The following is a 144,179-nucleotide window of genomic DNA, read 5'->3' as shown; positions in this document are numbered from 1 at the left end:
TGGAATCTCCTGGAACACAAACGACTGGTTCCTGGCCCAAGTTTATTCTTCTTAAGGGGATTTGAGAAACACTTTGTAAAACATAACAAAATTTCTTTGTATCTGAGCTTCAGAACTACTATTACTCTTCAAGTAATAGAGACTGAACTGCCCAAAGACCATTAATAGGATGCTGTCTTTGTGAATGACAGCCTAGCGCAGATTACATCCTGCAGTTTTCAGAAACTCTGACGTTTGTTTAAACTTGCCTTCATTGTTTCTCTATAAAAAGTATTCAAAAGGGTCTCAACCAGAGCTTTTAATAATTTTATTTCAAAGTAGAAAGCATCTCATGTTTAAAACATGAACAGTGTTTTAAAAGAGGAAAGGTTTGAATTTATTCACAACTCAGTAACAGATGGTCTCCATGGAAAACATGATGGGAATGTTCGCAGAAGAAAAACTCTTGGATAAAGTAATGTATAGCTCTTCATATCACTGTGGTGGTCTTACTGAGGATAGTCCTTTGACATTTCTCTCTCTAGTTTAAGGGGAAGGCTGAATTCAACCCCAAGGAGAGTAGACAATTGTCAAAAAGATTTCTAAGACTGACCAAATGATTTGGTACTCACATGCATTCACATAATTAACATAGATACAAACCTAACGGACATAAACTAATTATAGAAACCAGATGTTGGGACTTGTATATGAAAAGAAGTAACTTATGGTTTTAAGATTCTAAAAATATGTGTTTTGTATTCAAAACACACACTTTGTATTTCTCTGCATTTGAAGAACATAATTATACAGCTTATTTTCCTGCTCCAAAATCTAATTACAAAACAAAGGCCTAAAACCATGTTTAGGTATAATATGCTTTTCCAATAATTACAATCTATTCCAAGTATTATCAATAACTTTGTTTTATAATTGTGCAACAAAATCATGCATCATAAATAGAATATTAAGAATGGCATTTTATAGTAGTGTTCTTTTATTATTTATTAAGTTAATATTCATCACATTAATAAAATGAAATAATAATTTCCATTAAGAATGAAAATGGCTCTCCTATATCCCTTCATGATTCAATACTGACTAGAGAGTGATCTCCTCTGAGCCTCTGTTTTCTTTCTGTAAAACAAGCATATTTTGGGTCTCCCACCCACTCAGGACTCATCCCCCTAGTGCGGGCTGTGTATTTCCAGGTGTGGTTGCAACCCCCCTGCCCCATTTTGTTTTTGAATGAAAGAAAGCAAGGGAAGCCTGTCCCCTGGGCTGGCTCATTTTGGAATGAGGCCATGGGCAAGTGTCTGCTTCTGGGGCTGGAGGGTTCCACCTGGAGGAGCTTGTACCTGGGAGCCGTGGTTGGGACTCCTGTGCTGGAGGTGGGCTCCCACCTGAGAATCGGGAGACAGAACTGACCAGCCATCTCCCCAGGCCTCATCCTGCGATGCTGTGAGCTGGAGGAGGAGGGTATTGCCCACTGGGAGCCCCCGCTTACATCCGCTGTGTCTCCATCGACTACCCAAACACCCAGGTAATGGTAAGACCAGGCCAGGGGTCACGTACCCAGCCTGGCCCAAATCTCCAGGGCCCTTCTCTGCCTCTGTCCTCAGACATAACCATGTGTCCCCAGTGGCACACTCTGTGGACATTAGTCAGCTATGGCCATGACTGGGGGCTGCAGAGGACCTTCTGGGGGTGGGAGGTCCTTGGTACCTGCAAGTCATGGCACCCACTCCTTCCATCTTCCAGACCCAGGAGCACCTGGCGAAGGCTCAGTGTGGACTGCCCGGGAGGGTTCTCTGAGGTCATCCAGATGTTGGTGGAGAGCTCCCAGGAGGGGATCAGCTACAGTGGGGACTTGCTGTCCACCATCGATTCCTGAGCAACATGACGGAGATCTTCCGGGGGACGTACCACAGCCCCATCCCTGGGGACGTGCAGGTGGGTGCCCATGAGGGCGGTCCTCCACCCCAGTCTTAGACTGAGCCCTGACCCTAGTCTCACTCTGACCCCTGATTCTGATGCCTTATTCTCTGCCCACTAGCCCTTCCTCTTCTTTCCTGAACTTTGTCCAGATCAGCAGCAGCCTGCTGCTGGAGGAGAACCGGGACAAGTGGCAGAAGGCCCAGCTGGTCTGGACCCCATTCTGAGGCCCTTGTCATCAGAGTAGCAGGAAGAGCACAGGCCTCTCCAGTGTTTCCCTGAGCCCCAGGCCGGACCAGGGTGGGATCTTGGGTTCAAATCCCAGCATGGCCTCTGCCAGTCTTGTGTCTTTGAGAAAGTTGCTTGTCCTTCTGAGCCCCAGTGTGCCCATCTGTCTGAGGACAGTGGCTCCCCACGTGGGGCTCAGGGCGGGGTACAAGCAAACATGTTGGCCGGGCGGCGCTAATTGGGGTGACTGGGACATGGCAGTTCTTTCTTATCTGGAGAGAGCTGCCCACCTCCTTTCCTCCCAGACTGACCTGGAAGTGGCCACTATGCCGGTGCCCAGGGCAGCACCTGGCGCGGGGGCGTGGGGCCCAGGGCCCTCCGCTCTCCTCCCCCCTGTGCTCTGTGTTCTCCTCTGCAAAATGCCTATGGAGTCCCAGAGGTCCCGACTCTGCTCCCTGAGTCAGGTCCAAAGCCCCACAGTGCTAGGGAAGGAGCGACAGGAACCTGACAGAGGGACCAGATGAGGGGAGGAGGCGGGAGGAGGCCGAGGAACAAGAACATGTGTCCCCGCTGGGATGCGGGCATCTCTGGTGACACTCAACTCTGGTGGCTGGCACTCTCGGCTGGGCTCCCCACTGTCTCCGAGGCTCCCTGAGCCCCTCCCCTCCCCTCCCCAGATGGGCCCCGACACTGAGGAGCTGTTCTGGCTGGTGAAGGACTTCATGGACGTCATCGGTTTCTGCATGAAGGACTTGCGGGACACGTACCAGGTGACAACCTGAGTAAGCCCACCCCTTGCTCTGCCAACACCCACGCCCCTGCTCCGCAGCCCTGGCCAGGGCCCTTGGGCCTCAATTTCTTCATCTTTAAACAAGCAGCAGCCAGACACCCTCTGTGGGGCCCCCAGACCCAGTTCTAAGATGATCTTTATGTTCTTACGTGCACAGACCTGAGTCTCCTCACAATGGTTCCATGTGACCCTGGGAGGGGGTCGGCATGGGGGCTCTTAGACTCAGACAAGGTCCTGGAGACCTCAAATCATGGGACACACCAGGACCCCCAGGCCACAGCCAGCCCCTTGCTTGCACCTCCTAGGGGCTGCACCCCACTTCCACGTATCACCCCCAGTGCCCTCTCTGTGCTGGGATGGCCTTGGAGATTTGAAGGCAGGACTGTGTAGCCCTCCAGGCCCAGGGCGCCTTGTCAGAGAAGCCTGGTCTCTACCCAGCTCTGGGGCACTGACCGTGTCTCTCAGACAGGAAGGCGGCAGCGCGGGCCTCGTGGAGGGTAGAGAGCAGGGCACGGGCCTGGGACCTGGGAGGGGACCGGGGCGTGCAAGCACCACAAAAACTGTATTTCATGGTGACCTCCAGCAGCTCTCTTGGGCCACATTTGTCAAATCCTCCCTGTGTCAGGCACCTCCCCAGACTCTGTCCCTTGTCAGGGACCCTCCTCATAGTGGGGAAGCCAGGAGTGGGCCCTGGACCCGGCTGTGGTCCAAATAGCACTCAAGAGGGAGATGGTCACCTCCCTTGTAGAGAGACTTGGACCTTCAGTGACACGCCCTGGGTCAGCTGTGCCGCACTCACACTTGGGGACGGGCCTTGGGCTGTCATGGATGTTCACTAAGCTGGAGGTTCCCAGAGCACCAGCTCTGCCTTTCTGCCTTAGAGCTCAGGACCAAAGAGCTGGGTGAGAGCTGGGGAGACCTCTGAGGCCAGGGGAGCGGGGACTGCCGTCACCTCACAGGTGGGGAGTCTCGGGGCTGGGGGTCCAGTGCTGTTGGAGGTCACCTGGCAAGTGGGGTCAGTGGTGGCTCCAGGCTGGCTGGGTGGGACATGCCCTTCCTTCCCTTCCTGGCTGGGCTGCCCGGGCCCTTTTTCCAGGTGAGGTGGGAGTACCCCAGAGAGGGGACAGCTTTTGTGTGGCTGCACGGGAGTGGCCACTGCAGGATCCCACTGTGGAGGTCAGCTCCCAAGGTGCCTGGCAGTGCCCATGGCCCCTGGGGTGCCGCTCAGGCCTGGGCTGCCGTCCCCCGACCTCCTACCTCCAGGGTGCCTGTCCACAACCGGTGGACATTCCGGGCCTTCTCTTTGTCACCAAAGGAAGCCCTGGACTCCACCCCATCACCCCTCATGACCCATCCCTGTGCACCTCACACACCCCATAGACCCCAAACACCCACATGTTCCCTATGTCCTGCTGCTGGAACACTTACCCCAGGAATCCAAGCAGCCTGACCTCCTCCAGGTCTTCATCCAGAGGCCACCTCCTCAGGGAGGACTTCCTGACCACCTGTTTGGGAGAACGCCTCCCCAGGGTCCATAACTGCCCCCGCAGACCACAGACCACCCATTTTCTTCTCTGCTCAGCTCACTGTCTGTCTTCCCTGCTGCACGTCAGCTCCGGGAGAGGGTCTGTCTCCCTCTCCTGTGTCCGCAGCATGAAAACCATCCTGGGCATACAGTCAGTGCTCGGAGACATGGGGCATGATGGATTTGCCCACCTGTTCTGTCATCGGTGAGGCACTCAGTGCCAGAGGGCCAGCCTCGTGCTGGGGTGGGCACCCGGAGAGGGAGCCCATCCCTGTCCCCAGGGCCTCTTGCAGGGAAGACACCCTGGGCCCCGAGCTGAGCGCACAGGTGCAGGGAGGCCGTGGCCTGTGGGGGAGGGAGGGCATGGCCGGGATGCCAGGCCTGGAGGGGGAAGACTGTGCGGGCCAGGCACTGCCTGAGCAAAGGCAGGAGGTGGGAATGGGCTGAGGGGTGGGGTTTTGTTGGGGGAAGGCCTTAGCAATGGAGGAAGGCCAGGTGACAGCCGGGCAGGTGGGGCTGTTGTTTCCCGTGGTCCTCCCCCTTCACCGCACACCTGAGGCTCCCCACCCTGTGCAGACCTGGACCCAGGCTGTGGGTGCTGGGTGAAGCGAGCAGAGTCTGCCTGGAGTGGGTGGGCCTGGAATGAAGGGGCTCAGAGACGTTGGGACCTCCACCCTGTCCGGTCCTCCCAGGCCAGTCTGCCACTTGGGACTCCTCGGTCAGGGCCAGACATAGCCCACTGGGGTTTACAGGAGCAGCTTGGCTGGGGCCTAGCGGGGCTGAGGGTCTTCAGGAGGTTGGCCGGGCCCCTCCCTGCAGTGGGAGGGTGGGAGGAAGGACTGCAGATGCCACCAGCTGTCTCTGCTCTGGCTTCTCCCCAGACGTGCTGTGTCCCCATCTGCCCCTTCCCCACACTCAGCACTTTCCTTCCCGGGTCCCCTTCATGCCTCTGTCCATCTGTTGTCCCCTTATAGCCCCCAGCGCTGTGAGGGGGATCTGTATCTGTCCCTTTTACAGAACAGAGACGGGGGAAGGGCTTGGGCTCCATCGTCCAGGGCAGGGGCACCAAGGTGGGCACCACTCCCTTTGGCCACAGCCCTGATGGCAGAACCCACCTCTGGCAACTTTTAGGGCTGGGTCTAGGCCTGGATTCTTACAGGGGCTGGGTGACTCCTGCTGGGGTGGCAGGTGTCATTTGAGGGTTTGGAAGGAACCAGGAAGTTGTCCAGGCCCTGGGCCTCATGGGCAGGTTGGCGTCCGGGAGCCACATGACCTGGGTGGCCCCAGATATCCTGTACCTGCTCCGAAACACAAACACCCCCATGCTTTTGGGCCCACTCCCAGGCTCCTTGTCACAAAAGCTCTCTCCATCTGTGTGTCCCTCTCTCTGTCTCTGTTGTCTGTCATCCACCACCACCCTCCCCAGTCCTCGGCATCCATAAGCTCTCGGTCAACAGAGCCACAGACATCAGCTTCTCCATGAAGGCTGGTGGACCACAGGCGACTGGGCCAATGTGCCAGAGGACAGGGTCACTGTGTCCAAGAGCATCTTCTCCATGGGGCTGGCAGGTGAGGGGCTGGCCTGCTGCTTTAAGGGCTAGGGCAGCATCCATTTCTTCTCAGTGTTCCTGAGGTTGCCCCCTCCTCCAGGAAGCCTCCCCAGCTCTCCCTGTGTTGAGAGGCTCCCAGCCAACCTTGGCTGAATGGACCAGTGGACGGCCTTATTGCAGGGAGGGCAAGGGTCTAGCCTGGAGTCACACAGCATGTGACTCTGGTTCCCAGGAAGAGAAACTGTCCCCTCAAGGGTCACTCAGGGCAACCCCCACCCCAGCTCCAATGCAGACTGCATCCGTCGTGGGGGTGGATGTGACCACAGAGCTGGGGCCTCCTTCAGGGGACACGCGCTGCCCTCCCCGGAGCAGGGTCCTGACCTGGGGGTGGGCCAGGAGGAGGGCCACTGGCAGTGCTCTCTTCTAGAGGCTGACGACTCGTCTGTGCTTGCGGTGGGCACCAAGCCCTACAGAAACCTGGGCAGCTTCCCGGCCCTGCAGAGGTGGGCGCGGCGGGCACGTGGGGTGGGGGAAGGCCAGGCCATGGGAGGTGGGGGGGTCTCATGCAGGGAGACTCCAGACCTTGACACAGCCCACTGGCTCCACCCAGGAACACGACGCCCTGAACTCCAAGGTCATCTCCATGACCGTGAAGCCCCCGCCCCACTCCTGTTCACACCCTCGGAGATCGAGTTCACTCACATGGACAGCATGAGTGCCCTCCGGACGCATGTCTGCGTGCACGTGTCCCCTCTGCCTGACCCCACGTGTGGTGAGCGTGCTAGGTCATCTCGGCCTCACGTCAGCCTTCAGACAGGGCTGCTTTTACCCTTGGGTGATGGGTGGGGGCCACTGAGGCTGGCAGAGGACTTGCCCAGGGTCACATAGCAGGGCCGTGTGGGGGCCAACACACAATCCACATCCGACGCCACTGCACCCCTGGCCCCGTTGGCCTGGCCATTCCCTTGGGGAAGAAAGAACCATCCTCTGCTGAGAAATGAGTCTGCCCCCACTCCAGGCCCTCCATGCCCTGCTCCTCGGGGCAGCGGGCACCAGGATGCCCTTTGGACCAGCTGAAGACAGGAGCTGCCCACTTACCCAGCTGGGACAGGGCAGCGGCAGGCCTCGATCCACAGGACAGGTTGTGGGAAGAACCGGGCCTGCCCTCTCCCTGTGTGTGGCCTTGGGCCTTGCTCAGCCTCCCTGTGCCTTGGCTCCCTCCCTTAGCAAGTGGGAACCCCCGCTGTTGTCACACCATGGCCTGCAGGACAAAGGCATTTGCTGAGGCCCTCCCTCCAGATGCTTTCCAGAAGCTGAACCTCTCTGTCCCCACTAACTGCCTGCCTGAAACGCTGCATGAGGCCTTGGATAAACACCTCAGAGGCCCCTCCAAGGCTTGGGCCAGGGGATACCCATGTCAGTCCCCAGGCCACAAAGCGGTGGCAGAGGTTGACAAGTCGAGTGCATCCCAGGCCTGGGTGATCAGAGCCAGGATGGGGTGAGGGCGTGTGAGGGATTCCTTGCTCTCACCTGACCCCTCGGGCAGGACTCTAGGATGAGGGGTCAGGACCTGGCCTTCACTGAGGGGATCCCTCTGACTCAGGGGAGGCAGGTGCAATCAGGGGGAGCTGGGAGGAGGCCTGTGTGATGTCTGGGCCAAGATGGGGTCAGAGGAGAGACAGGGTCATGGAGATCCCTGGGCCTCCAGCTTGGGCAAGTAGGTGATGGGTGGCGAGGACCCTTGCTGAGCAGTGGGGAGCAGACATGTGCACATGTGTGTGCAAGCACATGTCTGTAGGTGCATGTGTCTCTGTGTATGCACGTGCTATGTCTGCACGTGTGCACACGTGCACCACGCCTGTACAAGTCTCAGGGCAGGAGGAGACCTGGGCTCAGCGTGTGCTCACTGAGACATACGGGGCAGTGGGACAGGGACAGGGACCGGGAGAGGAGGGCTTGCCTGCCGAGGACCATTTAGGGAGAGGCCAATGGCCAGGACAGAGCCCCAAGGAGCCTAAGGCAGGGCCTCAGGGAAGGAGGGCCAGGCCAGTGGATGGCTGGGTCCGCACCTGGCACGGGGGACCTCTGGCAGCTCCCACAGCATCTGAATTGTGGCTTCCTCTGTGCTGGGCTCCCTCGAGCTGGCTCGCCCTCTCCCCTCAGCCACACCAAGCACCCTGGGGTCGTACTCTGCTGAGATCATACTCTGCCAGCCTGCTGACCAAAGGTGAGGGGTGGAAGAGGCTCGTGGGCTCTGACCCTGGGGCCGGGGCTCAGCGTGGTCACTGGGCTTTCCTCTCCAGAGGTGCTCACTGGGTGACTGTCTCCCCCAAGCCCCAGAGCCCCTGACTGGCCCTTGGTTTCCCATACACCAGCCTCGGTCACTGCAGTGCCCATCACCCACTGCCCCTCTTTGGTTCCCAAGGACAGTGATCAATGAACACCCAAGCCCTCCCACTCAGGTCCCTGCCTCTCCCATCACATCCTCAGGAAAAAAATTCCCTGCTGCCAGGAGGTTCTCCAGGGGTCCAGCCCCCATCGCTTTGGTCAAATTCTTCCCCGAACCTGCCACACAGCCTCCCAGAGCCTGCAGGTTTTCCTCGGGATGAGGGGTGGGGGACCTCAGAGAGATGGCCACGCCAGGCAGGGACAAGGAGCTGGAGCCACAGTGACGAGGGAGGGAGATGATGACTAGTTTATTTACTGCACACCAGGACCGGTCTCTGATCTCACGTGACTATAGGCCCCACATTGCAGCTGGCAGGGTCCCCATCAGAAGAGGGACCCCACACCCAACTCCCACCATCCCAGATGTACCCACGAACGTGTGAACCATCCATGTCCCCTGCCTGTGATCAGAAGTCCCAGTGCCTTGGTTTCCCCACCGGACAACAAGGGCATGGGCTGGACACTGGTACCTCAGGCTCCAGGATTTTCCAGCCTCACCTTAGCCTTCTGCACCCTCCCCAGGCCTAGCCCATCACACAGATAGGACCAGGCCCTGCCTCCGTACCCTCCCCACCCACCCCAGGCCGCCAATGGCATCCCCAGACACCAGTACAAAAGGCACTCTGCTGTCCTGCTGGCCGTTAGAACAGTGCCCACCTGTGTGTCAGGGGAAGGCGGCACTTGGGAGAGAGGGGCAGGTGGGCACCCGCGGCACTGAGGGATGCCCCAGGGGGCTGGCAGTGTGCAGGGCTGGGAGAGCCAGCAGGAGGGGGACCCTGACCACCCTTCCCACTGAAGCCTGCCCTCCCTGCCTGGGGGGCCCCAGGGGCCCCCACATATGCCCCCTGGGGCATAGCACGTGAGGCAGCTCGTCACTCGGAGGCGGAGGCAGCCCTGGCAGGACACCCCCATCACAGAGCCAGGACAACCTGTCTGCACCGTCTAAGGGGCTTGGGGTGGCGAGGAGGGACTGAGGAGCCCAGGCAGGCTTCCCTTCATGAGCACAGAGCAGGGTGGGGTGCTAGACTAGCCTTCCCCGCAGACCCATGGCCACCGTCTGCCCCCACTTCCAGCCTGTGCGAGCCAACCAGGTCCCCAGTCCCCTGGCTGACTATGCGGCATCCCAGGCCTGCCGTAAGGAGGACCCTGGCCATATTCCACTCACAGCAGAGAGGTGGGGGCAGACCAGCGAGGTATCCCCACTAGGCAGTAGGGCCCCGGTCCCCGGTACTAAAAGGCACCAAGGCTTCCGGATCTGGGCCTCCCCAACACCTGTGGGGCACCATCTCCCCTCTCCCTGGGACAGCTAGGGTGAGGGAGGTTGATAGAGAGTGTGGGCCGGGCAGAGCTGAGGGCCACCACCAGCTGCATCCCAAGTATCAGGCTGGGCTGGGTGGAGATAGGACAAGCCGGACCTGCAGCCCAGGCTGAGCTCTGCCGACCCAGCAACCAGGAACAGGGCTGTGGGGCCCTCGGCTGGGACAGGCTGGGACTGAAGGACAGGCCTACGTGACTTGGGGTACATCTGTATATGTATGTGTGTGTGTGTGTGTGTGTAGGCATGGGACTGAGGGTGTGCACAGGCAGCAGAGTGAGTTGGGGTATTTGTGTGTGTGTGCGTGTGTGTGCGTGTGTGTGCACATGTGCACATGCTGCTGTTGAGAGGAAACCTTTCTAAAGGTGCCCCAGGTGAGGGGGGACCAGACAGTCAGGGCTCGGGTGGGGAGCAGGGGCAGCAGATGGTGGAGGGTGCTCTCATGTCCTGAAATCACTGGCACTACTCCGGGAGAACTGGGCCTCACCGACACCCGCCCTGGGTGGCCCCTGACAGCTCCCAGCGCTGCACTCAGGCGGGGCTGCACACAGGGGAGGGCTGCAAGGCATCTCTGGGCAGTGAGAAGCGCTGTCCGAAGTCCCCACGCCAAACAAGGGGGGGGCACCTGCTCCAGGGGGTGGGCCCCCTCCACCCATAGCCAGGTCTGAGTCAGTGACACAGCCAGAGCACCGATGACCCCGTTCACCAGCACGTCAGGTGCTCTGACTGCAGCTCTTCCTCAGCCCAGTCTCAGCTCAGAGTCAGCGGGCCCAGAACTGGCCACAGCTGGGAGGGGATGGGGACAGCTGGGGTCTCATCACACTGTCCACCTCAGCCTCTGAGCCTCTGGAAACCACCAGCCCTGGAGGCTTCTCTGGGACCCACAATCACCCGGCAGGGCCTGAGGATGCCCCTCGAGGATGCCCACAAACCCCACGGGCAGGAGGTAGGATCAGCAGGAGAGCCAAAGAGGGGTGGGAATCCCTCAGGAGATGGGGGGGTGAGGGAGCCCCACCTCTGGGCTCCTGCAGGCCACAGTCTTCTACCTCCAGGGCCCATTCACTGAGCCAGTCAGGGTCTCTTTCCTCCTGTATTCCCACCAGCCTTCACTCTGGGTGGGGTCACGCCCTCTGCCTCTCCCAGGCTGCATCTCAGGCAATGTGTACACACGCGCACCCGCAGGCTCAGTCTGTGTGTGCACGCTGGCTGTGCACAAGGGTATTGGGCTGTGTGTTTACCCAGAAAACACAGCTCTGTCTGATGGCGCAGCTGCAGCCATGGAGGCTGGAGGCCAGAGGGTTCCGGAGGACAATGGCAAAGGGGGATCTGCTGACAGCTGGGGTTAACAAAACCCTCCAGGCTTAGGGTCTTGGTGGGGGGAGGTTAGAGTTTTGCCCCTAGGTCTTCGCCTCTTGCACATAGCCAGACACCGACCTGCCACAGGTAAAACGTGGTTGGACTAAACACTGCCTTCAAGGGCGCACATTCACACAAGCCCTGCTCCACTCCATGCAGACACATGTGGCAGTTTGCATGCCTGCCCACACATGCTGGCAACCTGCCGGCCGGACACGGACGTACACGCGTGGCACACCTGTACACAAAGGCGCTAGCTCTGGCCTGTGCGTGGGGCCCAGAAGCCAGGGGGCTGGGGAGTGGGGGGGAGACACGGTGACGGTGCTCCGGCCCTAGCGGAGGAGTGCAGGGACCTGCGAGAGGGTGGGGGCCCCAGGAGAAGACAGAAGGGGCGGACAGGCGGCCGGACGCCGAAGCCCTCTCTCCGCGGAACGAGGCGGCGAGCCACCCACCGCTGCCGCCACCGCAGCCCCCGGCCGCAGCAGGGGCAGGAGCTGGAGGCGTCTCTAGGAGGCGGGCTTGGGCCCCAGGGCCTGCTGCGGAGTCGGAGCCGGGCCGGCCCGCCGGCCAGGGGGCGAGGACACCATGGAAGGCCGCCCACCCCGCGCCGTTCTTCTGGCCCTGCCACCGCCGCCTGGTGCCGGGCCCAGCTGCCTCCGGGCCGGCTGGCCGGGACGCTGCAGACCCAGCTCGCTGAGGGCCCAGCACGTTGGATGTCCGGTTGAGGAAAACCACCGCAGCCTACAACCCATCATTAGCTGAGAGCCCACATGGGCCCCTCTTGCTCCAGCACTCCTCCTCTCTGGGGCCAGGGTACCAGTGCTAGGAGAGCGGAGAGCACACACTTAAAGGGAACAGAGCCAGCCTAGAGCCAACCATGAGGGCTTCTGCTCCATCAGCTTGAGATCCAGCCCGCACCTCCAGTAGGGCATACTGAGCAGAGGGGGAAGTCCTGCCTTACACCTGGCTCTGGCCCAAGGCCCTCCGTCTCCAGCTCCACTTCCTACCCAGGTGGTAGCCGCCAGCACACCCTGAGGAAAGACAAGACGTCTGTTTAATTTAAATCTAGCTCTCCCAAAGGCGGTGGGCACACACAAACTGTATGGGGACACTCCCACACGAGGGCACCCCTTCAAGACTGCAGTAGGGTAGCCGTGTCACCTACATTTATAGAGACAGAGCAAGTTGAGCCAAATGAAAATAGAAGAGAACTGGCCTCAATTGAAAGAGCAAGAGAAAATCCCTGAAAAAATAAAGAATGAAACAGAAATAAACAATTATCCAGAAAAATAATTCAAAGCATTAGTAATAATGCTAAACGAATTAGGAAAAAGAATAGATGAACACAGTGAGAATTTTATCAAGGAACTAGAAAATATAAATAGAACCAGTCAGAACTGAAGAATATAATGACTGAAATGAAAAATACACTAGAAACGATGAATAGCAGACTAACTGATACAGAAAAATGCATAAGTGATGTAGAAGATAGAATAATGGAAATTACTCAATGAGGAAAGCAAAGTGACAAATAAATTTTAAAAATGAGAGCAGTTTAAGAGATCTTTGGGATAACATAAAGTGTACCAAAATTTGCATTACAAGCATTGCAGAAGGTGGAGAGAGAGAAAAGGGGGTTGAAAAGTATTTGATGAAATTATGGCTGAAAACTTCCCAAACCTGAAAAAGGAAACAGATATCTATGTACAGAAAGCACAGAGGTCCCAAACAAGATGAATCTAAACAGACCCACACCAAGACATACCATAATTAAAATGGAAAAAGTGAAAGATAAGGAGAGAATTCTAAACGCAGCAAGAGAAAAACGAAGAGTATACAACAGAATCCCCATAAGGCTACCAGCTGATTTTTCTGCAGAAACTTTTCAAGCCAGAAGGGTGTGGCATGTTATATTCAAAGTACTGAAGTGAAAAAACTGCAGCCTAGGATGCTCTACCCAGCAAGATTATCATTTAGAATTGAAGGAGAGAGAAATAATTTCTCAGACAAGCAAAAATTAAGAGTTCCTCAGTATTAAACCAATTGTAAAAGAAATGTTAAAAGGTCTTCTCTAAGTGGAAAAGAAAAGGCTCTAACAAGAAGTAATGTGAGGAAGGGGAATAATAAAGGTAAATCTTTCAAAATGCATTTGAACTTAAATGACTGCCAGTTTAAAACAAATAGATATAGGTATAAGTCAACATATATGAACCTCATGGTAACCACAAATCAAAAACCTACAATAGATACACAAAAACTAGAAAGAAAAGAACACAAACATACCACTAAAGAAAATCATCAAATTACAAGGGAAGACACAAAAGGAGGAAAAACAGAAGAACTACATAAACAACCGGAAAACAAGTAATAAAATGGCAGTAAGGATATACCTTTCAATAAGAATTTTAAGTATCAATGAACTAAATGTTCCAACTAAAAGACACAAGGTGGCTGACTGGACAAAAAAGAAAAGATCCATCTGTATGTTGCTTATAAAAGGCTCATTTCAAATACTGACACACACAGAAAACTATAAAACTGATATTTGCAAGTGATATGACGAATAACGGGTTAATATCCAAAGTACATAAACAGCTTATACAACTTAATAGCAAAACAAAACCAAAACCAAAACAAAAGACCTTAATAGCCATTTTTCAAAAGAAAACATACAGATGGCTATCAGGCACATGAAAAAATGCTCAACATTGCTAATTATTAGAGAAATGCAAATCAAAACCACAGTGAGATATCACTTGACATCTGTCAGAATGGCTAACATCAAAATGTCTACAAGCAACAAACTCTGGTGAGAATGTGAAGAAAAGAGTATGCTTGTAAACTGTTGATTGGAATTTAAATTGGTTCAGCCACTATGGAAAACAGCATGGGGGTTACTCAAAAACTAAAAATAGAGGTACCTTATGATCCATCAATTCCACCACTGGGTATTTATGGCATAGTAGTTTGCATCTCTTAATCCTATACCTCTTTCTTGCCCCCCTCAACCCTCTTGCTACTGGCATCTACTTGTTTTTTTCTATATCTGTGAATCTGTTTCTGTTTTGTATATATGTTCATTTGGTTATTTTTTTAGATTCCACAGGTAAGTGATAACATACAGTATTTGTCTTTCTCTGTCTAACTTATTTAACTAAGTATATTACTCTCTAGATCCATCTACATGGTTGTAAATGGCAGAATTTCATTATTTTTATGGCCGAGTAATATTCCATTATATATATATATATATATATATATACACACACACACACACACACACATATATACACACATACATACAAACATATACATATACATGTGTATATGTATATTATGTTTGGAGATGCATTGTATTTGGAGATGGGGCCTTTGAGGAAGTAATTAAGGTTAAGTGGGGTCATAAGGGTGGGATCATGATCCAATGGGAAGGTGTCCTTACAAGAAGATACACAAGGGAGATTTTTCTTATTTTCTCCACCATGTGAAAGGACAGCCAGGAAGAGAGTCCTCACCAGAAAATAACCATGCTGGATCTTGATCTGGGACTTCCAGCAACCACATTGTGAGAAAACAGAACAAACAAACAAACAAAAAACTTCTGTTGTCTAAGCTTTCAATATTTTATAGTATTTTGTTCTATGGTATTTGGTATCTGGTTTATGGTATTTTGTACGGCAACCTAAGCAGACTAACACACATACTTACTTTATAATTCATAAAAAACCTAGTTAAAGCCCTAGAATTTTACTTCAAATATATAAATATATACATATACATACATATATATATATATAATTGAAGACAAATGAAAAAATAGGCTTTTTAAAAAAGTTAAATTTCAACTGTATAAACTAATGAGACATTATACTAAACTTACATATTGGTTCAACTCTAATATTAGGAAACTAGATTAAGTGATTACTTTCCTCAATGACCCCTACACACCAAGAGCAAGACCATATTAGCTTGAAGAGTCTGGATATATTTTCCAGAATCAATACTTGTTCTTTAGCAGAGACACAGTAGCAGACAATTGCATAATGAAGCTGTCTGTCTTTATTTACGCAATGTATTTTTGTATTCACTAGGCCAGAAAGAATAGTTCTGTGTAGCAGCTGTCATTGTATTTTTTGCTTATCTCAGTCCTGTCCGCCAGTGTTACAGTTCATCAGCTGACACCCGCCTTGGCAGAAACCGAGGGCAGTGATTTCATGCCAAAGTAACAACGGGGCTCTGAACTCTGACACAATTCATCTTAGTTCTAGTTAGTAAAGGGGGACTCTTTGAGTTTCCTCTCCCTTCTGTTGAAGCATTTCCTCATTGGAAGGGGAGAAGGAGAGGGAGGGGTGGAGGCAGGGGTGGTGGTACTATGGAAATGAACACCGAGGAACAGTTCTGGCTCTGTCTGGTACAGTGGAATAGGGTCACAGGAAGACAGGGCCAGTTGTGAGGGATAAAGGCTGAACGCCCAGATAATGAAATTCCTGCTTGTTTGATTTTGCAGAGTTGGAAGGATATGAGAGCACATTTGGTATCCAAAAATACACTTCTGTTCAACTCACACTATTTGGAGGTTCCAAGTGTAATTTCTGGCACTTTCTGACTTAGGAAGCTTAGACTTGGGCATGAACGCAATTGATTGTAGTCATCAAAAATAGCCCTGTTTTGGTTGTGAATGTTAAATCAAATAGAATATATACTTGCTCAAGTTGATTTCTACACATATTAATGTTCATAGTTTATATAGGTCTTATTCTGCAGGCAGAATAATGAAGGCAGTGTCAAACCTGAGGAAAATTATTGCACACATAATCATAATTTTTTAAAAGTCTTTCTTTTTATAGTTAAAAAAGTGCATGTACACAACCTAAGAATCCCCTAGACTTCCTACCATATGCCTAGAACAAGAACAGTACTTTCTGTCCTATTTCCTGATACAGAGTGTATCATAATGGTCAAACTAAAATGCAGAAATGAGAAAATAAACTAGAAAACCGAGGCCTTTGAATATCACCGTGGCATCAAGTATCTTAATATTACCAGCCAAAAACAAGTTTAAAGCTAAAAATATTAAGTCAGGTGCCTCAGATTTCCCCTTTCCTTTCTGTATACAGATATGTTTTGATTAAGGAAGTCTGTAGCAAGAGGATTGCCTTCAAAGTAACCTGATTTCCTGTTGTATAAAAGGCTGACGCTTCTTAGCAAGCTAGAGGACAGTTCTGATAAGCCGCTGTATTAGCAGAGAACATGTTTGAGTTGTTTCTAATTGTGATCTTGGTATCATGTTATTGGCACAACTCCAAATGTGGAGAGAAACCTTATGTGCCAATATTGCAACTTACTAGGAATAACAAAAACAAAGAGAATAATTCATCAAAATCTTTTAAATAAAATTACAACATCGGGTCATGTAGCAACAGACCAATAATGGGTCAACAATCACTGAACACAAAAAAGAATATTGGTTCCACATGTTCTGCCAACTGCGCCATCAACTTCTCAGCCTCAGACATTTCTGATGAGGAACAATTTACAGGAAATGTTTTGGCTATGTGTTCTCTTGGAAAGATAATCCTTATTTGAGGGAAGATATTTGCAGACATTAGATTTTATTTGAAAGCTCATAAAATGAGTTCACAGTATCACTGACAGACCACACCTAGTCCAAAGGAGAATCACCGCACTCCCATCAGATTGTTAAGGAAAACAAGGCAGAGAAGAGAGTCTAATAAGATGTTGGCAAGACAATTTAGGATTTGACTTACAAACTGACAGACATGTTTGAGCAGAGATGGCAAAATGTGAAGAAGAGTGACTGGGACACCCAAGGTAACCAAACAGCAGCACAGGGAGTAGGCCAAGCATCAGTGCTGACCCAACAGTAGCATCTCTGGATCCCTGTCAGAAACTGGGCTCTGGGCACAGCTGGAGGCTCTGGGGGTCATCTGAGCAGTGAGAGGTCAGGAAGATGAATGGATCGACTCTCTCCCCAAGCCTCGCAGTAGGCACTCATAGCAGACTTGGAAAATGGTCAACCTGAGCTATTCCTGGCCCTCCGACCAAATCCAGTCTCTGGACATGTGCAGTTGGCCCACAAAAAGTAGGGAAACAAAAACTGAAGAGTTTGTCAACATTTAAAAATCAAGAGATTATACTTAGAAATATTGATTTAGGATTCTTCTTTAAAGAATTGGCCAGTGTGACAAAACCAAGTGTATATTCTCACAAGTTCACAATGGCATGTTTATGCGTACCCTTCTATTTGCCATGGTCCCTACACTCTCTGATCCTCCCCCCCCCCCGACCTGCTTTATTTTATCCACCTGCTAGCTTGCAAACATTTGAATTGTTCACTATGGGTTACTAAGTAGTTCTGCATGTATGTTCAGTAAGGAGACTGAATTGGCTTTTTTAAAATGCTGTCCTAGTCTAGAGTGCATGTTAAGGCTACATAAAATTAATTTGACAGCATTTTCTCTTTTTCTTGGAAGCAAATTTTATAACAGAAATTGTCTGCTCCTTTTAAGTCTGATAAAATGTTTTAAAGTGATTTACCACTAGTTCATTTTGGAATCAATAATTTTTGACTAATGAAATAATTTTTCTTTATTCAATATTACTTCTTTATATTTTCTAAAATTGTTTATTTAATATTAATTTACTAACTTATTGGTGCAATTATCTTGATTTTTAAAATGTATATTATAATGTTTTAAAATGTCCACTCTACAGTTGTCCCTCTTTAATTCTTTTTCATGTTAATCTTACTATAGCTTTGTCTGTTTTGTTCATCTTTTCAAAGACGGAGGTTTTTTCTTTAAATATTTTTATTGGTTCTGTTACTGTTGAGATTTGTTTCTAGTTCAGTAATTTATATTTTTGTTTGTATTATTTTTTGTGTTCTAATTCTTGAGTTGATTCTAGTTCTTGAATGTTTAAATATGTTATTTTCTAATTTTCTTAATTTTTAAAAATAATATAGTTAAAGTTATAATCTTTTTCTAAGATCTGGAGTTAGGGCACAAATAAAATCTCTGGTCTACAAGTGTATTGAACAATACTTTATAGAATATTTTAAGTTCCTTTTAGTTCTTAGTACTTCCTAACTTCCAGTCAAATATTTTGATCCATAAATTATTTATTTTATTCTTTTTTTATAAGCATTGGGTAAAGAAACTGGCCATTTGGTATGCTAATTTCTGATTCAATTAAATTGTGGTCAGAGAAAATAATCGGTATGTCATGTGTTCTTTGAAAATTTTTGAGTTTGTGGCCTTATAGAAGGTCAATGTTTAAGTCCATTTCAGCTTGAAAAATATTATATATAACATATATATATATCCCATTTACTAATTTTATTGTTCAAATCTTCTATAGATTTACTAAATTTTTGTCAGTTAAATTTATTGGTTTCTAAACCATGTGTTAAAATCCATACTGTAATTATTGTATACAATACCCATTTTACAGTTGGTAATTTGAAGTCATGTTGTTATATGCAAAAAGTAAATGATTTCTCTATTTTGCAAGAAGTTTAAGTATTTATTAGCCCTAGCTATGTCTATTAGTATTTTTTCTCTAAGTCAGATATTAATAATGCTCTATCCACTTAACCTGGGTTAGAATTTTATGCTGTATCTTTTTGCATCTCCTATTTTCAGCAATTCTGAGTCATTTGGCTTAGGTGTATATCTTGCCAGTAATATGTGATAGTCTTTTCATTTATTTGTTTCCATATTTCAATAGATTTTTCTTTAGTAGCAAGTGTAGTTGATTTATATTTATTGAAATTATTTATACATTTAGATTTATTTCTACAGTTTTTTTTTCTATTTTATCATCCCCTTCACCTAAAGTCTGGCTACTGTTTCTACTACATATTAAAAGAAAGAGCTACCCAAGGCTACCAATGACCACCTTGATGCTAAATCTTGATAATTCTTCTTAATTTTTCTATTGCCTAATTCCTCTGTAAATCTGAAGCCAGTGACTAATTTCTCTCCCTTATATCTGAAATCAGCTGACCTCTTGGTTTTTAGAGCTCGAATCTTCTGGATTTGTATCTAACTTTTTATCTGCAGTCTCCACTGCCTCTGCCTACTCTTTAAATGTTAATGTTTCCCAGATATATAATTTTTACCTCATCTTCTATATGTTTTTCTGGTTTATCTCATCCACTTTTATAGTTTCAACTAAGACCTGGTCAATCTCAGATCTTCCTCTTTTACCCACTTCTGAACCAAGCCCTCACTCAACTACCCAGGATACGTCTGATCATAGATAAACCACAGATATTTGCAGTAGATATGTCCAAAATTAAACTCACCATCTTCCGTGTAAAATCTCATCCTTTTCCTGAATTTTCTATGTGGTTTTTGGCACCATTATCCATCCAGCTATCAAAGCCAGAAAAATGGACTCTCCTCCCCTACTCTTCATATCCAAAATTCACTGAGTTATGTCCACCATTTATCTCTTTAAATAGTCTTTGAATCTACCCCTTCTCGTCCATCTCTGTTGCCATTGTCTTGTTCAGGCCTCTTCTTGTATTACAACAAACCCTCATAGTTGGCCTCCCCATTTGCACTCTTGCCTGTTTCCAGTGCAATCGCTAAACTGTAGCTAGAGAGTGTTTTCCACTATGATAATCTGGACAAATATTCCACTGGTTAAACGCCTCCTAAGGTAACATCTGAAAGCCTTACCATGAACTATGAGGTCTTTCACACCTGGCCTCCCTGTCAACCTTCTCCTGCACTATTCTCCATATTGCACCTTAAGTCTTGGTCACACTGATGTTCTTCTAAGTGCACAGCTCTTCTAACTTAGCATGTGTTGCTCTTCACCTCCACTTGCTCTGGCTGATGATCACCTGTTCATGGGGGCTGAACAAAAGGCTCATCTCTCCTCAGGAGCCTTGTCTCGCTTTTTCTTATGATCTGTCGGGCAACCTGCTTTCATCTATTACATATAACAGCGTATTATAACCATAGTCATACATCCTGCTTCCCCAGTCTACTGTGACCTCTCTTATTTATCTCTTTATTATGTCAAATAACTTAGCATACAGTGTCTGCCATAAGAGATGCTTATTAATTTGAGTAATTGAATAAATATACATATTTTATTGCAATGTAGCCTGTGAACGTTCTTGATACCTATCAGATATACGCATAATTTATTATCATATGAAACAAGTAACTGTAAGATGAGTAGTGTAGAAGCTAAAGGGGTGATAATGTTGAATGTTAGCAGGGAATCTATAAGTGGTGAGAATGACCAAAGGCAGGATCACTTAAAACTAAGATATTTTATCTTCTTAGCCATCATGCAAAGTTTCCTGAAGGCATCAGCACTTTCTTCAAGTCTCATTTATTCATTTTTTAAAAACTCCTTGTGCATTAAGGCAAAAACACCTAAGACGGTTTTTCTTGCAGGTAGAAGAAATCTGTGCGATGATTATGATACAGTAACTGAGGTGAGAATTTAATTGAGTTCTTTTCTGAAACCGACAAGAATTTATAAACAGTAGAATCAAATAAACCTATGTTTCTCTTCTTTAGCATGTAGGGAGATTTCTAGTGAGCTATCTGAAAAATAATAGGTTTAAAAGTTCCCTCTTTTGGAAAAAAAAATGTGGCTTCTTCTCTATGAGATCTCAGCCCTGATATGGCAGTAAAATCACCCAGACTTCATTAATCATTGGTTTAAGCACTTGATAGCTTGTAATACTCTTAATAGTAGATTATGCTTAAAATTAGGCAATATGCTTCCAATACATTTTCAGATGTATCTGTCCTGTCTTCTACCTTAGGAGCAGAAGGAAGGGCACACAACTGAAGACTGTCTGCAGTCCCCACATCCTATGAAGGAGCTCAAAGGGAGAAGTATAAAGAAAACGCATCCGTTTAAGTAAATTTCTATTTCTATTTTGAATATGTGATTTTCTTTTATAAGCCAAAAAGATTGCTATGCCAGATTTGTAAATTAATACAAATAAAAATAAATATACAAGTAAAAAGCTATTCTGCTTTAAACACACATATGTGGAAGGATAACATTTTTTGAAACGTTAACTTATTTTTTATCTTGATGTTTAGAGTTCTTCCTCCTCTCCATTTAAGCAGCCTATTCTGTGTGTTCACTGCCTCAGAAATGAATGTGACAGAATGAAAAGCTGAGAAAAGGAGAATCTTCTGGAATTTATTTCCAAAATCCTAAGGCCTTAGGAATATGGAGAAGACTTAGGTCGTGGACAAATTTGGGATAGAAACATCTGGTGTGAGAGAACCATGTCTCTTCTCACCAGAAAGGACTATGGTGAGAGCAGAGATGTTGAGAGGTGGTGTGGAGGGAGAGGTCTGAAGGAAGACATGATAGGGACGCAGAGGTGAGGACCGCTTCCACGAAGGGCCTTACTTTCAGCTTCTTGGCAATGTGGGAGCTGAATCTGCATCAGCAGAATAGGCAGTGTTTTTGGTCACAGGTGCTCTGGGGCTGCCTAGGAGCTGAGTGGTCCTCTGTAAACTGTCCAGCCCTCGCTTGTCCCCTCTGCATTGAGGCCAGCCAGGCTGAGAACCATTCTTTCCAATTTCCTGCTATTGTCTAGTGGAGAGTTCTCCCCTCTGCCATCACTTCCCTCAGTATGTGCCCAGCATGAATGATGACATCCATAATCTGAAAATGTCCTCGCGTCACCTTTTTGATTCTCCTAACACTCCAGGACATCCACAAACCAAAAAGGATATTTCCCTGGATAGCAAGCAAAGAGGCGGGCATTAAGGAAATGGAAAGCCACTGCACCCACATTGGTTGGAGTCAGGGTAAGGAAGTGGGTGGGACTGAATGGAACTGGTCCCTGGAACCAGCAGACCCTTCCGTGGCAGGGGTAGGGGGAAGGTCTTCTTTTACACAAGGTATGTCTCCCAAACATGGTACCTAGGTGTGCATTTTACATTTACATTTCTTTTATAGACATTTTCTGTTGCTGTTAATGAAGTCAGTAAGTCTTACGGTATAGTATTTTCTTTCTAGATATGATACAACCCCTGTTTTACAGAAGAATTTGCGTATTAGGCACTCCCAGATTTATTTACATGGTTCACATAGTGTATGAATTAGAATCAGTTGCTAGAATTTACATACTTGGAGATTTCAAATGAAAATCCAGGTTTCTGACTGCTCTTGGAAACCTGGTTGATTCCACAACACTGGGACTGTTCTTTGAGCAATAATGATTTATAGGCACCACTTCCCATCATTCCTTAAATAAACATAAAAGAATTCAGGACTTTTCTTTGGCCCTGATAAATCAGAATTTAGGGAATTACATAAATACACTCAGAAATCAATGGTATGCCTTTATCTTATCTCCTATCTTCATCATACATTTGCAATATACTGTAAAAACTTACAGCTGGCACATAGCAAGGAAAATGTGCTGGAATAGGGAATTTTAATTGATATAACTTTAAAATACTGCAAATACTTGATGAATGGCAAATTGTCAGATTTCTCTCTTTGCTGTTTTGCTAAAACCCTTTGCCTTTAAAGAGAACATGAAATGTTCAGGCATCAAAAAGTTTTTCTGTATCTTATTTCTGTTAAAGGCTTTTAAAATTTATTTATTTATTTTTGCTCTGAGTCAATATACTCAATAAAAAGCTCTCATCACTCTAACTTTAAAAAAATTTTTTGAGAAGATGAGCTATTGAGGCATTGTGTTAAGATTCTTCTATTTTATTTCTTACTGACAGCTATTTATATTGAATGTTACTAAGATTTTCAAAGTGCTTCATAATATTGACTAAATCTGAAGATTAAGACGGTTTATACATTTGAACATATGCTATGTGACCTTAATCTGCTCAAATCTAAAAAAAAATTTTTATAAATACCCATTAGCTACTTGGACATGATTCCTTATTTTCTGGAATACCTATTTGGTTTATGGATCAGAAATTTAAAATGCAGCAAAAAAAAAAAAAAAAGCCTTGAAAAAAAAGCATTTGTAGCATGATGGAAATGTTCTATACTGCTTTGAGGGAAGTCCATTCAATTTCACTGACATTCATAAATGATGACTAATGCATTCAAATAGAATGAGTAATTTACCAAATTACAGACATTTGGATGGGCTCAGAATGAAGATCTTGTTTGTTTGGATATGTCCTGAAGTGAATCTTGATGAGGTTTACTTCATTATGCCTGACTTTACAAATAGGCTTCAGTCACAGTCTGAACAAAAGCCCTGATATGTAAATAAATGTGCAAATGATGGTCAGCTACATTACTCTTTTCGTCCCTAGCTCACTCAGGAATAGTCAATGCCATGAAAAATATCAGTCACAAATAGATGGCACCACTGTACTTACCACACAGGTGCCATGAAGGCTTCTCTTGGCATGGTGTTGCTGTCAAATCCACCCTCCTCTTGACCACAAGAGCTAGGCACACGAACCACAGGTTTCCTCTTCTAGCATCTGCGTTTCCTCCACATTTGCAGGCTAGTGAGTCCCACCTGATTAGCAGCTCCCACAGTACACTACAAGAAAAAGCTCTGAAACTCCAAGTGCTTCTTTTAAAGGGTTTCCACCCTCTGGTACAAACCAGAAATGAAGAGCAGCAGCAAACCCAATTTCCAGTGACAGTCACATGTGCGTCACTATGTGCCCTATGATGGTGGCCACACTTTGAACACGTTTTCACTGTTTCTGTAAAAATAAGAAATTCCAGGTGAAAAAAGAGAATCTGGTCCTTCACAGAATTGTTTCCATTATGTCCCAAAATAAATGAGACCTGTGTATGTCCAGTCCAACAAGCTCTGGACATTCGATAAATTTGAGAAAATAAAAAATCACCTTGGCCTCTGATATGCTGAATTGAATCAGTAACGCACATTTTTCTACAGGCAATTACATCACTATTTCAACTTTGGTAACAAATACCTACCTAACTGAATTTTGATAATAACTGGAAATCTTACTAACACCATGCCCAAAGCAATACTCTATTGCCTATTTTTCTGCCAGAAGTTCTGATCCTGTCTGTTTTTAGCCTGTTTGTTCTGCTGTTTCATTCAAATACAGATAGAGTACAGACACATGGCAAATATAGGCACACAGGTTGCGGACAGAGCAGTGAGCAAGGCAGAAATGGTTCCTGTCCCTGGAGGTGACAGCCATTTGGAGAAGACATATTCTGACTAAATGATTGGGAGTGACAGGAGCTATAGAGTAGAAGTATCTACTTCTATGGAAGATTACCACAGAGGGACCTAACCTAGTCTTAGGGAACCAGGATGGTTTCTCTAAGGAGTGATACTTAAGTTGGGACTTGAAAGATGAGGGTGCTGACTAGGCGAATGAGTGGCATGAGCAAGTAGGAACGTTCCAAGTACTCGAAATGGTACATCCACAAGTTTCAGAAAAAAAGGAAGATAATAGCAGATTCAACGAACTGCTCAAAAGCTGATGTGGCTGGAGTGCAGAGAAGGGCAGAGAGCGGGCAAGGAGGAGGTGGGAGAGGTAAGCATGAGCCAGACCATCCTGGGCCTTAGAAACCCCTTGAGAGCATGTGGACTTTCTCCTGGAGATGACTGAGAGTCGCTGGGAGGCGATGGGTTTGCCAAGGCTGCCATCATGAAGGGCCACGGAGACTGGGGGGCTTAACCAAGGGATTTATTTTCTTCCACTTCTGGAGGCTAGAAGTCCAAGATCAGAGTGTTGGCAGGCTTGGTTCCCAATGAGGCCTCGCTCCTTGGCTTGTAGTTGGCTGTCTTCTTGTGTAATCATGAGGTCTTTATGTGAGTCTGTGCCCTACTCTGCTCTTCATTTGAGGACACCAATCCTATTGGATTGGAGGCCACCCTAATGACCTCATTTTAACTTAAGTATCTCTTCAAAAACTCCATCTCCAAATACAGTCACATTCTGAGGTAGTAGGCTTCAGAGCTTCAACATACGAATTTGGCGGGGGTGGGACACAATTCAGACCATAGCAGAAGGCTTAGCCCAAGGCAAGGACATGACCCTGGCTGTGAGTTACATGTTCACTCTGGTTGCAATGTGGATGGAGGGGATGGGCTAGAGGAGACAGGAGCGCTGTGGACGAAGCCCGGCTCTAACCCAGGAAAGAGGCCGGCTGGGTGTGGCCCAGCTTTCTGTTCTGAGAAGGACTGTGGCCTTGAGGAGTCCATCAAGAGGAGAGGTAACTTGGAGAAGGCATACTTTTGACTTTGTGACAGGAGGGGAGGGGAAAAGGAAAGGGGGCAAACTGAGGTGGATTGGCAGACATGACGGCAGGAAGTTGAAGTGGTTCGCCTTCATGTTTCCTATTGTAATTTTCTGTGAAGTAAGACATTTGCTAGGATCAAGAAGAAAGCAAATCACAGATGTGAGTTGAGTGGAAAATGTTTCAAATTGCCATTCCAGAGAGTGGGGAAGCAAGCAAACAAAAAAATCTCATTAGAATCTCTATGAAGTGCTAAGGGCCCCATGAGGATGGGTAACCACGGATGTCAAATGGCACAGATCTTGCCAGTTTTGTGTGTTTTCTATCCGTGCTCCCAAAGTGGAGGGGCAGAGCTGGATTCTTCCAGGACTGGGCTTTCTCAGGCCAGAGAGTAAGCTCCCTGGGATTACTCTGGAGGAATTCTGGGTCCTAACTGTCCCAACTGAACTCCTGGGAGTTTCCAGGTGCTTGGAACTTGAAGCTAGAATTTAGCAAAGGCTGGGGTAGTAGGTGTTTGCTTACAGTACTGCCGAAATGAAAACCTCCTGGAAGCGTTTTACTTTGTGGTGCAGCCCTGGGAACCGTCTCCTTGTTCATCTTGAAGCACACACACTATATATAAAGCCGTAGCTCCACATGTATCTGGCCTAGATAGATACACTAAATATTCTTATATTTTTATACTTCAGCAGTTTAAAAATGTCTGCTTGGCTGCACATTTCTCTGAATGGGAAACATGCTTAGATTTTAATAAAACAAGTATTATGTTCAGGCCACGTAGCATATAATAAAACACAAGATATAATGAAGGGCTTCTGACTAGATGCCCTCTTCCTGCTCTACTGGCTCAAGTTCCACCGGGCTTTTGCATCATTCTGGCTATGGTGGAAATTGAAAAAAAATTTTTTTCCTCTGAAAAATTCTGGTAATCTGTAGGAGTTTGCAGGCAGAGGGAAGGTGTCTCAGAGTGCCTGGAAATTTAATACTGCACGTCCATTAGCCCATTAGCCCATGTGTCATAAGAATCCTTCCATTCCAAACTATTCCACTGCCTTCCTGTCACCCTCCTCCCTAGCGCATGCACACACACACACACATGTGCAGGCACAAATAATCTGTCACAGTACTGAGCTCCTCGGAACCATAGGAGCTCAGATTTCACGTATCTCAAAGGGAAGGAATTTTAGGATATAAATTCCACAACACAAATTGTTTTTACATACACTCCTACTTACTGTGTTTTGTAGCAGGATGTGGGCTCTTGGTGTGAAATAATAATAATGACAAGGGATTTGCCAATAAAAAGAAGCTGGATACCATAAACTATTGTCCAAAGTCTCACCCTAAGATAATGCCTAGACATTTTAGAGCATAGTATGATTTGCTGAAACTTACAGTTGAAACCGGCATTGCATTTTCTGAATAACTGCATGATTTCTGTGTTAAAATTCATGATTCAAGCTACAACATCAGAAATGGGAACTTTAGAGAGTATCTACTGTGTTTTCATCAAAGAATATAAAAACGTGGTATCATCTTTCTTTTAAAATATAAGCTATAAAAATATCTTAAAAATCACGTTGAAAGGATGCACTGGCTATTTGCTATAATATTATGTCAATTCCGTGGACGTGTCCAGTCTTTAGCTGTGATACCGTGAAATTATTTTTAGATTTTCCGAATATAGTCTTCATCATTTAATTTGTGATTGCAAACAGGAAAAAGTAGATGCTACCAGCTTCAAGTATACTCTTGAACTTAGTTTCTGTTAATAATTAGAGACCTGAATTGGTAAGGAAGGAAGAGGCAGAAATAACAGAACTTATCTGGATGGTATTCTTATTAGGTGATATCCTGGGAGAATCACATATTATGTGGCATTCCAAAGAAAATGAACAGGACCCCCCAAGTTAAAGACCCTACTGAGCCAGAATTATGACAGCTGGCGCCCCTGCAGTGATGGTAACTAAACTTCTATTTCCAAGGCCTTTCATTAATTTAGACATTTGTTTCCACAATCTATTGCATTTCTAGTTTCAGGCCATTAAAATATGTGTGTATAGAGAAAGTGATGTTCTATAATTCTTTTCACTCTGTGTAGAATTCTTGAAAGAGAAAAAGGAGAGAAATGTAATCCATGTAACAGCTAGGAATATCCACCCCAGGCTCACGTGGTCTTCTAAGTGAGAGCCAGTTCTCCTTCACATGCCTCACCATCAAATACTTCACAGCCTCCTAAAGACTAGAGAGAAACTCTTTATATTTTGTAGAAAAGAAGCAAATTTACCTATAGAAATAAAATAGTAATAATCCTTTTAAATTTGGGAAGAAGCCTTCCCTAGCTCTTTCTTTGCTTTCTTTCTTTTTCACTATAGAAACAATTCAGATGTTTGAAAGATGTCCTACTGACATACCAAGATCTTATTTTATTTGTGAAAATTAGTGGTTTAAAAGAAACAAGCAAAAAAACAAAAGAAAGATAGCTCCACAAAACTATTTCACCAAAATTAAATGACTATTAAACAAACAAACAAACAAACAAACATATGGCAAACAGACCTAAGAGTTTGTTCTAAATTGGAAATGTTACACCTTCCAACCCTCAGTTGGAGACTAGAATCACTTCCTTCTGCCTGAGGTCTAAAGAAAATCACGTTGACAGGGTGCACTGCCTGTTTGTTACAATATTTCAGTTCCAAGCACTTATACAATCTTCAGCTGTGATAGTGTGAAATTAGGTTTAGATTTTCCAATATATTTTCCTTTCTTTCCTATTCCCTTCCTCCTACACAGGAGCTTGAAACTATGCATATCTAAAAACCAATGAACATCTTAGCCATCCCACGGGACCACATCTTTGCCTCTCAGGCCAATTTTGATGAATACAGTTTTGGCGATTGCTCAAAATATCAGGAACTGAGTATCCTTGGGATATGCATCACTCAGCTTCCTACTAGCCCAGACAGTCTGCTCTTCCCATGCAATTTCTTCCACATCCATAGCCACTTGTACCCTGGAGCCAGCCTTCAGCTTGTAGGAGCAGGGGTAACACTTTCTCCAAGATCTAAGATTCTCTGTATTGCTCTAGACTGCTCTGATTGAAATTATCAGCATGATGGGCTCTAGGTAAACTCTCAGGATGGACAATTTCTTTCTACAATTGTTCATGTTTTTCTGGTGCCATCTTCTCCTCACATTCCTACTTCTCTTCTAATACCTTCCTCTCAAAACCTACTCTCTGGAGAGAGTATGCAGAACCTTCACACGGATATGCAGACACTTTAATATGATGGAGTGATTCCTGTCCTAGGGGAATTAAACTTTAACAGCAAACACAGGTGCTTCAAGCAAGGAATTGTATCTCCATTTGCAGAATTTCAGGCTTGAGCAAATATGCAGAAACACTCTTTTAAAGTGGTACCACAGAGATTATCTCAGGCAGTCAATCACCTCTCTGCCTTCATTTTTTCCTTCTATAAGCACTGAATGCCTACAAGTTATCAGAAAGCATTTGTAATCTGGTGGAGAAAGAGAGACCCCTAAATAAAGAAGGTCATTTAAGTGTTAAAGGGGGAGACAGAGAAAAAGGAGTAAATTACCCTTAGGGTTCAGAGAAGAGATGATGCTCTGGGTCCGAAAGGGGTGCAGATATTTTCTAGGTAAACAAAGCAATGAAAGGTTTTCTGGCACCTAAGAAGTGGTGTGAGCCAGGCCTCTAAAATAGGGTGAATTGGGGAAATATGAATTATTCAAGAAAGCTAAGCAATGGGATGTGAAGTGTGATTCAGAAAGAGATGAAGCCAGAGAGAAATCAGGGCCAGATCACTGAGCCTTTGTGTGCTTTGTTCACATGGACCTTCTTCTGTGTGTCCTGAAATGTGGGATGTGGACCTTCAGCAGAACATGAACTGACCCAAATATTCTGAGACTGTACCTAAAAGGAGGTTCTTCAGTGTAGGCCATGAGATACTGGTTTTACATCTGCAGAAATAAATGTACACAAAATGTAATATTACTATTGCTAATAAAGGTATTAAATATTTGATGACATAAATAAAAGGACAGATTAAATGGCAAGTGATACAAGTGGTACACAGACATGGCACAAATCATAACAGTGGCAACACAAATAACTTGAGATGGAGAAACATTGAGGCAGCTGATAGGAGGCGGCTGGGAAGGGCCACCCAGGAAGAAGACCACCAGCACGCGCTCCCACCCAGGTCCCTGCATGCTCGCCGCTGGTGCGCAGTCAGCCCCTTTCTGAGTTTCTACCCAAGTGACACTTTCCTTAGGCTTCATTTTGCCTCAGGGGAACCCCAAGGGTTAGTTCATCAGGTGTGTGAAGTAAAGGAAGAGATTTGAGGGGTTTTGGTGAATGACATTGGAATTCATTTAAATTCAATAAACAGTTAAGCATTGGAGTTGAGCACAAATCAGTGATCTTACTTCCCCTTTGTGCGTTGTATATGTGTGTATATGTGTGTGTACATGCGTGTGTGTACACACACTCACAGAACAAGGTAGGGACATCTAGTTCTGGAATTCAGTCAAAAATGATTCCTTTCCACTCCAGTGGAGATCACATTCCAAAAATCATCCAAGGAGACAAAAGTTAGAGAAACTGATGTGTCTACGCATTTAAAAATAACTTGCAGGGTCAGTGACCTGAGCTACCGTGTGTTTATTAATTACATCGGCATTTTAGTTTCTACTCATTTTCTGTCCCTTCCAATAAAAGCAAATAATGAAATGCTCTTGATTAATCTATTGAGCAGACTCTATTTCTAAACTCCCTAAAGTAAAAGGGACATTGTGGGTGATTTCACATGAGGTCATTATTTAACCACTCAGGGCTTAATTAACATACTGACTTACATTGCTCATTAATTATTTTATTAGTAATAGTCTTGTCAATCCAACAGCATTGTAGCTTCTGGAAGGAGAAAGTCATTTATTTCATCTATGTATCAGAGCCCCCTTGCTCAGGATTAGAAATATAGTATGTGCTAGATAAATATGTGTCCATTCACGATACAACATGTAGTCTATTTCTTACTAGGCTCTCGAGAAATACAGGATAGGGATGGGGGAAATTGTGAGGATGTCTAAGACTTCGAAAATTTGAATTAAACAAAACTAAATTATCCTTGCACATAGGCTGCACCTAGCAGGAGAAAGACACACAGAGACAGACTGAGAGAGAAAGTAACAATCCCTTAACAGTTACTATGTGCCAGAAACTATGATACCTGTTAACACACTGAAGCTTCACAACAAAGTAGGGGGACAAGTGTTAAACTTTTCCCCATTTTACAAATAGGAAACTGAGATTGACAAGGCATTTTAAAAAAATATTTTATCTTTCATCCAAGTTTTCCTTCATTTCTACTTAATTTGTTAAAAATTATTTTAAGAGGCTTACCACAAATATATATAGTAACTATTTTAAACTGAGTAAGAATACACAATAAAGACCCCTAAATATAAAACATATGTAAGGAAACAAATCAAATGAAGCTTCAAATAGATCAGCCTCAAAGTCAAACTTTACATGGTTATCAGAGCAAACTTTACATGGTTATCAGAGTAGGGTTTTATGGCGATAGCAAAGTAGGAGACCACTAATTCATCATCAGAAAGCAGCAGCACTCTCATTTCCTGTTTTCCTACTATACTAGAAAGGACCCAAATCACCTACCTAGTAATTGTGGGACCTCAGAAAGAGTCCCAAGTCTGTCTGACTATCATCATTTCTCACGGTGTGCACTCATATGGAAGTTCTTTGGCACAAAATGACTGATTTCATCTCAGTGACAATTTGTCCAAAGGTTTCCTTTAGCGGGGTAAGTTTTTCTGAGGCAGAAATTAAAATTAAAAATAAAAATTATAGGGAGAAGGTATAGCTCAGTGGTAGAAGTGCATGCCTAGCATGCATGAGGGCCTGGGTTCAATCCCCAGTACCTCCATTAAAATACATACATACATACATATATAAGTACATAAATACATAAACAAACCTAATTACCCTCCAAAAATTTTTTTAAACAAAAATAAAAGTTACAATACAGCAACAAAAATTTCTGATAGAGTACTTTTGGACTCTGAGAATACCCAAGAGTTTGCGCTCTCACATTTGAGATAACCTAGATTAATCAGTGATGACATTTTCTCATGATACCTACTGCAATCTGCTTGACTAACAAGTTGGAATCTGGACAACAATGTTTAGAAGAACATAGCATGGTGATGTCCATAGTGAGACCAAAGAATCAGGAGTATATGCTGAATTGTAATTTTAATATTTTTAAAAATGCATATTCTAACTTAAAAAATATCTTACATTCAATGAAAATGAAAATACAATTTATCAAAGTTTGTTAATGCAGTGAAAGCAGTGTTTTGAAGATTTATAGCATTAAATACACACATTAAAAAGAAGAAAGATATAAAATCCATAACCTACATTCTACCTTAGACAACTAAAGAAAGAAGAGTAATTTCAGCCTAAAATGGGCAGAAGGAAAGAAATAATTAAAATTACAGAAGAAACTAATGAAATTGAACACTGAGAAATAGTAGATAAAAACAAAAATAAAAGCTAATTCTTTCAAATGGCCAAGAAGAGGGATAAATGCTAGCAAGATGAACACAGTAAAAGGGGAGAAGTCATGGATTACTAGTATAGGAAAGAAAACAGGAAGATATTCACTTAGACCCTGTAAACATCAAAAGAATAATAAACAAAAACTGCAAACAGCTCTATGAACATAAATATGATCATTTTAGAGGAAAGGGAGCAATTCCTAAAAATAAACTACTACAATGCCTAAAAAGAAAAACAGCCTGAAAAGCTCTAGTCTGACTAACCAAGTCAAAAAGAGAGAAAACACAGATTACCAACATTAGAAATGAAAGCTGTGTCATCACGCACAGGCATTAAAAGGATCAGAAAGGAAACTGTACTCTAGGCAGACAGATTTCATAACTTAGGTAAAATGGACCAATTTCTTGAACAACACAAACTACCAAAACTCACGCAAGGAGAAACAGATAATATAGCCTAAACAAACTGAATCAATAACTTATAAGCTTCCACATAGTTTTAACCACATACAATCAAATGTAACTGAAAATATGCTGAGTGATTACATTCAGCAAAGAGTAACATGGAACATCTAGTCTTTCTCATATGAGGAAGGTGCTTACCCTCACTTCTCTGGGTCAGAGCAGTTCTCCACTGCTCTACTGTGGAGAATTTGAATTCTCCACAATCTCTTCCAAAAAGTAAAAATAGAGAGACTATTTCCTAAGTTGCAACTCATTTTATGAGAACCAGCATTACACCAATACCAAAGTCAGATAAAGACATTACAAGAAAGGAAACCTACAGACCAATATCTCTCATGAATATAAACACAAATCTCCTTCAGAGAATGTTGCAAGTTTAATACAACAATGTATAAAAAGATTTATACACCATAACCAAGTAGGATTTATTCTAGGTATGCAAGGCTGGTTCAACATTTGAAATTCAATCAATATAATCTACATATTAACCAACTAAAGAAGAAAAATGATATGCTTATATCAATTGATGCATGAAAACAACTGACAAAACCTAATACCAAGTCATGATAAAAACTCTCATCAAATTAGAAATAAGGGGGATCTTACTCATCTTGATCAATTATATCTACAAAAAATAATCATACAAGTAACAATGTAATTAATGGTGATAGACTGGGTACTTTTCTGCTAGGATATGGAATGTGGGACCACTCCTACTCAAATAGTATTGAAAGTCCTTGTTAGTGTAGTAAGAAAATAAAAAGAAATAAAAACTATGCAAATTTGGAAAAAAGTACATATATATATACACACACATATATACACACACACACATATGTGTATATATATACACACACACACTTTTTTTTTTTGAGAACGGTACTAAAAACTACAATCTGGGGAAAGTCAAAGTCTGGTCAAGAAGGAGGCTCAGAGGGTCCTGACTAAAATTTGGTAAAGTTTGGCCAATATGCAGGAAAATTAACCTAGGCACAAACCTTCCAAAATAATTAACTCAAAATGGATCATATGCCAAATGTAAAAATCAGAATTAAAGGATTTCTAGAAAAAAACACAGGAGACAATCTACATGATTTTAAATTTGTTTATGAGTTATAGCTATAACACCAAAAGCACAATTCATGAAAGAAAAAGTTTATTAAAATTATTCTACAAAAGATATTGTGGAATGATTATACAAGCCACAGTTTGGGGGGAAATATGTGCAAAAAAGGTATCTCATAAAGGACTTGCATTTTAAAAATACAAACTCTTAAAACTCAACAATAAGAAGACAAACAACCTAATTTAATAAATGGGAAAATGATCAGATCTCTCACCAGAGGCAAAGGCAAATAAACATATGAAAAAATGTTCAACATCATTTGTCTTTCGTTGTGTTTGTTTCCTATTATTGCTGTAATAAATTATCACTAACTTAGAGACCTAACCCGACACAAATGTATTCTTTCACACTTTTGGAGGTCAGAAATCCAAAACAGATCTTATGGGGTGAAAATTAAGGTGTCATTAGAACTGCGTTCCTTCTGGATGCTCTAGGGAAAAATCGATTCCACGCTTTTAAATGTATATATGCACAAATTAACATAGACACACACATTTCCTTGCTTTTTCAGCTAACAAGGCCCAGAAGCAATGGCACCTGAGTAACCACGAGCACATGTAAGGCCCAGAGAGTGGTTTTTAATACCATTCTCTAATAAAAGGAACTCCAGGGTCCTTGGAGAAATGACTACTTCTAAGACTGGAGAAGCAAATATACAAGACTAGCCTGGAGCACCTATAGTGCCAGAAAGTAAGAAAATGCTAAATAAGCCAACACAATGGCGGGAAAATGTCAAAGGGATACCAGAAACAACTGAAGAAGCTCACACTGGCCAAAGCTGGAACAATTCAAAAAATAAACTAAATAGCATACATATGGGATTATAACCCAAAGTGTAAAATAAATATCCATGAGTCCATACTAAGATAAATAAATGACTGAATAAATGAATACATGGAGGAGAAGAAATAAATCTCTTGTACAGAAGGATTCCCAGTAATTTATGTTCAAGGAGGTAGAGCATAACTCCCCACGCCTTACGTGTGGGCTGCACATAGTGACTCCCTTCCAAAGAGTGACATATAAAAAGGAAGATAAAAGTTATTTCACAGTGGAAAAGTCTGACATCACCTCAGTCAGATGACCAAGGTCAACATCAGCAGTAATAAGTCATCTTGATAGTATGTACCCTTCATATAATGTGATGGGAATGGCACTTAACCTTTGTGATCTTCCTCACAAAATCTCATAATCCCAGTCTAATCGTGAGGAAAAACATCAAATTCCAATGGAGCGACATTCTACATAATACGTGATCAGTACTCCTTAAAACTCTCAAGGTCATCAAAACAAAGAAAGTGTTTGAAGCTGCTACAGCCAAGAGGAGCCTAATGAGACATGACGACAAAATGTCATGCAGGATCCTGGATTGGGTGCTGGAGCAAAAAGAACATGCCAGGTAAAACTAAGAAAAATCTGAATAAACTAAGGACTTCAATCAATAACAATCAGTACTGGTTCATTCATTGCACAAGTGTACCACACCAATATAGACTATTAATAACAGGGGGAACTGGGTGTGGTGTGTGTGGGAACTCTCTGTCCTATTGTCCCAATTCTTCCATAAATCTTAAACTATCCTTGAATTAAAAGTTTATTTTAAAAATTGTTTATTGTAACTTATCAGAATCACCATCTCATTATCAAGTTTACTACAGGATTCTGGTGTACACATTTCTGTACTAATTCAAAAGCATGTTTGTGACAAGTGATCATGGGCACAATTAATTTTTGGTGAACATATCTGGGAGCCAATAGCAGGCCTGATCTAAGTTACTGTTCTCATACGAAATCATTTCACGAGAAATAAATATAAAATGTCTCTTCTACATAAATAATTCATATTTGACAGTTCCACAATAAAATAATTTCCTAATTTTTTTAATAAACCAAGACTTTGGTTCTACATGGCAAAAATGACATTTTGTGGTAGTCCAATACACTGCCTTTATTCTTTTAGACTAAAACGAAAAGAACAGTGGTTTAATCCGAAAATCAAATGTTCAAGCCAAGTGAAGGCTAAATGCCAAATAATAGCTTCATGAGGGTTTGAATGTTCCTAGTCCAAAACAATGGAGGATCCATTTCTAAGAAAATTTAGTGATACCTTTAACAGCCCAATGATGTGCTTCATTGAATTTTTCCTTATCATCTGAAGAGCTGAAACCAACTTCAGATACTATTTTCCAGTTTCTGATTCCAGAAATAATTGGATTACACACCCATTTAATAAAAATTTTAATAGGATCATATGTTAATTTTTTTCTTCAAATGAAGACAGCTTTATAGACTTAACAAGCACTCCTTCATTAAAACATTAGAGTACTGTTTTCTGATAAATACCAAATTATCCTGAACTTGAATTTATTACTACCTCTTTGTAAACTATTGTAATGCTACCATACATATTGTGAATTTGTTTAACTGAATGGATAGCAATAAAGACAAAAATGGATCCAAAGAAATAAATTTCTACATTAAAATTCGAAGTTCATGCATTTATTTATTATTTTGTATTTAATTTGTAGATTATTTTTTGGTTGTATAGCAATCATAAGCATGGTAAATTTATGTCAAATTTATGTGGTATATGTGTAGATCACAATATAATAAAAATAACTAAATATAATACAATAAAAATAACTAAACACAACACTCTATAGTGTTGGAAGATTGTTTCTTCCTGAGAGAAATCAATACATTACTCATATTTCAGAAGACTGCATACAGGGCTCATAAAATTCCCCAAATAGCAAGCCAACATTGAAAAGGTCAAATCATTATGTTAAAGCAAATCAATACCAGATTTCACCTGTTTCTCCCTTGCTTTGATCACTAACTCTAAGAGGCAATAATCTTCTACATTGTGCATTATTCCCGGGGTCAGCATCTCTAGGAGAAAAGTCATCAGCTACAATCAAATCTATTGTCAACAATGAGATTTAATGAACTGCCAAGTTCAAAGGATATGGAGGATATGGACGCAGACTGAAGAGAAAAAAGAAACAGACCAGGAGAAAGAAAATAGGTGAAAGTAATGAGGTTAAATTGTAAAAGAAATAGCAGAAGGAAGAAGAAAGGAAGGGAGGGAGGAAAGGAGGAAGGGAGGGAGGGAAGGAGGGAGAGAGGGGGTAAGAGAGAGAGAAAGAGAGAAAGAGAAAGAAAGAGAAAATGGAGACAGAAGTAGTGCCCCGATATAGCTTCATTAATCTGCTTTTCTGTTTCTTCATCTTGGGATATCTCCTCTTACCAAGTCAGAGAAAAAACAGTGTCTTTTCACAGGGACTGGAAGATAAAGGGAAACTGAGTCTGCATATCAAAGAAGAAAACAGATTGAAAAGCAATCAAATGGTTCACTGATCTTTACTTCACAAAGTTAACATATTTGACTACTTTGTTCAGTGTATTCATATTTCTGTCACTAAACTGAACCTTTGTGACAGAAGCCAGCCTATCCACTTTCCATTTCTATGATTTCCTTTCCAGGTTTTGGCAGGAATGTGAATGCAAAGTGAACATACTGCAGAACACATGACCCAGTCATTGTGACCACTGTGATCATTCTTTGGGACTGGTATTGATTGAGTGGCAACTCTAAGTACAGATCATGAACACACACGATGCGACTGGATCAGACAGAGTGCCACCTAGCTCAGCAGTCACAAAGGCAACAGGGATTTGAAGGACTTATCTCAATAATCAAACAGAAAACACTGTAGTTTCCATTCATTAAACATCATTTGATATTGGTACAACAAGTTCTTAAAAGATGCTTGAAGTAGTTATACTAGAAATAGTTAAATTTCTAGAATCTTTAAATTCTTGTTAGTCCAATATGAGATCATATCAATTTATGTTTCTAGGAATTCATGACAGATATCTTAAATTCATCAGATAAATAACTATATGCATATAAAATATCAAATGAAAATGTACATTAGAAGTATATTCATATTTACGTTGAGATAAAATATTCTTATCCCACAATATTAGACTTGTGTGTGTGTATTTTAAGTAATTAAACTTTGAGTCCATTTTTAAAACTGGAAAACTTTTATTAAACAAACATTTTTGTATTTTTATATTACATAAAATACTAAATATTATGTTAAAAATTTTCTGATAGAACAGAATCCAGACATGGAAAGCGTATTTCCTTCATATTTAAAAATTGTGGTCTATTTTAGCAGTCTTATGTTGGTCACATCCAGAACACCTAGATGTTTTTCCACAAAACCCACAGCACCTAGATATTTTTCCAAATCTGACAACAATATTTATATCTCTCAAATCTATAATGTTATATGAAAGAAATAGTATAAATTTTTATTTAGTATTATGGGTAAAAAATTATTTAACTTAATATACAAGACTAGGGGAAATGCATCTTACCCATCTATGTGTGTCTCTCTACAATTCAGTTAACACTGCCATTTTGATGAAATGCAGCTACTACTCTTCAGCAAGAACCGACCAGTCACCAGTTTCTTCCAGTTTTTAGGCTCTCGGCAGTAACTCATCTTTTGTATTGCATCCAGATTTATTTTCTTCTAAAACACCAAAATAATTCTTAAAAGGTAAACAACAGCTGCCCTGTTCAATAAACATAGCAGATATCAATCTGCCTTTATCATTCTTGACATTTTGGAAGATTTAAAGCTGTTACTACTCTCCTTTTTGAAACACATGCCTCTCCTGGCTTCCAAGTGTATGGCTTCCATACACTCTCCTTTCTCCCTGCTGCTCTGGCTGTTTCATCTTTGCCCTTCTTTTCAGAACAGTAACTGGATGAACATCCTCAAGGCACTGGTATGCAACCCAGATCCCCTTCTGAGGGGTTCTCATCTCTACTTTAATTATCATATCAATCCGAATGATTCATACACTTATATTCCCATCCTAGACTTCTCTGAACTCCAGATCAGGATATCCAACCACCTCTCTTAGATGACTCAAAGGCAACTTAAAATGAGAAAGTTCCAAATTGCACTTAGGTGGTTTTATAACATGGCTGTGAATTCTTTGAAATTCTTCCCATTGAGTGGTGGGGTTTCTGTCCCTTATCTCTGAATCTGTGTAAGCCTGTGACTGTTTCAGCTAACAGAGTATAGTGGAAGGGAGGGACTATGATTTCTGAGACTAAAATATAAAAGTCATGCAGCCTCCACCTTAGCTGATGGAATGCTAATAGAAAGCTACCATTTAAGAATTTCAGCAACTTCAAGACTGCCATGATATGAGGAAGCCCAAGCTATATAGAGAGGACATGTTAGTCATTCTGGTAGACAGCCCTAGCTGAGACTAAATCATTGATCCATCCCAGTCCAGGCTGCAGAGGGAGAAAGAAGAACTTCCAAATGGTTCCATTCATCACTTCTGGTCATTTGAGGTTCCCCAGCTGAGACTCCAGACACCATGGAACAATGACAAGCCATCCCCACTGAGCCCTATCTAAATTCTTGACCCAACGGTAATGCAGCAGTAGATAGCAACCCTGGTCCTCTTTCAATGTCTTCCTCTGTTTCAACTCCATCATCAACTCCTGTGGATTTTGTCTTTTAAATCTCTCTTGAATTCATGAACTCCTATCTTCTATCAACAAAACCCTTGTCCAAATTACCATTATCCTCAGCCTAAATTACATCAACTGCATTTTCATGGGTCGACCCTCTTCTCCTTGCCTCTAGCTCAGCCCCAAGTCATTCTCCACTGCCAGCCGAGTGATCTCTTCAACTCAAATCTATTAATGTTACCCCATGCTTAGCACTCCTTAGTGTTCCACGGACCTTGACAAAAGTCTTCATGAAGTTTAGAAGGTCTGTATGATCTGGCCGTGGTCTTATACTCTCCCATTTCATACTGTCCAACAGAGTAGCCCCAATTTCACTTGTGATTATTGAGCATTTGAAATGTAACCAAGGTGACCAAGGAACTGAGTTCTTAATTTTATTCAATTTTAATTAATTTACATTTACAGCTAGATACTTGATTCAACTATTGGAAAACATTTATTTGTTTGGAACAACTTGATATGTGCAGTAATTTTTTTCAACTGTAAATTTTATGAAATTTAAATACAGAACAAGTCTTCCCAATGAAAATTTAGCATCTAAATTGAGATGTGCTATACATTTAAAATGCACACTGGTTCTCAAAGACATAGTACAAGAAAAAGAAGGTAAAATATTAAATTAATAATTTTTATGTGGACTATATTTTGTAATGATAATATTTGGGATATAATGGGTTAAAATACTTTAATAAAGTTAATTTTACCTGCTTCTTTTTACTTTTTTTAATGTGTCTACTAGAAAATTTCCATTACATGTCTAGGTCTGATTATATTTTTATTAGACAGAGCTGCTTCAGATATGTTTCCCCCAGACACTCCAGTCCCCTCTTGGCCCCTTGTGCTCACAGTGCTTCCTCTCCTCATAGGGCCTTTGCATGTGCTGTCCCTGTCCCTTCCCATCTTTCACCCCACTAACCCCTACTCATCTTTCAGCTCTCTGTTCAAGCCTCATTTCCTCAAGAAAAACATTTCTTGTTACAGTGGCAATTTTGCCATTTGTCCTTATTAGATACACGCACCCACCCCCCAACCCTAAGCTGTCAGTTTCATGACAGCAGAGACCACATTCGCTTTTGCTGTTTTCTACTCAATGTTTAGCACAGGGTTTGGCTTATAGTAGCCTGGAGTGCAAAGGTTTATAAAACACAAGTCAGGACACAAAAATATCAGACCATAGCAAGTAAGAGAACTTTGTCTTCAAAAAGCAAAACAGCACCATATGCATTTTACTAATTGAGTTCAATTAGCTGTTCAGTGAATGAATGAATAAATGATACTGTCAATTCTCCAGGAAAAATATTTCACAGTTTTCTGCTGTTGAGGGCAGAAAACCCAAACTCTTTATCTGATCATTGAAGTGTTTTACCATTTGAGCCCCAGACTTGTTTTAGTTACTTCCTATCACTGTTCTCTGGAGGAGACACAATGGCCAGCCTCCAGAGTCAGGCAAATCTGAGTGTGGTCCTGCTTTTCTCTGTGACCTTCTTAAAGTGCTTCCTCAACTATAGGAAGAGATAGTAACAGTAACCATGTCAAAGGGCTACTGTGAAGATTAAATGGAACAATGTACATTTAGCACAGTGTCTATCACAGAGTAAGCTCAGTAACATTTAGCTATTAATACTATCTCTAGGCCAAGTACAAAGTAATAATAAGTACCATTTATTAAATATTTACTATATATAGTCATTGTGAAGTAAATTATGTCAATGACTGCACTGCAGTTACTATCAGAAAAAGAAAGTGAGGTTCAGAAAGATTAAGTCATTTGCACAAAACCACACAGCTAGTAAATGGAAGAACTGAGATTCACAGCCGGGCAACCTGATGCCTAAGTACATCTTTTTACCACTGTATCTCCGTATCTGGCAACAGGCATACAGGTATCTTTATTTCCATGTATGCTATTCTCCTATCATTTAAATAACCATTCCTACAACACAGCATGTACTTTCACAGCTCCATTTTCCTGTTCACTCTGCTAACTCCCTTACCTAAACCACCTTCCCCCTCCTTTCTCCAAAGGGCAAAATTCTAGTCAAGGTTCCAGGCTCTCTCGCACGTAATCATCACCTTCCTCCATTGTCCATCCTTCCTCTGGATGTATAATTCCATCCTTTCAGATAACTAAGCTCTCTGTTCATTGAATTAGTAAAAGATGCCTTCCATTGCTTGATTGGTCTTTGTATGCAAAGTCATCTCTCCTGTTTCATTCTGAAATTCTCAAGGTCCAGAACAGGATCACACTCATTTTTGTATCTCATGCATTTAACAAAATGCTAGAGACGTAAGTAAGTGTGCAGTGAATTTATGTTGATATGAAAATTCACTTAATATGTGGTCTGCACAAGCTGCTTCTATTTATATACACACATATTCACACACATGCAGGTGTGCAAACCCACATGCACACACACATGCTCACATGAACACAAACACACATGCCTACACCAGCACACAAATAAAAACAACCCTGCACACACAAAAACACTCACAATAGCTTGTGCACATGCAAAAACAGGCAGGCACACATGCACACAGGCATGCTCACACACATATTCATGCACACAAGCAATTGTGCACACACAGAGTGCATCTCAGTTTTTTGTTTTGTTTATGGCTAAACAAATAAAATATTGAGAAAAGAATTACATTTAAAAGGACTTTGTAAGAACTAAGCTAGACTCTTCGACTTTGTCATTTAAAACAATGAAAGCCATTTGTATATTTAATTTTCATAAGAAATTAAATAGCAAAAGGATTTTGTTGTTGCTTTATTTTCCCACTTTTTATTATAAAAATGCATTTCAAGATAAAGATGATCTTAGTACTTGGTACTGAGATCTCACTCCTCTCTCTCTCACATACACATTCCTTAGGATAATGTTCACTCATATATCTTTAGTAAAAGAACAGCAGTGCAAAGAAAATTCAGACCCAGATCATCTTTAAAAGATCACACTAAAGATTTCATATCAATGTTTTTATTCAAACTCTTTGGCTTTTGGATTTTATATTCTATTAAGAAATCATAAGCTTTGAGGATATTTTATTTTATGATCTGAACTTTTAAGTCAGTAAAGCTACCAGTAAAAGATGTTCTAAAGAATTAAACAGATACTTTCGCCTTTTAAAGCAAATTAAAAAATACCACTGAAGCAGGAAAGTGATGCTGCATCACCATTAAAATTTTAACAAAGCAGACAATAAACAGTCAAGTGTACAACTGCGTGTATAGAGATAATCCCGCCGCAGCTTGCTGATGGCATTACTAAATCATGGGACCTTCACTTGCAGGTTGTTCTGCGAGCCCATGAGGGAATTATAGCCCTATTTCATACAGCCAAGTCACATTACTATCTGCTGGGAGAAGGCACGGGGGTTATAAACATCTCATATGGTCTGTACTCCATTAGATAAGGATATTAAAACCTCAGATCAATAAGACACCATGAAGCTATTATGATCATCGGTAGTTAAAATAGCCCAAAACACTCACTTGTGTGCAAAAAGAAAGAAAGCATATTTTAATCTCTTTGAGCATCAGATGTGGCTGCATTCTAAATCTGTCTGAGGAGTCACCCCCTCCGTCACTAGGAAGCAACGCTCACATTTGCATATTCTGCCTGGTGCTTGCAACCTGGGTGCTGGAAGTGGTGTTGTCAAATGGGCCTGACTGATGTCAGGTTAAGACAGCCTCCTCATTTCAGATCTCGTAATAGAGTTTTCATTCTTCCAGCTCCATAACGCATGCAAACGTCATCCCGATGCCTTTTCAAAAGTTGTCACAATGCATGGGAAGAACCAAATGTATTATAGGTTTGCCTCCTGTAGACTATACAGCAGGCGGAAGAGTGGCTCAGAGAGATTTCCACTGTGTATAATTATAAGGAGCTCTCCAGCTGAACAGTTACTGTAATGCCCACAGTGTTGCGGTGTCTGGAAAAGAATACAGAGAAATGTGCAGCACAGCACTGTTGTCTAATGTATTAAACATACATTCATACACTCCGCATGGTAGCATCACTCCCCTCCCCCTGCCATCATCCTACCTATGAGGAAAGAGCTGTAGCAGTTTATCCAAGTTCCCAGCTCCCTGGGGCTCCCTCCACGGCTTGCCTGCCCTCTACAAGAGGGGAAAAGGAGGGTGGAGGCCCATATTTCTCTTTGCTGGTCTGGTTCACAGCTTTCCATCTGCTCTTAACAGTGACATTTGATTAAGCGGAACTATAAATCTGTCAGAAAACAATCGTCCCTCACAGGCCTCTTCTGTGTTTTCACAGTGGGCCACACTGAGCTGGACGGCTCTGGGGAAATCAGCCCACTCCTGTGCGAGGCCACTCAGAATTACTTCAGTGCGACGCAGGTCAGGGCACTGCCATGGGGACTCGCACGCACTGGCGTTTCCTGACTTCCCCAAAGCCTGTTGAGATGTGAAGGAGGAAGCCCAGCCCCTCTGTCCCTGCCTCCCTTAGCCGCATTCCCCTGCCACTAGATACTTGGTGGACTCCCAGCCTGGAGGAAATAACAGCCACCTGGGGGATATACATGTTCATACATTAAATAATCAGACACACAATAAGGGAAAGAAATAAACTGCTAACTGAAACACTATCAGGGACTAGCCTATAATAGAGACAAATACCATGAGATAGGAGGGAAAATGGTCAAACTGCCTGGTTTTGTCAAAAATGTATAAAGAAAATGAAATTTGAGATACGCTACCAAAAGGAGGGCAGATGAAATAAGGCAGGCCAAGGCCCAAAGGCCAGCTGCTGGTGGCAACCCCTTCCTCACGGAGTAGCGGAGAGGGACGAGAGGGGTGTTGTGAAAGGATGGACTCACACATTGTCCAGGGCTCTGTCATCTGGCTAAAAAGAACTGGGGAAACGTTCTCAGCTCCCGAGCAGAGACTGTCTTACCAGAACCTCCTGCACCCGGGCCAGCTTCACGGTCATGCATGCAAAGTTACACAGGGCCCTGTGTTCAGAGAGCTGCACTTGGTTTAAAACTGCTATCACTGTCTTGAAATTCTTAATACTTTTTGAACATGGAGCCTAGCAAATTAGGAAACTAGGCCTGACGGCAGTCCTGTTCCTCACACACGTTCATTAGCTGGATAAAAGTTCTGTTCTCACAGGCCTCACAGCTGACATGCGCCAGATGCTGGAGCCGAAGTCACCCGTCTTCCCTTTGCGCCCTGACAGCAGAGCTAGAGCCTCCTCCACACACCTTCCCTCTGTGCCTGTGACTACGGAGGGGAAGGGTGGGGGGTGAGGCTTGAGTTCATTCAGCTTCCCCTAATACCTTTTCATAAGTCTCCCAAGAATTACACAGCCTTTGAAAATTGTTTGCAAAGACCAGTTTTGGACTGTGTACTCTGACGAACAGCTACTTCCTGACCCTATTCCTCCTCCTCTTCCCTTTGGTCCCTTTGTCTGTGACCTTAAGAAAGTTTCTTAATTTCTCTAAGTCTTTCTTTCCTCATCTGTTAAGCAGAGATAATCATAACCACCTTAGGAATCTGCAAAGACTCAAAGAAGTTAATGTATGTAAAGATCGCTGGCTCAGTGGTCAGGACAATGGACCTGTCCTTACATGATTGTTCTGTCTCCCTCTCTCCCTCCTTCTTTTCTTTCTTCCTCTCATCCTTTTTTTGTTTTTCCTCAATGGAAATATGCTAGGACTAGGGCATTTTTGATGGTTAGTTTTCCTCAAATACTTTTTTCAGTGGGGTGAGTGTAAAGATAGGTAATACTGAGGAAACTAGGAGACCTCAGACTCAGAATGGGAACTAAGACTCTCATTTCAATTACTTCACTGAAGGACGGCAGGGAGTGAGGGCTCTCCTGCCAGAGGCTGGTAGTCACCACACCCAAGTTCTTGAAGACATCAAGATTACAGGATCTCTCTTTTGTTTTCTTCTTAAACAGAGTTCAACCTAAGACCTTCAACACACATAGCCTCATGGTTAGCAGAGAATATGAGATGCGTCTCAAGATGCTCAGGAAGTAAGAGGAGACCAGGGCCCTGATGAGGGCAGAGGAGCTCACCAGCAGATGTCAGAAGCGCTAGCTCTAAGTGGGTGGGGATGATGTACATTTGAAAGACGTCATGCTGTTTATCTTGGGAAACATTAATAATTATTTTCTTGCCTGTCTTTATCATTGCATGTCATATCATTGAGAGACAGATTTCTTCATCCATAGATAGGATGATACATAGACAGACAGATCCGTCCTTGGCTCTAGTTCTTCCCCCCTAACCTCTTGGATTTGGAAAACCTGCTTGCCTTCTCTGTCTGGTCATCCTTTCCCATCTCAGATTTGCTCTTCTTGGGAAATCCTGTCTATGCCTTGATCTCCGCCAGCTCAAATTCTCAACCTGTTCCCAAACCTAGAAGCAAAGGTTCCAGGGTCTCTCTTTTTTTCTGGTCCCTAAGTCACTTGTTTGCTTCTGATCCTAAAGCAAGGGTGGATGTGATACGATTCTGAATCTGGAACACTGCAGGTGCTCAAGACTGGAAAGAGGGGGGTCCAAAGGATCCCTGATTTTGGTTTTAAGTGAGAGCAGGGCAGGAGACTGACAGGAGGAGCTTAGGAGAGCAAAGATGTTGCATTCCTGTAGAGGAGTCGGGAAAAATTCTTACCTTTTACATGGATCATTACCTTCCCCAGAAATTAATGAAGGGTCAAAAGGAAGTCAAGGAGAAACAGGGAGCTCCATGTGTAACTTGGGTGGGGCTGAGTGGAAAGGTGGGTGGGGCACAAAGGGAAACTGATGAAGAAGCCTAAGAATTGGTACTCCTGATGGACTTAAAAGACTTTCCCGCATAGATGGAATTTATTTCACTGTCGCTTACGGAGACTGCAGCAGGACTGACAAATTGACCATCCACCCCCATTCCTTACTTCTTCATCTGAAATGATACACAAGCAGTTTTATTGGGCCTGAATCTTCCATCACTCCCTGCATCATAGCAAACATAGCAGCTTCGTTACAGCTCATCACATCAAAATGCCCCACATGCTGCATTCAAAATTAATTGCTAAGAAACATGACAGCAAACTGTGGACACGAGACTTGGGTGGTACTGCATATTACAAACCCACCTGAGATTCTGCCTACACAATGAGCTCAATAAAATGCCCATCCAGAGAGGCTTCTTTCTGGAGGAAGAAGTTCAAGGCTACTCATGAACAGATAACAATGGAATATGTGACTGGGAGACGCAAACCATAACTTACGTTGCATTTGAGGTTACAAAAGCTCTCGTGTTGGAATTTTCATTCAAAAATCAACACTGATAAAGTTCATCGAAATTTTCTTCCCATCTTCCAGGAATACTATTGTTTCATTCACAAGGGACAAAATAGAGAGATACTACAAACAAACTTTGAATTTCCTCAAGCTCTTAATGTGTGTTTACTAAGATTTAAAAAGGAGCATTAAGGGCCTGCTTACTATGTGGGGAGTAACAAGAAAAAAGCCAATCTTCCCATAATTTCAAAATAAATAAAAATACCAGCTGGACTATTTTCCTGCATGAATTAAGTTGACTTTGACAGGCAATGCCATTTTTGGCTTAGAGAAATCTGTGGTGAATTCCTACCTGTTCCTTTCAATGCTACCCTTGGGACTAGATTCTGATTGGCTTAGATATTTAGTCCACCCTTTAGTGCCAGTCGTGTTGAGTTACAGCCTCAGCCTTGCTTTCAGAAGGCCCCTTACCTTTTAAATGTTCCTTGCCTGGAAGTTCTTACTTTATTAGATTTGGTCAGTGTGCCCACTATCCAAGGTATTACACCCCAACCTATTAGGGAAAATCTCCATTACTCAGTTTCACGTTCACTACTGCATGGAAAATGATCTGAATTAAATGTCATTCCCAACAAATGAAACAACCAATCCTGACTAGTATAGGAGTTTTACTGTCAGAAGGTATATTACTTCCCAAGCAAATCTGGTAAGATTCTTTCCTCTTTGCAGAAGTGCTCTGTTAAGTTTCAAAAAAATATATTAACCAGAAATCGAGGATAATTCAACAACAAACAGGAAAGAGAGAGAGTCTTCTGGTGACAAGAGGTATCAAAAAGGATGGAATTCAAAGTCACCCATGTGTCAAGACCTCACCATCTCACAAGCAAGGCAGCATGACTTATGAAACCTAAATAAAGTGGCTGTCTAAATTAGTGCTATCAACCCACCTGAATGGAACATTTATTCAGTTAACCCACAGCACATATCAGACTGAAAGTAAATAATGAACCTCATGAATCTAGTTTGGTGACCAGATTTGTCAACCTGATATGTGTCTCCCTCCCTGTGTGTGTGTGTTCCTTAGTTTTTATTTTATACGTGGAATACTTAGAATGCTTGGGCAGAAGTTTCAAAGGAAAAAGTATATTTGTAAGACACCACAGTTCTAAAGAAGGATAAAAATAACTTTTAAACAGAAACTTGAGATTGTGTCTCAGTAAGTCAATCATTGAATTTGTACCATGCAGTCCAGTGTTAGGGAGACAAAAACACCTATTGAGGGCTATTATTCTCCATACCAATTTCCCTTCATTGATAATAAATACTAAATATTTAAAATTAATTTGCTAAAATTTTAATGTTATTTTTAAAAATTAAATGTATAATCAATGTAATCATGGTATTTTTATCTTGAAATGAGAAATAAAATATGTATGTATACATATAATTATGTATTTTTTATGAATGCAGTATCTTATTGTCCCCAAGAACAATACATTACAATATCACCAAGTAAACTGACCATCTTGCCTATTACACTTAAGGCCAGTATCCAAACCAAAGATGTTAGTGTCATTCCTTGATTTGTCCCTGAGCAGAACTCATAAATTTATGTACTTACTTACCCTCCTTTTTTGTAAATCCCTTGGGTTCCTCCTATAGAGGAATTCTAGGCTCTGCTCCCCAAAGCAGACTGCATCTGGATTGTCTCCTCTGTGGCTCTGGCGCCAAAGGAGGAGGCCAAATCCTTGACCTCAGGGGGCTGCAGCCTTTGAAGGATGACCAAGCATCTGGGCTATCTCAGGGGCCCAGCAGGACTAAGGACTGTGACAACGCCACTTTTCCACTAGCAAACATAAATCCAACCTTCATGTCGTTTCCATTGTGTTAATTATCGTATATTAATGAATATTTGTAATAATGCAAATTGAGAAATGATCTTGCACAAGCCTCAGGAATTTTGAAAGTGAAAGGAGGTGCCATTGGTTCTTCAGTACTTTTGCTTGACCTCTTTTATAGAGGACATCAAAGCAAACAAGAATGTGTGTGCACATATATAATGTGTAAGGGTGTCATGTACACAAACATATATGCCACCTTAAACTCTTCTTAAAGAGATGCTAAGTTCCCTGTCTATCTCTCTACATAGCTAAATATACAGACAGATAGGAAAATACTTACTCCTCAACAGTCATGCACAATACTGTCTGTTTTGTTCACTGCTATAGCCCCGGAATCTAGAAGCTTAGACACAGTCTGGAACACAGTAGATGCTTCATAACTATTTCTTTACTAAATTCTTATTTTATGTAATTTTTTAAAATGCAAATTCTTTGGTTTATATTTACAATTATATATATGCACATGTGTATATATGTATAAATGTGTGTGTATATATACAGACCTTCAAATCATGTAAATATGCAAATATTTGGTTAAACAAGCTAGGCTCCATTTTGCAGTTTCAAGCAGTTGTATCACATGCAACAGCATTCGTGTTTTTGTTTGTTTTTAGTTACATTAGCATAACTTGCTTGGGTTTTGGTTTTTGTATTCAGCCTTTAAACCGTGGGGATTTCTTTCCATCTGTGAAAAAGCCTGAAGGTGTGAGCCCTTGTCTTGTGGAACAGTGGAAGGACCGCAGTCAGATGATTTCATTCACTAAGCAGAGCTGATGGGTTCCAAAGAGGTCTCCTGACCAAAGCTGGGCCTAGCTGGCTTCTTTCAGAGAGAAGGGGAAGGAAAGAGAGGGAGGGCAGGAGAGAGGGAGAGAGAGGCTGAGGTCAGCTCCCTCAGGTGACTTGACCTACACACCACAGGCCTGAGGAACTGAGATGACCCTCTTCCATCCAGCGTGGGAACTGAGGAAGCAGAGGAAGCCAGTCACAGTACGAAAGAAAAAGGAAATAGATCTGCTGAGAGGAACATGGGTAACAGATAGTCTGATCCCTCACCAGGTCCCTATTCCCGAGGTCTGTGTTAGCTTTGCCTCCTGCAACCTTAAAAGAAATATCTATGTATTTTGCTGAAGATAGATTTCTACTAATTACAAGGAAAGGAGTTACAAATCAGTAAACTTATACACACACACACACACACACACACATACACATACACACAGCACTTCCAAAAAGGATTCGAAGTAGCTATATCACAAATAAAATAAAATTATTTGAAACACTAAAACAAATGAATCAAATAACACAATGGCCTGAAAGTGAAGATTTTCATATCATGCCAGAAAAAACAAATTAAGAAAATCCTCCACAGTCACCCCTATGCTTCCTAGAAGTCAAAGCAAAGAGGAAAACAAGCTACAGAGTACACGCTGTTCTTTGAAGTCAGCACTGCAATTCAGCATCGAAAGACCAAAGTGTGTACTTTGAAGGGAACCATGTATTTTTACAGATACCACTATACAATTTAATATACATTATTCATGCCACATATGTGTGTCTATATATAGATCTCTAAATAGCTTTCTATTTTATATTTACCCTCAACTAAATCCTATAGCATATAGTTAAGATATATTTCTAAGAGAAAAAAAATCAAAGTCAAATAACCCAAAAACGTAGTTTATTATTTATCTATGGGACAAGGCTAAAGAATTTTGAGGGTTGATAGTTTAACCTCCTTAAAAACCAGAACAAGATTTACAACTCATTTGTAGTAAATAAAGTCTTCTTGCCTATCTCTATGTTATCTTTCCTGATTCCATTTCCCCTTTTGTCTGCTTTCCTCAACTACTCACTTCAAATTATATTTTACCTTGTCATGCTTTCTATGTTTAGAAACTGTCTTAAATTCTTCCTGGAACTATGTAGAATCTACATACATGCATACATACATAAAACATATATACATAGTGCACATACATAGGCCAGCAGAAAATGGGGAACTGTCTAAACGGATCCCCACTTAGCTTACTCGTTAGGTTAAGCAATGTTCTCCTCCTCTTCTGTAAAACATCTGGCTGTTGCCTAGGACACACGTACTCCCACTGGAAGGTAACTTTGTATTATGCAGATACATATATTTGGCTTGAGTCATACACAAACTTACATCGGTTCGGTTTGTTCCAAAGCTGGTTTCATAGTGTGCTGCTTGTTATTTTAATAATCTAGTTAATTAAACTATATTTATGCTTGTGGAATGAGAAAGTGAAGAGAGATACCTAAAAATAAATCAGCTTAAGGCTTCAGAAAGACTTGGTACAAGCATCTTGTTTTAAAAAAAAAACTGTCAAATTTTCAAAATATATTCCAAATCTAGTTATTTCTCATCATCTCCACTGGTACTGGCCTGGTCAAAGCCAGCATCTTTCATGTGGATTACTGAAATCACCTCCTCACTGGTAGCCCTGCCCCTTCTCTTTTGCCTTTGAACCTATTCCCAGCATAGTTGCCAAAATGCAACTGTGATTGCAAAAGCCAGCAGGCCTTTGCACTGTCTGATCCTCCTGCTAGAAGGCTCTTCCCCACGTCATAGATTCACTCCTCTCCTTTAAATCTTTGTTCAGTGTCATCTATTCAGCCAGGTCTATCCTGAATTTCCTAATATGACTGCAAACACTTTCCCACATCCCTAGTCCCCTTTGCCCTGATTTTCTTTTCACTGGCATGTTCCACTTCTATTATAATACATCATTTACTTATTATTGTTTATTGCTGGTCTATCTGTCCTCATGATGTTACAATTCCAAGGGATACAGACAGAATACAATTTCCAAGGGAACATTCTGTTATCTGATCCACTGCAAGTGGCTAGAAGAGTGCCTGGCACAAAGTAGACTCTCAATAAATGTTGGCTGCACTAATTAACACAGCTTGGAAAAGACAGCTGTAAAACGGACAGAGTAAATGAGTTAATGAAAACTAAGTCAGCTTATGAAAACCAATAGTATTTTTTTCTCTCTATCAGCAATAACAAATTAGAAAAGTAACTTTTAAAATTGTTTATTTTACAATAGGCACAGAATTATGAGGAATTTTCTTAGCCAAGAGTCTAAATGGCTTCCATGAATAAAACTTTAAATTGGAAAATAAAGACAAAAAGGATTATCTGAATAGAGATATTTATATCAGGTTTCCCCTAGATTAATTTGTAAAGTCAATGAAACCCTAATACAGGTTGCATATGAATATTTGAGAAAATCAGTAAACATACTCTCTATGGAGTGTGTGTGTGTGTGTGTGTGTGTGTGTGTGTGTGTGGCACAATAAGGGATGATGGATAGCTGTCAGCTTTTAAAAGAGGATTAAATGTTGAGACTTGCCCTCCCAAATATTTAGCCATACATACCACAAAGACATAGATCAGAGCGAAAAAAATATATACTATTGTGATGTTGCCAGAGAAACACAACAATGGATCAATGGTACAAAATAGAGAACTCAGAGAAGACTCCTAATTTACAGTAAAATTGGCACCACAAATTAATTGAAAAAAGAAAACAGTTTTTAGAAAATAAAGTTTGGAAACTAATTCACTGTGTGAGAAAAATAAAACTGTATTTCTACCTAACACAACAAGTAACGCATACTACAGATGGACTAAATACTGAAAGTAAAAGATAAAGCTATATTTGTAACAGAAAAAATTAAAGAATATCTCTATGATCTAAGGGCAGTAAGGGACTTTTTAAAACTTCAAAACCTGCATCATAAGAAAACATTTTAAATGTGACTACATAGAAAGTAAGGATGTCTGGTCAATGAAGAGTTCCACGAATAGACAGGCAAATCAGAGACACTGGCAATGTCTAAAACTGCCAAAGGACGAGCATCTGTAGTGCAGCAAGGTCTGTGAGTCAACCACAGTCATACAGGATCAACACACCTCCACTGGCCTAGCTGAGCTTGAATGTGTGGTTCCAGGGCTCACAGAAATACAGTCATTAAGTAGGTGATGACTTTAGTGTTCTTTTTTGTTGACTAGAAGGCAGTTCAAGTGGTCTAGAGCAGCCCTGTACAAACTTTAACACAACACACACACACACACACACACACACACACACACACACACACACACACACACACACACACACACGAATCACCTGGGGATCGTGTTAAAATTCAGATCCTGATCCAGCAGTTCTAAGGTGGAGCCTGCACTTATGCATTTCTAACAAGCTTTATGTGGCACCAACAGTAATGAACTGCGGAGTACAATTTGAGTAGTAGGGGTCTCAAAGTACACGGTGAATTTTGCATAATCACATTCGTAGCTGTTTAAGTGTTTGAAAAAGCTGACAGTTGAGTCCCTGAAATTCTATACTACAGAACTGGAAGTGATACCTAAACTAGTATCATTTTTTACAGATATAATTATCAAGCAAATATTCACTTGTGTTATAAAATATAGTTAAATTATCTTTTATACCTATCTTCAACTTTGTTTCCACTGTGATATGTTAGAAACAAAATGTAGTCCCCCAAAACTACGTAAGTTAAATTGTAAAATGAATTTAGTGCTATCCATCTGCCTGCTTGAAGTCTGCTCCAAATTAGAAATGCATTTTTGTTTTAATAAGTATTTAGTTCTCCCTACCCCACCCTTAGCAATTGACTAACATTTTAAGAAAAATTTAAAGAACAATCCTAGAATATAAATAATAAGGCCGTGTTCTTAGAATAGAGGAGGATACCATCTTCTTTGCTGATTCTGATAAAAGGACTAGTATCCATTTTAGGCACAAACAGAACCTGTACAAATAATGTCTTTATGAAATTCATATATTACTATGTAAATGCTAACATCTTTTCACTTACCAAAGGCAAAGATATTTTTAATTAAGCAAATGATGCCAGGTTTATTAATGCAAAAGAAACACAATTTGTGAATGTTAGTTTTTCTTCATTGTGTCTTCCAGGAAATAGTCACTATTCAGCTATAACATATATGATAGTTAATTCATCCCCAAGGCACTTATTGCTGTTCCATGGATAGGTATAAATTATAAATTTATCTAAACATAATTCTATCAGCATCTTGAAATCAATATTAAAGAAATGCTACTTGAATTTGTTCAAATATTGAAAAGTTAACTGCTATTTCCTTTGACTTAATGAATTTTATGCAGGATCTTAATCAGTGCAATGTTAGACTTTTCTTTGTTTCTATCACAGGCATATCTCATTTTGTTGCACTGAGCTCTATTTTGCTTCATAGATACTGCATTTTTTGATTACAAAAATTATCCCTGCTACACAAAACAAACTTGCTGATTCAGGAAGACTACTCTCTTGAAATTTGGAGTAAACTGAATTTCTATGACCAGAGTACAAAACCTGACCACAACTTTACTCTTCTAAATAAAATTGTAAATAAAAGCCTCCAGAGGAAATAAGTACACATACACCAGTTCTACTTTACCTTCTAGGGAAAGTAATAAAAGATGATACTACTGTATTTATTCTTTCCAGCATCTCTATTCTTGAGTAATCTACAGTAGCACAGAATGTATTCTGGGACAGACATGAATCTAATCACGGGCCACGATGGTAATGTATCACAGTTGTTATTGTGCATAAGATGCAAAGCAGATCCAAACCATCTCAAGTTTTAGTGGAAACTGTTAAGCAGGGATCAGGTAATTATCCAGCAGGAGGCAAGTCCAGCTTGGAGAGTCATTGAAACCATCTCTAGCCACTTTTCAAAATGTGTTTTTAAAGTGCAGTCCTTGAGGCTTAATTCTCTTAAATTGGACAAAGTAATTTAGTCCAGTCTACTGAAAGATGAATTATTTTTCCAGTTGTTTAATTTCTGGTATAATTCTTTCAAAAATTCTGTACCAGAAATAGCTGATTCTGTATTCACTGAAGGAAACCTTCCTCCAAACAAAACCATCCTATGTAAGTGCATTTTCTAGTTTTTCTAACATTTGGATGCCATCTGTAGCTTAAAAATACCTCTGCAACATGCTCCTTTCTGATCACGTTCAGAAAAATAACCTCTATAGACAGACGTCATGACTCAGTGAGCGTGTCTAAATACTACATTCTCAGAGGCATTTCACATTGCAACCACTGGTGCTCTCCAATAACACAGCACCAAAACACTGACTTAAGGAAAACAGACTGTAAAACCTATGACTTATACATTTGACTTCCTGTGAAAGCAGCAAGTTAAAAGACTAACAAATAAACAGAAACAATAGCCTAAACAGTCCTCTGTTTCACTAGTTACACATGTAATGTTAATCTTTGGTGAAATTGCCAAGCCAAACTTTGCTTTATCAACTCATTTAGGAGTTTGTGTCCAATATGGCTCCTCTGGGAAGTACAGGGATAATCTTCGTTCAGCAGATTGCTTGTTATCTGGGACAAGTTGGGAGGAGAGAGTATGTAATCTGATAAACTGTCTTTCCAGATGGTTTGCAGAAATTACTGTTAGCTGCGAGTTTGAAATAAATATATTGGCCTAAATATTCAAGATAAGCCTGCTGACTTACATGGGCTTTTGCAAGATAAATCAGTTCTAAGTATTGTACAGAAGGTTAGAATTAAGAAAAAAAAATATTTCTAACAAAGAAAAAGGATTCTATGAGGGGCCAAGGTCTAGTAGGACAGTGACACTGTGACCTTATAGAAGAATAAAATTTTCTTTCATGATTATCTTTGATTTGACTTCATAACTAGATAGAGACATACATGTGGTAAAAATGAACTAAACAAACTCTTCTCTCTTTAAACACACTGGAGTACAATTTTATCAGGTTTTCTGATAAGAGGATAACATCTTTGGGAAAACAATTTATTCCCAACACCATGTTCCTTGCGGAAAAGTTCCGTGCCTTATCTTTGTATTCTTTACGATAACCAGTATAGAACCAAGTGTGCAATGCAGTAGGTCATTACTGACTATCTGGTCATTTCAATAAAATCACACTTGAGCACATACTTTATAAGATCTTTAGGTAACACTGAACTACAAAGGGAATATAAGACAGAAGTATTATATATTTAAAGCTTATTGTGTTATTTGGGCAACTAGGCTCACAAATATGAAATTGTTAAATGAAAACAAATCCAAGTGTAACACCCCCCAAAAATACTCTACATAAGCTATCTTCTAACTTTAGTCATTACAGAAGTTAGAAACATATCAGACAGTATGCAATTAGACATATAGATATAATAGAAGGAGAAGAAAAGCATGAGTCTTAAAGCTAGCAGAGAACATCAAAAGATTGGAATTGGATAAAGTTGGCCAGTGGGGAAAGTTTTCTACAGAAGATTAGAAAGGAAAATAGCAATAGAAACTAAGGAGCTTTTTCATGGAGAAATGACATCTGAGGGACCCTCACACCTTCAGGATACAGAGAGGAAGAGAAGGGCTGGGCCAACTGAAGGAGAAGCAGAAGTGGAGAAGTGTGTGAATAAATGAAGTGCAACAGAAGAGTGGAAAGAAGACTGCGCTGACTAACCCAGGGTTTATACTACAAATATTAAAATAGGAGACACAGCAAAATACATAAGCTGAGGTTGAGTCACAAAGGTTTCTCAGTGGTAGGTAGGGAAACTTGAAACTTACTCTTTGGGTAAAAGGAAATTGCTAGAAAATTTTGATCAGATGTGATTTCTAAAAAGTAGCTTTAATTAAATTTGATCCAAACATAAAAATGCAATTAGATAATTCTGTGTGGTTAGAGGATAGATTCTAGGATGAATGAGTAGCGGTCATAGGGAGAGGAGAAATATATAACAATTTGATTTAACTGAATGCGGCATGGAGTGACTTAAAGGTACAAATACCCCATTATTAGCTCAAAGAATCTTCTACTTACTGGTCTGGTTATGGGGGGAAAATCATGCATCAAACTGATATTCTGAAACACATTTTAATTTAGACATTTAAGGAATGAGAAGTAGAACATGATTGCAGATTCTGGGTATAGGAAGATCAGCTAGGAGGCCGTTCATAGAATCCAAGGTTAGGTGACGTACCCACTGTACCACTATTATTTATTCTACCAATGTCTATATGTTTGTGGTACTAAATGATTTACGTACATTGTCTCTTTTAGCCTTTTCAAGACTGTATAGAGTACACACTATTTCTCTCCTTATATTGCAGATAAGATGTGGAGTGATGGGAATGAGAGAGGCACTTGAAAGGACAAAAGTGAGGTGATTAGGACGTTACAGGTGATAAAGTAACGGGCTGAGGTTACTTGATATAACTTGATATGCTCCCTACTCTGCAGGGCAGCGCATCCCTATATGATCCACAAGTTGGTATTTACTAGCTGTCAGTGAGAACTGAATTTCAAATGACACTTTTATCTAATAATTTGTTTTTTCCTCAAGATGCTTGATAGTGGATTATCAGTATCATCAAAAATATTCATAAAATATCTCTGGGCCACCGGCATCATAAAGTATCTTTTGGTCACAGGTATCAGAGGTGCTGGGTGAGGTTCTCAGAAAAAAAAAACAAACAAACCAAAAAAGCAAAATGTTGAGGTACAAGGCTGAAGCCTTTGGTATAAGCATTTAGCGCAAATGACTGAAAAAGAAGTGTCCGTGAACCTGCTCTTTTATTGTACACTGTTGAGGGACTGATTTACTTAATTCTTTTTAATGAGTTAATACATAATCATCATGTTGTTTGAACTGTTAAGGCTAATGCCAGTTTTTTTTTTTTTTTTTTTTTTTTTTTTGCAGCGTCATTATCTTGCTGTTGACTATGATTTTTGGAAACAGGAAGTAGGCACATCACTTATTTTAAGTACACTCTGCTTTCTCCATCTTTGCCGCTGTCAGGCTGTCACTGAGAGTGAGGACGGGTGGATTGAAGGAAGAAGTGAATGAATCCCAGAAGGAATGAGTGGAGAGTGAGACACGAGGGGGGAAATGGGTGAGTGCCGGTCTGTCTGACAGTCATGACTGTGTAAATCAAGCATCAGGGGTTAGTAAGAACGATTATCATGAGTAATGAGAAGGCAAAAACCTCTGTGGTTCGGTGTTGTGTCCTGGCCATCACCGGCCACCCTACCAGGGCTCAGGAAGCCTGAGCTGAGGTAGAAAGGGCAGAAAAATACCTATATACTAGTCACTCATATCCATCTGCGTAAGAAGAATTGTGCACCATGAACAAGTGGGAAAGATTCCTGGAATGCAGGGTGGCTTCACCCTAGAAAAATGCATGAGTATATACTCCATTCCATTAACAGTGTGAGGAGAAAAAACAGGATCATCCCAATGAATGCCGAGAAAGAAATGGATGAATTCACCACCATCTTCTGAATTTCATGGAAACATGAGAAATTTAAAGGGTCATATAAACACAATGTTTTTTTTCAATAACTCTAGCCCAACTGGATAATAACAATTTTTAGAAGTATCACAGCATTATATACTGCGTTATAGCACAATATCACTTCAAACTGTTCCTCGTGCTGTGCGTCAGGTCTTTTAGAGCCTCATCAGAGAAATGGCTCCATTTAGTAGGGATGCTCACTGCAAGAAAAACATGCTTCCTTTATGCCATCGAATTTAACATAGATTGTTCAAGGAAACCCCCCCATTATGACAGTCATGCAGAGCGGTATTTCTCCACGTGGTGACTGATTCCTAAATTCAGTCCCATAGTGAAACTACAGGTCTGTAGGATCTAATATTCTGACTTTGGATCCCTGAGGGAGTCAGAGGTGTCCCCTGAGACCGAGAGTGCAGAGCCACACAGTAGGAGAGTCAAGGGGGCCAAAATGGTAACAGAAGTGAGAGCAGATGGTGAGATGTGACGTGGGAGATGCCTGGGATCATGGGGGCCTGGCTGAGGGGCTCTGTGGGAAGGTCTTCAGGATTAAAGGGCCTGGCAGGTGAGGAAGGTGCCTATGTATGATGACCTCATGTCAGGAAAGCTCCAGGAGAGGCCCCATTTCAAATAAATTCCCTAACCTGTCCTATCTTCCCTCTCAACTGTATTCATTCAGCAATACACGTCCATCTTCTTGGCCAAGTGCTGGGCTGGAGACTTGTAATATACTCAAAACCATGCATAGACTCTGCTCCCAGGTGGCTGAGCGTTCGTTACAATACAATCCAGGGAAAGCCGTTGTAGGTAGAGGAGCAGGTAATTAAAATCAAAACCTGTCCCTCTCCCACAGTTCTTATCATCACTGTTCTTTCTTCTGACACTTTAGGATACACAGGATTTTAGCAAAGCCCCCCAGGCCAAAGCAGACTCAGTGCTCTGGGGATAGAAGTCGATGAGGACCCACCTTGGCTGTGCTGAGAGATCTTCCCCGGTGAGTGACTCCCACTGAGAACTACTGCCGCACTTCAATTGTCTCCTAGGGATTCAGGGACAACCCCACTGTCCTGTGAGCAGACCTCTTTCTACCCAAATCTACATCACACGCACACAAGGCAACATGAATTAAAATATCTCTACTACATTGCACTGATTGTCAAAGTCTTTTATTTAAATAGATATTTACAAACGCAGACGGTTGGAGGGAGAGAGGAAGGGACAGAGGTGGACACAGATAGGGGCTGGACACAGAATGACACATGTCTGTGTATCCCAAGGGACAACTTCCACTCAGTGGCTCAACTTCTGTTTGTGAATTGAGCTTAGACCTGAAATGAGATTGAAGAAGAAAACCAAACCTCTATAGCTTAAAGAAATCCTCACTTTCTAAAACATGTCCTGAGGAGGGCTAAATTGGGAAGGAGCACTTTGGAATGGAACAGTGTTTCTCAGAAGCAGTGACACCCCTCCCTCTGGTGGCCGTATGGGGAATGGCATGTGAGCTGCTGGCTCCATGGATGTCGGACAAACAGGCAACATTCACACAAACACAACATCAGTCTTACTGCTGGACAAAAACCAATCCTCTAAGATCAAAATTTGGGGTTGCCTTCTAAGTCCTTGTCTTGATCATGACATGACCGAACACTTACCAAGGGTGGGGTCTCAGGGAGTGTTGATGGAGGCCCTGAGCTGGGCCCTGGGTCCACAGCAGACAAGAGAGAGGAGGCTGCTGCCTCACAGGACCTGCAGGGAGAGAGTGGGAACGTGCTGGGGTCACTTGTCCACATCCCCGCCCTGTGTGTCTGGTGCAGAGGAGTGAGTCTATCCAAACAGAGACATGTAGGGCACTTTGATGTTTATATTAATAATAAAACACAGACACAACAGGCCGCAAGGAATATGTTATCACCTCTAAGAATAATCCGGAATTGTAAATCACAGACACCTCAAGAACAGTGGGCGTCCCGGGCCTGAAGGTGACGGGAGGCAGCAGAGCCTGACTGATACTTACAGCGCGTCCCTCAGCTCTGGCTCTGGCGCTGTCGCAGGCAGGAGAGCTGGAGCTGGCTCTCCATCCAGAGGGGCTTCCCCAGCGGGTTCTGGAGCAGGTGCTGTAGCTCCAAGAAGGGAAACTCTCATCAATAGGACTGCTTTCCCACGTGTCTCCCAAAGCCAGGGGAGCCCTCACTGCTACTCAATCAACTCTCACTCCCTGACTCCACCCCCAGGGAGTCTTCCCAGACTCTGCTCTGTGGGGTCCAGTGCCTTCCCCCCCCCGCCACCCACCAGATCCCCCACCCTGCATCCTGCTCACCATCACTGTCTGCCTCTGGGAGCTCCAGTTGCTCCAGCTGTGCCAGGAGGAGGTGGGCCTGCTGCTCCAGGTCAGAACCAGGCTTGCTGAGCTCTACGTAAGCGACAATGGTCTTAAGGCATGGGAATTCTGGAGGCTGGTGGAAATCGTCTGGGTACTGGAACAGCCAGGTGCCCAGGATGGAGGACATGGCCCTGGGGGTAGTCAGGGGGACACCAGGGTCAGAGGCTTGGCCTTTCCTACCACGTTGGGCTCCCAGGGTAGCCCTGCGGGGACCTGGGCCTTTTTGCCTTTGGCTCCTGCCCATCCAGAGGCCGGCTCTGCTCCATGTCCCATCTCAGCTGGCAGTGTGGGCAGAGGCGGGCTTGGACACAGAGGAGGGGCTGCTACCAGCCTTCTGAAGGGACAGCCCTGGCTCAATGGCGTGACCACCTCTCCACCTCTTCAGGGACACTTGTCACACTGCTGTGTCCCTCTCCCTGCCCCTCCCCACTGGATGGCACATCTGTGAGGACATGCAGGCTGTCTGCTCTGGGCACTGCCCACTAAGGAACACGGGGGCTGGTCCATGAGTGTCTGACCCAGGAAGGAACAGGCAGGTTGTGTCGGCTGCCCAGGCTGCCCACGGGCCTCCTCACTCCACAGACTTTAGCTCCTGCACCTGCTGGCTGCAGAATCCTCCAGAGACCCTGCCTGGGTCTCCTTCTGCCCCTGCCACTCAGCATCATCAGGATGGGCTCAGCTGTCCCCTGAGGCTCACTGGGTCCCCTGAGCACCAGCTGAGTCCCCACCATTGAGGCTCCACTAGATGGTGGGCAGGATGCTCTCCACCCCTTGTGTTCTGTGCCTCCCAAAGTGCATGTGGGCAGGGATGGGATAGATAGGGGATGGTTGTGGGTTTTCTTCAGTTTTGACTCTGTCCTCTGACCTCCCAGATGCCCCTCACAGCGCCACAGTCCCATCCACAGCTCTCTGGGTCTCGTCTCCTCTTTGCCAGGGGAAGCCCTAGGACTTCTGCTCTCAAACCAGACTCACTGGATATGTGGGATCCAAGATTCTGCCCACCTCTGCCCAACCAGATAGCCCAGAGCTACACACACTGGGGAAGGAGTCCCTCCCCCTTCAATCAAGAGACTCACTGTTTCAGCTGGTGCAGGGGTCCCCCGTCCTCCTCAGTAAAAGGGAGGATGCATCCGTATCTAGAGGAGAGCAGGAAGGCGTCACATGGACTGTCCCGAGCACACTAGCTGGATGTGCTGTCTAGTGTGACGGTGTGACACCCGAGAGAGTGGAAGCCCTGGAGGGCAGGGCTGATGTCTGCTCGATGCATTAAATGATGGTTGTTCCTAGAAAAGCCCCTGTCCCTGGGGGCCCTTCCTATACATTGGAGGAATGAGTGAGTGAGCCCACCTGGCCCCACAGCGCACATCTGAGTGGGCCTGGGACCCCACTTGTCCCTCCCAGGGATCCCTGCTCTCACTCTCCCAGGACAGGGACAGCTAATGGCGTCACAGATCCCCCTTGAAATGGGAAAACAGTTCCACCCAAGGCCAAAGTCCCAGTGACATAGGAGGCAGAGGCTTCTTCATGTGCAGGAGGACAATGACAAATTAGCACAACCACAGCCTTGCCAAGCTGCCCTTTCTGTTAGCCAGGTCCCCAGAAAGCACCTTCCATGAAGGTCTCCCTCTGTTCCTACCCTCCTAGGGCCTGATCGTCTCTTGACCCCAGTGTGCAGAAGGGGGCAAACTGAGGCTTAGGGAGGTAGAGGAACAATTCCTCATGTCACTGCTAGTAGGTGGCCGAGTCACCAATGTCCCGTGAAGACAGAGTGCTCACCTTTGGAACAGATGGTCCAGCACGTGCTGGGTGGTGGCAAAAGTTCGATAATTGCCCAGAAATGTGTCGCTGGAGGCTCCAAGCCCCGTAGGCTTCATCCCTGCTCCCTGATGGTCCAGCTCCCCCCTGGGGTGGAAAGAGGAGAGACGTGAGTCAGAGGCAGCACCGGGGACCCCCAGGCACTTGGGGCTGGAGATTAGACCGAACCCTCAAGCCTCAAGCTCTTGTGCCTGAGGTGGAACAGGGGAGCCCTGAGCAGATCCAAGGTTCTCGGCATCACCAGTACAAGGGGCGAAGGGCGATGATGAAATGCGTCAGTGTCTCAGATCCCTGTGTCAGCACCGCAGTGCCGGCCCCTCCCTGCATGCACCACTTCATCCCCGTGACTGCTGTCACACACCCCATTCTAGGGATGAGAACACAGCGGCTGAGCCTGGGGTGAGAGGGCTCAGGATCTTCAGGTTAATGTGGACACGTGGGGATGCCGAAGAAACAGGACAGTCTGTAGAAAAATGCGGAAACACCCTTGACTTAAGATGAACTGAAGTTCTGTCCAAGTCTCTTTCTGAGATTTGGACTCATATGTGGGCACTGACTTTGCGTCTGGCCAAGGCAGGGCCTGGGTTGTGACGGCAGATGGGGGAGACGGGGCATCAGATCCTTTGCCAGCAACTCCCTTAAGAGGCAGCCCAGGGGAGAAGCGGGGCAGCAGTGGGGCCTGGGGCTTCCTGGGTGTGGAGTCTCCTCGCTCGCACTCACCCTCAGCGCGTCCTGGGCTCTGCTGCTGTCGTGGGGCACCTGCGCCTCCTGCAGGGAGGTGGAGCGGGGTTCTCCATGGACCAGTTCCTGTCCCGTCTTCTGTGTGGAGTCCTGTAAATACAGTGCCCAGAGGCCAGGCAGGAGCCTCAGAGCCCTGTCTGGTTCTCCGACCCATATGAAATCTCCAGTCGTGACACACATCCACCACTGTCTGTACAGACATCCTCCAGGGACAAAAAAGCTGACAAAGTGGGAGCCTTGTATTCCCATTGACACAGAGAAGATGCCCCTCAGGAGTCCTCTTTCCCCCTTATCAGCCCTGTCCTTGGGTGCGGCCATGACAGGACCACCAGGTTACCAAGTGTTCAACAAGCCATTCCTGCCCAGAGGGGACACCTCCTCTCAAGTCCACCTTCAGCGACATGGAGATGAGGGAAAGCGGGCCTGCCCAGGGAGGGCCCCCAATGGAGGCCGGTCCCACACTGGCCTTCTCCAGGCCACCCTGCGTTACCTTAGGTGACCTGCGCAAAATAGGCCACAGGCGTCTGGGTGGAGGGTTCCACAGATGCCTACAGCCACCGAAGAACCTCGCAGTCCAGGGTTTCCTGGCGGAGAAGCCCCGGGAGACCGGGAAACAAGAGGAGAACATCCTGTGTCTTCAACTGTCTCCAGCCAAGTGCGCTGGCTCTGGAGCCGTCACTAGAATGTGGGTGCCTGGTAACCAGGTTCCATTTCGGTTGGGGTCTGTGAAGGATGTGATGTCACTTCCTGGGGTCCACTTCCTGGAACCCCCTCCTCAGACAACACCTCCACACACTGCCCTCTGGGCCGCTTGCCTGCTCACGCCCTTCTCCACGTGAACCCGCATCTTGCACAGTTATAGCAGCCCCGCCGTCTCTAGAGCTGCCGGGGAGGGTCTGCATGCAGCTTTGAGGAGACGCCCTGGCTTCCAGACTCCACCCCTCATACTTACCTGTTCTCCATCCTGGGGAAGTCCTGGTGTCTGTCCAGGTCCGTCTGTCTCCCCACCTGCACAGTGGGAATGATTCTAGCAGGTTCTTCTAGGGATGTCCTCAGGCATATGCAGAATAAGACCTGAAAAGTGGAGGAGTGTTGTCATGTGTGGGTGATGTCTCCTACCCCTTTTTCTTTTTCTTTCTTCCTCCTCTGTGTTCCTCTTCTAATCCCACCCCATCATCCTTATTCAATGTCATTGAGCATGGGTCTCTATGTGTCTGTCTTTGTGTGTATGTGTATGTGTGTGTGTAATCCAGCACTCACACTGTGTGACCATCAGAAAACTGCCCCCACACAGGAGTGATGGGCAAGAGCATCCTGAGGTCACAGGGTTTCTAATTTCCAAAGCAAACCCAATGAGTGTGGCTGAAGCCCTGTCTAGGGTGTCACAGTTCACAACTCAAGGCCATGCAGGCAGTAGGGCTTGAACTAGGATCAAAGACAGTGTGTCTCCACTGTCCACACTCAGTACCACAGTGCTGGGGTCAGGGAGACTGTCCACTTCTCTGGTCACACAGTCTGGCAGGCTGAACTTCTCCGGCTGGACATACAGTGACCCAGGGACACCCGGACAGATGGTGGCTGTCATCACCAGACAGACTTGACAATCTCATTTGCTACTTCCTTTATGTTCCTGTCTTTAAGTGCTTCTCCCCACGACTGAGGCTGGCTGTCAGGTTTTATCCAGGCCCAATCCCAGTAGAAACAGAGGTGAGGTCACCAGGAACAAAAGGATTGTTAGTCAGCTGGAGTAACTCAGCTTGCTTGTAACCCCCTGAGAAGCACTTTTTCCCAGTGACTTCATTATAAAGTGGTATCTGTTTTGCAATTTGTTTAGATGCCTTGTATTATTTATATCACATTGTATTTATCCTTGTCTATCTTCCTGACTTCCGTTAGTATGACTGTCTCTAGGTTTCCTAGACATACACCCCAATGTTCACAGCAGCACTATGTACAACAGCCAGGACACAGAAGCAACCTAAATGTCCACTGACAGATGAGTGGATAAGGAAGATGTCGTATATGCACACAATGAAATACTACTCAGCCATAAAAAAGAATGAAGTAATGTCATTTCCAGTAACACGGTTGGACATGGCGTTTATCACACTAAGTGAAATAAGTCAGAGAAAGACAAATATATCACTTGCATGTGGCATCTAAAAAAGTGATACATATGAAAATATTTATAAAACAGAAACAGACTCACAGACATAGAAAACAAACTATGGTTACCAGGATGAAAGTGTTGTTGAGGAGGTTGTTAAAGTAGGAGTGTGGGATTAGCAGGTTCACATGACTATACACAAAATGCATAAACAACAAGGACCACTTTATAGTACAGGAAACTATATCCAGTAACTATTAATAACCTATAATGACAAGAATATGAAGAACAATATATATACATGTATAACTGAATCACTGTGCTATACAGCAGGAACTAACCCAACACTGTAAACCTGATACACTTCAATAAGCCATGGGGATGGAGAGGGCGCAGGGATCCCAGAGGACACACAGCTGCCCAGCCCTGATGGGGGTGGGGGCTGAAGGATGATGATGGGAGACCTCCAGGCAGAAGGTCTCCTGAAGGGAATGAATGGGGAATCCTATGATGGGATTGATGGCTTAGCTCGTCAGGACCACGGTACCAAGTGACACGGAGAATGGACCAGAACAGGTGAGGAGGGAAGCTGGGTGCCTCCCTGGGAGGCTAGCACAGGAACAGACAGGAGAGAGCGAGTGTGAATGAGGCTGGGCCCAGGCTCTGTGTTTGGGGAGATGGGGAAAGAGTCAGAGGGGGCTGATGGAGAAGAGGTGACAGGATCTGGTGATAAGAAGCCCAGGAGCAGAGGGAGAGGATCCCTGGGTTCCTGGCTGAGGAGCCTGGGCGGATGGCGCTGCCGTTCCCCACACACAACACAGAGAGAGAGCAGGTTGAGGGAAGGGTGATGGCTTTCCTTTTGGACATGATGCTAAAAGTGTCTGTAGGCCTCTGACTCTGAGTCCACCTGCCTCGCGTCACTGGGAACTTAGAGAAATGCAATTTTTCAGGCCCTACCCCAGATCTCCTAGATCAGGAACCCTGTGGGTGGGTGGGGCCAGCAATCTGGGTCTTAATAAACCTTCCATCCCTCCCAGGAAAGGTGTGCTGGTCAGTGTTAACAACTCATTCCTGGGGAGGGAGGAGTCCTGGTTTTAGTATCTGCCCATTCAGTGGTGGGAACCATCCCACCACGGCTGAGTTCTAGCCACTCATCTGACTTCACACAGAGTTGAGAAGAGACACAGCAATTGTCACCCTCTGGCAGCATGGTAGCTCCAGGTGGTTGTGATGTGAACCTGGGGCCCCAGAACCACTGCTGGAGGCCAACTGCATGAACTTGTCTACTAGGAAGGCAGATGTGTGGGCGTAAAGCTCGAGAGGGAGGACCTGGGGTGCAGAAAGTGTTTGGGAGACATCAGTGGAGATACGAGCTCTGACCAGGTCAACACAGGGGCACAAACATCAGTAATGAGCCTTGCTTCCTGCCCCGAAGGAGTGTGCTGTCACTTAGAACCAACCACTGCGGAGAGAATGGCAGAGGTGCAGAGGGGGTGAGCCCCTCAACCTGGGAAGTTTCCTGGAGGAGGTGGTAGGACCTGGGTTTTCAAACACAGGAAGGACATTAGGTAGGTAGAGAAGACGGAGGCCAGTGTCCCAGGCAGAAGGGAAGGCAGAGGGGAGAAAAGAACTAACAACATCCAGGGGCTGCATGTGGCGGAGCACGCTGATGGGAGGGGTTAGCAATGTCATGACAGTAGGGGAGGCCAGGGAAATCAGGTTCAGGTGGGAACTGGGCTCAGAGCAAAGGAATTAAACTTTATTTTCAAACCTATGAGGAATTGGTAAAGAATTGAAAGGAGTGGGGGCCTATGATCAAAACTGAAAGGTCATGCTACCTCCTTAATCATCATGCTCTATTTGCTATGAAATTTCTTCTGCTTCTCAAACACATCAAGCTATTTGTCACTTTCAGCCTCTTTGTGTGCACTTCTTTCTGCCTGGGACCCTCACACTTGCTCACCTCTGGGTTGACTTCGACAAGGTACTGCCCAAGTGTCACCGCCTCTGAGGGGCCCTCTGGGGCCATGATGTGAGTTAGAACAGGCCCCCTCAGTTCTCTCCATCACAGGGCCTCCTCCAGTTCCTTGTGAGAGATGGCACAACCACCAACTACAAGGATCTTAGTGGTTTCTGTGGCTGAGTTTAAAATGTGTGCATTTCAACTACAATGTCAAAAGGAAAACTCAACTTGATTTCCCGCAAATGAAAAAAAATTTTTTTAATGTATTTAATGGCATTGAACTTTGCTCTCAAGGCCCTATTCTGATGTTCTCCCAGCTCAGGATACTTGGTCTAATTTAGTAGGCATTTTTCAGAATCATTTAAACATTCTCTGTCCAGTTTAGAGTTTGACTTCAGTTTTAACAAAAACCCTCAGTTACTCAGGGTGTCTTCATATTCCTCTTCCCTTGTCTTCTTTTCCAATGGGCCCCTGGGCAGAGGGAAAGCTCGCACACCACAGCCCTTGGAAGGGGGACTGCAGAGGGGAGAGGCCTGATGCGATGTTTCCGGATGCCAGCCTGTAACCTCTGACAGCCTCAGCTGCAGTGAGGAGGGGCAGGGCTTCCAAAATTAAACACAGAATTACCAATTGATCTAGCAATTCCACTTGTAGAACTAAATTTCCAAAAGAATCGTAACCAGGGTCCATGTTCACAAAAGCATTATTCTCAACAGCCTAACGGGGGCAAACAGCACGTGCCCATCCGCAAATGAATGGGGGAATCAAGTGTGGTGAATTCATAGAGGAATATTATCCCACCTTAGGGTTAGCAGGGGGTAATGTGGGTGTGAAGGTATAACCTGGGTATTTGAAATTTGCTCCTCTTGGGGAGTGACGGAAATGTTAGCTACCTTGATTGTGGTGGTGGTTTCATTGCTTTATACAACTATCAAAATTCATCAAATTATACATCTGAAATAAGTGTCATTTACTGTTCAGGAATCTACCACAATAAAGGTGTTTTAAAAAGATCAATGTAATGACAATGCAAAAAGGAAAAATAGGAATTAAGTTCTGATACCTCCTACAACATGGATGAATCTTGAAGACGTTATGCTAAGCAAAGTATGCCAGACTTTGGAAAGGAAAAATATTGCAAGATTCTGTTGCTGGTGGATGTAACCGGTGTTCTAGGTGCTTGTCCTGTCCCAGAAAGAATTCAGAGACAAGACACAGGGGTTAAAAAAGTCAAGTGAGAATTTATTAAAGAATGGATAGTACACTCCCGGGGGAGAGCGGGCAGCCTCAGGTGAGGGGCTGCCCTGAGTTTCTTCGGCAAGTTGTTTACATAGGGTGTAAAAAATAAATGGGTTGTATATTAGGGAGGGAAGGATCTGGGGTATATTCCCTGATTTTTATCCCAACTCCACCTTCCCAAAGGGATGAGGGATTTTTGTCCTTATTTAGCCTGGGTGGGAAGTGTCATGGTGTTGGCCAGTGGTGAGTTCTTCTAATCTGCAAGTCTAGTTTTATTGAAATGAGGGCATAATGTGCAAAAGGTTACATTTGGACACTGGAAATTCCTGCCTTTCCCCACCTTTCTTTGTTGCTTATCACCCCCAAAGCTGTGACCACTTATCAGCCCAGAGGTTCCTGCTTTTCTTTCTTTGCCCAGGGACCCCTGGTGCTTATATGATGTATGGTTTCCTGCATTTGGCCTGTGGCCCTCCTTTCTGCCCAAATCTGCCATTTGTTCTGTGTCTTTCTCTGCTCTTATCTAGCTATGTGCCTGCTTTAACATCACTGCAGGACTTCTCACCAGCCTGAGCATCAACAGGGAAGGAGCAGGTGGCTAAACCCCCAGGACTCCCAGCCAGGCCTGTGAGCACTATGCTGGAGAGGGTGGCACAGTCCTTGCCCCATGCTCAGGGTGGGGGTTGGGAGGGGCTTCTGGTGCTTTTTACACCCAAGTATTCTCCAGAGCAGTGTTTTTCCCCACAGCCCTGTTCAGGGCATGAGTTTGGGGCCACACACAGGTCGGGATGGGAGGTGAGGGGCTGACAGCTTGGTAGTGGTGCTCAAGAAGGGCTGGTCACCCCACCATCTACATTCCACAGTGGGGCCAGGGCAGGCTCTGGGTGCATCTTAATAAACTGTAACAGGCAGCAGCTCCTAACCTGTGTCCATCGTTGCCCTGACCCACAGGCGAGCCACACCCAGGCAGGCCCTGTGTAGCCGGGACTCCCCCACCCCACTGATATGTGCCTGGTGCCCAGAGCGGGGTTCCTGGATGCGGGCGGGCCTGGGTGAGTTGCCCTTGTCTGGCCAGATGGGGGATCTTGTGCCTGCAGATTTTAGCTGGAAAACCTCAATGAGATGAGCTCCAAGCAGTGGCAGAGAAGAGCCTTGAGCCTCCCTGACCCACCCCCACTTCTGTGGCCTCCTCACCCAGCCTCAAGGCCTCCCCCTCCCCCAGGGATGTCCTCACCAAAAGGAGTTCAGCTCCATCTTTCCTGTTACCTTTTTGTTCCTGGGAACTTTGCCTATTAAGTGTGACTCTCATGGATTTTGCCAATAAAGTAGGCTGTCAGGAACGAAGCTGTTGTCACAGGGCCCAGAATTAGAGAAATGGTTAAACTGCACCAAACCACTTCAAAGAAAGGGGTGGGACTTCCAGAGGACAAGACTGACGGGGAGTGTGAGGGCTGTGGGTCTAGGGATTCAGGTTGGGGGTTGGGGTCTGGGAGAAAACAGCATTTGCTCCCTTCATGTGTCTGTGTCACACTCTGGTAATTCTCACAATATTTCATACTTTTCATTACTGTTTCACTTGTTATAATTTGTGATCAGTGATCCTTGATGTTACCATTACAAAAAGACTGCAAGTTGCTGAAGGCTCATATATGATAGTTAGCATTTTTTAGAAATAGAGTATTTTTTTTTATTAAGGCAAGTACACTTTTGTTTTTCTGATGTAACACTATGGCACACTTTATAGACTATGGTGTAAATATAACTGTTACATGACTGGAAAACCAAAAAACTTGTGACTCATTTTACTGTGGTATTTACTTTATTGCAGTGGTCCAAAACCAAGCCCACAGTGAAGCCCACAGTGACTCTGAGGTGCGCCTGTAACAGTCTTGTTGTTTAGCCCTCTAAGTCCTGTAGACTGACTTTGCCATTTTCAGATTGACGTAGCTGTTGGTGGTCACTGAATCTGCATATACTATTTACATTCAGACTTGCTAATTTCCAACAACAAAACCAGCTGTTGGATGGTGATTAGGGGAGCACTGAATCAACCAATCTGGGAAGAAACCAGACTTCAAAGTCATCAAAAGTCCTTTTTGTCTTTTAACTTCTCAATTTTGTGATGCAGTTTTTAAATTTCTTTCTTTTTCTTTTTTTTTTTTTTAAGTTTTTAGATTTCTGGTACTGTTTTAGGCCTGTTATAAATTTAACAGCAATGTAACACAGTATTTAAAATGCACATATTTGAATTGTACAACGTGATACAATTTAACAGATAGAAATGTGTAACCATCACAATATAGTGAACCTACCCATCACCTCCAAGGATCACTGCCCTTTATTGCCTGACATCCAGTGACTTGAAAATAATTATTTTTGTTTCATTTTACCCAATTTTGTCAGGCAGGAGGGTAAGTCTGGCCCATGTTACCCGATCCAAAAAGGATATACAATTGTCCTGGTATCAATTTTTCTATTTGTTGGTTATACACAAAAATATGATTTTTATATGGTCAGTTTGCTAAATTCACTTATTTCTAATAACTCCATAGATTCTTTTTTTTTTTTTTTTACTTTTTGATGAATACAATGATATCACCGGGAAATGAGTTTTACTTCCACCTTAACAGTTTTTACACCTTTTTTTTTTTTTTTTTAATCTTTTTGGCCTTACTGACCTGACCAAGAGCTTTCAGTCCAATGTTGAATACAAATGGTGGTAACAAGCCTTCTTGTCTCATTATTAGTATCAGGAAGAAACAGTTCAGTATTTATCTGCTTAGTATGGTTTTTATTTGCTAGTTTTGTTTTTAATGAAATTTCCTTTCATTCCTAGTTTAGTTTTTTTTTTTTTTTTTGAATCATGGAGGTATGTAAAGTATTTCTAAATGTTTTCTGTCTATTGAGATTCTAACGTGGCTTCACTTGTCTTTTTCTACTAATGTGTAAGGCTACATCAATTAACTTAAATGTTCACACATTTACTTTGAAATGACTTCAGACTTTAAGTCACAGGCAGTGTACAAAAAACTCTGATTTCCCCAACCGTGCACTGCATTTCCTCCATGTCCCTCACACACTTGCTTGCACTCCTACCTCTACACTCACACACATTCCTCTTTCTCTAAAGTATTTGAAAACAACCTGCAGACATGAGACTCTATTTCCCCTAAATACTGGTGTATTTCCCCCAAACAAAAACACTCACCTACTGAACCAAGTCAGGAAATAGACGCTATCATTCAACCCATACACTCTGAATTATGCCAAATGTTCTATTTTTCCTTTTTGTTTTCTTGTCAAGTATCTTCAGCCTCCTTCAATCTGGACGTCTTTTCCTTTTATGTCCTTGCCACTTTAAACACAGGCTTTCCATTCTGTGAAAGAACCTTTCAAGTGGGTTCATCTAATGTTTCCTCATGAGCACACTCTGGCCACGCGTCCTCAGCAGGAACACAGCACTAGTGACGCTGGGTCTTCTCAGTGCATCTCATCAGGGGGTACCACACACTGACGTGCTCTGCCGCTGGTGAAGTGAACTTTGATCATCTGATAATGCTGGTGTCTGCCAGGTTTATCATAAAATCACAATTTTCACCTTTGTAGTTGTTTAGTATTTTGTGGGGAAATATTTGGAGATTATGCCAACATCCTGTCCATCAAACCTCTACCCACAAACTCTAGCCTGCGTTGTCAACAACGTACTGAATCAACCACCAGTATGACGGTTACACTGTGTTTTTCTATTGCCATTGTTCCTCCTACATTTATTAGCTGGCATTGTATAAAGCTTTCCTTTGTTTATGGATTCAAGTATTTATATCAGTACAAATTAATGGATTCCTATTCTGTCTCTTGCATTATGATGCTGTTCATTTGTTTTGTTCAAATTGTCTCAAACTTGGCCAGTGGAAGCTGTACAAGATGGTTCTTTTGTCCTTTTAACACATCTCCGTAATTCTTTGACATTTTATTTTCTAATAGTTAAGATGATTCAGGATCATCTTGTATTTCTCCCCATCTCTGACTTTCAATAAGCCATCACTTCAGGGACCTGGTCTTTATTGGTGGGAGGATAGTATTTAAAATTAACCACCTGGCACCTGGTGTGCTCAACCCTATGGGGGTGTCACTGTGTTTAGGCCCTCTCAGCACCCAGATCCAAAACACACACCCACAAGCACTACTCAATTTGTGTACTTAAAATATGAATTACATTCCAACACCTTAGGTTGTTTTCTAGCTTTCCCCTTCTGTATTTACAGATGCCGTCTCCAACAGTGAGAAACCTGGCTCTCACCAGCCTCAGTACATTTACTTATCTGCCCAGTGTTACCAGCACCTCAGCCCTGCTGATCATGTCTTCCATCTGCCCTCAGCACTTCTAATGCAAGGGGGCACATCACCTCCACACCTTTCTCATCCCCCATGTCAGGGCTGTTCTGACTACCACTCTAGGACAGGAAAGCAGAAGAGAAATGTACAAATTGCAAGGGAGAAGGTAGAGTCTGAGAGGAAGGGGAATAGAAGGCCAAACCAATTGAATCTTAAATATTAAATCCATCCTTTGATTCCTCTAATTAACATCATTTAGTCAAGACAGGTTATCCATTGATACGTCTGATTTTTTTTAAATTATTTGTAAGATAGTGGAATATAACTTTACTTTCCTGAAATATCTTACAGGCTTTGGTATCAATGTTGTACTAGCCTCATAAAATGAACAGGAAAACCCCCCTCATCCTTTCTCTGGAAGAGCTTATAAAAGCTTGGTATTATTTCTTTAAGTATTTGGAATAACTGGAGTGAAGTCATCTGTTCCTGTGAGTTTTCTTTCTGGGAGATATTTTAAATATGAGTCAGGAATTGTTTGCAGATTTGGTAAAGTACAGTCTACCTCTGCTATGACCCTGCGCTGTCACTGAGAGCATGCTGTGCTCACCAAGGGCCCAGCCTGCTGGCAGTTCCTGAATTCTATTCACTCTTCCCTCAGTAATGGAAGAAAAAATAATTATGTTTTTCAGCTTAGGTTTTCAGATTCCTGCCCTGTGTCAGTCTTCTGAAAATCCTGAGAAACTGGCCGTGTGTTTGAAGTCTCCTATGTTTCAAAAATTTTCACTCCAGCCTTGACTGCCAGAGTTCTGCTGGGCTCTGGTTTCTGGTCTCCCTGCACCCTACATCTCCCCTCCCCTGCCACCAAGTCATAACCCTCTGCCTGAGCCAAGCTGAATATTCAGGCTCCTCCCTGTAGCCAGAACTGGCAAGTGCTCCCAGGTAAAACAGTTACATTTCCCCATTTACTGTCTTTCACACCCCTCCTGGATTTTATGATACCAGCCCTCTTTGCTTTCCAACAACAGGTTGTATTTAAATACACTTTCTGTGAACTGCCTTTCTAGTTGTCCTTAGTGAGAGCACTGGTCTGCTGAAAGCTACTGTAGCCTACTGAGTAGCAGGATCTATTTGTGCTTTTTAAAGCTCCGTACTTGACAATGTGTATGTTTGTATGTGAATTTTTGCTTTTAAAAGATCATTGTATCACATGTGAGAAGTGGTAAGTATGTGGGGAAATAAAGTTGGGTGCAATAAGTCACTCACAGCAGGATGACAGCTGGCCAAACTGGTAAGACACTGGCAGGGCAGACACCACCTACGTTCTAAACTCACCCACTTCCGCTACAGCTAGTAAGTTGCATTCAAGGCAACCTACCTTGCCCCTTCAATCCACCACTTCAGGACAAGCCACTCAAAATTAGTATGCCCCAGAATTATTTTAAAAATCCTGCTGGCAGGCTCCTGTCCTATGTATGTCACCAAGACCAGGATCTCTCTCTCCACCTGGACATCAGAAAGTCTTCTTGTTGGTGGGTCCCCTGCAAAAACCTTTCCTTGTTTTGCATATGCCTGAGCAATAAATCTTTGAATTGTTTACAACCGCTGGCTCCAGGTCTCATCTAAAACCTTAAATTGAAAGGAACAGCACACCGGGCAATGGGCCAGATTGTATTTTAACAAGGCAAAGTACTAAAATCAAAACCACATTGCCTACATTGCTAGACACTGCAATTGAACACCTCTGATGTATGATAAACTTAAGTTTAACTTAAAGCTTCCATTCACTTAAAAGTATTTTTCTAGTAACTACTATCTGATATCCACTGAGATGCAACTTCAAGTATTTCACACAAGCGCAATAAAATACCACCTCATAGTAAATGTTCTGCTATAATTTCCTATAGCTTGTGCATTTCCTCCAGCTTGTGAGTAAAGGCTTCTCTACAAATGCTAATAGAGGTTTCTACCCTATTTGATTTCTCTGATGTTTAGTAAGGTGTGGCTTTGGGCAAAAGGTGCCCTGTATTCATTCAGCAATAGGTTTTTCTCCACTCTGAGCTTTCTCGTATACTGTATGGTTCAAATTCCAGTAGAAAATTTTCCAATGTCCAGAATATCTTCATGTGATTTTCTCCCCTCTAGAAGTTCTCTGCTCTGTATTGTGAGAACTGATTTTAGATCAAAGGTGTTCTCAAAATCATTACATTAATAGATTTTCCTCTCTGCTTTGTGTTCTTTGTTCTATAAACTCTGGACTTCAACAGAGTGATTTCCCTCATTTATTATATTTATACAGTTTCTCCTCAAATGTGTTCTCTGATGTACAGTGAGTTTTGACTTCACATAGAATGATTTTCCACAAACATTACATTCATAGGGTTTCTCCCCTGTGTGTATTCTATGATGTGCAATGAGTTTGGACTTCACACAAAATGATTTTCCACATTCATTACATTCGTAGGGTTTCTGTCTTATGTGAGTTCTCTCATGAACAATTAGGGCTGACTTCTGACGAAAGTTTTTCCCACATTCATTACATCCAAAAGGCTTCTCTCCTGTGTGTCTCCTCTGATGTTCTGTGAAACCTGAGAAGTAGCAGAAAAATTTTCCACATTCAACACATTCATAGGGCTTCTCACCTGTGTGAGTTCTCAAATGTTTAGTGAGAGTTGACTTCTCAGAGAAGGATTTTCCACATGCGTTACATTCATAAGGCTTTTCCCCTGTGTGAGTTCTCTGATGTTTAATGAGGTCTGATTTTCGGAGAAAGGCTTTCCCACATTCACAGCACTCATAGGGCTTCTCCCCTGTGTGTGTTTTCTGATGTACAGTAAGGACTGACTTAAATGAGAAGGATTTCCCACACTCACGGCATTCATATGGTTTCTCTCCTGTGTGTGTCCTGTGATGCTGGGTGAGAGTTGACTTTTCACTGAAGGATTTCCCACATTCCTGACATTCGTAAGGTTTCTCCCCTGTATGAATTCTCTGATGTTTAATGAGGTCTGAATTCTTGTAGAAAGTCTTCCCACATTCTTGACATTCACAGGATTTGTCCCCCGTATGGGTTCTCTGATGTCTTGTGTGGGCTGACTTCTGGTTGAAGGTTTTTCCACATTCATGACATTCATAAGGTTTTTCTCTTGTGTGTATGCTCTGTTGTAAACCAAAGATTAGCTTTTCACTGAAAAAGTTTCCATATTCACTATATTCAATTATATTGTCAATTGAGTGGGTTCTCTGAATTTGAACGAGGTTTGACTTCTGGTTCAAAGGGTGAACACTGTGTTCAAAGAGAATGGATTCCTCAAAGAAATTTTCTCCACATTTATTAAATTCATAGTGATTATCTTCTGGATGTGTTCTTTGATGAGCAATGAGAGATGACATATCACAGAAGTTTTTACCACATTCAGTATATTCACAGGTGTTCTGTCCTGTGTAAGGTTTCTCATGTATAACGAAGAGTGAATTTTCATGGAAAGCTTTCCTACATTCATTGTATTCAAAAGGTTGCTCCAAAACTTGAATTTTCTGATGCTGAACAGAGTCTTCATTAAGAAAGAGGCCATTCCCATTTTTATTACATTCATAAGGTTTCTCTTCAGAATGAGTTCTTTCATGTTTGTCACCATGGAGCCATTTTCTACCTTTGTTAAACTCATCAAACTTGTTTCTTGAATAGTTTTTACTGCTATTAATTAATTCTGAAATATAAAGAGAGTGACATGAATGATTAGCTGACAAGGATATTTAGAGGAAACAGCATTAGATCTGGGGGAGTTCATCAGTTTAGGTCATGATCTCTCATGCCTAGAATATGACAACAGTGTCTACACATCCAGTCACATCTTCTCTCCTAGTCTACCTAGCAGTAATGAATCAATGCTCTAAAAGCTCTAATTCACAAAGGAACAGTACTAAAAACCCAAGCTTTAATTGTTTCTACTTCTGGCTCATGAGGAATAAAAATATGCAAACAAGAGCAAAATCAAAGAGTAGACAAACCATTCTTGCCACAGGATCGGACTGCACAGCTCTACCTCAGTTGTGGTATTTTCCCTTTATTTCATCAGCACTGGTCAGCAGTGAACCTCTCCTGACCATCAAACCCCGTTTCAATGCTTTCTGGCTTTTGCCCAAACAAATCTCACCTGATTTAGTATCAGTATTCAATCCTGCTTTCATATACATGTTTCAACATCTCTATATACCATGAAAACAAAACCTTAAGGGATAAAATTCTAAACCTGGTTCCAGAAATTTCATTTACCTTTAAGATTTTTGGTTATGCAGGACTGTTTTTACTCCTCTGCTATCTACAATACTCTACTTCCTTGAGTTCAATATCCTAAGAACTGATAATATATATTTTTTTAAACATATCACTGAGACAAACATATCATTATATCTGGATTCAGATCAGAATCACACCATCATTTTACAAATCTAGAATAAATATATTTTTTCCAGGTAAGCCCAGCTGTTTGTCCCCCGTAAATTGCTCTTTCTCATCCACTGTCACCCACTCTTAGCTGTTCCTCTGGTCCTGCCTCCTCTATGTGTTCCAGACCAGCCACCTTCAGATGTACAGACATATGGAACTCTCTGGTTCTGGTATGTTGGGCAAACAGGATGTGTTGAGTTACAGTTGTTTTACTGGTTGTAGGTTGAAGGGGAGAGACAAAATGAATATCTCACACTGCTATGATGCTGACATCACTCAAAGGGGTAATTTTTAAGAACAGCTTTGTGTTATTTTGTGGCTACTACATCAGAATATATGGTAAAAATCAATTTGGCATAAGTCCTAGAGATGGTCATCCCAATCAGGGAAAGAAGTGTTTGTGGTGAAACCTTAGTGTCCGTATCCAGACTCTTACACTACTGGAGATAGAACAATCCCCCATGATGGATAATTTTTGCTTATGGGGACTTTAGAAGGCTTAGAAATGATTTTTACACGAGGGAAGGCAGTATACAAAGAAGACAGCATAACCAGGGCAGTCTTGAGATGGAGATACACTTTAGAAGATGCCTTTTGGAAAAGTAATGCTGTTTGCTAATGAGCAAATGAGTTAAAATGAGCTAATGAGTTACAATCTGATGTCTGACCCATCAGAGGCTGATAATGGGTCTCTAGGCTGTTGCACCTTCAGTGTTTCAACTTGGGATCTACAACTGACAACATGAAAAAGACTTTTAAAAAGAAAACCCTGCAAGTAAAGCCTTGCTGGCCAGCAAAATAATCATCTAATGCCTGGAGTCACAGAGGTCTTCCCTAACTGCCTTCTCTGCTCTGGCCTTAAGCTTTGCCAATCTGAAAGCAGGTGTGGTCATCCTGCTCAATGGTAGAACTCTGACAATGTTGAAAAACATCCCTGTGGTGCTATAAGCTAGGGAAATACTATGGATCCTGGAAAAACTGTCTGCATCCCTTGTTACCACGTGAAAGGCTTGTTCTAATGGCCTGTACAACCAAAATTACAGAGGCTGCCTGAACTCTTAGTTTGTGATTCCTGTGGAAGACACAAGGTAGTGGGGAGGGCCACCCATTTCTGGAAGAGTATCCAATCTGGATTTAACCCCTTCTAGAGGATATCTCACCACTATTGACTTTTCAACATTGAGGAAGAATTAGTCTGATTCTATTTTCCTCACTTCTTTCTCGGCACGCATACCTCAGCAAGGCAGTCTTATTAAATACTGCTGTCTTCAGAACTGGATGGTCTCTGGACTACTACCTGGGTATGATGAGGCCAAAAAAGGTGTGTGTTGGGAGGGGGCAGTATATAGACATGTTTTGAAATTTTTGAAAATTCAAGATCTCATCCTGACCCTGATGACATCCTTGGTATAAAGCTGGAAACAATGCTTTTTTTTTCCTCCCTGAAGAAATTTATTTACATACCAAAAGGTTAGAGAGAACTCAGGATCCTCCAAGAGAACAAAGGTTTTTATCTCTCCTTTGAAAAGAGGAGGGGGATGAGCTACCTCTCTCTCTTCTATAGAAACATGGCCAGATTCATTTTGTCAGTGTTCTTCACCTGCAACATTAACTTTGCATGCATGTGTAGGACACTTGGCTTCTGTCTCGTTGCACCAAGAGTAACATATTAAGGTATGTCGGAACCACAGTTATTACTTGGCTTTAAGTAAATAATAATTCATCTGTACTGTTCCAGAAACTACATGTATTGTATTTATGATAATATTAACAAAGATAAATATTAAAAACTTAACAATATGAAACTTTAAATCTCCACAAAGAGGTAAATTCAGACCCAAATGGTTTCATTGGTAAAATCTTCCAAACATTAAAAGAAATACCAGAATCTTACATAAAATCATTGATAGAATCGAAAAATATGAAACAATGCTCAACTCAACTTATAAAAATGAAAATAATACCGTCTTCAACCCCAAACCTGGAAAGATTACAACAAGGAAAATTATAGGATAACATCTCTACGGACACACACAGAACAATCAAAGTCAGTAATCATAAAACCAATACATTATGGGCAAAGATGATGTATTTCAGAAATATCAGATTGGCTTAACATTTGAAAATTAATTAAGACTATTCACCATAATCACAAAATAAATAAGGAAAGCCATATGATTATCTCAATACATGCAAAAAAAGCATTTGGGAAAATTCAATATTCATTCATAATTTAAAAAAAAAAGTCTTAGCAAACAAGGAATGGAAGAAAACTTCCTCAAAAAATAAAGGGCATTTACAGAAATCCTTCAGTTAACATCAAAATTAATGGCAACATACTGAGTGGTTTCTTCCTCAGGTCAGACACAAGACCAAGATGTTCACTCTCACTACTTCTATACAACACTTTCCTGGTGTTCCTAGCCAGTACAGAAGGCAAGGACAAGAAAAATGGTATAAAGATTGGGAAGGAAGAAGTAGACTTGTCTTATTGATAGATGACAAAACTGTTTATGTAGAAAATTTTTAGAAACCTACAAAACAACTACCAGAATAAGTGAATTAGCAAGGTTGCAGGATACAAGGTAAACATGCAAACATCAACTGCTTTTCTATATATTAGCATTAAACAATTAGAGAATAAATAGAGAATATAGTATAAAGTAAAAAAACAGTATAAAATATTTAGGAACATATTTAATGAAAAATTGGCAAGACTGCTAAACTGAAAACCACAGAAACAGGGAGAAATTAAAGACTTAAATAAAGATCCCATGGTCATGGATTGGAAAACAGCATTGTTGAGATGTCATTTCTCCCTAAAATAAGCAATGCGATCTCAAAAACAAAAAGTCCTAACAGGTGTGTGTTTATGTGTATGTGTGTGTGTGTATTTGTGTATGTGGAGACTGATGAGCTGATTCTAAAATTTAATGAAAATGAAAAAGACCTATAGCAGCACAGAACTGTCCAGAATGTCTAGAAACATAGGTATCATTTTAATATATTCTGCAGATTAAAGATATTCCTGGCAACATTCTGTATTCATGCTGTAGAACAGCCAAGCAGTCTTGAAGAAAACAGCAAACCTAGAAGGCTAACACTGCCAGACAGCAAGACTTATTAATAAGTTATAATATTATAATAGTGTAAGTGTAGTATTGTCATAAAGATGGATTGATCAGCCAAGGAACAGAACAGAAAGCCCAGAAACATAATCATACATGTATGATCGCCTGATAAATGAGAAAGATAAAACTGCAATTCAGTGGAAGGATAGTCTTTTTAATATGCTTCTGTTCATCAGAAGATATCATTAAGAAAGTGATGACATAGATTAAAAAAGGTATTTTTCAATACATACTATTGACAAAAGACTCAGAATATATTTTTAAACAACTGTAAATCAATAAGAAAAAGACCAACAATCCAACAATATAATAAAAGTAAATGATCCGAATAATCACTTCACTAAAGGAGATATCCAAAAAGGCAACAAACATATGAAAAGATGTTCAACATCATTAGTCATCAGACCAATGGAAATTAAGACTTCGTGAGGTAACATACCACAATGACCAGAATGGCTAAAATTTAATTAAACTGACAATACCAAGCGCTAACAGGATGTAATGCAACTGGAACTCTCACACGTGGATGGTGGCAGTATAATTTAGTACAAACATTTTGGAAAACTGCTTAAACTAAATATTACTAAAGCTAAATATGTAACTACTCTATATTCAGCAAGTTTATTTCTGGTTATATATCTAACAAAAATGACATCCTCCAAAAGACATACACAAGAATATTTATGGAAGAGGAAATCAAAGTGGCAGCAGAGGAGAATGCTGAGTTCACCTCCCATGAACACATCAAAAATACATCTATATTTGGAGCAATTCTCACTGAAAACAATCTAAAGACCAGCAGAAAGACTCTTATACAACTAAGGCTGTAAGAAAAGACCCACAGGGAGCTGGGAAGGAAGGGAACAGAAGCAATCAGGTTGGGACCTGCACCCCTAGGAGTGACATTACACAGGTTCAACGATCCTCCCCAGGGAGTGGGCAGTTCAAACCACATACTGGGCACCCCCACCCTGGACCCAACACCAGGAAGACAAGGCCCCTTGGCTGCTATGAACATCAGTGGGACTGGAGAGGGCACTGTGAGAAACATGGGACACGGCTCATGAAGAGCATGTCACACATGCTTGCCTGCTCAAAACAGAAGGTGGAGGAGGCAGACGGAGACTGCCAGAACTCTGGCTGGTTTCCCAGGACTGCCCCCCAAGACCACACCAAGTACCCGCTCCTGCCCCTTTTACTCCATGGCACAGCTCCTCACTAGGGCAAAGGCTGCTGCTGAAGAGAGTGCACACATGGGGGACAGAGCTGGACTGGACCTGACACTACACTGAATGGGATAGGGGGCGTTACTGGTGCTGTCAGGGATGGCAGACCAGGAGCGTCCTCGAACACTGACATGTGCCAGGACAACTACAGTGGGCGCACAGTCCAGCCCCTCCTGCTCCTGTACTGCTTCGTTCTGAGGAATGGAACCAGCCCACCCAACCCTCAGGGCTTCTGCGCTAGCACCTTAAGGCTATGGTAACTACAAGTCAAAAACCTACAATGGTTTTTCTTGTAATAAAAAAATCTCCCAGCAAATAAAGGTCCAAGACTGGATGGCTTCACAGGGAAATTCTACCAAACACATAAAGAAGAACTAATATCTATCCTTCTCACACTATTCTGAAAACTGAAGAGAACGGAACACTCCCAGATTCATTCCACAAGGTGGTAAGTACCCTGATACCAAAACCAAACAAAGACACTATGAAAAAAGAAAATTATAGGCCAATACTTCTGATGAATTTAGATGCAAAAATCTTCAACAAAATATTAGCAAACTGAATACAAAAATATACAAAAAGGATCATACACCATGATCAAGTGGGTAAATTTATTTGAGAGATGCAAGGATGGATCATTATCTGCAGATCAATCAATGTGACACACCACATTAACAAATGGAAGGATAAAAATCACATGATCATCTCAGTAGATGCAGATGAGAGCATCTGATCAAATTCAATATTCACTCATGATAGAAACTCTCATTAGAGTGGGTATAGAGGGAGCATATCTCAACATAATAAAGGCCATTTATGACAAACCCACAGCCAACATCATACTCAATGGTGAAAAGCTGAAAGCCTTCCCATTAAATCCAGGAACAAGACAGGGATGCCCACTATTGCCACTTGTTAACATAGTATTGGAAGCCCTAATCACAGCAATCATAGACACACGCACACAGAGTAAGAGGTGTCCAAATTGGAGGGTCAGAGGTATAACTGTTATTGTTTGCAGATAATACTCCTAGATATACATCCAAAGAAAACAAAAGCACTAATTGGAAAAGATACATGCACCCCAATGTTCACAGCAGCATTATTTACAATGGCTAAGGCATGGAAACAACACAAGTGCCCACCAACAAATGACTGGATAAAGAACATTTGGGGTGTGTGTGCGTGTGTGTGACTGCGCGCGCACACGCGTGCACAATGGAATATTACTCAGCCATAAAAAATAATAAATTCTGTCTTTTGTATCAGTGTGGATGGACCTAGAGAATATTATGCTCTAGTGAAGTGAGTCAGAGAAAGACAAATATTACATGATATCAATTATATGTGGAATCTAAAAAATTATACAAATGAATGTATATGCAAAACAGAAACAGACTCACAGATACAGAAAACAAACTTAAGGTAACTAAAGGGGAGACTGAAGCAGAGAAGGACAAATTAGGGCTCTGGTTTAACAAACACAAACTACAATGTATAAAATAGATGAAAAACAAGGATATATTGTATAACACAGGGAATTATAGGCATTATCTTGTAATAACTTTAAATAGAGCACCTGAAACAAATATAATACTTTAAATCAACTATACTTCAAATGAAACAATTTATAACACCCTTTTTCAAATGCTCCAAATTTGAAAATAAATATACTTAAAACAAGTGTGTTTCAAATATGTACCCCAAATGTGTTTCAATAATAAAATGGACAGATAAATTCTGGAATAGTTACAATGGAACACTACACAGCAATACAAAGCAAAAAACTCCAAATATATACAATACACATGTATCTCACAAACATAGTGCTGGTCCAAAGAAGCTAGATACTATATATATATATGTGTGTATCTGTAGTATATATACACATATAGTGTGTATGTATGTACATACACAGTGCAAATACACATACAGTACATACTGTATGATTGCAGTTATCTGAAGTTAAAAACAGGAAACCTTGATCTGTGATAATAGAAGGGAGAAATGTTATTTACTGGTAAGAGGACACCAGGGAGCCTCCTGGGGTGCTAAAAAAATGTTCCATATGTTAATCTTGATAATGGAAATATGGGTCGGTACATATACAAAATTGTATTTACTTGAACACTTAAACCCTGTGTATTTAACTCTATATACACGTTAAAAAAAAAAAAAAAAAGAAGGAAACCATTTGGGTATGAGAGTGACAATAGGAGATACTGGGTGACTCAGCGACTGGATATTTGAGTCATGTCGACAAGCTACTTCCAAAGGTCCAGAGCCACTAAAAAGTGACTCCTAAAGACCATTTCAATGGCTTTAATCTCTGAACTAACCCTTTGTGATCCAATTTCCTCCTAACCTCCATCTGGCTCCTACTCACACTAACTCACCTGGGACACTCTGGCTTGAGGATTCTTCCTCTAATATCCATGGCTCCTCTCCTTGCTCCAGCTTGAGGATCACTTCTGGCTTAGGGATGCAATACCCTGTAAATGAGAAATGTATCATGAGACAAACTGGATGAGTTTTGGGGCCTTTGAAGGAGGAGGACAGTATACCTCAAAGAGTGTACAATTAAAAATTCTCATTTAATCCTGTTATAGGACAGAGGACAACACATTCTTTCTGGTACCCACAAGGGATAAATTGTCCTTTACCTCTGAATCCCCAACCTAAACATTATTATATTCTACAAAACTTCCACAGGTAAATAAAAAAGGACATGTGTACTGGGGGTCTACATGGGAAACAAGTGCTACCTACCCACTGAGAGGAGGTGGCTGTAGGTCTCCAGCATCACGTCCCTGTACAGGGCCCTCTGAGCAGGGTCCAGCTGCTGCCACTCCTCCCAGGTGAAGCCCACAGTCACATCTCTGAATGACAATGATCCCTAGGAAAACATATTTCTACTCAATCTGAAATGGTCTGAATCAGGTGATGTGGGAAAAAGTGTTTAAATACTATTTTTTTTTTTTTTTTTACCATTTTTACTATTGAAAATTGACCAGAAATGTTACAAAGGACCTCTATATAACTTGTTTTGTGTTATACTTTGTGAGTAAAAAAAGAAATCATAGTAGAAATACCACTGGTGAATTAATTTATTACTTAAGGGAAAAATACCTGCATGCCCTCATGTGCCCAGATCTGTCCTAGTTTTTGAGAATTCCAAATTGAATAACATACTCTTCCTGGTCTCAAAGAACTTACTCTTTTAATGAAACATACAAAGACATACCCAACATAGGACTTAAAGGACCCACAGCACAAATCTGTGTAACGCAGACAGAGATCATACAGGGGTTCTGTGCAAGTTCACGTGAAAGTGTTAGCACCTTGGATTTGACTGAGCAGATAAAACTTTCAGTGATTAAATATAAATAGCAGTTTCTTTATAAATATATGGCAAAATATCAATGAAAGTTAAGAAGACCTGAAAAAATGTGGTAAGTCAACAGACTGCACAACAGGACAGGAGAGCAGGTCTGAACCTGTGATAAAATAAAGGCTGCAGAGGCAGGGGGAAGAGATTCTGGGGAGGAAAGAAGCTAATCGATTTGAGTTAAATCCTGTTAGAGATCTCCAAATATTTAATCACTCACCTAAATCCCTAAAATTCTTGAGCAATCATCAGTTTTATTTATATCTATCTATAAATTAAATAAAATACTGCCAATTCACATTTGAAGAGAGCTTAATTCTGTTATTTTTCAGATAAAACTGTAAATAGACCAGCTAATATTTTCTTCCCATGCCCAAAGGGATTGACAACATACGATGTGTGCAGAACCACCTTACACACTCCCTTGGGGCCTTGCCTCCTCCCTTCTCCCACCTCCACTCACCGCAGGTCCCTGCTGTGAACAGCAGGAAGCCAATCGTGCAGTGGGAATATACACCTCTGTCCCAGTTATACAAAGTAATTGTCACTGAAGAAGCAATGATCCCAGAGTAGGGTGGAGTTGGATTGACTAAATTAAGGGGGGCAGCAGTGAAGATGCTACACAGGGAACTTGCTGAGCAAAGGGAGAGAGGAAGAGTTTACTCCCAGAGGGTCTGCGTGATCTGCCCTGGAGGTTCTGGAAACTTTTGTCAAGTCTGGAGAAACAGGAGGAAGAGCGGTGAAAATGAAACAGATACTAGACATACATACAGGACTCCAAATGTCTTCAAAACATGGAAGTGGAAATACTCATTAAAGGTGAGGCAGATGATTCTGGAGTTCAGGAGATAGATCTACTATGAAAATAAGGATGTGGGTGAAAATGGCAATGAGACAGACTGAGGAAAGAGATACCAGCACAGAACGTGAGGGAACACCAATATCTGAGTGGCTGGTAGAAAAAAAAAAAAGAAAAATAGGCTATGAAGGCTGAGAAGAAATTTCCTGAAATGTGAGAACACAACCAGATGCAGAGAATAGTGGAAAATAATGAGCACAATTTCACAAATATCCGACATTTCCAATTAAAGATAATGGACTTAAAACACACATCTGCCTCTGATGCCTCCAATAATAGAAGTGGAAGAAACAGTAAGACAAAAAAGTCTGCAAGTAACAGAATACACTAAAAAAGACAATTTCATGTAACTTCTGGATAATATTAGTAAATAGCATCAGACAAAGGAAACTAGAGGCACCATGCCTACAATTTACAGAAACACAGGTAGGCAGAAGCAGCGGCTTCCCACCACAGCCAGAGACCACCAAGCTCTAAGCCTTCAAACCACGCAGGGGTCAGCACAGGTAGTCGGATGGGTGACTCACTGACAGAATAACCGACTCCCAGGGCACCTTGGCAGCCCCCTACTCTGTGAAGACCCAGCAGTTAGTGAAGACTAAAGCTGATGAGCAGCCATTCTCTAAAGCTGGGACACATTAAAAAAAATTAATAAATCTACATAGTCAGCCCTTCATGTGCCCAGGTTCCACATCCACAGATTCAACCAACTGTGGATTGAAAATATTTGGGGAAAAAACTGCAGAAAGTTCCAAAAGCAAAACTGAATTTGCCACACACCAGCAATTACTTACGTAGAATTTACATTGTATTTACAACTATTTACATAGTATTTACATTGTGTGAGGTATTAGAGTAATCTAGAGACTATATAAAGTATGTGGGAGGGTCTACCATAAAGAAGGCATGAATATACAATGGGGGAAATATAGCTTCTTCAATAAATGGTGCTGGGAGAGCTGCAGAGCCCCATCCAGAAGAGTCAAACTAGACTATTTTCTCACACCACATACAAAAATAAACTCAAAATGGATTAAAGACCTAAATGTAAGACCTGAAACCACAAAATTTCTACAAGAAAACACAGGCAGTACACTCTCTGACATCAGTCTTAGCAATATGTTTTGGATGTGTCTGCTTGGGCAAGGGAAACAAAAGCAAAAATTAACAGCTGGGACTACATCAAACTAAAAAGCTTTTGTACACTGAAGGAAATTATCAACAAAATGAAAAGGCTGCCTACTGAATGGGAGAAGACTTTGCAAAAGATGTATCCAACAAGAGGTTAATATCTAAAATATACAAAGAACTCACACAACTTGACAGTCATAAAAAAAAAACCATTAAAAATGGACAAGTGACTGAACAGACATTGTTCCAAAGACATACAGATGGCCAACAGGCACGTGAAAAGATGCTCTACATCATTAATTATCAGAGAAATGCAAATCAAAACCACGAAATACCACCTCACACAGTCAAATGACTATTATCAAAAGACAACAAATAACAAGTGTTGGCAAGGATGTGGAGAAAACGGAACCTTCATACAGTGTTGGTGGTAATGTAAATTAGCGCAGCCAACATGGAAAACAGTATGAATACTTCTCAAAAAATGAAAAACAGAACTACCGTACAACCCAACAATTCCACTTTTTGCTATTTATCTGAAGAAAATGAAAACATTAATTTGAAAAGGTACTTGTATCCCTGTGTTCACTGCAGCATTACTCACAATAGCCAAGATACGGAAGCAACCTAAGCGTCCATCAACAGATGACTGGATAAAGAAGATATGGTATATATCTATGTATACATATACACAAAGTGGAATATTCCTCAGCCATAAAAAAGAATGAAATTTTGCTATTTATGACAACATGGATGGACCTAAAAAGTATTGTACTAAGAGAAATAAATCAAAGACAAATACTATATGATTGCATTATATGTGGAAACTGAAAAACAAAACAAATGAACAAATATAACCAAACAGAAACATAGTCATAGATACAGAGAACAGGAGGGTGCCAGAGGGGAGGGTGGTGGGGTATGGAGAGAAACAGGTGAGGGATATTAAAGAGGCAAAAACTTGCAGTTTACAAGATAAATGAGTCACAGGTGAAAAAAGAACAGTATAGGGAATACAGTCAATAATTATATAATATCTTTGTAGCAGATGATAACTAGACTTATTATGGTGATTATTTTGAAATGTACATAGAATGACTATGTTGTGTACCAAGAACACAGTTCTACAGGACAATTATACTTCAAAAACAAGCAAACAAACTCATAGAAAAAGAGATCTGATTTGTGGCTACCAGAGGTAGGGTATGGAGGCAGGAGGAGAAGGAATTAGATGAAGGTAAATAAAAGGTACTAACGTTCAGTTATAAGATAAGTACTAGGGATGTAATGTACAACATGACAGATAATTAACATTGCTGTATGTTAATAAATGATCATCATTAAGAGTAGTAAATCCTTAGAGTTCTCAGCACAAAGAAAAAAAAATTTCTATTTCTTTAATGTTGTATCTATATGAGATGATGAATGTTCATTTTGCCTACTGCAGTAATCATTTCATGACGAAAGTCAAATCATTATGTTGCACACCTTGAACTTATACAGTGCCACATGTCAATTTTATCTCAATAAAACTGAAAAAACATTAAAAAAAATCAAACAGGATGTGAATACGTTTTATGCAAATACTACATACACCATTTTATGTAAGGGAATTGAGTGTCTACAGATTCTGGTATCCATGGGTGGTCCTGGAGCCAATCTCCTGCAGATACCAAGGGATGACTGTATATGAACAATACAGACAGTTCTGCCCAAAGTGAAGCCAACTAAGAAATGCAGCTTCTCACACTTCAATCCTCCATAACAGCATGTATTTCTTTTAAAGCAACTACTTAATGAAACAGATCTTAGTGCTCTAATTTCAGGATATACCATTCTCCATTTCAAGAACTGAAGGGGGAACCTCCTGCTTGCTTGCCTGACTCCTTTCCGCCTGGCCTGAAGGAGAGTCCTCCCATGTCCATCCCCTACCCACTCACCTACAGAACCTTCTGGTGAGAGTCTGTGGTAAGATACATCCATATCTGCATCCTTATCTACCAAGTCACCTGTGCTAATCAAACTAGATCTTCAGAGAAAAACAGGAGAGAAAAATGATGGTTTATCAAACAAGAAGGGAAAACCAAAACATTAAAAGTAAGCCACCAGAATGAACAGAATGACTGAAGAATAAGGGGGGAAGTACAAAAATATGGGAAAGTTTTGAAACATTCTAAATAGAATCCTCAAATATGTTCAGGAGAATATTGCTTCTCCATAAAGTGAGAATAGTTGGCTATTAGAATTCATCACAGAGAGGAGTCAAGATGGTGGAGTAGTAGGACCATGAGCTCGCCTCTCCTCATGACTACAGCAAAACCACAACTGACTGCTAAACAACCACTGGGGGAAAAAAAAGATTGGAACCTAGTAAAAAAAGATCTTCAACTGGAAACATAAAGACAGAACCACAAAGGGACAGCAGGAAGGGCATGCTTGTATAATCGGGGCCTCATACCCACCAAGTGGGCAACCCACAAACAGAAGAATAATTAAGTTGCAGAGGCCATTCCACAGGAGTGAGCATTCTGAGCCCCACATTATGATCCATAAACCAGGGTTCTGGCATTGGGAGGAGAAGACCCCAGGACATCTGGTTTTGAAGGCCAGCAGGACTTAACTTCAGGATCCCCATGGGAGTGGAGGAAACAGACACTTCATTCTCTTGGAAAACACACACACAATCTCATGTGTGCCAGGTCCAAGGGCAGAGGCAGTGATTTCATAGGAATCTGGGCCAGACCTGCCTGCTGGTTTTGCAAGGTCTCCAGGGGAGGTAGGGGATGGCTGCAGATCACCCAGGGGACATAAAAGCTGGTGGTGAACATTCCAGGAGTGTTCATCTACATGAGCTTTCCTAGAGGCTGTCATCTTGAAGGGGCCATCAGCACCAAGACCTAGGCCCACCCATCAGCAGACTTCCTGAGCCATAAACACCTCTAGACATGCCCCTAAACAGGGTCCTAACCACCAGAGGTCCAGGACCAAGTTTCACCCAGCAGAGGGCAGGCACTGACTCCTTCTGCCAAGAAACCTGCGTAAGCCTCTAGCTCAGCTTCATCCAACAGAGGGCAGGCACCAGAAGTAAGAAAGCAGCAAACCCAAAGCCTGTGGAAGGAATCCACAAACACAGGCCAGACTCTACCGTGGGACCAGCTGGACTCTGGCCCTTGGGTGACAAGAGAAGAATGTACTGCTGGGACACACAGTATGTCTCCCACAGAGGGTCACTTCTCCAAGGTTGAGAAACATAACTAACCCACCTAAAAATGCAAATAGAAAGATGGAAAGTATGAGGAAGCAGAGAAATATCATCCAGGCCAACACACAAGACAAAATTCCAGAAAAAGAAATAAGTGATGAGTAGATAGGCAATCTATCCAAGAAAGAGTTTAGACTAATGATGGTGAAGCTGTTCAGAGACTCAGGAGTACAATGCACTGGGGGACGTTTCAGCAAAGAGTCAGAAAATATAAATACCCAAAGTTGAAGAATAAAATTACTGAAATGAATAACACACTAGAAGGAACCAAGAATAGACTAAATGAGGCAGAAGAACAGATCAGTGAGCTAGAATACAGGTTAGTGGAATTCACGACTACAGAACAGAAAAAAGGGAAAAGAATGAAAAGAAGTGAAGATAGTTTAAGGGAACTCTGAAACAACATGAAGTGCATTAATGTTCACATTATAGTGGTCCCAGAAAGAGAAGGGAGAGAAAAAGGACCTCAGAGAATTTTTGGAGAGATAATAACCAAAAACTTCCCTAACTTGGGAAAGGTAACAGTCACCCAAGTCCAGGAAGCACAGAGAGTACCACATAAAATCAGCCCAAGAGGAACACACAAGGCACATAGTAATCAAACTGATAAAAATTAAGGATAAGGAGAAAATATTAAAATCAGCAAGAGAAAAGCAAAAAATAACATACAAGGGAACTCCCATAAGGTTAACAGCTGATTTTTCAGCAGAAACTGCAGGCCAGAAGGGAGTGGCACGATATATTTAAAGTGATGAAAGGAGAAAACTTACAACCAAGAATACTCTATTCAGCAAGGCTCTCATTCAGATTTGATGGAGAAATTAAAAGCTTCACAGATAAGAAAAAGCTAGAAGAATTCAGCACCACCAAACCAGCTTTACAACAAATGTTAAAGAAATTTCTCTAGTCATCAACCACAAGAAAACAGAGTAAGAGGGAAAAAAAGACCTACAAAATAAAACCAAAACAATTAACAAAATGGCAGTAAGAATATACAATGTAAATAGATAACCACTCCAACCAAGACATAGACTGGCTGAATGGATACAAAAACGAGACCCATATCTTTTGTGGTTCCTTATAAATTTTGCAATTGTTTGTTCTAGGTATGTGAAGAGTCTTGTATTTTGATGGGGGTTGCACTGGATTTGTGGATTGCTTTGGTTAGTGTGGCCATTTTGATAGTGTTGATTCTTCCAATCCAAGAGCACAAGAACTCTTTCCATTTCTTTGTGTCATTTTGATTTTTGGAGTACAGGTACCTCTTTGGTTAAGTTTATTTCTAGGTATTTTGATATTTTTGATGTAACAGAAATGTTTATGCCAGTTATAAAATTCTGGGTTTTGAAGTGAAAAAAAAAGTGAATGAAGGGCCACAAATGGCAAAATACCCTTCTTTCTTATGGGTGAGCTGTATTCCATTATATATATGTGTGTATGTATGTGTGTCTATACACACACACACACACACACATATACACACACACACACACACACACACACACACACATATACTGTATCTTCATTATTCAACTACTGATGTGCACTTAAGATGCTTCCATATTTTGGCAATTATAATAATGTTGCTGTTAATAGCAGGGTGTATGTATCTTGTTGAATTAATTCTTATTTTGTGGTAGGCTTCATTCCTTTGATAACTATGTAAGTTTAAAAAGCTTGCCAGTCTGAAAAGGCTACAAACTATGATTCCAACCAAATGACATTCTGGAAAAGGCATAGCTATAGGAACAATAAAAAGATCGTAGTTTCCAGAGGTTTGGGGAGAGGGAGGGAGGAAGGAATGAACAGATGGAGTACAAGGGATTTTTAGGGCAATGAAATTATTCTGTATGATACTATAGTGGTGGCTATACATCATTATGCATTTGTCAAAACCCATAGAATGTATAACATCAAGAGTGAACTCTAATGTAAACTATGGATTTTGGTTGATAATAATGTGTCCATGTTGGTTCTTCGATGGTACCAAATATGCCACACTGATGAGTGATGTTGAGGGTAGGGGAGTATTTATGTGTGGGTGGGGAGGGCTATGTGCGAACTCTTTGTATTTTCTGTTCAATTCTGCTGTGAACCTGAAACTGCTCTAAAAAAATAAAGCCTATTAATAATTAAAAAAAAAAAAAAAAACAAGACCCATATATATGCGCTCTGTAAGAGCTAGAGACACATGCAGGCTGAAAGTAAGGAGATGGAAAAGAATATTCTAGGCAAATGGAAACCAAAAGAAAGCTGGAGTAGCAATACTTGGACAAAATACATTTTAAAATACTGTTACAAGAATCCATCAGAGAGAAAAAAGAGAGTACTTGGAAATGAAATTTTTTCATGTTTGCTTAATTGTGGAAACATATGACAAATATTGCCAAAAGCTACTAGAAAACAAATTGGATAGAGAATACAAAATTATATAAATCTCTCATAAAAAATACAAATCAAAAAATAATGAAGAGTTTATAAAATATGGATGAATCCAGGAGATAAATACCACTCTAAAAGAAATCCAGAACAGGTCACACAGAATAGAGGAAATAAAAGAAGAAACAACAGAACATCTGCCTGAAGAGATACATGAATCTTCAGATTTAAAGAACATACATTAACACTTTTAAATACAAAGAAATTTCCAGAAAAAAAGTAAAAATGTCTAGCTCAATATGATTACATTTCTGAAATATAATTAACAATCTTTAAAGCCTATGAAAGTAAATAAGCAGTGACTGGCCACAAAGAAATGAGACTTAAACTGACACCTAATTCATTCTCAGCAAAAATCAGTAATAGAAGGAAATAGAAAAAGAGATGCTTACAATTTCCTGAGGACAATAACTATTTTTTCACCCAGAACTATATACAACCAGTCAAATAGCCATTAATACAACAAAGAAAACTAAGTAGATCATAAAACTATAAACCATAAATCCCTGAACACATTTTATAAAATATCAGAATTTAATTTGTCAAAACAGCAGAATCCAAGAGAGAGAAACATATGACATAAGAAAGAACTGAGAATATACGGGACCAGCATTAACTAGTTTCTGGTAAAGCCAGAGAAGACAGTTACTGGGGTCATAAATGGAAAGGAAGTGGTTCTGTGGTTTACTGAACAGGTAGCATAAGACTGCTAACTTCCCAAGGATGTACATGCACCTTAAGCATCCCTCCATCATGCCCATGGACATTGCCACATGCTCAGGACTCAGAGACTGTGACGCCCTGAAATATGAGTAGTGGCACTGCTCCACCATTCAACTGACAATCTAAAGCTATAAAGACAAGTTCTCAAGTAGGCAAATGAGATGAAAAAATCTGCAATAAAGAAAAAATGACAAGTCTACTGTCATTTATTGCAGTGAACTCAAACTCAGGTCAAATATCTCACCCATTTACAATGTTTCCTTGAATAAATCATTCTGTGTGCCTTCTATATATAAAACTTTATTCACTAGCATTTATCAGGTCTAAAATGATGTAAAAGTGAAAGCTAACTCCAAAACTGATGGAATTACATGAGCTAATAGAGGGGTGGCACCTGAAGGGCCTCACACATGGCCATTCTTAAATTACAGCTTTCTACAGCTCAAGAACTACTGCTCTCACAAATTACCTTTACTACTGAGACAACAAAATAACCTGCATGCTTATAGGCAAGTCTAAATTATTAGCACATCATTGTTAAGAATGGAAAAAATAGAGAAATTAAGGAACTAGCCTGAGGTTACACAACTGGTAAAACGCAACCAGTTAGCATTCAAATTCAGTTCTGCCTGGCATGGAAAGTTTGTTTGTACCACACCTTTTCCTACTGATTCAAGAAAAGACAATAATAACTTGAAATACAATCTACCCTTACTTATTTGCAAATGTATTATCCTTTTCTTGGTGGCTGTGATTGTAACAGTCATCTGGGAGCCCATTTAGGGAACCTATCTAATGGCATCAGTGCTATCAAGTCAAAAGGAAACTTGGAATAAATACAAAAGAGTGAAAAATGAAAAAATTATTAATATTCAACATGTAAGCAAACTAGTAAAATGATTTCTATAAAACATGTGATATAGGGGAAAGGAATAAACACTTGCAAAAAAATCATATCTTGTTTATTCTCTTGCAATATATACAAATATCAAATTATGTTGTATCCCTGAAACTAACATAATACTGTAAATCAACTATACAAAAAAAGTAAAAATAAAAAATAATTTTTAATCATAGGGGAAAAAAAAACACCTCAGTCCAGGCTGAAAAGCAGTGGTTTTCTGCACTGCTCAAAAATAAGAAAAATCCATACTTACCTGCACAAAATATTACAGTAGAGACATAACAGATCACCTAAAGCCTGGGGATAAGTTGGGGAGAGAGTATCTTCTTTGGGAAAATAAGATAATCAAAACCACTTGCGTACACCAGGGAATTTAGAAAGCCATACACATACACAGGACAGAATGCATGCATGCTGGGAAAAGAGCTCAGAAGACCTTAAGCTTTCACCTCAGCTGATCTCTACAGCACTGCAAGCAGGATGTGAAAGCTAGGACAGTTGAATATGGACATGCTAAGTACTAAATAACTCCAGCACAGAGCCCGTTTGCAAAGACTTTGAAAGATGGAGGTTTGGGAGGTTTATTCAGCTTTAGTTTTATCCCAGCCTTCAAGGGGAAGTCCATCAAAACACTAACTGAACACAAGCTAAAGGAACAGAGAATTCAATGGCCACACATGACAAGAAATACAGACTTTGGGGAAAAAAGGCTGTTTGGAAAAGCCATATGGATAACTGAAGCCTTCAACAGTCAAGAACAGCAAAATGGAGAAAAGCAAGAAAGCAATTTCTAAAGTTATATTATACAATATACAATAACATTATAATATGCAAATGTCCAGATTCAACAACAATAACAACAAAATTCAAGTCATACAAAGAAATAGGATAGTATGTCCCAATCAATGGAAAAATATGATTAACAGAAATGTCCCTGAGGAAGACCAAACACTGAACTTTCTAAACAAAGACTTTAAATCAATATACTCAAAAATCAAAAAGAAACTATAAAACAAAGAAATAAATGCAACCAGGAAAACAATTTATAAATGAAAAAAGAGTATCAATAAAGAGATAGAAATTACAACAAAGAACCAAACAGAAATTTTGTAACTGAAAAGTACCATAAGTGAAATGAAAAATTCACTAAAGGAGTTTAACAAGATTTCAGAATGCATAAAACAATCATCTGACTTTAAGATAGGAAAATTGAAATTATCAAGTCTGAGGAGCAGAGCAAAAGGAAAAGAAGAGAAGTAAGCATGACCTAAATAACCTAGGCGGCACCATCAAGCAGACCAACATAAACATTATGGAGTTGCAGAAGAATGAGAGAGGAGAGAAGATAATAACTACACAAATAATGGACCCAAATTCCCCGAATTTCAAGGAAAACATGAATCTACACATCCAAAAAACTCAAAGAATGCCAAGTAGGATAAACTCAAAATACATTCACCAAGAAACATTATAATCAAACTCATAAAGAAAAAGAATCTTTAAAGCAGTAAGAGAAAAGCAACTCATCAAATACAAGGGATCCTAAGTAAGATTAGCAGCAGATTTCTCAGCAGAAACCTTGGAAGCCAGCTGGCATTGGGTTGATATATTCAAAGTGCTGAAGGGAAAAAAAAAAAACAAAAACCTGTCAACTGAAAATTCAATATCCAGGGAAAGTGTCCTTCAAAAATGAGGGTATTTCCAGATAAACATAACCCAAAGGAGTTCATTACCACCAGCCCTACCCTGCAAGAAATGCTAAAGGGAGATCCCCAGGTTGAGAAGAAAGGATATGAGACAGTTAACTGACTCAAAGCCATAAAATAAAGATTTCCAGTAAAGATAACTATGTAAGTAAATATAGAAGCCAATATTATGGTATTTGGGGTTGCAAACTCCACTTTTCTTTCCCTACATGATTTAAAAGACAAATCCTTAAGAAATAAGTGTATGTTACTAGACACAAAATTTATAAAGGTGCAATCTGGGAAAGCAACAACATGGTGGGAGTAGAGAGACCAGTACAGGAGCAGAATTTTTGCATGCTCTTGATGCCACATTGCTATCAATTTAAACTAAATTGTTATAAATTTCATATGTTAATAATAATCCCCATGGGAGCCACTAAGAAAATCTTTAAATTACATACACAAGAGGGAATGACAAGGAAATTATATCAGTACACTACGAACAAATTAAGTCAAAACAAAGGAAAGCAGTAAATGACAAAATTAGGAACAAAAATGGAATAAGACAAAAAAATGAACACAGTTGCATATGTCTTCCCCTATGAACAATTATTTTAAACACAGATGGATTAAATTCACCAATTAAAAGGCAGAGACTGGCAGACTACAACAACATGATCCAACTATATGCTGTCTACGAGAGAATCAGACTAAATCCAAAGGCATAGTAAGTTCAAAGCAAAAGGATGAAAAAAGATATCCATACAAATAGTAACCAAAAGAGTGCTGGATCACTATTTTAATATCAGAAAAAATACACTTTAAGTCACAAATTGACAGACTAGAAGGGAGAAGGAAATGGTTCCATGACAACAGGTTGAGATTTCACTACACCACTTTAATCAATAAATAGAATGTCTAGATAAAAGATCAGTAAGAAAACAGAGTACTTGAACAACATTATAAAACAGACAGACATAAGAAAAGTATGTAGAATACCCCACCAACCATTAGCAGAATGTATGTTCTTCCCAAGGGCAAAAGAAGCACTGTACAGGATAGACCATAGGTTTGACCACAAAACAAGTATCAATACAGTTAAAAAGACTGAAATCATCATAAGCACTTTGCCCATAACAGAATAAAGCTAGAAATCTGTAACAGAGTGAAAACTGTAAAATTTTAAAGTATGTGGATATTAAACAATGCACTCTTAATCAATGGGTCAAAGAAGAAATCACAGGAAAAATTAGACAACACTTAGAAACAAAAGAAAACACAAAATATCACAACTTATGGGGTACAGTCAAAGACATACATAAAGGGAGATTTATAGTAGTAAATGCCTTAATAGTAAATATTAAGAAAGAAGAATGATCTCAAATCAATAGCATTACTCTACATCCTCAGAAATTAGAAAAAGAGGAGCAAATGAAACCCACAACCTATAAAATGAAGGAAATAATAAATATTAGAGCAAAAACAAATGAAGAGAGAAAAAAAATCAGAGAGAAAAAAAGCCAATCCCAAAGTTAATTCTTTGAATAAAACAACATTAATAAGTCTTTAGCTATGCTGACTAGGAAAAAGAAAGAAAACACAAGAACTAAATCAGAAATGAAAGTGGGGACATTACAAGAAATCATTTTAAGAGAATACTATGAACAACTGTACACCAAATAAATTAGATAACTAGATGAAATAGGCAAATTCCTAGAAAAACACAAATTACCAAAACTGGCTTAAGAAGAAATACAAAATCTCAACAGACATGTAACAAGTAAACAGAATCAGTAATGAAAACAGCACAAAAAGAAAAGTCAAGAACTAGATGGCTTCCCTGGTGAATTCTCACGAATGAGTAAAGAATTACCAATCCTTCTCAAATTCTTCCAAAAAACAGAAAAACTTAGGAATACTTCCTAACTCACTCTATGAGGTCAGCATTATCTTGATACCAAACTCAGATAAAAACTTCATAAGCAAAGAAAATCATAGACCAATATTCCTTAAGAATACAGATGTAAAAATCCTCAACAGAATACTAGCAAACCAAATTCAGCAGCATATTAAAAGGATTATATGCCATGATGAAGCGGGATTTATCCCAGGAATAGAATGATGGTTAACATAATAAAATCAATCACTCTAAATTACCACCCCAGTTAAACAAATGAAAAAATACCACATGATTATCTCAATTGATTCAGGCGAAAAAAATTCAACATCATTTGATGATAAAAACATGAAGAAAATAAAGAAAAGAGGCAAACTTCCTTAACGTGATGAAGGGCATGTATGAAAAGCCTACAGAAAACATACTGGTGAAATACTGAAAGCTTCCTCATGATGAGGAACAGAAGAAGGATGCCCACTCGCACCACTCCTGTTCAATACTGTACTAAAAGTTCTAGCTGGAGCAATTAAGAAAAATAAAAGACACTCATATTAGAAAGGCAGAAGTAAAACTATCTCTATTTGCATACATTATCCTATACAGAGAAAAATCACACACAAACAAAAAAACCCCACAAAATAAGCTACAAGAGCTAACACATGAATTTCACCATAGTTGCAGAGTACAAAATCAACACACAACAATCAGGGTTTTGTTTTGTTTTGTTTTTCCCTATGCCAGCAATGAACAACACAAAAAGCAAATTTTAAAAATTCTATGTACAATACCATCCAGTAGAGTAAAATACCTAGTAATAAATTTAAACCAAGGATATGCAAAACTATAAAAAACTGCTAAAAGAAATTAAAGACCTAAATAAATGGAATGATATTCCATTTTCATGGATTAGAAGATTTTATATTGTTAAAGTGGTAATACTACCAAGAATGATCTGAAGATTCATTGCAATTCCTATTAAAATTCCAACAGCTTTTTCTACATAAATGGAAAAGCTGACACTCAAAATTATGGAATTGCAAGTAGTCCTAAATAGTCCAAACAATCTTAAACAAACAAAAAGAACAAACCAGGAGGAGTTTGGTTTCAAAAAGTACTACAAAGCTACAGTACTCAAAACAGTGTGGTACTTGCATAAGTATAAACATGAAGACTAATGGAACAATACAGAGTCCAGAAATAAACGCATGCACTATGGACAACTGATTTTCAACAATGGGCCAAGACCATTCAATGGGGAAAGAATAGTCTGGTCCTGGAACAACTGGATAACACAGGGAAAGAATGATGTTGGACAACTAACTCAACACCATATTCAAAAATTAACTCAAAATGAATCTAAATATATGAGTTAAAGCCATAAAATTCTTAGAAGAAAACGTAAGATTTGGCAATGTATTCTTAAGTATGACACCAAAAGCATAAACAATAAAAGTAAAAACAGGTAGATTGGACTTCGTCTAAATTTAAAACTTGTGTGCATCAAAGGATCTTATCAAAAAAGAAAAAAACAATTTCCAGAATTGGTGAAAATATTTCCAAATCATGTATCTAACATAGGTCTGATATCCAGAATATACACTGAACTCTTACAACTCAACAAAAAGGACCAATTAAAATATGTGCAAAGCACCTGAATGGACATTACTCCAAAGTTGTTTATTTCTTAAATGTTCAAATATAGAAAGACGCTCAACCTCACTAGTCATTAGGGAAACGCAAATCAAAATGACAATAAGGTACCACTTCGGCCATGCTACTATGACTACAAATAAAAAATGGAAAACAGGTTTTGGCTAGAATTAGAGAATCTGGAACCAGCATACATTTCTGATGGAAATGAAAAAATGGTTTAAGATGCTACAGAAAACAGTTTGACTGTTCTTCAAAAAGTTAAACATCAAACTGTCATATTTGACATAATGTGTGAAATTCCACATTCATGTGTATTTGTGTGTATACACACTCAACAACTACATACACACACACATTCATAGCAGCACTATTCAAAATAGCCAAAGGGTAGAAAAAGTCCAAATGTCCACCAATGGATGAATTCATCAATGAATGGATAAACAAATGTAGTATTTACATACAATGGAATATTAATCAGCTATAAAAAGGAATGTGAGAGAATTCTGGGAAGATGGTGGGGTAGGAGCACCAGACAGATATACCCACAGACACAACAACTGCACTGGCAGAATCTGTCCAAATGTAGGATTTTGGAACCTTGGGGTCTGTTGAAGGCTTGTAACTTCCAGGAGAAGGCTTGGATGGTATTTCTGGCTAATTTCAATGAATTTTACCCCACAGCAGAGTAGCAGCTCCTTACAGGAGCTAGAGTGGATAAAAAGAACAAAGTCCTCTAAATACTGGGGATCTGTGCTCTGACGGCTCATTGATACTTCTAATCACAGACGTGCAAAGAAGCAGAAAGCCATTGATGCACTTCCTCACTCTGTCGCAAGCCCCTTCATTTTTTGGTTTTCCCCCTTCTTTTTTTTTTTTTTTTTTTTTTTTTGCTTTTCCCCTTTCAGAACCAGATTAACAATTAGCAAATTAAAAAAACAATCACAAATATTGGGAAAATTTAAAAGTGACTGTGCTTACCCAAGGAAGGGTCCAGAAAAGACAAGAAGATATTACATTTACACATCAGGCTGATTCTTGGCACAGAGAGCCTATGTCAATCCAAAAAATTAACACAAATAGAAAGAACAGCAAACCCGGCAAAGGGGGAAAATCTTTTTTCTAGAGTTACCACATTATTACCTGTGTTTACCAGTGTACAACCAAAAAATCACAAAGGATATAAAGAAACAGAGAAGTATAGCCCATGCAAAAGAAAAAAATCAAAAGAATCCATCACTACAGAAGACTGAATGGCAGATATATCAGACAAAGACTTTAACACAACTGTTTTACTGATGCTCAAAGAACTTAAGAAAGATGTGGAGAAAATCAAGAATGATATGTGAACAAAACGGAAATCAGTGAGATAGAAAATCTAAAAAGAAACCAGAAAGAAATTATGCAGCTTTGAAGTACATTAACCGAGATGAAAAATTCATATGGATACTCAAAGGCTGATTTGAGCTGATGGAAAAAAGAATCAGTGAACTTGACAATAGGACAATGGAAATTACCAAGGCTGAGGAACAAAGTACAAAGATCGAAGAAAAGTGAACAGAGCCTAAGGGACCTAAGAAACACCATCAATCACAGCAAAACATGCATCATGGGAGTCCCAGAGCAAGAGAGAGAGAAAGGGGCACAGAAAACATTCAGAGAAAGTCACAGAAATGTTCAAAGAATACTGAAAGAAATAATGTTTGAATTAAAGTTCCCAAATTTAATGAAAGACATGAATATAAACATCCAAGAAGTTTGACAAATTCCAAGTTTTAAGATAAAATCAGAGACTCATATCAAGACACCTTACAATCAAACTTTCAAAAGACAGAGTGAATCTTGAAAGCAGCAAGAGGGAAGTGACTCATCACATACAAGGGATCCTCAATTAAGATTATCTTCAGACCTCTCATCAGAAAGTTTGGTGGTCAGAAGGCAGTGGGTCAATATACTCAAAGAGCTAAATGAAAAAAACCTGTCAACCATGAATATTAATTACATCTGGCAAAACTGCTCTTCAACAAGTCAAGAAGAAACCAAGACATTCCCAGATAAAAGAAAGTTGAGGGAGTTAATAACCACTAGACCTGCCCTGCAAGAAATGCTCAAGGAAGTCCTTCAAGGTAAAAAGGATGCCAAACATTAACTTGAAAGCGTATGAATAATGATCCAATAAAAGGAAATACATAGGCAATTACAGAACTAGTGTTACTACAACAATTATTTATAATGTACTTTCTATTTTCTACATGGTTTAAGAGAGTTATTTTTTTTTTTTAATTTAGAATAATTTTGTGACATCAAGAAGTGGGGACAAAGTTGTAAAGGAGCAGTTTTCTGCAGGATATTGAAGTCAAGCTGCTATAAATTCAAATGTGAAACCACAGCAAAATGAAATCAGGTTAAATTCTCAATATAAAGGGCAGAGCATTTCATAATAGGGGTAAAATGTCTAGTTACATGTTCTTTACCAAAAACATACTCATAAAGAACATGGAAAACCTTATGAAGGTGCAATACCCTCATGGTGCAAACCCCTCAAGTACATCAAAGAAAGGAACAGCTGACTGGTGAATGAGAACATATCCTTTTACAAGTCAAGGGGTTTTCAGTTACAGTCGCCCATGTCTGAGGATGCAGAACCCGCGGATACAGAGAACCACCTAAGGAGCATCAGTCACTTTTGGTGTCCTTGGAGGGGACCCTGGACCCAGTCCCCTGCAGATACCAAGGGGTGACTATACTTGATTTCAATTAAATTAAAAGAGAACCTAATCAGAGTTATCAGTTGATAGATCATTTAAAGTATTTTTTCTTTGATAGATCTTTGGTGGCTTGTAATTCAGGAGCAATTCAAAAAATTGAGAGGCATTACTATAACAAAACTCCATTCACTCACATCTACTGATTTATGCAAACAAGCTTTCTCATTGCTTACATGAGAGTTGAGTTGAACTTGGAGTAGAATTAATGCTAAACTGTTTTTCATTGTAGTAATTCTCATCCATAATAAAACACACCAGTTTCTAAAAAAATCCATCAAACTTCATCTCTGTAAGATGTGTTTCCAATAAAACTTTACTTTTGTGTGTAATACTTATTCATAAATATCTGAAATATATGTTTTGATTAGTTGGAATAATAAAACAGTTTTATCATGACAGGAAAATTTTTAACCCTTAAATCTCAGTTTTTTCATATTTTTTTTTTTACTACAGGAAGTGTGATAAGGTGATCAATAAAACAGCTGCAATTTTTAAAGAAAAAGAATATGAAGCAGAATTCTGTGTGCACCTCAGTTATAAGACTTTTACAATATTCTATCAGTGTCCTCACCTCCGACTCCTACCCCACTGAGAATGGCTCCCTTGTAAAGGCCCACAGTTCATTTTTCTTAGAACCTACAGTATATATAGCAAAGGGCATGTAGTAGATTCTCATAAGTAGTTGATGAATGAATAACTGAATTAAATTTTAAAAAAATTAATTACAAGGACAGACATTTTGTGATAAAATTAGTTGAAGAGGTGAGTTTTTACACTTTACAAGTACATGGTATTTCCCAGAAACCTGGAGAGTTTAAAGATGGAAAATAATTCTAACTCCTATGTGAAAAATAATCCACCATATCCTGAGCCGCTGGAGATCCTCTGGATTCAATAACTACTTCTTGGTGATGTCTCTATTTTTGCTTGCTTTGCAACTTTGTAATACCCTAATATTGTACCCAAGTCTTCTAGTTATTTTGAGAATTTCTCCATGTACATCTATGTTGTAGGACTTTATAAATAAGTAAGACTATTTTTAACTTAATGGGCAAAGTATTCACTTGACAGAGGAAGATGAAGATAGTACAGTACAATGCAGAACTCACCTCCCCTCACAAACACATCAAAGCTACATCCATATGTGGAACAATTCTCACTTAAAACTAACTGGAGACTGGCAGGAGACTCCTGTACAACCAAGGCTATACAGAAGATCCACACAGAATATGGTTGTAAGGGAAGAGAAGTGATCAGGTTGAGACCTGTGCCCCTGAGAGAGGACACAGAAGAAAAGGGAGAATACACAGGTGGAGATGCTCCTCGGGGAGTTAGTGGTCAATTCACATACTTGGCACCCTAGCATGGGGTCTGATACAGGGAAGGCAAGCCCCTTGGCCAGTTGGAGGGCCAGTAAGGTTAACAGCAGGGCTATGGGAAGCCTGGATTTCGCCAGTGTGGAACATGCACATGCCTGCTTGCTCCTGAAGCAAGGCAAAACACGCAGACTGAAAACTGCACATGTGGCTGCCTGGTTTCCTGTGACTGCTGCGGCAGGTCCTCAAGCCCAAGCCCAGCTAACGTTGGAGCCCCACTTGCTTTGTTTTGCAGCTCCACACTGGGATGAGGTCCCAGCTGTGTGTAACCCAGTCTGGCGCCTGAGAAGAGCAGGGGCGGCCATTACTGACGCTTACACAGTAAGCACATGAGAAGCACCTCCGATCGCCAGCTGAGGCCAAACAAACACAGCTGGCACCCAGACCCATGCTGGGGGCCCACACAGGCCCTATGTGCTCTGTGGTGCAGTTCCACACCAAGGCAAGGGTGGCAGAGGCCAAGGGAAAGCCAAGTTGTGAGGGAAAAAGGAGGCTCAGACCCAAAGCAGCATCTGAGCAAGGTGGCGGCATGCATTCCAGCTGCTTACCCAGGCTTATAACAGAAGCAGCCCAGATGTCTGCCCCGGCAGGACCACTGTGGCCTGTGCCCCAGTTCAAGCCAAATGCCCAACCTTGCTCCAGTGCTGCTCCCCTCTGGAGCAAAGGTACCAGTGCTGGAACCGGGGAGAGCACATACTTGGAGCCAGCTTGGACCTGACCTTCAGGGCTCCTAGTCCAGCAATATGTGACTCACACTCACTCCTAAGAGGGTGGAGACAGCCACTGAGCAAAGTGGAAGCCCGAGCTCAAACCTGGATCCAGCTATAGTCTCTCTATCTCCAGTAACACCTACTACCAAGGTGACAGCTGCCAGCACACCCTAAGGAAAGGCATAACTTGTGTTCAAGTCAGATCCAGCTATCCCATCAAATCCACTGGGTACACGCTGACTGTATGGGGATGCTTCCACATAAGGAAGCCTCTTCAAGACAGCAACACATAACTGTTTCACTTATCTCCTAGAGAGAGAAAATTAAGCAAAATTAGAAGACAGAAGAATCTGTCTCAAATGAAAGAGCAAGAGAAAACCCCTAAAAAAGTAACTATGGGCAGAAGACCTGAATAGACATGTTTCCAAAGAAGACATATGTATGGCCAACACATGTGTGAAAAGATGCTCAGCATTGTTAATCATCAGAGAAATGAGACATCACCTCACTCCTATCAGAATGGCTATTACCAAAGAGAATAAATATCAAACGTTGGAGAGCATGTGGAGAAAAGAGAATCCTCGGACACTGTTGGTAGGAATGTAAACTGCTGCAGCCACTGTGGAAAACAGTATGGAAGTTTCTCAAAAAATTTGAAAGTATAACCTAGCAATTCCATTCCTGTGTATATATCCAAAAAAAAATTAAAACACTAATTCAAAAAGACACATGCACTCAATGTTCATAGCAGCATTATTTACAATAGCGAAAAATATGGAAGCAACCTAAGTGTCCATTAACAGATGAACTGATAAAGAAGATGTGGTATATATATACACACAGTGGAATACTACTCAGCCATAAAAAAGAATGCAATCTTGCCATTTATAATAATATGGATGGTCTTGGAGGGTATTACGCTAAGTGAAATAAGTCAGACAGAGAAAGACAAATACTGTATATCACTTATTTGTAGAATATAAAAAAAACTAGTGAATATAACAAAAAAGAAATAAACTCACAGATATAGAGAACAAATCAGCAGTTACTAGTAGAACAAGGAAGTGGGAGGGGCATGATAGAGGTAGGGAATATTAAGGGGTATAAACTACTATGAATAAAATATATATATAATATATATAGGATATAAAATATATAGAGAGAAAATATTACTCAGCATTAAAAGAAGGAATTTCTGCTATTTATGACAATATGGATGGACCTTGAAGGCATTGTGATAAGTGTGATGTCAGACACAAGATACTGTATGATCTCACTTATATGCAGAATCTAAACAAAAATATAACAGTAAAAAACCCACCAAACTCCAAGGCAAAGAGATCAGATTAGTGGTTATCAGTGGCTGGGAGTGGAGGACTAAGGCGTGGAGAGAGGAAACTGGGTGAAGGTGGTCAAAAGTTACAAACTTCTCTTCTCTAGGTCCTTCATCATTCTAAGTGAAGCCAGAAAGAGAAACAAAAATACCACATGATATCACTCATATGTGGAATCTAAATACACAAACACACACACACACACACACACAAATGAACTTATTTACAAAACAAAAACAGACTCACAGACATAGAAAACAAATTTATGGTTATCAGGGGGAAAGGAGGTGGGAAGGGATAAATTGGGAGTTCCGAGATTTGCAGATACTAACTACTTTATATAAAATAGCTGAATAACAAGGTTCTTTTACATAGCACAAGGAACTATACTGAATATCGTGTAGCAACCTATAATGAAAAATATGAAAATGAATATATGTATGTATATGTATGATTGAAATATTATGCTGTACACCAGAAGTTGACACAACATTGTAAACTAACTATACTTCAATAATAAATAAAATAGATTTTTAAAAAAGCTACAAACTTCCAGTTGTTAAGTTAAACAGGTACTGGGGTTGTAATGCATAACATGATGATTACAGTTCACACAATGTATGGTATATATGAAAGTTTGAGTAAATTCTAAGAGTTACATCACAAGGGAAAAAAATTTTCTGAAATGTGTATGAGATGATGGATATTAAACAAACCTTTTGTAATATCTGTTTCATGACATGTGTAAGTCATGTTGAACACTTTGGACTTTATGGTTGTAGGTCAATCATATTTCAATAAAACTGGAAATAGAGGAGAAGTCAGATCAAAATGGCAGAACAGAAGGATGTGGAGCTCACTTCCTCCCACAAATGCATCAAAACTGAACCTACATGTGGAACAGTTCTCACAGAATACCTGCTGCATGCTGGTAGAAGATCTCATTAGACCAAAATCCCAAGGATTTCCACATAACAAGGTAGAATGAAGGGGAAAAGTGGAATCAGATTGGGACCTGCACCCCTGGGTGGGAGCTGTGAAGGAGGAGAGGTTTCCTCACCCTGGGAAACCCCTTCACCAGCATGGAGCTCAACCAGGACAGAAAGGGAGCTTCAGAGGCTCAGAGGAGAGGGCAGCAGCCAGTGTGCAGCAGGCAGAAGAGAAAGAGGCTGGCACAGAGGGTTCATGCCACCTCATTGCATTCCCCAGCCCAAGAGGTGTGTCTGCATGTGCGTGCAGGGGCTGGGTGCTGAAACTAAGTCTTCAGAGCTCAGATCTGGGGAGAGGACTAGGGTTGGCTGTGCAGGGACAGCCTGAAGGGGCTAGAGCCTGCTCTGGGCCACAAGCAGGGGCATGCGCAGGAAGAAGGTTGGGTCCACCGTGGAAGCCCCGGTGTTAACACTCATGCTCAGAGAGGGGCAGGGCGGCCACAGCAGCCTCACTCACAGGGCGCTCACGGCAGGCGGCGGCTCCACCCATAGTCCCGTAAGCACGCCAGCGCCGGTGGGAGGCCGCGCTCAAATCCAAGCGATCCCCAGAGGCTGTGCAACTTCAGAAGCAGGGCTGAAATCAGAGTGTCCCAGAGGCTGTGTGACCCCCAGATGTATACAACCATGGGCACTCTGTAAACCCAGTGCTTGCAGGAGATCTGAGCAGAGCTGGTGCTTCCCTTGCCTGGGGAGGTCTGGCTGTAGGCCCTGGGAGCTTGCGCCGGCAGACGCCAGGCTGGGGTCTGGGCTGACCCAGCAGCGCCCACAGCAGGTCCAGGTGCATGACTGCGGCAGGCCTGGGCCTCAGCTCAGCAGTTCTGCGCCAGCAGATCTGTGCTGGTGGTTTTGTAAGCACACCATCTAAGGGACACCCAGGCTGAGGGCCTGAATTCCCACGGTTGAAGCGGGGCCGAGGGCAGTGTCAAAAACTGTGTACTTTCTGAGCCACACAACAGGTGACTGGCGACACCTTGGAGCACACTTCCTGGGGGACAGCTACTGCAGAGGAACACTAAGTAGCTCCTCTCCCAGTGGGAGCACTCCAGGCCTGCCTACACACACTGCAGTTCAGTAAGGCATCTAGGGGCATCCACCCAAACAACTTCGAAGTAGACCCGCCCCCAACAGAGCTGTGACAACCACAGAGCAAAAGGGAGATCCCACCCAACACCCAGTGCAGGCTCTGGTAACCACAGCAACAATCACACCCCATATCAAGGGAATAACATCAAGCACACACTGAGGAAGAATGTGGGAGGCATCCATACTAAAAACAACCCTCATACTAAAAATACTAGACTCACAGAGGCTACACAGGGCCACTCCCACATAAAAAAGCCCTTCAAGACCATAGCAGATAACCGTTTCACCTAGACTCAGAGTCAGAGCAATATAAGTAAAATGAAAAAGCAGAGGGACCACTACCAACTTAAGAAACAAGAGGATTCTGCTGAAAGAATAAACAATGTAACAGACCTCTCCAGCCTACCAGAACTTGAGTTCAAAAAGGAGGTAATGAAAACATTGAAGGAATTAAGAAAGTCTATTGATGGGAATGCAGATCACTGTAACAAGGAACTGGAAACTATAAAGAGGAGCCAATTAATTCAGAAAACTCATTTGCTGAGACAAAAACTGGCTAAAGGCAACAAACAGCAAACTGGATAATGCAGTGTGAATGAATAAGTGATTTGGAAGATAGAATAACAGAAATTACCCAGTCAGTACAGCAGACAGAAAGACAAATGAAAAAATTTTAAAAAATGAAAGCAACATACCAGACCTATGGGATAATATAAAGTATCCCAATCTAAGCATAATGGGGATCCCAGAAGGAGAACAAAGAGAAAGGAGATAAAAAATGTGTCTGAAGAAATTATAGCTGAATACTTCCCAAACCTAAAAAAGGAAAGAGATATCCAGGTACAGGAAGCACTGAGGATCCCATACAAGATGAAGCCAAAAAGACCTATAATAAGACAAATTGTAATTACAATGGTCAAAGTTAAAGAGAAGATTTTAAAGGTGGCAAGAGAAAAACAAAGAGTTAATTACAAAGGAATTCCCATAAGGCTACCAGTTAATTTCTCTACAGAAATGTTGCAGGCCAGAGAGGAGTAGCAAAATATATTAAAGTCCTGAAGAAAAAAACCTGCAATCTATGATACTCTACCTAGTCACATTATCATTTACAATAGAGGGAGAGACAAAAAATTTCTCAAATAAAAACTAAAACAATACAGGAACACTATGCCTATCCTAAAAGAAACAGCGAAAGCTCTTCTCTAAACAATAAAGAAGCAGGAAGCTATAGAAAAGAAAAAACCACAAATGGAAATGTGATAACTACAGTGAACAGAAAAAAGAAATAAATATGAAGATGCAAAAGAGGACATCAAAATCATAAAATGTGGGGGAGGAGAGTAAGAAAATGTAGATTTTTTTTTTTTTTTAGAATGTGTTTGAGCCCCTATGACTACCAATCTAAAGGAAACAGATACAGTAATGGGTTAACATACTTGAAAAAAAGGGTAACCACAAATCAAAAACATACAATAGAGTCACAAAAGCAAAAAGAACAGAACACGAGCATAATACAAAACAAAACCATCAAAACACAATATGAAAAACAAACAAGAACAAAGAAAAAGTACAAAATCAATCAGAAAACAAGGTTTAAAATGGCAATAAATACATATCTATCAATAATTACTTTAAATGTCAATGGACTAAATGCTCCAAGCAAAAGACACAGAGTTGCATACAGGATAATAAAACAAGAGCCTACAATATGCTACCTTAGGGTAAAGCACACACACAGTTAAAGGATGTAAAATGATATTTCATTGTAAAAAGAAATGACAAGAAAGTGGAGGTATCAATATTCATATCAGACAAAATAGACTTTAAAATAAGACCATAAAAGAAGGACACTATGTAATGATAAAAGGAACAATACAAGAAGGGGATGTTACAATCATTAACATACGCGCTTGCAATACAGGAGCACCTAAATACTGACAGACATAAAAGTAATACATATATATATTTATACACACACACACACACACATATACACACACACATATGTACAGATGTAAAGGGAGAAACTAATGGGTTTATAGTAAGAGTAGGAGACTTTAACACTCACTCACATCAATGGACAGATCTTCCAGACAGAAAATCAAAGAGAAATTCTCAATTATACAATAGAACAGTTAAACCTAATTGATGTTATCAGAACATTACCTCCCCTCCAAAACCAGAATATACATTCTTTTCAAATGCACATGGACAATTGCTAGGATTGAACACATACTATGAAACAAAAGACTCAACAAATTTAAGAGGATAGAAATTATTTCAAGCATCTTTTCTGACCACCGTGACATAAAAATAGAAATCAACTACAGCAAGAAAAATGAGGAAAAAACTGACTGCATGGAGACTAGACAACATGCTAGTAAAAAAACCCAATGGGTCAATGATGAAATCAAAGAGAAAATTAAAAAATATCTTGAGACATATGACAAAGAAAGCACAACCACACAAAATCTATGGGACGTAGCTAAAGAAGTCCTAAGAGAGAAGTTTATAGTGACACTATAGGCTTTCCTCAAAAAATAAGAAAAATATCAAACAACTTAACCTACCACCTAAAAATTTTTTAAAAATAAGAACAAAATCTAAGTCAGCAGAATGAAGGAAACAATAAAGATTAGAGAGAAAATAAATAAAATAGGTATTTTAAAAACAGCAGAGAAAAAATTTTTTTAAACCCAAAAGCTGGTTCTTTGGAGGGGCAAACAAAATCAACAAACCTCTGGCCAGGCTCACCAAGAAAAGAGAAACCCCAAATACACAAAATAAGAAATGAAAGAAGAAAAATAACAACCAGTACCACAGAAATCCAAAAAACCACAAGAGAATACTATGAACAATTATATGTCAACAAGCTAGAAAACCCAGAAGAAATGGAAGTTTCTAGAAACACACAGCCCACCAAACTGAACTAGAACAAACAGATAATCTGAACAGACCAATCACCAAAAGTGAAATAGAATCAGTAATTTAAAAAAAAAAAAGAAAAAGAAAGAAAAGAAAAACAAAACAAAAAAACTTCCCTGCAAACAAAAGTCCAGTACCGGATGGCTTCACTGGGGAATTCTACCAAACATACAAAGAATAAATTATACCAATTCTTCTCAAATTCTTCTAAACGATTGAAGAGAAGTCTCATTCTGTGAAACCACCATCACCCTGATACAAAAGCCAGACAAAGACACTACCATTATCACCGATGAACAGAGATATAACATTCCTTAACAAAATATTAGCAAACAGAACACAACTACACATAAAAAAGATCACACAAGTTGGATTCATCCCAGGGACACAAGGATAGTTCAACATACGCAAATCAATCACCATGATACACCACATCAAATAAAGAAAGGGGAAAAAAATCACATGATCATCTCAAGAGATGCAGAAAATGCATTTGATAAAATTTAACACACATTTATGGTAACAACTTTAACCAAAGTGGGTACAGAGGGAATATATCTCAACATAATAAAAGCTTTTTATGACAAACCCACAGCCAACATAATATTTAACAGTGAAAAGTTGAAAGCCTTTCCACTAAATCTGGTACAAGACAAGGATGCCCACTCTCACCACTTCTATTCAATATAGTATTGGGAAGTCCTGGTCACAGCAATCAGACAAAAAAAAAAAAAAAAAAAGAAAAAGAAAAAGAAATAAAAGGGATCCAAATTGAAAGAGAAGAGTTAAAATTGTCATTATATGAAGATGATATGATATTACATATAGAAAATGCTAATGACGCCACACAAAAACTACTAGAGCTAGTAAATGAATTCAGCAAGAATTATTCAGATATAAAATTAACATAAAGAAATCAGTTGCATTTCATTACACTAGCAACGAAATATCAGAAAAGGAAAGTCAAAAAAGTCTCTTTTTAAAATCACATCAAAAATAAATAAAGCATTTAGTAATAAACCTGACCAAGAAGGTGAAAGACCTAAAGCCATCTACAGATGTAATGCGATCCCTAACAAGTTACCCAGGACATTTTTCCCATAACTAGAACAAATAATCCTAAAATGTATTCAGAACCCTGAAAGATCCAGAATTGCCATAGCAATCGTGAAGAAAAAGAACAAAGCTGGAGGTGTAACACTACAGTAATCAAAACAGCATTGCACTGGCATAAAAACAGACATATGGATCAATGGAACAGAATAGCCAATAAATAAACCCACACACAAATGGTCAATTACTCTTCAACAAAAGAGGCAAGAGAATGGAGAAAAGACAGCCTCTTCAGCAAATGATGTTGCAAAAGCTAGACAGCTGCATGCAAATCAATGAAGTTAGAATACTCCCTCACACCATACACAAAAATAAACTCTAAATGGATTGACGATTTAAACATAAGACATGACGACATTAAAGTCCTAGAAGAGAAATTAGGCACAACATTTTCTGACATAAGCTGTACCAATGTTTTCTTAGGTCAGTCTCTCAAGGCAATAGAAATAAAAGCAAAAACAAACAAATGGGAGCTAATCATACCTATAAGCTTTTGCACAGCAAAGGAAACCATAAATAAAATGAAAAGACAACATATGGAATGGGAGAAAATATTTGCAAACAATGAAACTGACATGGGATTAATTTCCAAAATATACAAATAGCTCATACAATTCAAAAATAACAACCAAAAATACAACCCAATCAAAAAATAGGAAGAGGACCTAAACAGACACTTCTCCAAATAAGACATACAGATGGCCAACAGGCACATGAAAACATGCTCAATGTCACTAATTATTAAAGAAATGCAAATCAAAACCACAATGGGGTACTACCTCACACTGGTCAGAATGGCCATCATTAAAATAATACAAATAACAAATGCTGGAGAGAATGTGGAGAAAAGGGAACCCTTCTACACTGTTGGGAGGAATGTAAACTGGTGCAGCACAATGGAAAACAGAATGGAGGTTCCTTAAAAAACTAAAAGCAGAGTTTCATATGATCCAGAAATCCTACTCCTCAACATATATCTAGAGAAAACTATAATTCAAAAAGATACATGCACCCCAATGTTCATAGCAGCACTATATACAACAGCCAAGACATGAAAGCAACCTAAACGTTCATTAGCCGATGAATGGATCAAGAAGATGTATATATACAGAATTGAATATTACTCAGCCATAAAAAGAATGAAATAATGTCATTTGCAGCAACATGGATGGACCTAAAGATTATCACATTAAGTGCAGCAAGTCAGAATGAGAAAGACAAATTCCTTATGATATCACATACATGTGGAATCTAAAATATGACACAAATGAACTTATTGACAAAACAGAAACAGACTCTCAGACATAGAAAACAAACTTATGGTTACCAAAGGGGAAAGAGGATGGGGGAAGGTAAATTAGGAGTCTAGGATAAGCAGATACAAACTACTATATATAAAACAGATAAACAACAATGCCTTACTGTACACCACAGTGAACTATACTCAATATCCTGTAATAAGACACTATGAAAATAATATGAAAAAGAATATGTGTATATATGTAGAACTGAATCTCTTTGCTTTATACCAGAAACTAACACAATGTTGTAAATCAACTATAATTCCATAAAAAATAAGTTTCAAAAAATGAAAATAAAACTGATGTGGAAATCTTGGGGTAAAATAGTAGAGTAGGGAAACCCAGAATTCCATCCCTCCTGTAAAGCAATGATTAAACTAGAAAAAACTCTCAGAATCAAGTTTTTCAGAACTCTGCAATTAACAAAAAACCTGGAATAACCGAGGCATTCCTGGTTTGGCTTGCTGGTGCCAGAGTGGTCAATACAGGCACACCTTGTAGACATTTCAGGATCAGTTCCAGATCAATGCACTAAATTCAGTAACATGCATTTTTTGGTTTCCCAGTACATATAAAAGTTATTTTTACACTATACTGTAGTCTCCTACATGTGAAGTAGTGTTACATCTCTTAAAATGTACATACTTTAATCAAAAAATACTTTATTGCTAAAAAATGCTAACCATCATCTGCGCTTCCAACAAGTCACAATCTTTTTGCAATGGTAACATCAAACGTCACTGATCACAGATCACCATAACAAATATAATAATAATGAAAATGTTTGAAATACTGAGAATTACCAAGAAGTGAGCAAATGCTTCTGGAAAAATGGCACAAACAGACCTGTTCGATGCAGGGTTGCCACAAACCTTCAATTTATAAAAAATGAAGTATCTGCAAAGCACAATAAAACAAGGTACGACTATATGTACCTTATTTTCAAAGAATTGTGTTTTGACCTTCCAGGGGCTCCCTGAGAACACCTACAACTCAATAACCAAACCCCCCCCCCAAAAACAACAAAAAAAAAACAAAAACAAAAAACCCACTATTTTAAAATGAGCAAAGGACTAAAACAGACATTTCTCCAAAGAAAATATACAAATGGCCAATAAGTTTATGAAAATATGCTCAACATCACTAATCATTAGGGAAATGCAAATCAAAAGCACGATCAGATACTACTTTACACCCATTATGACAGCTGCTATCAAAAAACCAGAAAACAACAAGTGTTGGTGAGAATGTATAGCAATTGGAACCCTTGTGCACTGTTGGGAATATAAAATGGTATAGACGCTGTGGAAAACAGTATGGTGGTTCCTCAAAAAATTAAAAATATAATTACCATGTGATCCAGCAATACCATTTCTTAGTATTTATCCAAAAGAATTGAAAGCAGAGTCTCAAAGAGATATCTGTACACCCATGTTCATAGAAACACCATGCACAATAGCCAAAACGCAGAAGCAAACCAAATATCCAACAACAGACGAATGAATAAACAGAATGTGATATATATACACAATAGAATATCATTCAACCTTAAAAAAGGAAGAAAATTCTGACACATACTACAACATGGATGAACCCTGAAGACATTACACTTTAAGTAAAATAAGCCAGTCACAAAGTCACTTCCCTTAACATGAACTATCAAGAGTAGTCAAACTCACAGAAACAGAAAGTTGAATAGGAGGCAGAGAGGAATGGGGAGTTTCTGTTTAATGGGTACAGACTTTGTTTTACAAGATGAAAATGCTTTGGAGGTTGGTTGCACAACAGTGTAAATAAACTTAACACTTCTGAACTGTACACTTAAGAAGACTACGATGATTCAAAAAAAACAAAAAACAAGGATGCCTGCTTTGGCCATTTATATATTCAACACTGTACTAGAAATTCTAGCCAGAGCAAATAGGTCAGTAGGTAGGTATTCAGGTGGGTAGGTAGGTAAATAAATAAATGGCATTCAAACTGGAAAGGAAGAAGTACAATTGTCTCTTATTTGCACATAACATATATAGAAAATTCTAAAGAATCTACAAATAAACTATTAGAACTAGTGAATAAATTCAGCAAAGTTGTAAGATACAAGATCAACACTTAAAAATCCATTGTATTTCTACACACTATCAATAAGCAATCAAAAAGGAAGTTAAGAAAACAATTCCATTTACAACAGCATCTAAAATAAAATACTTAAGAATAAATTTAAGCAAGGATGTCTAAGATCTGTACATTAAAAACTACAAAACATTGCTGAAAGAAATTAAAAACCTAAATTAATGGAAAAACACCTCATGTTCATAGATTCTAAGACTTACTATTCTTAAAATGGCAATATTCCCCAAAGTGGTCTACAGATACAATGCAATCCTTATCAAAATTTCAACAGCCTTTTGTGTGGAAATAGAAAAGCTAACATAAAATTCATGACTTGCAAGGGACCTTGCTGTGGAACAGTTTGGCAGTTTCAAATTAAGTTAAACACACACTTATCACATGATCCATCCATTTCACTCCTAGGAAAGAACTGAAAATAGGTCTCCTCACAAAAACTTGTTCAAGAATGCTCACAGCAGCACTATTCTCAATAACCAAAAATGGCATCACCCACAAATGCCCATCAATTACATATATATATATATATATACACACACACACACATATATACAATGGAATATTTACTCAGTCATAAAAGGGATGAAGAAGTAATGTAAGTTACAACATGCATGGGTCTTGAAAACATAAGTGAAAGCAGCCACACACAAAAGGCTACATGACTCCATTTATATGGGCTATCCAGAATAGGCAAGTCCGTAAACAGGAACAGATATGCAGTTGCTAGGGGCTGGGGTAAATGGGGAGTAACTGTTAATTAAGTTATGGTACTGTTTATTAAGGGCATAGGGTTTCCTTTTGGTGTGAGGAAGAGATTTTAGAAGTAGATGGTGGCTAAGGTTGCACATTGTTAATGTACAAAATGCCACTGAATTCTACTTTTTAATGGTTGAACTGTGAATTTCATGTCACGTGTATTTTACCACAATTAAATAAGAGGGGAATCCCTTATCAGACTCTATAAAGATTTACATTCTGCCCAGTCCTCAGGATTGTCACAAAGCCTCATCCTACTAACCATCCTAGGTCGCCCTGGTCTACCCAGACCTGTCCCTTCTCTGAAAAATCATGAGTCCTAACGTTGGCTCAATTCATTTGAATTATTTATCACGTATGTTCTTTTGACATCTCTTAACTTGTCCCCTGGATTGGATAAGAATCATTCACTTTATTCCTAACACTTCTTTACGTAATGTTAAGGCTGTCTCTGGAAGGTTCACAGTGTCACCTAATGAAGCCTCTCAAAAAACTTTTTATGTCCTAGTTTCACAACTCAGTAAGATCGTAAGATTCACATTTACCTACATGGCATTGTTGCCCTACTACTGATCTGCTACTCTGTATTAGAAGTTAGCAAACATTTTCAGTAAATATCCACACAGCAAATATTTTAGGCTTGTGAGCCATACAGTCTCTCCCACAATCACTCAGCTCTGCCCTTGTGATGTATGTACATGTAAAGCAGCCACAGCCATAAATGAATGAGCATGACTGTGTCCCAATAAAATGTTACAGACACTGAGACTGGAACTTCATAAAATTTTCACATCACAGAATATTACTCTTGATTTGTTTGTTTCTCAATCATCTAAAAATTCTAGTTTATGGGCCATGATAAAACAGGCAGCATGCTGCACTTGGCCCATGGACTGCAATTTGCTGACTTCCGCTCTCTATTTTTCCTGATGTTAACTTATTCATTTCTACTATTTCATTTCAATGTACATTTTATAAACCTCAAATAATCACTGTTAAGCAAAACTGTGCATAAATTAAACAGCTCACCTGGGATGTGATCATTTTCTGCTGGTCCTGGAAGAGAGTGCAGAACTGTAAGGGTACAGCTGAGAAAGAAGGAAAGGTCATGAGAGATGTCACCTGCCAAAAAACACCACATAGTACCTGGCAAACACCTCAGAAAGGAAGACACCTTGAGAAGGGGCAGAAAGGTTAACAGTCAGGAAGGGAGCACTCTGTGTCCATGCGTGACCCTGTATGACTACGCAGTGCTTGGACACGCTAGTTTTCAAATGTAAATACATTTGTTTCCTGCTAATTTATTAACAATGTATGCGCTGACCCAGAAAAATGTAAACACATTAAACTAATTCAGCCAATTAGGAAAAGCCAAGGAATGGAATATAATGCTTTCCTTAAAACTGATGCTGAGCAAAAATACAGATCAAAAATGTGTAATGTTCATCACAAAACAGAAAATCCCAACAAGACTCTGAAAAAGGGGAGGGGGTATTTTAAAGGACTGGTCTCTCTTGGAAGGAAAAAAAAAAATTCCCCTTAATTTGGTTTCAGGTTCTCAAAAGTATCTTTTGACAAAAACAAAACAAAACAAAACAAAACTGGTTTTGATTTATCTGTTGTCAAAACATAAAAAACCTGTCTGAACTATCAAGAGACTCAATGTCTGCTCTTGATTCTGCCGTAATAAAATGTGTGACTGTAACCACTTAATACTTTACGCCCACTTCCTGCCCACACTATCCCCACACCGTCTTTTAAGTAAAGCAGAAATAGACCTGTCATGCAGTAGCACCTCTGATTCTCTAACATCAGTACAGAAGAGGCATCAGCGTATCTCTAGTTGTGGTGTAGTGTGGGCGCAGCTTAGAGCCCAGAAACAGTGAAGGGATGAAGAAGGTAATTCCCTTCCCTGTGGCTGGTAAGCTCTTCCTTCCACACGATGCTTTCATAACTCCCCAAGAAACAGTATCTTCTGTTCCTTTTGCCTTGCCCTCCTAACCCAGCCACAGCTTACACCTCTTCTGAAAGTTGGCCCAAAGCATCCACCGTCACCCAGTCTGTGACAGTCTGCGTGTGACAGTGGTTCTGGCAGGAGGACCCAAATTGCTTCTGGCTGAGCAGTAAGAGCCCCTTCCACTTGGGCTTTGGATCTGTACTGAAGTCTTCGGCCAACTGACTGTCCCACCAGGGATTCCTGCTCCTGGAACCCCCTTCTTACATCACAAAAGCTGCTTTGTTGCAAGAAACCCTGACCCAAACCAGTTGGAATATTCACCCAAAATCTAAAGCTCCAGGATCTTCCTGTCAGCCTGAATTACAAGCAGGACCACCTGTAAAAGCAACCTGGCGCTACTGAGAACACTGGCAATGCTGGGGTGGCGGCGGTCAGAGGAACCTGGACGCGTCTGTTTATGTGCCAGGCTCATAAGTTCTTTAGAAACAAGAAGAAATTCCCCAAATCCAATGCCGCATTCACTTCAAAGTGATTTCCTCGGGGGGGTTGGAGCCATGAAGCTGCTAACTGCTGCGACTGACTCATGCTCAGGTTTCACGCTGGGCAGAGAAGGAGGTATGGACTCTATCCTTCCTCCTGCCCCTGCGCCGGTCGCCACTTCGGATTCCTATCTCCTCTCTGAGCCTGTTTCACCATTAAAATGGGACACGACACTGACGGCAGGTGGTTGGGAGGATGAAGTGAGATCTCGAGCGAAAAAAACCCCACAGTTCTCCGCTGAGATGAGAACTGCCTACGAGCGCCCGAAGCCAGAGTCCGCGCGAGGTCGCACCGAGGCCTCGGACCACCCTTCCCCCCTGAGATGAGAAAACTCAGCTTCACCTGGTAACAAGCGCTGGGACGCGCCGGTTCTCCTCAGGTGCATGAAAACGGAGCTGGATTCACACCAAGGTCAGAGGATAAAGCCGTTTCTCACTTACCCGTCTCGTGTGGAGGCCGCTGCTCCACCCGCCCAACCCTCAGGGGGCTCAACAGCGCGTCCTAGTCAGCGCCCCTACCTTCCCCCGCCAGAGGCTCGGGCACCGTCTCCTCGCGAGACGGCAGACGCAGAACGGGAACACACGGGCAAGTGGGGGGAGGGGAAATGGGGGCAGCGCACATGCGCAGAAAGCCCAGAGCTACTGCCTTGTCCTGGGCCAGAAAACTCAGGGTGCTGAAAGCCCTCCAGCCAGCTCAGTTGGAAAGGGGTTTGTGACTTCCAGCACGCTGGGTAGAACTGTCAGGTTTAGCAAATAAAGCTCAAGCCGTGAGACATACTTTTATTTGTTGTTCATCTGAAATAAATGATAAGTATTTAAATTACATGTCTGTTTCATTAGTTATATTTCCCTGATGTGTTGTCTTTGCTTAACAGTTCTTTGTTTTGCAGATTTCAGTTACAGAATTTCTTCCATAGTCAATTGACATTGTTCCATTTACATTGTCACATGTCTTCTACAGTGGTCACATCTCACTTACTTTGTTCTTTGTCCATTGGACATTCGTTAATGAGAAAACACACAACTTTAGCATTACGAACATATAATGGCATTAAGTTAACAACTCTGGGAACTGCTTTGCAAATTGATTCATTGAAACACATAATAACATCACTTATGGCACAACTTGCCTTTTCCATCCTTCAGGATTATGTTGGATCTCTTGATTAATGGCTTCTTAACATGTCCACTGACAAAAGAGAACTTTTATGTCAACTTTTCCCTTGCCTTTTTAACACTACATACGATAATTCCACTTGTCTCTGTGTTAGAAGAGCAATTAGTAACATCCATGTAAAACAATCAAATTCTTCAAGAGATGAAACTCATTTCAAAATACAGTCATGGCAGGTACAATAATGATTATCCACAAACCGGAATTTATTTTCCTATTCATAACTAATGTTATCCCTTTTAAGAACAGTCTGACAGGAAGATTTCACCAAGTTCCACTAAACAATGGAATATCTCAATAACACGTTTTTCTCTCAATTTCTATAATTCTATTGCTAAAGAGATATTGAAAACGGTAAGAAGGAATAAGCAAATTGGCTTCAATGTATTATTCAAAAAATAAACAATAATTTGGGGCCTTTCCTTGAAAATTAAAATATTAGTTCAGTGCTTTAAATTAACTGAGAACTCTTCCAGCTGTGTTTGTTAGCGTGCCAATGAGTTTGTGAATGCAAGAGAAATAAAAAATACTGAATGCCAACAAAAATCTTTTATTCACTCAATTCAAACAGTATAAATACTGAAGTCAGAGAACAACTTCATGACAGTTACTTCAACATTAATAGAAAGGACAAGAGAAGCTGTCATAGAGGAGAACAAATCTGACTCTACATTGGATCTGTTCCTTTAGTTTTAACCACTGTGCCCTGCTTTCTAGGCTCGGTCTTGCTAGCTCTGCACCTTTTGTGAAACAATGTTGTCTTTAGCCTGAAATATATAGGAGAACCTATTCTCAGGGCTCTGACCTTTAAGGATGTTAGCACTTCTGCACTTATGTGGAGATGGCAAGCTGCAAAATAGAGAATGACCTTTGTTTGGTTGGAAGTTTACAGGGACACCAGGACCTGGCCCACATGGACAGCTGGAAGAACAAAGAATGCCTGCAGCAAGAAGTTTGCAAAAACCAACTACATGCCTTCCCTCCACTTTTTTTTCTCATATAAAATGAGCCTGTATTCTAACTAAAGCAGGATGGTTCTCCAATACATTAGTTGGCCATTCCTCTCCATCTATTGGCTTTCTGAATAAAGTCGCTATTCCTTGCCCCAACACCTTGTCTCCTGATTAATTGGCCTGTCGTGCAGTGAGCAGAACGAGTTTGAGCTGGGCAGCAAAGCTATTTGAACAGAAAGCATTATGCAGAATATGGGCAGAACAGTCAACATCTTCCGTAGAATCATTCATGATTTGTTTCAGCTTGGAATAAACATTTTTGCACCTTTATGCAAACATCCATCAAAATTTGTATTTGTTTTACCACCAGCAAGAGTCTTGTAGAAGTAAGAGTTAAATGTGTATTTTCTGCATTGCAATTGCTTGCATCCAAGGCTGTGTGGAAAAAAAAGATGAGGCATTTAGAACATTGATCATCTCTGTAATCATAAGTGAAGCTATTATTTGTGGTGTTTTTGCAGTGGATTTTATCCTGGCACTTGACATTTTGGTTGCAACTTTGGAATCAGAAAGTACTTCTGGCAGCAGTGTGTTCAGTCATTTGAGCTGAAAGACTGATGATGATACGTGGTGTGGAGTGTATTCACAACTTCTGCAACTACTGTATCTCAGTCTGAATTCCTATTGATCAAAAAATTATTTTATCACTTTCTATAGTACTAACTGAGGAAATAATACATCTCTTATGCTTAGCTGTTAGTATATAACTCAATCAGTTATCCAACATGATCAGTTATCTAGGGTGGGAAGTTCTGGTAACTGACTTAGCCGAGAAAGCTACCTACACATTGGGGATCAGAAATTGGTGGACTTGACATTTGGTTTCCAATTGCCTGTATATGACCTTAAAAGCTTACTCTGCTGATACAATTTTAGCCAACTCCAAACTAACAACAATGTCATTCTCCTGGGCTTTCCTTCAATTAGATGCCCCACCTGTTTTCCATTCCAGTTGCTCCTCAAAGACTAACTTAGAGATCCATTTAGGAATCTATTGGCTGGATCAGAATTTGAAAAGGAGTTGTTTGAGGAGACAACTATGCCTCTCATTTATACCATCTATTTGAGACCTAGCAGGGACATGAAATTTCTATTGCATGCTTTTTCCAAGAGCCCAGAATGTGTATTTTGAGAAGTAAAATGTGTGCCTTGGATCCTATTAGCAATGTCTATAACTTCAAAGGAAAAAAGGAATATCATGGCAAGGCCTTGTATATGTAGAGACATATGATTTTTATTTATATTTTTGATTTATACACTCATTCCTCAGGATCCACAGGGATTGGTTCCAGGGATTCCTGTGGACACCAGAATTCACAGATGCTCAAGTCCCTTATAGAAAATGGATTAGTATTTGCATATAATCTACACAATTTTAAAACACCTCTAGGTTACTAATAATACCTAATACAATGTAAATAGTTGCAAATACAATGCAAATGTTATATAAACAGTTGTCAGCACAATGCAAATTCAAGTTTTGCTTTTTGGAAATTTCTTGAATTTTTAAAAATATTTTCAATTCATAATTGGTTGAATTATGGATGTGGAATCCATGGATGTGGAACCCAGGGACACGGAGGGCCTACTATATTTATATTTTGGGTATCTGTGAGGCAAGAGGTTCACAGAGCTCTTTATCCTGAAGGAGTCAGCTCTTAGGCAATGTCCCAATAGTTCTAATAAACGTGGAGATGGGACAGTTTTTTGGTAAGAGCATCCAGTGCTGAGGCGACTACCTGAAATTTGGTCCGTGTCCGTTTTGTAGACCTTTGTTTACCAGCTGTTGATTGGATAGAGTCAGTAATTTTAATATTATTGGATACTAAGTATAAGGGCAGTTATGGAATATTTGTATCCCAGAAAATTCGTATGTTGAAGAGCTACCCCACAGTGTGGCTGAAATTGGAGAAGGAAGTAATTAAGACTAAATGAGATCATAAATGTGGGGTCCAGATCCCATAGGATTATTGGCCTTAAAAGAAGAGAGAGCAGAGAGCTCTCTTCTATGTGCACACACCGTAAAAAAAAAAAAAAAAAAAAAAAAGCCATGAGAGGACATGATGAGACGGCAGCTGTCTATAGGACATAAAAAGAGCCCTCACCAGGAACTGCACCCTACCAGAACTTGATCTTGTACTTTCCAGTTTCCAGAACTGTAACAAAATTAATTTCTGCTGTTTAAAATACTCAGCCTGTAGTGATTTGTTAAGGCAGCCCAAGCAGATGAATTCAGGGCCTTAAGGGATGGGACTACAGGAGTAAGGTGGTAGTGATTCACCACGAGGTATTATTTTTTCCCGTGTTTAAGAACAGGCAAAATCAGGGTGTCAAACAGAAAAGTAGTGTGAATAATCATTTCTTTATTAATTAGGTTTGATATAATAAGTTTTGATATATGAATGCCTTATTTTAACTTACACTGGGCCATATTAATTATTTTAACTGGAGGTCCATGGATTCCCATTTATCAAGCCAATTTGTAACTGCCAAAGATTTACTTGAATTTTAAAATATTACTTATTGTTAGAGCATCTATACCCAACATGGGATATTTTAAGGCAATGGGTACTATGACTATGGAAAATTTAGGTGAGACAACAGTTAAAGTGAGGTTTACCTATTTTCCCTATATTTTATATTTAGTTTACTCTCCTAAGATTATAAGTTGAACAGTGTTTAAATTTAGTGGTATCCACAGGTATATTTGTGCCCCAGTATTGAGGAAGTCCATGAAGTTTTGTCGACTGGAACATTTTAGCAAGTACTAAAGTTAATTTATAATCTGTGTTGTAGAGGCACAAAAGCCAATCAATGTCCTTCTTTATCTTTTTATTACAAAAAGTATTTTAATCTATAAATTTCATATAGGAATTTTGGACATCCAATTGGGTCAAATTATGGACCTTTCTTTTAATATAATTACATGTTACATACACATATATAATTTATTTACTATATTAATATTAAAATATCATCTGTATCATTTATTTTATTATCTCTGATTTTTCTCCCTTATATAGGGTCTTACCCTTTTTTCTATTTTAAAGCTTTTAACAGCTTGAAGATGTGCTTTTTAGTTTCTTTCTCTGCTGATAAGAAAAATGGAAGGAGAGGGAGTGGCCAGGTGGCTCTAGGCAGCAGCTTTTACCTGGTACAGCCCCTCTCTGTCCCTGATCAGACCCTTTGGGTATCTACCTGAAAACTCCTGGTAATTCCTAGTGGCTTGCACTGTGAGTGATGGCCTCCCTTCGTGGTCAATAGGATGTCTACTTGACCTCAGGTCTGGCATTTACATCCAAGAGAGCAACAGTGGCATCAGCTTTAGATGTCAATTTTTTTTTGTTTTGAGTATAAGACCTTTTGTATACTGATAAGCAGCAGCACTTAAGATATCTCATGCACATTGATTAGGTAGTTTATAATTTTTTATTAATTGGAACACATCGTTGGGAGTTTAGGGGGAGTCACAACCAGATATCCCTTTCCTTTTCTCTTTTTCATTAAACATTGGGTCATTGGTCTCCAGGGAGGTCTCCAGGGATGGGCCCTCTTATATCTCATATCCTTGAGTCTGGGATCAAACTGTGACAGCAGCAAGGCAGACAATAGCAGAGGATTTTGCAACAACATAACATTTGTGGGGAGCCATGGTCGCTATGGGATGGGTGCCCCCAAATTGAGAGCCAGTAGGTCCTTTCAGTGTGAAGATGCCTAGTCAGGCAGTCTTCGGCTACCAAATGAGACAGACTGGTATGTCTTTTGCATACAAGGGAAATAAGGAAGACTATTGAAGCAGCCCCTACCTACATTGTCCTGGAAGGTCAACAGATAGGGCTCACCCATCAGATGAAGGTGGGAGAGTAACTGTTCCCATCCCTTTAGGGGACCTTTGCTCAGGACAATAGCCAATTACCCTAAGTATCCCTGAAGACCTCATCCAGACTAGGTACATCACAAACACATAGGGACCAACTGGGGACCTCTCTGCTCAGACTACAGCATTCCAACCTAAGGGTGGATTCAGCTTTTTGAGCTCTGACACAGTTGAACTGGATAACTGAGAAACCCAACAGATACAATACAATGTAGTGGCTGCTAAATCACAAGTGTGGCAGGGCAACAGCCAGCAGTGCCTTCCCAAACAGTATTTGTGGTCAACTGGATCCAGTTAGTAAGAGACGTATCATTCCCATCCATCACTGAACCACCCTGCTCACTGCACCAACTGTTAAGATGCACCTGGGATTTGTTTTAATCAGGTATGGTAAAATGAGACATGGAGACAACTGCCATTGAAAGAAAACTTTATTACTTACAATTTTTCAAGAGGAAGGGACATACCACACCATCCAGGGCCATACAGGGAAGCACCAGGGTTGGACAAGAGACATAGACATGAAGGAAAATTATGAATGGTGGTAATAAACTATAGTAACCTAACTGTAAGGTGGGAAGTGCCCTACTGGGCCCTACTGAGCAAGAAGGAAAACCCAGATGTTGGGGTTTATGGTTGGAGGGTTTGTAAAATGATTTCTATGTACCTGTGGAAACACAGGAGTGGTATGTATGTAAACATCTTTAGCCATTAGCTTGGCCCATGATTTCAAGATGCTAAACCATCAATTACACAATATCAAAAATGATTTCTACGGTAATACATCATACTAATGGAATAAACTCAAATTGTTATCTCATTTAATCACGTATGATTATGTATGATTATGTCAATAGATATAGGAAAGCATTTGACAAAATCAGCACCCTTTCATGATACAACCCACAACAAACTAGGAATAGAATGGAATTGCCTCAACCTAATAAAGGCCATTTTTGAAAACCCACAGCTAACATCATACTTGATGGTGGAAGATGAAAAACTTTCCTCCTAAGATCAGGAAGAAGACAAGGATGTCCACTATTGGGGAAATATAATTAAAAACAAAATCTTTCAACTCAGAAAACCTCTCCACAAAGGTGGAAGGGAAAGAAAACATCATTTCCTAGACCCAAAGTGATACAATGCTATGTTTTTGCTTGGTGTGCTTGCCCAGCATGATGTGAGACTGCCACTCTATACCATGTCCCTTTTCTTTCAAAAGGCACATAGTGACCAAATCAGGTGTCTTTTCCCCAAGGAGCTCCACAAATACTCCATCCAGACTACAAAATATGGTAACCTTTTAGTTGCACATTGGTCTATCCCCAGTAGGTTTATAGATGAATGGGGAGAAATGAGAACACACATTCCTTAGTAAGAGGACCTGATTCATGGGAATTCTGGAGGAAAAGGAACAAGTAAGAAGACTGGTTCAAAATACCAACAACCTCTAATGACCTAGTGCCAGATGGAAAGTAAGAAATTTCTGAAGAAATTGTAGAATAAGCAGCACCAGTCTTTATCAGAACAGGCAAAGAGATTAGCCTGAGGGAGTTACTGACACATATGGTTTACCAGTTCCCACCACCAGGATTCTCTCAGTCTGTCCAATTTTGAGCCATTTACCAAGTATTTCTTAGCTGAAGGTTTTGTTCATCTAGGTTCTCCTGATTCTCTTGTCCCTGAAATCCCTGCATCCTCTCTTTCTACAGTCCCTTCTTTTGAACCTTTCATAGGTTGACCAGAGTAGGAATTATTCCTTTTAGTAGAGTTCTAACTGAGCAGCCAACACAGAAGTCTAATTTCTTCTTTTCTTTTTTGTCTTTCTCTAGATTGTCCCCAAATTAAGTAGCTGCTGCTAAGATTTGACAAATAGTCTGTTCTTGCCACACTAATAGTTTTCCTTACTTTGGATGTGAATAGTTAGCAAGAGAGCTAAAACAAAGGCTGGTAAAACCAGAGCATATTTGGTCTGCCTCCTGGTTCACATCAGGGAATTTTGAGAAAGGTTCCACAAACCACTGAAGGAAATCAATGGGGGACACACCTGTCTTCTGGGCACACTGTTGTGACATCTCCCAGCTCACCTTTAGTGGAAAGGCTTCAAGTAAAGCTCTTAGCAACTGTTCTCAATGAGTTCTTAACTCCCTATTTATTCCATAATTATAGAGGGTGGGGTGGCAGATAGTCAGCTTCCCTTGGCCACCATATCCCTCGATGTAGTGATCTTCCAGACCCTAATCTAATGTGATTACTTTATCAAAGGAGCAAAATCTGTTAATTGCAGAATTCCATGCAGCTGCTGGTTGTTGAATGCCATGCAGTAATCACAGTACATTCCCATATGTAGGCTGTAAACTGAAAACACACTGAGGCGTACTTCTGTGAAATTCTGGGGCATGGGGAAAAGAAGCCTTTAAATGAGGAATATCAGCTTGTGAGAAACACGTCTACATTACCCAGGAGTTCTGGGTAGCCTCTCAATGGCATCAGCTTTGCTGGTGCCCCAATTAGGATGGACTGATTTCCTTCACATTAACACAAGAAAAATGTAAATCACGTGAGCAAATTTGGTTTCCCTTTACGTGTTTACATTAATTAGGGTAATACCTTGTTTATTTGCCTTTTCCCAAGTGCCTAGCACAGCTATTCTCCATCTGTTGCCTTTCTATGCAGACATGCACTTTTATCCAAGTTCTTAATCTTTCCATAATTCTCTATCATTTCTGCCTTTCTAGCTACATGGTATGTGGATAATAAAAGACTCCTGAAATGGTAATCTTGTCTAAGACATTAAGTGGACTCAGCCTAGGCCATGAAGTACAAAATCCCATGTCTTCAAACTGAGCAAGTAATTTATTACCGGCTAAAGAAGTTGTGCTCTAAAAGTTACCACCCATCTAAAAGATTATCACCTCTCTCTTCCCCTGAGTCAATCTGAGGCTTGGAGAGGTGAGCAGGGAGGGAGATATTCAGGGGAAGCATAAGGAGCAGGGAGGGACCAACTGAGTGAGGAGTAGCAAGGTTCCGTGAAAGAGAAAATGCCTTTAATTCTCATATTCTCTCTTCTGTTTTTAAAAATATTTCCTTCTGGCTATCCAAGTAATATTTTTTAACTTTCCTCTTAAAATGATTAGAATGATGTTCATCCCATAAATATAATTAACTCATTTACTGGGATAAAGCCCTTCTAAAACCCTCTGCAAATCAAAAGAATTGTCTGCTAGTAACTGCAGGACTGGAATTGCATGTGCATGCCCATCCCAAGTATGACAGTTTAAAAAATGGCCCTACAGACAGCATTCATAGCTTTCTGTATTTTCTAACCACATGGTGATCCTGATAAGATTTTAGAGCCCCTAATTATCCATGCTTATTCAACAGTAAAATCTTAAATTTGGACAGGGTGGTTTGTTTGGCTAGTACACCAAAAGAGCAGAGAATTAAAAAGAAGAAGACTGTTTATAATTTAGGGCCTTTACTTGACTATTGTGTGGCCACAGGCTTCCAGCTGATCTGCCCAAGTCAGGAACTGCCAGACTCATCCCATTCTCATCACCAAAACTGTCGCTGATAAAATTTTGTCCCAACACAGAAAACCTTTACACAAAAGTAGAAGAAAAAGAAAAGAATTTTATTATTGACTAAGTATTAAACCAGAATGTGATGTGCACTAAACCAGAATGTGATGGACATTACAGGCAATCTGCTAAGAGACTACAAAGACAGAAATATACTCACCCTTTTATATAGCCAAACAGATACAACTCATTACACACATGTTCTCAAGATAAACAATAGTCCTCAAGTAAGAAGACTTGACAGCACCATATATTGCATATAGATTATTCTAAATTCTCCTGGTAGTTGGGATGACCACCTGTGTTAATTAATTATCTTTATAAAAGGAAAAGTAAGTTCCTCATATCTTTATGACAGGAGGTAGTTTTGTAACTTGGAGCAAGGCACGCATTGAAGTTAGGCTCCCACACTCCCAAAGAAACTAAGTACTATTCCCCTTGAAGTGTCCATTTCAAAGAGATGGCTCTGAGGCTCCTTGAGAAAGATATTCTAGGGGTTTGAAACTGCCATGAGGCTTTTAAAAAGATTCATATTCATCTTAAAGGAGTAGATAAAGAATTTACAGTTACAAGTTTACAAGAGAAAATGCTCTAAGGAAAAGAAGGGGGGACATCTTTTCCTTTATTTTTAACAGAGAATATTAAGCTTCTTATTCTTCATTTGTATTTGCCCTTATACCACTCTCACCACTTCTAGTTAATTTTGCACTGAAGATTTCAGGGCAATTAGGCAAGAAGATGGAATAAAAGTCATCCAGATGGGAAATTAAAAGGTAAAGCTATCTCTACATACAGATGACATGACCTTGTATATAGAAAATTCTTAGATAAATGTCAGAACTAATAAATGAGTTCAACAAAGTTACAGGATACAAGATCAATAAATAAATATCTATTGAACCTGCATACATTAGCAATGAGCAATCCAAAAATGAAATTAAAATAAAAAAACTCACTTGCAATAGCATCAAAAAAAAAATTCTTAGGAATCAATTTAACCAAAGAAAGTGAAAGAGAAATTTACAGTGAAATTTTCTTACAGTGAAAACTGAAAGACTTGTACATTTGCCTAATGAAAACTTCAATGAAAGGTTTTAAAAGATCTAAATATAAATTCAGGACTGATGTCAGCAAGATGGCAAAAATAAGGTTCCAGCCTTGTCTCTCCACAGAAACATAAATTTAACAACAACCCATGGGTGAAAATAACTTCAGGAGAGCTCCAAAATCCAAATGAGAGGTTACAGCACACTGGTGGAGCACAAAAATGAAAAAAGATACACTGAAAAGAGTAAGAGAAACAGGCACATTATACCTGCATCACTTCTTCCCCTGGGCTGCACCATGAAATACCAAAAGAGATTCCCTCAGCCTATGAATTCTCCTGTGGAGGAAAGAGAGCAAAGTGAATGTCCAATTTCACTGCAGGTCCCAGCACTGGCCCATCCACCTGCAGATCCTGCCAACTAGGGCTTTCCCTGACAATGCTAGTCTGTAAAGACTGGAAGAGGTGACTGCTTCTTCAAACACAGAGATACTAACACAAGGCTACATGGATAACAAAGAATTAGGGAAAAAACACCACCACAGGAACAAAATAAAGCTCTGGTGACCAACCTTAAAAAAATGGAGATCTATGAACTGCCTGACAAAGAATTTACAATAATCACCTTAAAGAAGCTCAGTTAGCTACAAGAGAACACAAATAAACAGCTAAAAGAAATCAGAAATACAATATACGAATGGAATGAGAACTTCAACAGAAAGAAACCATAAAAAGGAACCAAACAAATTCTGGAGCTAAGAATATAAAGACTGAACTGGACACTTCAATGGAGAGAGCCTCAACAATAGATCCAATCAAGCAGAAGAAAGAACAAGTGAACTCACAGACAGGTCATTTGAAATTATCCAGAGGAACATACAGAAAAAAAAAAAAAAAAGATGAAAAAGAATGAAGAAAGCTTATGAGACTTATGGAATATCATCAAGAAAACCAATATTTGCATTATTTTATGGAAGTCCCTGAATGACAAGAGAAAGAAAAGGGCAGAAATATATTTGCATGTCAAATGGTGGGAAATAAATTTGAAAAAAAAATTCAGGGAAATTTAACCTTAGTGAAATTTCTAGGGTTCAATGGTGTGGAGCATGTCAAGATACCCCTTCTACACATGCTTAAAGTGTCAGTGGCAGATAGGGATGCTGTTTGGAGCCTTTGACAGGCCCATACAGGTGAATCACAGGACAAGCTTTTAGGATTTTGAAGCAAAGCCCACCCCCCTCATCATTTGCAGATAACTATTCTCCTTTTGAGAAACAGCTTTGGCCTAAAGAGATTGAATGTGTAACCATGGGCCACCAAGTTGCATGCAACTTGTGATGATTAATTTTATGTATCAATTTGACTGGGTCATAGGGTACACAGATGTTTGGTCAAAAATTATTTTGTGTGTCTCTGTAAAGGTGTTTGGTCAAAAATTATTTTGTATGTGTCTGTAAGGGTGTGTCTGTAAAGGTGAGATTAACATTTGAATCAGAGTAAAGCAGATTACTGTCCCTAATGTGGGTTTCCCTCATCCAATCAGTTGAAGGCATGAATAAAACAAAAAGACTGACCCTGCTAAGAGTAAGAGGGAACTCCTCCTCCCTGACTGCATGATCTGAGATATCAGTTTTTTCCTGGCTTCAGAGTTGGACTGGAATTATAGCATTGGCTCTCCTCAGCTTGCTGATTGCAGAACTTGGAACATCTTGGTTTCCATAATCATGTCAGCCAGTTTCTATATTAAAAATATATAGTCTGTTGGTGTGTGTATATGTATGTGTGTGTGTGTGTGTGTATATCCTATTGTTTCTGTTTCTCTATAGAACCCAAATACATGGCCTAACTTGCCTGTAATCAACTGAGTGTTCCCCAACCCACCAAGCCATAAGCACAGAAGCACTGAATTAGCAAATGGAAGTGGTATATGAGACTGGGTTCAAGCAGGCCCTGAAGGCACAAGTACATTTCATGAAGAAATGGACCAAATGCTAAACATTAAAGCTTTTGCACAGCTAAGGATACCATCAACAAAACAGAAAGACAATCTACAGAATAGGAGAAAATATTTGCAAATGATGTGGCTGACAAGTGATTAATTCTCAAAATATACAAACAGCACATATCACTACCAAAAAAAAAAACAAAAACCAAGCAACCCAATCAAAAAATGGGCAGAAGACCTAAATAAACATCTTTTCAAAGAGGACAGACAGATGGCCAATAAGCACACGAAAAGATGTTCAACATCACGAAATGTTAGAGAAATGCAAATCAAAACTACAACTACATATCACCCCACATCAGTCAGAAATGCCATCATTAAAAAGTCCATAAATGGTAAGTGCTGGAGAGGGTGTGGAGAAAAAGCAACCCTCTTACGCTGTTGGTGGGAATGTAAATTGGTGCAGCACTATGGAGGACATTATGGAGGTTCCTTAGAAAACTAAAAATAGACCTACCATGTGTTCTGGCAGTCCCACTCCTGGGCATATACCCAGAGACACATATAACTCAAAAAGACATGCACCCCAATGTTCATGGCAGCACTGTTTGCAATAGCCAAGACATGGAAACAACCCAAAAGTCCATCAACAGATGACTAGATGAAGAAGATGTGATATAATATATTCAATGGAATGCTACTTAGCCATTAAAAAGAATAAAATAATGCCATTTGCAGCAAATTGGATGGTCCTGGAGATCATCATTCTATGTGAAGTAAGCCAGAAAGAGAAAGAAAAATGCCATATGATATCATTTATATGTGGAATCTAAAAAAAAAGGACACAGATGAACTACTTCTTATTTATAAGTTGGAATGATTGATTTCTTGAGTACGTGTAAGCACATTTGACTGTCCTTTATGATTGGATTACTGCATTCTGTTGATTCTTATTTTGTGGTTGGCTTTATTCCTTTGATAACTATGTAAGTTTAAAAAGCTAAAGCTCTAAATTGTTCTTAGAAACAATGAACAGTATGTATATGTAAATTTTAAAAATATGTACAGTATATTACATATATGTATTTACATGCAATATATTGTATATGTGCAGTTAAATTGTGTCAGTTTTATCTAATAAAACAGAAAAATGAAAAAAAAAAAAGAAATGGACCAAATGTCTGTGGTCCCCATTCCTGCTACACTACCTTCTCCCTCCCCACATGCATCTATGTCCTCATGGGGAGTTGTCTATGATCAGTAGACAGAGAAAGAGAGAACTAGGACCTGGTTTACATACGGTCCTGCAAAATATGTAGGCATTTACCAAAAGTGAGCAAGTGCAGCACTGCTGGCCCTTTCTGGAACATTCTTGAACAAACCATAAAGAAAAATCTTCCTTATGGGAAGAATTTTAAAAAGGGCCCCTGGTGGTTCATTTTGCTTGTTTAAAGAAAAAACTCAGTTTTCCACCTAGGAGTATCTTTTACTTTCACATAGAACACTCACACAGGACACTTCCAGTCTTCAAATGTGTGGAGGTTTTTCCTCGTAGCAAGTAATTCTCTGTGACACCAGATGGATGTCTTACAATTTACCTCAATCTTAACACTATGTATCTGGAGATAGTGTCAGATCACACAGGTTAAGGGCTCATTCCCACAAGACTTCTACCATTCTACGATTAGATGCCAACTGCAGGTAGTAGGTCCCCAGGTTACCCACAACTTCTGTCCAATTTGTCTACAAACTGGAGGTTCCCACAATGCTCAGGTTTGATTAATTTCCTAGAGCAGCTCACTGAACTCATGTAAACACTTAACATTTATCAGCTTATTAAAGGATATGATAAGGAATACAGGTGTGTAGCCAGATAAGGAGGTACATAAGGCAAGGTCTGAGAGTATCCTGAGTTGGGGTGTTTCACCCTCGTGGTGTGGATTTTTTCACCAACCTGGAAGCTCCCTGAACCCTATCCTTTGGGGATTTTATGGGGTCTTACTCACATAGGCATGACCAATTATGAGCTCCATTTCTAGCCCCTTTCTGGAAGATGAGGATTGGGGCTCAAAATTCCAAGCTTCTTTTTTTAAAAAAAAATTTTATTGCAGCTTGTTTTTTAAAAACTTTATTAATATTTTGGAGGGAGGTAATTAGGCTTATTTATTTATTTTTAGTGGAGGTCAGGACCTTGTGCTTGCTAAGCATGTGCTCTACCACTGAGCTGTATCCTCCCCACTGGAAATTCCAAGCTTCTAATCGAGAGTTGGTCTTACTGGTGACCAGGTCCCATCCAGGAGCCATCCAGGGGCCCACTCAGAGTCTCCTCAGCAGAAAAGATGCTCCTACTGCTCTTATCATTTAGTAATTTACAAGGGTTTCAGGAGCCCTGTGAAAGGGATGGGGTCAAAGGCAAATATTAGAACAAAAGATGCTTCTAGTGCTCTTACCCCTTAGGAAATTACAAAGGTTTCAGAAGCTCTGTGCCAGGAACCTGGGTCAGAGATGTATATATAATATTCATTCTGTTATCTCACAACTTGGAAGGAGAAACAACAAGACATGCAATTACACTAATTCATGGGCTATGGTCTGTCGTTTGGCTTGATAGTCAGGGACTTGGCAGAAAGACGACTGGAAAATTGATGACAACAAAGTCTAGGGAAAAGCTAGGTGGACAGACTTCTCTGAATGGGCAAAAAAGAAAAAAAAGTGAAAATATTTATGTCCCAGGTAAATGTTCACCAAGAGGTGACCTCATCAGAGAAAATTTTAATAATAAGTAGATAAGTGATGGAATGACTTGTTCTCCGGATACAGGTCCAACTCTTTACTCCAGCCACACCTGTCATCACCCAATGGGCCCATGAACAAAGTGGCTATGGTGGTAAGGATGGAGGTTCCACATGAGCTCAGCAACACAGGCTTCCACTCACCAAGGCCAACGTGGCTATAGCAGCCGCTGAGAGCCCAACGTGCCGGCAGCAGAGACCAACACTGCCTGCTATGTGTGCATATATCTTTATACACACACACACACACACACACACACATACATATATATAAGATAAAAACATATATATAATTTATATATAGATATATATGTCTATCTATATCTATCTATCTATCTATCTACCTATCTATCTACCTAACTAAAGATATCTATATGACACCATTCCTGAGGGTGATCAGTCATCTACCTGGAGACACTCTGATTATATCAGACTGCTTCCATCATAGAAGGAGCATGGTATTCCACACAGCATTGCTTCTGATCAAGGAACTCTCTTCACAGCAAATGAAGTGAGGTGATAAGCCTATGCTCATGGAATTCATTAGTCATTCCACTTTTGCTACCATCCTGAAGCAGGTGGCTTGATTGAATGTTTTGAAGATTCAGTTACAGTGCCAGCTAGGTGGCAATACCTTTCATAAACTAGGCAAGGTTCTCCAGGAGGCTGTATGTGCTCTGAATCAGCATTGAGTATTTGGTGCTATTTCCCCTGCAGCCAGGATTCACAGGTCATGGAATCAAGGGGTGGAGATGAGATTTGCATTACTCACTATTATCCACAATGACCCTGTAGCAATTTTTTTGCTTCCTGTCCCCACAACCTTCTGCTCTGCTGGCCTAGAGGTATTAGGTCCAAAGAGGGAAATAAATCCATTGAACTGGAAGTTAAGATTGTCACCTGGCCACTTTGGGCTCCTCATGTCTCCAATTCAATAAGCCGAAAAGGGAGATCTTGTGATGATTGGGGTGATTGATCCTGGCTACCAAAAAGAAATTGGACTGCTACTGCACAAGGGAGTTAAGAAACAGTATGTCTGGAATATGTTTCCCTTAGGGCTTTTCTTAGTATTTCCAAGTCCTGTGATTAAAGTCAAACACTACAATAAACCAATTCAGGCAAGACTAATAATGACACAATGTCCTCTGTTTTCCATGCAAACTGGCTGCTGGATTGAGAGGCCCAATCATGCTAAGGGTGATCACTTCAGCAAGACTACTCATAGTGTGTGTTCTTTTACCAAGAGACTTATAATTAACTGGCAGGCTCCCTTTGTGATGTAACAACTAATGACACCATTAATTCACTGGAGTTTGTAAAATAATAATCTTCTAATTCTATCATTACATTTAAAAGATAGATTTTAACTTTAGAGTAATTTTAGATTTATAGAAAACTTGAGAAGATAGTAGGGAGTTTCCATATAACCCAAACCATCTAATTCCCCCTATTATTAGATTTTATATCAATATGGCACGTTTGTTACAATTAATGAACTAATACTGATAAATGACTATTAATAGCCACACTTTGCTCAGATTTTCTTAGTTTTTAACCTAACGTCATTTTCTGTCCCAGGACCCTATCCAGAATATCACATTACATTTGATTGTCATGTCAACTTAAGCATTTCTTGGCTATGGCAGTTTCTCAGACTTTCCTTGTTTTGTATGACCTTAGCAGTTTTGAGAAGTACTGGTCAAGTACTTTTCAGTATGCCTCTTAACCAACATTTGAAATTTTTCTCAAGATCAAATGGTGGTTGTGGGATTTGGGGAGGAAGGGCACACAGGTAAAGTGCCGCTTTCATCACATCATACCGAAGGCACATACCATCAACATGATTTATCACTGTTGATACTGCCCTTGGTCACCTGTTCGTCTAGTTTCTCCATGGTCAAGTTACATTTTTATGTCCTTTCCATACTGTACACTTTGGAAGGAGTAACCACACACAGGCATGGGAATGGGGATTTATGCTCCCCATCCTTGGTGGCAATCTTACTTGGAATTCTACATAGGAGATCTGTCTCTTCTCCCCCAATTATTTAGTCAATAATGTTTTAATATTGGTATGGACTCATCTTTATTTTATAATTGGGTAATAATACAAGTTGCTTTAGGTTTGGCCACCAGCAGCTACCTTAGTTGGCTCCTGTGATTCTTTGGCACATCCTCATCAAGGTTGGTGGTGTTTCTGTTTTTGTTTTTTTGAGCACTTCCTTATTTTCCAGTACTCTAAGATGCTTCAGGTTCCTCCTATATATTTCCTGCCCCAGTCCTAGAAGCTGCAATTTCTCCAAGAAGCCCTGGTTCCTTTTATGAGAGAATGGTATTAGTAATCAAGATCCGGGCACTGCATGGACATACTGCTACTAGGGTATATTGGTGCTTTTACACTCAGCTGACAGAGCAAGGGAATATTTTGTATATATTAACGTCTATATAAGCCTATTTATAAAATTCTCATATGTAACCACGTGTATCTGTATTAAATTAAGTAAACGTGAGATCATACTGATGTTTCACTCAAATCCAGTACCATTTGGATCCTTCTAGCCTCCTCTTTTGCTGATATGTAACCTCCGAATGCAATAGTATGGCTCCCTGACCTGCCAGCCACTTTCTTAATTGTTTCATTTCAGTATAAATGTATAGCAGTATCAGAATTGTTCACCATACCCCACGGAAACAACTTTATCAACTAGAGTAGAATGCTTATGTGTAGTTTCTTTTTTTTCTTGAAACTTACAGTCTCCACTCATTTCCAAAATCATTTAGCATCTTTTCCCCCCACCTCCTTCAGTGAGGTTGTTTCATAGACTCTCTTGTCATACCTTCCTGGTATCCCAGGAACTTCTTTCTTTCTCTCTCTCTCTCACTCTCTCTCTCTGTATATATATATACATATATACACTCTGTGTGTGTATATATATATATATATATATATACACATACACATATAAATTTTGTAATATAAAATATATATATATACACACATATATATATAAATTTAATACATAATATAAAATATATTATATATATATGCCAATATTAAGGCTCCTATTTATGCTCTAAACTTCTGTAAGTTTGGACAATTGCATAATGTCATGTATCCATCATTATGGTATTATACAGAATAATAAGTAGCTTCACCACTCACAAAAAAATATTCTGTGCTTCATCTATTCAACCCTCCCAACTCTTGCAAATACTGCTCATTTTCCTCTCTATAGTTTTGCCCCTTTCAGAGTCATATAATATGAATCATACATTGTGTAGCCCTTTCAGACCAGTTTCTTCCACTAAGCAATATGCATTTAAGTTTCCTCCATGACTTTTAGTGGCTTAACACCTCATTTCTTCTTATCACTGAATAATATTCCATTGTATAGATGTACCACAATTTGTTTACCCATTCACCTATTGAAGGGTCTCTTGGTTACTTCCAATTTTGGAAACAATAAAGCTGCTATAAATATTCACATGCAAGCTTTTGTATGAATGTAAATTTTCAAATAAGTTGAGTAATTACCTAGGAGAGCAATGGCTAGATTGTATGATAAGACTGTGTTTAGCTTTAGCTGTGTGTAAGTAATTGCCAAAGTTTGCAAATATTTTCAACCTCAGTTTATAGCAAGACCTACATTTTAATTCATAACCCAATGCAAACATTCATTCAAGATTCATTCACTGAGTATTAAGTGCCAGCTTTAGGCACTGGAGTTAGTGTGTAAAATACATAAAACTCACAGTTCTGATGGAGTTTATATTCTAGTGAGGGAATATAAAATAATAAAGAGAGTAAATAAAATATTTTGTATACTAAATGACACCTTGGTAAAAAGTTAAAGTAGTAATGTGGGATAAAGAGTTTACAGAAAAGGAGAAACTATGGAGACAATGAAAAGGTCAGGAGTTGGGGTGGAGATGGAACGATGAATAGGCAGAGTGCAGATGACTTTCGGGGCAGTGAAAATACTCTGTATGATACCATAATGATGGATACATGTCATCTATACATTTGCCCAAACCCATAGGATATGCAATACCAAGGGTGAACTGTAATGTAAACTATGGACTTTTAAAGGATTATGGTGTGTCAATGTAGGTCCATCAATTGTAACATATGCACCACTCTTCCGGGAGAAGTTGGTAATAGGGGAGGCTATGCACATGTGGAAGGCAGGTGGTAAATGGGAAATCTCTGTACCTTCCCCTCAATTTTGCTAAGAACCTAAAACTGCTCTTAAAAAGTCTTATTTTTTTTTAAAGCTGCCTCTGTACATAGGTACTAATCTGCTAAGGCTGCGGTCTCACTGTATTCAGGTTGCTATAACAAAACACCACGCATTAAGTAGCTTATCAACAAGAGAAATTTATTTTTCACAGTTCTGGCAGGTGGGGACTCCAAGATTAACGCACAAGCATGGTTGCATTCTGGTGAGAGCCCTTTCCTGGTTGTAGCCAGCACCTCACACGGTGGAAAGGCTGGGGAGCTCTGATCCCATTCATGATGGCTCCACTCTCCTGACCTAGTCACCCCCAAAGGCCCTACCTCCTAATGCCAGCATACGGGGGGTTAGATGTCAACATATGAATTTGAGGCAGGGGTGGGGGGAACCACAAACATTCAGCTGCCATAAGAAAATACCACAGGCTGGGTGACTTAAAAAAAAAAATTTGCTCAGTTCTGGAAGTCCAAGATCAAGGTGTTGGTAGGTTTGTTTTCTCCTAAGGTCTCTCTCCTTGGGTTGCAGATGGCCTCCTTCTCAAATGTCCTTTTCTCTGTGCATGAGCATCCCTGGTGTCTCTTCCTCTTCTTATAAGGACACCAGCCATGTTGGATTAGGGCCCCAACCCTTATGACATCACTAAACGTTATCTCTTTAAAAGCTCTATCTTCCAAACAGTCACACCGAGATTAGTGCTTCAATCTATGGATTTCAGGGTGGGGGTGGGGGGTGGGTTATCCATCCAGGACAATATATAACTGATTATAAAAATTTTCATAAAACAATAATTACCTATATCTGTAATGAATTCTGATGCTATCTGTTTTATTCTAGTTCATTAAAAATATTAGCCCTGATTTACTGAACTGATTTCACAGTTCCTTTATAGACCATTGCGGTTGCTTTGTAATGTGTTACCTAGACTAGGCTGAACTACATTTCTCAGAGTTCCCTTTCCTGTAAGTTTCCCATTGGGATGGATTATAAAAGATGTTTTAATGTTTTAATAGAAACCTGAGGAATATGTTTGGGATCAAAGTGGAAAAAATATAAAATTAGATCAGGTTTAATTTATTGATGTGGGCTCACTAAGATGATATTTTGAATATTTTAGCTTGAGGGGCTAGTAATGATTTCTAATTATTTGCCTGATTTGGTTGACCAAAATATAGACCGACACTAAAGAATTTGAACTACCAGACTTCCTTGGTACACCATAAAGGAAAGTGTCCAAAAGCTTAGGAAGGTTTGAATGTTAGAGGGTATTTATGTAAGACTTGCTCACCAACCCTGGAAGGTCCAGAGGACATGCCTTTTGTCAGGCAAACCCAAGAATTCTTGAAGAGTTCTGTGATTGAACTTTTCTAAGTCAGAAATTACAGGGGGGGCCACTACCTTCAAATAAGGATGTGTAAGTCCAATGGGGATGCTGAGATCCTAGGGTAGCTGGTGCAAAATGTGGCACTTAACTGTTCAAAAACATGGGCATGGTTACTGTAATGGACAGTGGAGCCAAGGCAGCAAAAGAACAGTTTGGCTTAAAGAGATATTTGGTGTTTAATAGTTGATCATGGTGTAGCTAGAATTAAAATATATGGGGAGAGCCCACTAAAGTCTTCATCTAAGTGGAAAATCTCTGGGTATAATGCACAGGAGTATGACTAAAATCACCAAAAAAGAGTCACGTGCCCTCAATCAATTCCCAACCCTAAGCCAGTTTTACAGACTCAGAGTGTCCCTTGAATAGAGGAGTGTCCAGATCTTCTTGGGGAAGAACCTGCTACACGGCCAAAAGCATATAGTGTTAATCTTCCTCCCAGCATTTCCCAAAGAAACCTACATCCATTTATCAGTGTGACTGTGACTGGGTAGGGGGAAGAGATCAGAGTTTTGAGGGATTCCCCAACACTGGCTCTGAAGTGATGCTAATTCTCAGTGACCCAAAAAATCACTGGTGTACACCATTCAAAGTATGGGCTCATGAATGTCAAGTGATCTATCTCACGGTGGACTCAGTGTGTTCCAACCCCTTCGCATGGTTCTTTCCCCAACTGTGGAGTGCATAATTGGAACAGAGACACCAGAAATTTTCAGAATCCTCACACTGGCTCCTTGACCTGTCAAGCGAGAGCTATTACAGTGGTAAAGGCCTTATGGAAGTCATCAGAACTGCCTTTACCCATGGAAATGATAAACCAAAAGCAATATCGCATTCCTGGAGGGACTGCAAGTGTTAGTGCCACCATCAAGGAAAAACCCAGGGGTGGCAATTCCTACCACATCTCCATTCAACTTACCTATATGGCCTGCGGAGAAGACATATGGATCTTAGATAATGGCAGTGAACTATCATAAATTTAATCAGGTGGTGACTCTATTTGCAGGTATATTTCCACATATGATTTTGTTGCTGGAACAAATCAACACCTCCCTTGGTACCTGGTGTGCAGTTATCTAGTGGCAAAGTGGCAAAGGCTCTTTTTTTTTTTTTTCTCTATAACAGTCAGTAAATACCATCATAGGAAGTTTGCTTTTCTGCTGGCAAGACCAGCAATACACCTTCGCTGTCCTACCTCAAGGGCATATCAACTCTTCACCCGTGTATCATAGTCTAGTCTACAGAGACCTGGATTGTACTTTTCTCCCATCACACACCTTGCTGGTCCATTACACTGACAATGTAATGCTGACTGAACCTACCGTGCAGGAAGGAGCAACTACTCAAGACACCCTGGCAACATACTGGTGTGCCTGGGAGTGGGAGTGGGAGACCCCACAGAGACTCAGGGGTCTGCTACCTTGGTAAGATTTCTAAGGGCTGAGTGATGTGGGGCATGTTAAGATATTCCTTCCAAAGTGAAGATGTTGCTGCATCTGTTCTTTCCTACCACCAGGAAAGTGGTACAACTACTGGGCCACCTTGAATTCTGGAGACAGCATATGCCACACTGGCACCTGCTGCTCCAAGCCATTTACTGAGTTACCAGAAAAGCTACCAATTCTGAGTGGGGTCCAAAACAAGAGACTGTTCTACAACAGATCCAAGCTGCCAAGCACACTGCTGTGCCTTTTGGGGGTACATTATCCAGCAGATCCAACGTTGCTTAAGTGTAGGTAGTGGATGAGGATCCTGTTCAGAGCCTTTGGCAGGCCCCTGTATGTGAATCACATAAGCAAAGTCATGCTATCCTCTGTGAACAACGATTCTCTTTTTCAGAAACAGCTTTTGGTTTGCCTGCTGGTGGGCCTTCGTGGATACTGACATTTAACCAAGGGCTACCAAGTCACCAAGTGAACCTGAGCTGCCCATCAAGAACTGACTGCTCTCTGATGCATCAAGCCATACGACTGGATGTTCACAGCAGTGCTTCATCATTACTTGGAAACAGCATATACAAGATTAGGCTCCAGCAGATCCTGAAGGAACAAGTGTGCCCAAGAGCCCCACTGGTGCTATATTCCACTCACCTTTCTCTCAGTCCACAGCTATGTCCTCATGAGGACTTCCCTATAACCAGTTGACCAGGAAAGAAAACAAATTTCGGGCTTGGGTTAGATAATTCTGCATGGTATGCAGCACCACCACTCCACTCTGAAATTGTCCTGAAAGTCAGTGGTAAAAGGCAGTCATTCAAGTGGGCAGAAATCTGAGCATTGCACATGGTTTATTCTGCCCGAAAGGAGAGATGACCAAAGCTATGGGTCTACACTGACTCATGCATAGTAGCTAATGGTTCAGCTGAACGGTCAAGGACTAGGAAGGAGTACATTGGAAAATCTGTAAAAAGGAGTTCTGGGGAAAACGGTGCACAGACCTTTCCAAATGGGTACAGAGAGTGAAGGTATTTGTGTACCATATGAATGGTCACCAAAGGGTGATCTCACCAGAATATTTAATGATTAGGTGAAAGACAGATTCTATGGATGCCAATCTCCTTCTGCCCGTCAGCCCCTTTCTCCAACTTACTTCTGTCCTTGCCAAGTGGGCTCATGAACCAAGTGGCTGCAGCAGCAATGAAGGAGATCACGCATGGGCTCAGCAACAGGGACTTCCACTCATCAAGGCCGATCTGGCTAAAAGCCTAATCTGACAACCGCAGAGGCCAACAATGAACAGCTAACTTGGCACAACTCCCTGAATGGATCAGCTAGCTACTTGTTACCAGGTTGATTCCATTAGACCATTTCCATCACAAAAGGGACAGTACTTTGTACTTACTGTCTAAGATATTTACTCTGTACATGCGTTTGCCTTCCCTGCCTGCCATGCATCTGTCAAAAGCAACGCTGATAGATTTACAGGAGGCCTCATCCACCACCATGGTATTCCCAGGTTTGGGCTCCAAGAGCCATGAGAGGAGGCTGCTAAAGCCTCCACAGTGAAAGAGTCTCTGACAGCCCTGAAGGAGTGCCTGTTGATTTCAATTTGAATGGATTCTTGAGCCTGTTTTTGGAGAAGGCCCTATACAAGTGGGGCTGATCTGAAAGTAACACCAACAGTGAGATTTTAAAAAATTGTAAATGGGCAATAGGTTGCCTACAGAACCTAAAAAGGACTAGAAGGCGTGTTTGTATTAACATTGTGTATGTTAAGAACAGATGATGAAAAAAAAAAACCTAAAAACAAATAAACAAAAAACAAACAAAAACCCCTGTCAACAGCTGTTTCTTGCCAGTGTCAGGAATGGAGCAGGCCTCAGTTTACAAATAATTTTCACGAATTTAACTGAGGGGGCAGATCTTTGCATTATGTGTGGGGAAATAACTTACCCCCTTTTCGTGAGTTCTTTTTTGTGAGCATTTATATGTCCCAAATGAATCTGTGAAAAGAATTTCCTCAGAGGAGGATGTCATCAATGTAATGTCGTACCTGTGCTCCTGGAGACAACTGGACGCAGTTAAGGTATTGCCTGCAAAGACTGCAATGGCAGAGTTGTTGAGGTATCCCATGGGTAACCAGGTAAAGTGTACCGAGTCCCTCTGGAGGGGAAGGCAAACTGTAGCTGACAGCCTGTTGAAAAGAGCACATATTAGCCAAACCTGTAATAACAAAATACTTACTGCTTGCAATTTGGATGGAGGCAGTAATTTCAGTAACATTGGGTATTCAATCCTTAGTACATGGGCCGTAGCATTAATGTGTGGTAATCCTCTGTGACGCACCATCATTATTTCTCAGTTAATAATAAACTAAACTGGATCATCAAACAGAGAAGCAGTGGTGACAATCACTTCTTCTCTAAATAGGTCTTCATAATGGTTTCCATTGGGGTGTACGGTCCATGGGGTCCCATTCTGTCAACCCAACTGGTAAGTGCCAAAAATTAAATTTCATTTTATTATTCACTGGATCAGAGCATCCATGCCTTCTGCGGTACTATACTAAATTTAAGTCCGTGGATGCTATGACCATGAGAAACCTAGGCAACAGTTCTGGTGGTTAAGGTGAAACAGACTATTTGTCCTAAATATCTCAGTCTGTTTGGGCTGCTATAGTAAAACAACATGGACTAGGTGGCTTATAAACAACAAAAATTTATTTCTCATAGTTCAAAAGGCTGAGAAGTCCAGGATCGAGGGCCTAGAAGATTCAGTGTCTGGTGAGAATCAACTTCCTCATTCAGATGGCTGTCTTCTCCTAAGTCCTCACATGGCAGAAGGGGCAAAGGAGTTCTCTGGAGTCTTTATTCTAATTGGAGTCTTTATTCTAATGGCACTAACCTCAGTTCAGGAGGGCTCTGTCCTCATAACTTAATCCCAAAGGCCCACCTCTAAGTACCATCACATTGGAGATTAGACTTCAACATATGAATGTTGGAGGGACATAAACACTCAGTCTATAGCACTCTACTTTATATTCAGCAACTCCTCTAGGATTTCAGGGGTTAACACGTTTAAATTTAGTGGGATGCCCAGGTATATCTATAATTTGAGCCCTGTATTAAAGCTGTGAAGGTTTGCCAAGGGTATTAAAGTTAATTTGCAAGGTACAAAAGTCAGTCAGCACCCTTTTTATCTTTTGTTGTATAAATTATTTTAGTAAATTTTGCATTTCCAATTGGGTCAAGCTGTGGAGCTAACTTATATTGTACATCAACTCTACCTCAAATAGCAACAACAGCAAAAGAACTGTGGACCTCTGTTTCAGTTATTTTGTTGTTTTCTCTCCCTGGGTCTAAGTCCCTGTCTCCCTCCCTTCATTCTTTCTTTCCACTTCTTTTCTTTTTATGGTTACTGGGTATACTTCAGGGAACAGGGGTTCTCTTTACTCTGACCAAATTAACAGATTTCTTTCTCCAGAGAGCATCCAGTCAGGATCATCAGTTAGGGGTCTGCTCCAAGGCAATGGTTGATTCATGCGGCTGAAGGATCCCAGGCTTACGCTGCATCTGAATTAACTGCTTTGCTGTGCCACAGGGTGGAGGTTTCCCCCTCTAACCATGAGCATGGGAGTTGGGTTTTTTTTTCTTTTCTCATTTGTTTTTTTTTGCAACAAACAAACAGTGAAACAAAAGCATGCCTGACATAACCCAGAAGTTGACTGAATGTCCTCTGAGATGGC

At 40.9% G+C, this 144,179-nt stretch overlaps 1 protein-coding gene across 5 annotated transcripts; it reads right to left on the bottom strand.

Annotated features, from left to right (window-relative positions):
• Nucleotides 1–63,450: 63,450 nt before the first annotated feature.
• Nucleotides 63,451–118,549, bottom strand: LOC105064476 (zinc finger protein 37A). Of its 5 annotated transcripts, none has more exons than XM_074374440.1 (5): nt 118,394–118,549; nt 116,486–116,544; nt 83,803–83,929; nt 83,430–83,525; nt 63,451–63,662 (listed from the first exon to the last, which is right to left on the bottom strand). In XM_074374440.1, exons 2-5 carry the CDS (start codon nt 116,498–116,500, stop codon nt 63,616–63,618), a joined length of 285 nt encoding a protein of 94 aa, XP_074230541.1. In that variant the 5' UTR covers nt 116,501–116,544; nt 118,394–118,549; the 3' UTR covers nt 63,451–63,615. The 5 variants fall into 5 exon arrangements, with proteins under 5 accessions (XP_074230541.1, XP_010947721.1, XP_010947722.1 ...); XM_010949419.3 differs by lacking the exon at nt 63,451–63,662 and adding an exon at nt 69,692–75,936 and having other exon boundaries at nt 118,394–118,545; XM_010949420.3 differs by lacking the exon at nt 63,451–63,662 and adding an exon at nt 69,692–75,936 and having other exon boundaries at nt 116,486–116,512; nt 118,394–118,513.
• Between the last annotated feature and the right edge of the window lie 25,630 nt (nt 118,550–144,179).

The sequence above is a fragment of the Camelus bactrianus genome, chromosome 11 (assembly GCF_048773025.1).
Source record: "Camelus bactrianus isolate YW-2024 breed Bactrian camel chromosome 11, ASM4877302v1, whole genome shotgun sequence".
In the NCBI taxonomy this organism is placed as follows: Eukaryota; Metazoa; Chordata; class Mammalia; order Artiodactyla; family Camelidae; genus Camelus; species Camelus bactrianus.
The sequence above is the reverse complement of the archived record's forward strand: the minus strand, read 5'-3'. Positions and strand labels throughout refer to the sequence as shown.

Excerpts from the sequence above, each read along its gene's own strand:
- LOC105064476 (XM_010949419.3), bottom strand. Across the intron at positions 83,526-83,802 it reads CAGCCACCTCCTCTCAGTGG|GGTATTGCATCCCTAAGCCA; the intron begins GTAGGTAGCACT and ends TCTCATTTACAG. Across the intron at positions 75,937-83,429 it reads CTCAAGCCAGAGTGTCCCAG|AATTAATTAATAGCAGTAAA; the intron begins GTGAGTTAGTGT and ends TTTATATTTCAG.